The sequence below is a fragment of the Ascaphus truei genome, chromosome 2, assembly GCF_040206685.1.
Source record: "Ascaphus truei isolate aAscTru1 chromosome 2, aAscTru1.hap1, whole genome shotgun sequence".
Lineage (NCBI taxonomy): Eukaryota > Metazoa > Chordata > Amphibia > Anura > Ascaphidae > Ascaphus > Ascaphus truei.
In genome coordinates, this window is record NC_134484.1 from 71,810,423 (window position 1) to 71,954,601 (window position 144,179).

The following is a 144,179-nucleotide window of genomic DNA, read 5'->3' on the forward strand; positions in this document are numbered from 1 at the left end:
CTATATATAGTATTGAGGTATCCCCATTCCATCACAACTCCTAACGAAGCATCTAGCGAAACGCTTAGAGTTTGTAGCAGAGAACCTGTTCGGAAGGATTGGCAGAACCAAGGCAGACACCATACCTAGTGTGAACGTCCGCCCTTAGCTGTGACGCAATAACGGAAGTGACGCGACGGCGGTGACGTATGCGGAAATACACAGCAAGAAGCGAGTGAGACGCTGTGAAGCTGCCTGCCATTATACTGAAGATTGATTGTATTGTATTGTATTGTATGTCTTTATTTATATAGCGCCATTAGTGTACATAGCGCTTCACAGTAGTAATACATGTGGTAATCAAATAAATAACAGATAATATAAATAACAGATCATGGGAATAAGTGCTTTAGACATAAAAGTAACATTTCGGAAGAGGAGTCCCTGCCCTGAGGAGCTTACATTCTAATTGGTAGGTAGGGAGAACGTACAGAGACAGTAGGAGGGAGTTATGGTAAGTGCGTCTGCAGGGGGCCAATCTTTATGTATCCTGTGTTCAGAATATCCACAGTGCTATTCATATGCTTCTTTAAGCAAGTGTGTCTTAAGGTGGGTCTTAAAGGTGGATAGAGAGGGTGCTAGTCGGGTACTGAGGGGAAGGGCATTCCAGAGGTGTGGGGCAGTCAGTGAAAAAGGTTTAAGGCGGGAGAGGGCTTTAGATACAAAGGGGGTAGAAAGTAGACATCCTTGAGCAGAACGCAAGAGTCGGGATGGTGCATAGCGAGAAATTAGGGCTGAGATGTAAGGAGGAGCAGAAGAGTGTAAAGCTTTAAAAGTGAGGAGAAGAATGGAGTGTGAGATGCGGGATTTGATCGGAAGCCAGGAGAGGGATTTCATGAGGGGAGATGCTGAGACAGATCTAGGAAAGAGTAGAGTGATTCTGGCAGCAGCATTTAGGATAGATTGTAGGGGAGACAGGTGAGAGGCAGGAAGGCCAGACAGCAGGAGGTTACAGTAATCAAGACGGGAGAGAATGAGGGCCTGAGTCAGAGTTTTAGCAGTCGAACAACATAGGAAAGGGCGTATCTTAGTTATATTGCGGAGGAAAAAGCGACAAGTTTTAGAAATGTTTTGAATGTGAGGGGCGAATGTGAGAGAGGAGTCGAGTGTGACCCCTAGGCAGCGTGCTTGGGCTACTGGGTGAATGATTGTAGTTCCAACAGTAATGTGGAAGGAGGTAGTAGGGCCAGGTTTGGGAGGAAGTATGAGGAGCTCTGTTTTAGCCATGTTGAGTTGATTGGCGGTTCTCTCCCCCACCCGATTATTTTATGGCACAAGTGAGTTTAATGTACTCTTGTTAATTTTGTGAATATACTGAGTCCGAATAGTATGCACTATTGTGGTTTTTCTTTATTTTCATACCCACATACTGAGGGATATCCTAACATTTGCGGTTGAAAAGGGCTCCAGTCAGAGAGAGAAGGATCTCTGACATGTGATATCATACTGCGATTTTTGTGAGTTTCATTCTATAGATTACTACGAACCTTAGCAGTGATTACAGTCTGCACTATATTTGTTTATTTTTCTTACATATATCACGATATTTTCCTGCGCTCCGCCTCACCTCCAAGCAAAAGAAATCTCCATATCCTGGGATCTGGAACTGTCCCACCAGAGGAAGTTGAGCTGCTTTGTACACTTTTTATTATCTATTCACTGTTTGGTGTAAGGTGTATTTGTGTATTTTCATGTTGCACTTATAACATTATTTATCATATATCACTTGGGAAGCGCCCAGTCCATCCCTCAACCCCCCACTCCCTTTTCTCTTGATCCCAGTAAGGGCCCATAAAAGATGGGGTACAATGGATGTTACTCCAAAGGGGGAACCGTTCCAATACCTGAAATGCAACCAAGTAAATACACTTCTCTGTGAGTGTTAAGAGTGGCCACCCAGGGAACCACCATGTTCATGAGTAAACATGAACGTATAGAAACCGTACAATGTTGTCCTGTGTGAGTGTGAACTGTGTCCGTGCCTGGGGAGCTGAATAAAGACCGAGTTGTACTACAAAATTTCCTGGTGCCCATTGTTTTCCCTATGTTAGCTAGCATCTATTTACTGTGCATCAATGTGAACTCCCTAGGAACTGGGCAGGGCCGGTTACACACACATATATACATATATATATATACATATATATACACATATATATACACATATATATATATATATATATATATATATATATATATATATATATATATATATATATATATATATATATATATATACACAGTGGTTGACAAATCACCAAAAAATCTACTCGCCACACAAAAAAATCTACTCGCCACCTAGTACCAAACGTGTGCTGCTTGGGCCAATATTTACTCGCCCGGGGGTTAAATCCACTCACCCGGGGCGAGCAAATGTATAGGTTTGTCGAACACTGTATATATATATATATATATATATATATTGTTTAAACATGAATCAAACACAACCTTGGCACAAGATTCCAGAGGAAGGAATTCAGCTTCAATACTTAGATAGATAATTATTTGATAGACTGGATGTTTTTTAGGCTCTGTCAAAAGGCTTTTGATTTCTTTTCCAAATAAAATTGGAATATGGAGAACAGTTTTGGGCACCACTCCGTAAAAAAAGACATTATGAAACTAGAGAAAGTGCAGAGAAGAGCCACCAAATTAATAAAGGGCAAGGATAATCTAATTTATGAGGAGAGACAAGCGAAATGTGATTTGTTTACATTAGAAAAGAGGCGTCTAAGAGGGGTTATGAAAATTGGATGATTTGTCACTGGGATTTTTCTGTTTGCCTTCCTCTGGATCAAAATACTGTAAATACAAATATAGGATAAATATCTGTTAAATTTAACCCAGTATGAACTTGATGGACATATGCCTTTTTTCAACCTCATCTACTATGTAACTATGCTACTATGTAACATAATAGTGGAATAGGAACCTCTAGTGGCAAAATGGTAGAAAAACATTGGCAGATTAGGTCATGTCTAAAGGCGCGCATGGATTTAAAATGTAACCTCAGTCTTTCAAGACTGTTCAAATATACAATATTTTGAAAAATACTTGAAGCCTTGAGTGTTCAAAACAGCATATTCCAATGCAAATTATTTTAAACAGTGTCAGCACATCATGCGATTTGGAACTACATGCAAAATGTTAAAATTAACAGAAGTGAATATATTTGCAGCAGTAAAGGAGCAATTCATGCTTTTAAAAAAAAACCCACACAAGTAGGATTGAAGCAGGGGGTCTCCTGAGCTGAGCAGGGGGAAGAGCTGGCAGGGGGGCATAGGAGAAAAAGTTTGCACCCCCCTGAGCTAGAGAGAGTGGAAGTGCAGCAGGAAGCAAGAGATAAGATTGAAGGAGTGAGCATGAGCCTAGCAATGTGCGGTGAGTAGTGTGAGGAGAGGTAGGAGGGGCTGCGCAGGACAGTGAGGAGGCTTTAGTGGAGGTGCTGAAGATATGTAGCATAGAGAGGGTGGAAGATGGCCCTTGCATAGCGGAAATGGCGCTTAGGGAACCATATTTGTGTTGTGTGAGCCCCCTAGGGATGCATTTGTTGCCCGAGGTAAAGGAAAAATTATGGAAGGGCGAGATTGTGGATATTTATTCTATCCAGTTGAATGCGAAACAGTGGATAGGATGGACGGGAGCGCAGCGTTTAGGGCAGAGGCAACAGATAAGAAGAGAGAGTTGCCAAGGATGTTTGGAAATTGGTTGCAAGGGTTTGCAGTGTTTGCTAGTGTGATTGGGGAAAAAGAACCTTAGCAAAGTTTGACATTATTTTGTTATATGGGCATGGTATGGGGTGGGCAATTATTTTGGCTGAAGGGCCACTTGACAAGCTTTGTTAAGCTTCGTGGTCACATTCTTAAAGTAGAATCTACTTTGTCTGTGGCCCGCAAATCATACAAAAGATCCCCTCCTCACCAGCTTCTCCCCACCTGCATCTCCACTATCATTTCTCTCTTACCAACCTCACTTTCAGCCTCCCTTTACTTTCTCTCCCCTCCCCCTTCTCTCCATCACTCTCCTTCTCCATTTTCTCCCTCAATCACTCTGCTCTCCCTCCCCTTCTCACACTCCTCTCCCTCTCGTTATCACTCTCCTTCTCCCTCTCTCATTTCTCTCCCTCCCTCACTCTCCACTCGCACCCCTTATCCCCATCCTAGTTGTCCTAATTGCTCACTCACTCCCTCTCCCCCTCCTTTTCCCTCCCCTTCTCCCCCTCACTCTCCTTCTCCATCGGCCCATACTTGTTGTGCGGGTGGTGGAGGAGTCAGCTGGTGGTACAGGAGGCGGCACGGCTTGAACCCAGCCAGGCGGTGATTACGGAAGTTGGGTACAACGTCCAGTCGGCCCTAACTTCCATGTTAGGAATGCCTTGCTGGGGTCCAGGCATGCAACCTCCTTCTTCACCATGGCCCTGCTGCCCGCACCACAGGTAGGGGCTGGGGAGATGGTCTCTACCTGTTTTGGACCACAGGTAAAGATCCTGCGGCCTTTACTTTGCCTACCCCTGGTATAAGGTGCACAGCGGTTTTGTGTGGTGAAGTAGTTCCAGCAGCATATTTCGGTGAGAAAGAATGTTAGGAGGAATGTGACATAAAGAGATCTTTGGCTAACATCGATAACTCCACAGAGGTTGGCACACTTTGCAGGAGGAGTCAGCACTTCTCTGTAACAGGGACGTATACCTGTTTAAATAAAGCTGCCTCTAAAGGTCTGAGAAATACAGCAGGGAGCTGGTTAATTGCAGCTAGTCAATTAACCAGTCTCTACTTGGCTAAATCAGACAGCTTAAAAAGCCTCCATCTGGGAACTCCCAAGGAGAGTCTTGAGCACACAGAAGGGATGAGAGCTGACAGCAAGACACAAGGGGACTAGACGTCTATGCCTGGACACAGAAGATGCAGGAACCTGCCAGAGGCTGGACCCTCAAGCAGACAACTATCCAGACCCAGACCTTGAGACTGACATAAAAGGCCACCTGCATTGAGGTACCTCTTGAGACTTTGGGGTGATGGGCTGGTAAGGGGATTTTCCTCCCAGTCTTGCAGAGAGGGACTGGGGAAGTGAGTTAGCCCTTACACAGGGATAGGCTGTTTATTTTTGTATGCTTTGTCTGTTTTAAAGAGACAGGCTGAATAAAGCCATGTTTTAATTTTCCCAAAACTGTCTTCCTGAGTGTACCACTGCACTTGCCTCTTACACCCTCCATAACAGTTTCAGATGCAGGCCGGTGTCTATGTAAATCCATGCCAATCTCAGTTCCCCAGTCTATCAGGAGTCTATTGGTAGTTCATCCTGACTTTGGTTAGTCGGTGTATCTCCAACAAATCAGGGGAGCTCGTCTCGTAGTTATGAAATAAAGAAACACTACATAGTGTAATACTGTTGTGAATAAATTTGTGCAAACAAAGCTCAAAAATTACTACTCACAATAAAGCAGTCAAATTCAGGCAATCATCCAACTTAAGGGGTGGATGTTCCCTGTGTATACAGCAGCCACCAGCCCCCAACCTCCAAGGAGAAAAAAAGAAGAAAAGAGACCATATAGTGCAGATGGTATTTAGTATTAAAAGGGATTAAAAAAAATGCAGGCTTACACTTCATATGATCGAGGTAGGCAGTATGATATTATAGGTAGTCGGTGCTCATCTGGTCACGATCCTTTTGAGTTCCTCACTATCCTCTGCTGCACCGCAATACTCTTGCGTCCACGCCAGGCACTCCCTTTGTGTGGATGCGAGAGTATTGCGGTGGAGCAGAGGATAGTGAGGAACTCAAAAGGATCGCGACCAGATCAGCACCCACTACCTATAATATCACACTGCCTACCTCGATCATATGAAGTGTAAGCCTGCATTTTTTTAAATCCCTTTTAATACTAAATACCATCTGCACTATATGGTCTCTTTTCTTCTTTTTTTCTCCTTGGAGGTTGGGGGCTGGTGGCTGCTGTATACACAGGGAACATCCACCCCTTAAGTTGGATGACTGCCTGAATTTGACTGCTTTATTGTGAGTAGTCATTTTTGAGCTTTGTTTGCACAAATTTATTCACAACAGTATTACACTATGTAGTGTTTCTTTATTTCATAACTACGAGACGAGCTCCCCTGATTTGTTGGAGGATCACCTGGTGCAAGACGAGTGGAACAGTCTTTATCAAGGGTTGCAGTTTGTTTCTAAGTTTCTTAATTTTTTCTTTAGATCACTTGATTGTTATTATTATCACATTGCTTTATTATTTATACATATGTGGTTGAATTGTATATTGTCACATTTAGGGTGTGTTAGAGCGCTATTGTTAGTTTTTTTCACTTAGTCGGTGTATCTGCAAGGTTTTTGCCGGAGACATCAAAGCGAGGCTCAGTGAAGTAGATGAGCAGGACAGGTGAACTTGCTATTCTGCGAATAGCATCCTCGAGGTCTTGAGGGACCAAAACCCTGCGGATGTGGAAGCTGACTTGGGTAAGCCTATTGAAGCGGAGTTATCAATGGAGAAGACCCAAGGGCCTAGTACAGTATTGTTCTTTATGGGTACAGAAATGTATATGAGGGAAATGGTTTCTAGGTTGCCTTAAGAAAAATGCATCAAGGTAGGAGAACTAGTGATTCTTCTGTAGGCGTTTGTCTAACTACAAAAGTGGAAAAGAATCCACAACATTTTATTAGAATGACAAAGTCCTTGAAGGCAGATTTTGGGTGTTTCGCAGTCCTTTTTGCAGAATGACAATGGCAGATCTTGTTGGCAAAAAGGATGAAATGTTGAATACAGAACTGGACTTGTTTACAGATGCGGCAGATTCATCAGGCTTTGGTGCCTTCTTTACAGGAGATTGGTTTGTTGCTGCACAGCCACAGAGTCGGGTTTTATGAGGAATTTTGGTGTTCCAATAATAGTGGCAGTAGAAACTTGGGGGGGGGGGGGGAGTTTTAAGGATAGGAAGGTGTTCTTCTGGTGAGATAACATGGATGCGAGTGATTAAGGCTGTCAGCAAGCTCTCTCCTGGTTATTAGGCTTTTGGTATTCTAATGTTTGGAATATCTGTTTCAGGGCTCGACATGTGCTGGGTGGGAAGAACTCCATTGCTGATGCGTTCTCATTTTCAGTAGTCAGAGTTTCGGAGGTTGTATCGAACAGCACTACAGGAACCTGGAGTGGTGAGCCTGGTGAAGGACTCATTAGATCCAGTACAATGTCATCTTACAGGAAAGCTTGGGAAATTGGTTAACGTTAGCTCGGCAGGTAGCAGGTTTACACTACGACGCCTCGCATGTACAGTAAGTGTCTTGTTAATTTACTTGTCAGTTACAGGGGGGGAAAAAGGGTAACCGGTTGTGTGGTAGATAGGAAGTTAATGGGGAGAGCTTTCTATATGAAGATGGTGGGTTGGAAAGATAAAGGCATTTTAGATCAGAAAAATGTTAGAGGAGTTGAAGAAGGGTCAGTATGTCAGGATAAGCAAAGGCCGGTGACGTTCAGTTTATTGGAAAGTTTGTGGAATTTGCTTGGATAAGTTTGTTATTCAGATTTTGAAGTGGCTTTGTTCCGGGCTGCTTTCGCTTTTGCATTCTTTAAAGCTTTGAGGATTAGCACGTTGGTATCCATGAGCAAAAGGAAGGTAGGGGGAATTCAAATGAGGGATGTGAGTTTTTCAGTAGAAAAAGTGTGGTTTTTAATCTGGAGATCGGAGACTGATGTTGATGGTAAGGGGTAATGGGTATCTCTTTAGGATAGATGGAGCACACTGCCCGTTGGCATTGTTGAAGTTGTTTCTGAAGATTAGGCCTATGGGGGAAGGGTCTTTGTTGGTACACAGGGATGGTTAAGAAGATACCAGTTTAATAGGGTATTTAACATGCGTTTGTCAAAATTGGGGGTGTGCTAAAGATTTTGGTACACATTCTTTTCAGATTGAGGCTGCCCGGCTGGGCATGGAGGAGGTAATGAAAATCGTACATTGGGAATCTAGGCGCTATAAGGGTTATGTCTGTTCCGATCTGATTGGTTAATGTCATTTCATGCAGAGAACCCAGCTCCAGTGGTTCCTGATTGTCAGGCACTGGTATGTATTTTTGGCAGTCAGGCGGGCAGAAGGAAGACTGTTTGTAGAAAACTGGGGCTGGGATCAAATCAGGGTAAAATGACGTGGGTTTAATCTGGATCCATCTGTGGCCTGAAGTGATGGAGATGGAGGGTAACAAGAGACTCGGTTGGGTGGTAATACATGCAGAGGAAAATATATGGGCCAGTTAAAATCAGCGGAGTTACAGTAATTAACACCATAAAATAAGATTTGTCAATGATGTTGGCCCTGTTAGTGATAATAGTTTGGTATGGTTCGAAGAATATTCTGGAAGAATGCTAGGAGATGGACGGCAATTGAACAGAGTAGGAAAAAGTTCAATGTGCCGGTGTCCAAATTTCTTAGGAAAATTGGCATTGTTTGTCAAGCCAAGTTTGTCATTGTCAAGCACAAGAAGTTGGAAGGTGATAAGGATTTATTGAGGAAGGATAGAGTCTATGTGACAGATATAGGGCTGGATATTTTCAATGTAGGTCTACAGGGTTGTATTGACAGAGTGTTGGCTCTTGGTGGGAAGTCCATTTTAGGCTTGAAAGGGGATTTTGCTTGCCAGCTGAAGTTGGTTTGGAGTTTTATCTGGTTCGTCCCCAGTTGGGGCATGGCAAGGTAGTAGCAATGCTGGTAGCCTTGCGCAAACCTTTGGATGCCTGGGGAAACGTGCCCCTAGTTGTCAGTGGTTGGCATGAAAGTGGTTTGTTTGAACGGTATGTTGAAACGGTTTGATTATGTTAATGTTAGCTGGCAGGTGATGTAAGGTTAGTAAATGCAGTGGCCATTTAACATCCACACTGATGTCAGTATTTAATTGGGATTTTGGTGGAATGGCCAGGTGAGCATGGCACATGGAGGGATCTGGATGTCATGTTTCTGAGTAAGGGGAGACTGGCTTCCCAGCGTGTTGTTCGAGCCATATCTTTTCTTTCAACCTGACGTACGCAATCCATGTAAATGCAATTGGTCCTTTACTGCACTTTTGAAGCACCTCATTCCATTTCAATACATTATCTTCTTTACAAAACAAAGCTTTTCAGTCACTACGAGATCTTTTTTTCTTTTCTCTTTATTACACTTACATTTTATATTGGGTTTTTTTTAAGCAAACATTACATTTAAAAAAAAAATGATAGATACATTAACAAACATCTGTCCTACAGTACGTTACATTATTTCATTGCAGCTTACAAAGCTCAGTATTATTGGCATCAAAAGAACACATTTTGCGTCTGCAGGTCTTAACACAAAGAAATAATTCAAGCCATGGTATAAAAGAAACAAAGGCACAAAATGTTCTGATTCGGCTGAGGGGCAGATTCATGAAACACCAAACAGATTAGCGCCCCCGATCTGGCATTGGCTCCCATTCAAGTCGTGGAGTTGACGCTGGATCTTGTGAGCTAACCTGTGTCGGCGCCTGATGAATTTGCCCCCCCTAGTGCTGTGTGAATAGTGCTATTTTCTACCTCCACTCTTTGCTTTTGTAAAGTAACCTGTTTATTAATGTATTTATTATTTAACTGAGATACCTTATGGAAGAAGAAACTATGTATGTCAGAAAAATAAACTTTAGGGATTTCCACTGAAGACTGAATGCAAGGAACATCCCCTTTATTGTCTCTATAAATCATACAAAAAACAAAAAAAAAACAAACATTAATAACATGCTAACCTAAATTAAGCACAGAATAACTGATTCTAATTACATTACACAAAGTGATCACATTAAAAGCAGCAAATAGATGATTTCTATTTAATTTGAGAAGCATAAAACTGCCTGATCATAAATTATTTTTTGTCTCAATATTTGCTTGTTTTTTTGCACAGGTTCTCTTTAGATGTGCAAGATTAAGCTGTACTGCTAATGTGCGTTCTGCTGAGACGCTGTATTACGTCACCTTCCAAAGCTTTCCACATGCAAACTCCGTAGCCGGCTCGGTTTTGTTGCTCCAAACATTAAGTAATGCTCCTCCATAAGGCACCTCCCATGCTGCAAGACGCCTTAGGCTGCAGCCATGGTCCTCCCGGCTGCACACGTGCCTGGTGGCGCGTGCAGCGACTACAGCTACGATCGGCGGTGTGTAGGGAGGTCAGGGGGGGTGGGGCCATGACGGGGGGCACGGCCATGACGGGGAATATCTGCACTGCCATTGGCTGCGCGCCGCCATGTGACCGTGTCGCGGCACGGGAAGACAACATTCTTGTCTTCCCTGCCACCGTACGTTTCACAGCGCTTTGCGCGCCCATACACACTGCCACTGTGGCTTGCCTCATTGAGGGCTGTGCTGTGGTTTGTGGTGCGCACGCTGTAGCGCGCAACGCCGTGACTACCGGGGACTCAGCCTTACGACCGTACTCAAGTGAACAAGCCATAGAGTCATATTTACTAAGAGGTGTTAGTCAATAGGACATCTGCTGTGTCAGAAGACACGTTACAGACCATTTACTTGAATAGGCAGAAAAAGGCCATAATAAGCCATGCTGAAAGGGGTCTTAATATGGTAGCACTCAATAGTAAATATGGCCCTAGCATGGCTTGTATGAAGGAGAAACTCTGTAGCTAGGATTCCTTTTGAGAATTAAGGGGAAGACTTTTCTTTTACATAAGACAGGAAGGAACCACGACGTCCTGCTTACAACTCACAATCCCTATTTTGGTAGGCGAGATACACGGGGGCCTATTCTCGTAACTGCGAGTTGCGTCAATCTGTGTCTAAAGAGCCCTTTCCGATCGGATTGGCACACTTTGCTATTCTGTAAGCCGTTCTCGCATGTCCAATTAGTGCGGAAAAAGCGGTTTCACTCCGGTTCTAACAATCCAATCGGTTTGCCCAAAAATCCTCCAACCTGCATTTTTTTATGACAACTGGAATTCTCGTAGCTCCGTTATCAAAACCTCTTATAAAAACTCGTCTTTTATTGCGAGTTCCATCCAGAGCCTGAAATATGGGTTTGGCTGAGAGAGCGCAGAACCCATATGTCAGACTGGGGATTCCACTTCAAAAGCAAGTACAAGCTGGGTACAAACCATCGGTTTCTCACTTTTTATAGACATATTTAAAACCATGCGATTTGCAAAATAGAATAGGTTTTTCCCTCACATTTCATTCCGTGACTTCTGCACATACCAAACTGTGCGGTTTGGCAATGACAGCGTCTGAACAACTAGAATAGGCCCCAATGACTCAACTCAATTTGCCGGTCAAAGAAGCTTCCGGCAAGTAGACGTTACAGCACAGTGAATGGGGGCCAGAGGTCAACTTCTCCACCCACAACTAGAACTATTGTGCTGAAGGTGGAAAGTGGTTAAAAACATGAATACTTTCATATTACGCAAATTAAATGAGAAAAATACAACAAAAAAGAATCATATAATATATATTTCTATTTACTTATCTTCAGTACAATCTGCAATGACGTGTACGGTTCCATCAGAATATCAAGCGCAGGAAAAGCATTTCATTGCAAGTATTTGTAAACAATTTATTTGCAGAAACTTAATGCAGACTTTGTGTGTGCAACAAATATCTATGGCATTAATAGAAGTCATAGATTGACCATAACAAAGCTGCCTAGTAAACAAACATAAAGGATCTTGTTCACAAGAAGTATGTTAAAGCAATGGTGTGATTTACAGCAACAGGACACAAATATGTTAATAGTCAATTGTGGTTCTGTAATGTATACACCCAGGAATCCCTTCCTGCTTTATTACATTCCAAAGGGCATCCAATTGACCATGTCCATCATTGTGGCATGCACAGAGAAAGCACAAGTGGGAACAAAGGGCGCATTCAATTATGGATCAGCGACTCACTTACACGTCGCCTTCTCCCAATGTTACCCTGGAACCAATTGAATGGCTTCTGATTATAGGAATGAGGTACCCAGGGCATCAACAGTCAAATGTGGTAAGGCTGCAAACAGGTTAAAAACAAAGCAAGTGCATTCGATAAGCGTACTGACTTACCATGAATAAGAACATGGCAGTTTGTTAGCTCAACAGATTACAGATGATTAAATCACCGCTCAGTGAAAATGGAGAGCTCAGTGAGTGCACTTTTCAGAATTGACGCTGGTAGACACCAAGGATCCAATTATTGCAATATATCAGCTTCACAGAACATATCCTTTTTTCTACAAAAATGTAAGCACACAAAGGGGATAGGATTTTTTTTTAGAACAGACAAATACATTCTTACTGTGTAACATTTTGAAAGTTTTGTAAAAAATGTAAAAAAAAAAAAAAAAAAGAACTTTATTGTCAGTGTTTAAAGTGTGATGTTTCTGAATGGCACTTAAATAATTGCAATTAAAAAAAATGATTTAAGACAAGTGTCCTTCCTTTAAGTTCTAGTAGCATAAATAAAGCACAAACCATTTGAAAGTTTGACCAAGGAGTGTGCTCTTCCGAAATCAAGCACATTGAGAAGCGGATATACGGACGACCAATTATCTTTGATTTACACTCTTTTTTTAACCATAATAGCACAAAAATTAGTGGGGTTTTTGGGTGTGAAATATATATATATATATATATATATATATATATATATATATATATATATATATATATATATATAATAAAAAAAAACTTGCCAGCATCTTAGCTTGACACTTGTTTCTATGGAACGGCCTAGATTAATATCACTATTGAAAGCAAAGCCAATAATCAAAACAAACATGACTCCATCACTAGATAGTAGTTCTTAACATATAACGTTCACTGATCAAGTGAAGACATCTTCAAAATATCTACATATATTTATACATAAAGATAATGTAACAAACACACTTCAGGTACATCGGGAAAGACAGCATATCAACCGTGTAAGACAAACCGTGTAAGGCTCACAGGTAGAATTGCTTTACATTTCCAATTCATGGATTATTTTTGAACATTTTTTTTTTCAAAAAACTTAAAGAAACAAGGAGGACTTGGAAGATTTTTTTTTTTTTTTTTTTTATAAAAACCTACTGTAAAATTATTTTTATGCCTGCAAAAGGGTGAGAGAAAGCATACCAAAAACGGACTTATCAAACAAACCTGCTAAAACAACGGTTTGGCTTTAGAATATATGAAACCCCCCAGTTGAAAGGTTTTATTAGCTGCTGTTTAATCAAAACATTTCTCCAGCAGTGATCGGGACTAACGAGGAGAATTCCAAAACAGCAACTATGTGCTGATTATTATTATTATTATTATTTTGTAATTAGACTGAAACTACTGCTACAGTATGTATCTTTCACTCTTATAAAGGTAAAACAAAACAAAAAAAACAACACCTCTTGAACGTGGGACACAATTAACCACTTCATTTTCCAATAGAAAACAAGTAATTTGAGTTTCCCCTACAAGAGATTATTAAACCATGTGACGCAATGTATTTTGATCACAACTAGGGGTTAATCCACAATACACATTGGAAGACATGGCAAAGTGACTCCGTGATTCTAGCAGTTTCCCATTAGTGTTCTGATTCCAGAAGCTTTAGAAGGGCACAATGGTTTCCGGGGTTCCGCCGATCCTTCTCCTGCACAGCTTGCTTGGTTGATTGTCGATATGGAGGTGGGACTGGAGTATCCCTGTTTGGCAAGGCATCATTATCCACATAGAATCAGAGTCAGGAAGAACCTGATGTGGGGGAAGAAAAAATCTAAATAAAATACTGCAGGTGAGAATACCAGCAGACATCTTTGTACCCTATTCCCAACTACAAAACATCTGTTGGCTTCATTGGCAAGTATGTATGTAGGATTTATTTCAGCAACCGTCCCAGAAGCCAATAAGAGTTTCATGCATTTCATATAATGTTAGGATCATGAGTATCCATGAGCAAGTTCTGCACTTATTTTTCCCATGTTTTTTTTGTTTTTTGTTGCAGTGTCAAAAATCATTACTTTCTTAATCTCTAGCTTGTAAATGTACCATGGTAACCATTAAACTGCACTGGGCTTTGGGGAGAGCTCTATTTTAACCTCTCTCACACTAAATATTTCAATACCATTTTGAGTTGCTTGAACCACTAACGAAGAACATTTTCATTGTATAATCCACTGGTATTTGCAGGCATTTTGACTGCAGTTAGGGTTTTGTTCCTACATCTGGATATATTGGGAAATTAAAGGGGGGGGGGGGGTTGTGGGAGGAACGAACTGAATGCTTTCCCTTGAAAATGAAATATATGTAGCTGTGCAGAACAAGGTATTTTTCTTACCTTTCTTTTCACAAGCACGGTTACCGGTGGTACCTTTAAATACACACCCATTCTTTTGGGTGGGTAAGCCGGGCCTGGTCATTTACTTGCAGGAGTCCCTCGTCAGGTTGATACTAAGATGCAAGAGGAAACAGAGGAAATGAGAATGGCTTGCGTGAAGCAGAACAGTAAGGTGCGCGTGGGGAGGTGCGCAGTGCAATATATTGCTGCCCTGCAGTGCGGACAGTTTAAAAAAGAAACATATGCAGTGGTACTTTTTGGATGTAGCGACCATGGGAATGTTTTTTGTGAATTTGGATCTGTAGCGCATCGGCCGGTTCCTTTGGTTCGCAGATTTCAGCGGATCAATCTCAAAAAGGGAAGTTTGCATGTTGCGGATTTTTTATTAGTATTACCAATACACTCCCTGGATTCCGCAACCCGTGGATGGATTTGTACTGCTGCGGCCAGCTTACTTCTAACTTTTACCCGGTCCGTACTGGGGCTTGTTTCGGCTGGCGCCGAACTTGGCCGCGCGCCAGCTGCATCTTCCCTTCCTCCGCGCGACCTCCTGGCTGCTCCGCCTCTGCTTCTCCCGATCCCAGTCGCAGGGACAGTAAGTACCCAACGCGTCACTGGGCCGTACCCCACCTTCAACCTCCATCACCTCCATCTTCGGGATGCCGGTGGCTTCGGGATGCCCTGGCACGCGTGACCGGCGCGTGACTGGCTCACCAGTGACGCGCGGGGAAAAAAAACAAAACAGCCGCGTCTGCACGCGGTTTTAAATTACCCGCGGTGGCGGCCGCGGCCGCATTAGACTAAAGCGGGCCGCCACTGTAGAATCAAATCTGCGGATTCAGCAAGCAGTTGACAGATTCTTAAGAATCCGCCAACGGATTACTGAATCCGCGAACTGGATTCTATAAATCCTTCCACGGGTTGTATCCAATAGTGGATTTTTATGAATCTGCACGGATTGAAACCGCCCAAATCCGTTTGCAGATTTTTACACCGCAAAACAGATTTTTGGGGGGTAACATAAGCGAAAATCCGGGAAACGGATTTTGGATGGAGTCGCCCATCTCTAGTCCGATGCACAATTTTCATGCACTCCTTGATGCCAGACGGAGGGGCCAGCACATGTATTGTGGATTGTATGGCGAGCATACTTGGGAGATTCCTGTTCATTTATGTAACTGTATTTGTAACCATGTATTATTTGTCTTAACTGTGTGCCCAGGATATAGTTGAAAACGAGAGGTAACTCTCAATGTATTACTTCCTGGTAAAATATTTTTATAAATAAATAAAAAAATTAAAAAAAATTTGAGGGGGGGTTGCAGAGCATAATAACCATTCTGGCATCTTGACAGAAAGGACAAATCAGGAATGAGGAAGGGATAGAAGAGGTGAGGATGGGTGCAAAAGCCCACAGCAGAAAATAGAGAAGATTGGGAGAAAAAAAAAAGTGGTAGCAAACAGAGCAAAGGAAAGTGACTACAATTAGTGCAGTTAGAAGGTTAATTGGAGGGTGGCAGGCAGAGGAAGTGCATCTTCCTGGTGGTGGATGTGTGGAATACTGTCTACCAACAGAGGGGGCACATGGTAATACAATACAGGGATTTACAAATGCTTGGGCTAGAGACCAAGCAATACGAAAGAAAGACCGGGACCAAATAGGTCCTGAGGTTTTACAAGAGAGGAAAATAGGCAGACTAGGTGGGCCAAGTGCTTTCTATTTGCCATCAAATGATATGTTTTTATGTATAGAAAGTTGGGAGCACATTACATATTGAAAGAAATCTTTGATCAAAAACGCTATTGCAATGGGGGTAGCTCAAGCAGAGGGAAACAATGGCACATTTTAAGGACTAGTCACGTGGATTATAGGTAATTAGACCCAGATCTCTACTACATTCTAAGCCCCCCTTTCCCCTCCCCCACCTGCTGTTAGAATGTGGCAAGCCAACTCCTCCTTGGTAAAATAAATGCATTGTACTGTATTGTGAAACTTAACCATTTGAATGGTACCACAGATTGGTTGAATGACCGGACACTTTCATCAAAAAAAAACAAAAGTTGCTCAAAAAAGTCAGAACACCTGACCTGTTTATTCTAGCAGAGCCCTCAATGCTCCCTGGTATGGGGCTCCCATAAATGCTCTAACTTGGTATGGGGCCCAATTATGGTGGCAACATAATAGTGTAAAAAAATAGGAAACAAAAACTAGTGAAAACCTAATCCACCAAGAGAAAGGAACGGGAACATAACAGGGGTCTACTGTTCCAGATCAAGGCAATATTTTGGCTATGTGGATAGGAAAGCCTTTTTGAAAACGCTAGTGATGGTCTGCAACCAATAGAGAGGAACCTTATCAGTGCCGATCGTTCTGCACAAATGATTCACCTCCTAATGATATAGAAGCAGAAGCTTTCCTACAGAATAACTATTTTATTGCTACACGGTGGGGAATAAGCAATGTATTCATCAGTCAATTCAAATATGTACTGTACAGTATTGCAATTCTGCACCAAAAAAAGAATTCATATGAAAAACACATTATAAATACCAAGTTTAAAGCAACATTTCACATGTAGTGGCCTATTCTAGTAGCTTTGAAATGTGACTTAAAGCATCTAAAGTGCACTCTAGAAGAGAATTTGCGTGTTTTGCTTTTCTGTAAGCCCTTTTCGCATGTCTAAACCATGCAAAAAAAAGGCTTTTTAAGAAGCGTTTTCAGTCTGGCAATGCAAATCCGGGCGGAATGACAAAGAATCGTACTTTTTGCAAACTCGCTGTATTCTAGTAGCTCCGAAAACGGCAAAAGAGTAAATCGCATCTAAACAACTGGCATTTTTTTCTCACTACCTAAAAAGCAGATGAAGTTAGGAATTGTGATAACCCTCCAGGGCCTGAAATGGGGCTTTTGCATGGTGGTGGCGAAGGCGGAGAACGTCCTAACTTTGTAGTATCTTCAGTTGTATATGTGTCCCCTCAAACCTCCCTCCAAATAAATTAAGGAGAGATGCCTGTGGTGAAAAAGGAACATACCTGAGGTACCCTGGGAGATATGCTAATGTCTATACAAAGTATATTTACATGAGTCACATATCCTAAAATATAGCCTTAAGACCAATCAGTCTAAGGGCCCCAGGGATGAAGGGTGTACCTAAGGGTCAGACCTAACAGGATTAGAACCCACAACACTGCCAGTCAGGGCAGCAGCTCCAGCTTTGAACTAACCCAGATACTGGGATATGCGGTTGTCACAGCTCTAGCTTCCTTTAAAGCAGCAAAACATCTGAAATCTTATATATATATTTTTTAAATAAAAAGTTCTGTGGTATTAGATAGTGTTTTTTTTTTTATTCAACTCAATGTCATTTATAATGAGTTTTAAAGCACCTTTGATTTCTATAGCAGGCTTTAGAACACCTCCCCAGCAGTGCAAGATTTTTGCAGCACTTTGCTGTTCATGATAAATTTGTTGCCAATGTTCCCAGCAGTTTAAGATGTAAACTGTAACAATAGATAATGTTACCTTCGTAATATACAGATACATTGTAGCTGCTGAGTTACGCTGACTGAAAATGTTATTTAAAATGAAAAGGGTGGCCATTATGTTAGGCACACAATCAGGATTTTTACAGAATTGTAACAGGAGCACCAAACTATTGCTAGTTTAGGTAAGAAAGTATAATTATACATTGTTTACATATTAAAAAAAGAAAGAATAAATGGGGTAAAGTAGTATTGTTGCTTTAGAAGCAGGCCACCCCCACTTTCTGGTTGCCAGTTCACTGTTCCTTGTGCAAACACATCAGCACACCTGAGACACTGGAGAGATATGTTACGGTGCAGTTTCCCAGCATCTGGTTTAGTTTAATGCTAGAGCTGCTGCCCTGGATGACAGGGCTGTTGGTTATAATACTGTTGGTGCTGATACTGGTACCCCCTTCATCACAAGGGTATTTAAACGGATTGTTTTTAAACATATTTTAGGATCTATTTTAGGATGTGTGGCCTATGCTAATGTTCCTTATTCTGCACTGGCATCTCTCCCCAATTTATTTGGAGGAAGGTTGGAGGGGACATATATGCAACTGGAAACACTACAAAGTCCCTCCTCCGCCGCAGTTTAGAATATGCGATTTGCAGTAGAGAATACTGTTTTTTTCACACATTTCATACCACGACTTCTGAACGTGTCAAAACGTGCGCTTTGGCACGGACAACTTCGGAGCTACTAGAACATTCCCCTTGGGCTTTTATTTTTTTTCTGTATCCTTTATGGAATTGGGTGTTCCAGCACCAGGTAGAGTATGTGCCAGATGGGCACAAAACTTTGGTCAGTGCTCAGCATGGCAGCCAATAGAAACGTTGTGACATCAGGCAAAAATATCACGGTTTTCTATTGGTCACCCCTGTGGCCATATCTCTAATTTCTTGTGTCAAAATATCTGGGGAAACCAGGGGGTTCCCCTGACAGCAGGGGACCATGGACGAGCTTCGGGGGACCCCCACTGAGATAACGGTAAAAAAAAAAAAAAGATCCCTTTTGGTGGGAACTGTGGCTTTATGCGAGTTTGTTGCACCATTTGTAACCTATCGCTGTCACAAATGCATATTTCAATCTACACAAAGTGCATGTCCCTTCCTTTGCATACATTAGTGACATACCTGATAACCCTGAAAGAAGTTCAGAATCTCTTTTACGCCGCTATTGTACGCCAGTCCCTGCATCCGCACCACGGTGCCTCCGCTGTTAGGAAGCATACTGTTGGCATTGGCTGTTGTCGGGAAGTACCCCAGGCTACTGGGAGCACCTGGGGAGCTAGACAAGAAAGAGCAAGACAAAAAATAAAACAGCAGGTAAAACACGCGTACTGCCACTGCTAATAATATAAAGGAAGGATAAACGGCTTGGCTGGCACACTGCGAGCACGCTTTGTCTTTTGCATATAAACCCTGGTGGGCACGGCAAGATCAAAAAGGTGCTCAAAACGGTGGATGCAAACACATGAAAAACATTGTTAGAGCAGCTACGATGCCAACACCATTAGCTAGTTTTACGCTGCAAGAACATGGCGGCTGTTGCGCTGCAGAATATTACTGGCTGCTCCAGAGATATCAGAAATCCTGCAAAATACATTATGCCTCACCAGAGAGATCAGCCACCAGTGTCACTGCTTTAGAATGTGGATGTGTGATGTTAACCTTTGCGCCTCCATTTTTTTCCCATTACGTGCCCCAAAACTGTGTGTAACAAAAATGATTGCAGTTTCATTCTCTTTAGGATAGGGGTTCTAAACTCCAGTCCTCAAGACCCCCCCCCCCTCCCCCTCACCCAACAGGTCAGATTTTCAGGATATCCCTCAAAGTCAAAGACTGAGCCACGGATTGAGCCATCTGTGCTGAAGCTGGGATATCCTGAAAACCTGGCCTGTTGGGGGGTATGGGGGGGGGGGGGGGAGAGGTCTTGAGGACTGCAGCTGAGAACCCCTGCTTTAGGGCATTTGACATGGTTACCATCAGGATGACCACCCTTTGCAGTAATCCCAGTCACCTTCTGCATAGTGGAAAATATGTACATACAATATACAGAAGCAATTCATCCTGGAAAAAAAATAATCTTAAATACTGTATGACTCCATATTTACAAAGAGCGTAATGCAGCCTACACAAAATGCTGTATTTCTCCTGGACTAAGGGAGCTACTAAAACACGGCGAAGTTATAAAATACAAGTCACCTTGCATCTAGTAAAGCTTCATGTAATCCTCTTATGCAACAAGAAACTCCAAGGACAAAGAAGCACAATTACCCAGGCATGTGGAGGCATGGTAACAGCAAACAGGGTATTTCCCAATCGCCAGCAAGGACAAAATCAAAAACAACATTATTTGCATGTGAAGATACCGATGTTGCAGGCATCATTGCTCTCCCTCCTCCCCCCCCCCCCCCGTTAACGTGGGCTAATACACAGAATAAGGATTGCATGCATTAAGGAGGTCCTGTGCAAGGTGGCGATGTTTTCAGTTGTGCGTTCCAACGGATGTGATGATGTCTGATACATCGGAAGGTCTGCGAAGATTTTAGAACTCTTGTTGTTACTTTGAAGTCCTGGGAGCCGTGCAATAAATAGTATCCTTAATTGGAAAGATTTACTTCTTTGATGTGTTGTGTTGGTATTACCAAACTGCCATACAAATCAGGGACAGCAATGGAAAAGCAGTGAAAATAATGTGTAAAAAAAGAAATAAATAAAACAGTATCGTGCATCCTAACCATTTTAAAGCAGCAATTCCACCCAGAAGCCTATATAAATTGAACGCACATCACGATAATATCTTGCCCCCCTGAGCCAATCCGGCTTGGTAACCTCAAGCTAGACGGTACTGGACTTTGGGGAGAGCTCCCTTTTAATCTCCTGGAAACGATAATATTTCCAATGCTTATCTACCCGAGCAGAGCATCTGATTTGTAATATATAAACGGAGTGGGAGAGGACAAAGGAGAGATCACAAGGAAAACAAATTCAAATAAATGACGGTGATCAGCGTGGCCTGCGGCTTTACCCCTTTTAGTGCCAGTGACATCAGAGTGCCCAATCGTCGGCCTGTTTTACGCTTCAGAAAGGGTGTAAAACAGCCCGAAATGTTGCTCCATTGGTCTGTTTTACCCAGCTCCTCTCATCAAACTTTAAATTCATTATGGGTGCCAACCTCGTTTATCCTACTGTCGTGTGATATCGTTTCACTCACAATACTGCTGTGTGACTGCGTTTACATTGTATTGTATACTTGAGGACTTGGTCCCTTTGTGTAATTTAAGTTTACACAGCAATTCAGTAAAAAAAAACGTTATTCTTCGTTTTCTTGGAATTGCGGTCGATTCGGAGCAGTTAGAGTGCTGGGAGGGCTTACTTTAGTTTACACTAATTAACGATCACTTCTTGAAGGAGGTTCCCACGTTGCAGATCCTCCAGTTAGATTATTCTACAAGCTAATTTTTTTTTTCTATTTTCTTTAAAGGCAATTAAACATGTTGGGCTCTTTACTTTTCAGAATAAAATGAATTAAGGGGGCTCATAGCAACAAAATGTAAGGTATTTCAGCAAATCAAAAGATTTCAGAATGACAGACATTCATTTAGTTATTTATGGACACAGATTATTTTTTTCATGGCCAATTCAAATAGCTTATTTTGCATTTACAGTACAAAGCAAAAAAAATTTACCAATCCCGGTTTCTCGACTGTGATCAGTAATACAAAATATATAGATAAATAGCTACTAAAGGGGAAAAGCTGCACACCACATGACAATAATAATAATAATAATAATAATAATAATAATAATAATAAAAAAGATACAACTACCGGTGCTCCCGGTTCAGGATTCTCTGGGATGATCCAGCTTACAATGGAAAGTATAAGAAACAGGGCTCCACGGAATTTTCAAGATAAATTTATTGCCAACAAATTGACTGACGTTTCGGCCACAATTGGCCTCTCTCAAAGCAGAATGGCATAATACTAAATACTAAAAAGTCCCGAATACCAACTTCTTATAGCCCCAACACCAGGTGTTTTTCATGGCCAATTTAAATAGCTTATTTTGCATTTACAGTACAAAACAAAAATTACCAATCCCGGTTTCTCGACTCTGATCAGTAATACAACAACATGGTCACGTGCAAGAGGCATATGTCTAATGTGGGAGCCCAGTGTCAGCTTAGCAGGGCCTGGGGTCAATTATATTACGTCATTATCTGTGCATCAGTGACCAACAACAAAACCTAGATTTTCTGCTCTATATGGAGCGTGACAATTGCATTTGTATCATTCTATTAGGTACAGCACAACGTATATAGCAGGGGTAACCAACTCCAGTCCTCAAGAGCCACCAACAGGTCGGATTTTCATGACTGAGCCACATCTGATGAATCCTGAAAACCTGACCTGTTGGTAGCTCTTGAGGACTGGAGTTGGCTTCCCTTGGTATATAGGCAGCACCATTAATAGAAATTACATTTCTCATTCAGCCACCAAAACTTCCTATTACTCAAAAATGCAGCATAATCAGCCATTTATGTTTCTGTACTTAACCAATAAGTAAAACAGTTACTGGATCATTGATTCTTTGTCAGGAGCCAATTACATGGTGTCACGGTAAACCAGGTCTTTTAACACATTTATATTTTTGTCAATGCCTAGGGCAAGCAAAGCCCCTGCGAACCCCTACCGGCGCTTCACCGGACCAGTCCCAAGATTACCTGCAAGTGTGAAGACAGAGAGAGGGCTCTGATTCGGGCAGCCCCTTTCATAGACTTCTGTGTCCTATGTTTAACATGGACAAGGATTTCCCATCACTCAGAGCGTGGGAACTTTTTCCACCAGCCAATCAGAGCAGGGCTCATCTGGCTGGTGATGTCAGAGGAAGGAGCGTGCCAAGCCACACCTTCCCCCCAGCCCACTCATGGCTACCTGCTGGGCAGGCTCCACAGTGTCTCAGAGAACAAAGATGGCTTTTGGGCCTGTTCCTCTGCCCCTCCCTGCTAAACCAAATGGCCCGACACCTCTGGAATCCTGGTTCTCCTTTGAGCTCAGATGTCTATGCGGACATCCTGGCAGTTATGCAAATGCTCAGGCTGACTGCATAGATATTTATACATACTGTATAACACACTATAAACCATACTTTAATAAAGTGTAAACCTTGGTGATCCTTATATATGTGTGGGAAATTAGTTTGGAAAACCTGGGCTCGAAAACCATAAGTCTGGGGGACACTGTGCAGCCCCAATGTAATTCACCCTGCGTACCCACATATAGTGCTTGCACACCGGGGAGAATCAGGGGACCACCAGTAACTCGGCCCCCAAACTCCTGCGAACAAAACAAATACATTTTCACCCAAATAGCCCACCTAAAGGTTACACTCCCAAAATCTCATGTCTCTACGTCACATGGAATCCCCAAAGCCCCTAAACAGGTCAGGTTCCATAGCCCAGCCCGTTCTTATGTACAGATGGGTACCCACAAAGCCTACACTGTTTGCGGGGAGCCATACCGGTACCTGGGGTACCCCCTAAACCAGGAACCCCCCTTTCCAAGTATACTGGAACACATTTCACCATGGCTCACTTTCCTTCCCGGGCTGTGCTGAAGCAGGGTACCCTAGTGGTGAGTCACGGTTACGTTTTTAAGGGGAGATATTGATGGGGCCAATGTGCACACATGTATCTGACAATCAGGCATGATTTGTAGATACATTTACCGGAGAACCGGTAAGTTTGGTCCCCGACCCTGTATGCACATTCTGACAACAGTTTCCCTGCAAAATCCCCCATAAAACTCATGCACCCAAAATCCCTGGTTAAATGCATGCCCAGAAAGGGAAAATCACAACAAATACTGGTAATACATTCTGGGGCAGTGGAGTGCTGCCCAAATACACATGGGGCTAACTATGTGTTCCCCAACATCCACCCTTCACCTCCCGCTCTCAAAGTCCCTTTCCTGCAGCTATCTTCTATGGGGAATCATAACCACACATGGTATCCCTAGCCCATAACCCTGCAGGGGACCGTATATGGGAACATGTTCACATGGAAACACAGTGTATTATTATACTGGGCCCAAGAGCTAACCCTCTTGGCCCATTACCCATGGTTCCTAGGGGCAGACAGCCGGGTTTGGACCTTTATTTGCAAGGCCAGCTACCCCCACCGTCACACATGGATAAGTTGTTAAATGGCGTTTACCCTCTTGTGTTGTGTGGACCCGCTACATGGGACTTTTCCTTGATATTGTCATCACAAATTTAATTGGGAAAACAAAATTCTGAGGCAGGTTATTCATTTGGGAGAAAAGGTATTTTCATGTGAACAATCTGAAGTTTTTTTTAAATGTTTTTGCCCTCCGACTTGATTTCTATGTTAAAAAGCTCTCATGTTCTGTCATCAAATGCCAAAAATGCATCACTAGAGCCTCAGGTGGAGAAGCCATAATTATCCAATTAACAAACATCGTTTTTGGCATAAAAACTCCAAACCTAACTTAAAAGGAATAAAAACAAAAACAAAAAACAACAGATTTATTGCTGCTTTAAGGGAAAGAATGCAGTGCTTAAAATGATCTAAATTACAGATACTTTATCTTGGATATTATTTTCCCATTCTAGGCAACTTACTGAAACTATGATGCTTGTGTATGAGTATTCACGTATAGCAATTATGAAGACACACGCAAAATAATTTACACACTATATATACCCGCACACACATAAAATAATACATTGCCTAAAACAGTTAGTGCTGTTTCTTGATCAACACTGAACTACGGTCTTGGGTAATGTTTTATTATATATGGCTCCTATGAAGAGCGCATTTGCCCATTCAGGCTATAGAATCTATTGGAATGCCTACTGTTTTGTGTGTGTATATATATGTGTGTGTATATATGTGTGTGTATATATGTGTGTATATATGTGTGTGTATATATATATATATATATATGTGTGTGTGTGTGTGTGTGTGTGTGTGTGTGTGTGTGTGTGTGTGTGTGTGTGTGTGTGTATACACACACACACACACACACACACACACACACACACATACACACACACATATACACACACACACATATACACACACATATACACACACACACACACACACACACACACACACACACACACGTATATGGAATTTGATCATATTCTGAGGAGATGGATAGTGACAGATTAATGCTAGGGCTAGAGTATATACACAACAGGCAGCACTATGGAAGGTGAAGGTGAACCAAGTTGTCCTTAATCCTGACAATTATTTAGCCACCATCAAAGGTGGCTAAATAATAATTTATATAGCCCAACTGTATACTGTACAATTACCAGGCACGCAGTATCCTGTCCCATACGGTTTATAATCTCAACATTTCTAGCTATGGCAAATCAGTGTTTTGCCCAAACTCAGAAGGATCTGCAACCGAGTCTCCTATACAAGACCAAATTCTTTACCCCCGAACCACTCCTAACGAGGAAGCAAAATATGCAGCAAACAAACCCTCTCCCACATAAGTGACATTCTTGCAACCTGCATTATGAGGCCGCAGAGAGAAGAAAGAAAGCCTGACCTTGCACACAACTATTTTTACTCCAGGGCACCCGTTTGGCAGGCCAAAGGATTTCTGCTCATTACAGCAGCCCTTACCTCAACAGATTTACTGCCACTCGCTCAGCCATTAACTACTTATTGCTGTTCCATGCCTATGAATTTAAATATACAATTTCGGGGTAGTGGTACGGCCTCCTTCACGTTCCTCAAGGTAGGGCCTTTTAGTTACTGAGTTACCTGCAGGTTTCTCTGCTCTTTGGAGAATCTAAGTAACGTTTTTTTTTTTTTTTTCAGTCATTACCACGGATCCACCTCACTGGTACGGTTTAATTTTTGATACACACAAATCCAAACCCATGTGGCTATATAAACAGGTCAGGTAAGAAATGGAGAAGAAGAGACCGGCAGTTAGAGTGAAGTAAGAAAGGACAGAGGCACCATATCACAATTACAGCAAACAGAGCCATCAGATTAACACAAAATTGCAATGGAAATTAATGTTAACCCTAAAAACAGTTCAAGTTCATTAATAACAAAAAGATTAGATAATATAATAAAGGCCTCTTTCGTGTGAAATGGGAAGCCAAATTATTGGGGATAAGGAAACAGCAGGGGCATTAAACGTATTATTTGCCTCTGTATATACCAAGTAGCAACAAATATTACAGCAACAGAAAGTCACAACCTCAACATTAACTAACATTGGTTAACACCAGAAAAAGTGCAAAGGAAGCATGATCAAATCTAGGTAAACAAAGCACCAGGGCCCAATGGCACGCACCTAGCCAGACATGTATATCCAATAGTCAAGGTCTCCAGTTCCACAGACTCTGAATTACAAGATTGGGTAAAGCAGATGTGGTACTTATATTTAAAAAGGGAACTAGATCCCAACCGGGGAATTAGAGACCTGTATACCTGACATCAATAATGGGGAAGCAATTTGAAGGTTTATTAAGGTACAATATTCATGAATACCTTTTGGATAACAAAATGATTAGTTATAAATTGACATGGATTATGGGTAATGCCAAACTAACGTCATTAGTTACTTTAAAGATTGCAAGTAGGAATTTATACCAAGACAATGCAGCTGATGTGGTCTACTTAGATTTGAAAAGTTTTTTGATATAGTGCAATGCAACATAAAATAAATTGGTTTGGTTGAAAATATTTGCACCTGAATTGAAAACTGGTTGAAGGATTGACAACAAAGAGGTGTCATAAATAGAACCTTTTCAGGTTGGGCAAAAGTGGAGTACTTCGCGGTTCAGTACTCGGGCCACTGCTTTTTAGCTTATTACGGACTCTGAGGTTGGTATAGAGAGCAAAGTCTCCATCTTTGTTGATGACCCTAAAATATGTAAGGTAGTAAAATTAAAGCATGATGAGATGTGAGATGTAATTTCTCTCCAGAAGGACTTGGATAGACTGGAAACTTTGGCAGTTAAATGGCAAATGAGGTTTAAAACAAATAAATATAACGTTTATGCATTTGGGAAGCAAGAATAATCATGCTACATACAAACTAAATGGGCCAAAATTAGGTCCACCCTTGATAGAGAAACATTTAGGAGTGTTTTCGCTATATAAAACACACACACACACACACACACACACACACACGCACGGCTTAGTAATCAATTCATTTTCATTAAATTATGGATATTAAAAAAAATAAAACTAGATGGGTTAGGTCTTTGACCAATATATAGTGGAAAGACAGAGGACATAAAAGAGAATACGCTTGACACTTTGAGGTCATCCTTCCTTACCACGGCCTTTCATGTTCCTCTCTGTTGTGAGTCTTACCTTGGGTAGTATGCAGTGTAGTTCATAAACAGCTGGGCGCCAGCTGGGTAATATGATGCAGACGGCTGCAAACCCCGAGGATTCAATAGCAGGGAGGGCTGGTAGAGAGCGGCCGCTTCAGAAGGAATAACAGTGGCAGGTGTTGGGAATGTGTAGGATGGAGGAGATAAACCTAGTGGGGAAAAAAAGTAGTAATACAAAATGTACAGTATGACTCTACAGAGATGTCCTCTGCAAAAGTGATGACAAACTTGTCCATTTTTTGGGAAACAGATATAACAAAGTATGATTTATATTGATTTATTCCATCTGTAGTCCTTGATATTCTGTTCCTTTATTTATATCTGTACAGTGATTTAACCTCTCTCTGGGACGATGTAGGACTCCAAAGGTATCCACATGCACGTTTTATATTTTAGAGGACAGAACACAGTGGCTGCCGCTGGGTTTTGATCCATGGTTTGTAACATGAGTTTTAAGCAGAGATGTTAAAAACTTAAAATCAAAGCACTGAATATTGTTTAGATTATCATCTTGCATTACTGGGTCACTGAAAGTAATTTTTTTAAAGTCATTACACCTTTAAAATTATTGGTGCAATTTAAAAAAAAAGGCAATGGTTTTTATACATACACGCCATACAATTTTGCATTCAGTAGTTCCCGAGAATATGAGCTTATTCTATTGCACGGATTCTAGAACCAGAGAAATAGCACAAGGCTCTCCCTCCCCACCAATTAAGCACTATGTGCCTGTTTCTTCCTCTACCGATACACAAACCAAGTCCTTTTCACTTAAGCACAGCGTTGTCAGCTGTTGTGAATTCAGCTGGACCGTCATGAATTCCTAGAGAGTATGTCTCAATTTAGGGGGCCGATTGTATAAACTTTGAAGCGGTGCAACTCCGTACGATCGACCAAAAACGCTCATTGATTTGAATGGGAGTTAACAGAATCATCCCTTTAACAGGCTGGGACTGGAGAATGTTTGGACTTTGGGGGTCACCCCTCTACCTATATATCTGATTGAGTTTAGTTAGAGACCACTGGACTGCAGATGCACACTAAGAGAGGAGAAAGAAGGGAGGATGAAGAAAGAGAAGGGAGGTCACCCTTTCAGCTTCCTCTAAAGGAGGTTTCAGAGGGCTGTCTGCAGGAAAGAAGTATGCTAGTGTAGCATAGCCTACCGGCTGGTACTTATTTTCCTGGGCCCTACCAGTGTAAGTCCTGTTAGGTGCAGGCAGTGGATGGGTTAATTCCTTCAGAAAGGCCTTGTGTGCTCTTGCAGTCTTAGATGCATTTGATGTATCCAAGGGCGGGCCTAGTAACAGCCAGAAAGTGTCAGCCTGATGGGGTGGATACTGGTTGGGTCACATGCTGGATGTGATGGCCTGTCAGTATCCAGACCTGCCCTGTTATAGGCCAGGGTTACAAGAAAACCCCAGGGTATAAAATACTGGCACTTTCCCAAAAGTGGGTGTGTCTCTTTCCTCCCTCTGTGGAGTGAGTACCAGCTACCCTGGGTCTCACTAGAAGGCCTCAGGAGGAGCACCATGCAGGAGGAAACTTGGATGGGCCTCAAGCCTTGAAGTGACCTTCTTAAGGAAAGAGATGTACCTGCAATAAGATCTTAACCAATGCAATAAATACCATGGAACCAGATACCAGTGTGATTCACTGTATTGGGCTAAAGAAAGGTGTCAGTCTGGGCCATCCTACTATCCAGAGGATCCATGCTGACTGGAGGCGCTGCAACCAATGAACAAAGGTACCCTGTGAACCTTTCCTGATGATTCCCCACACTACCGCGGAAGTGCTCAGCCCTCCTGTTACCTCAGGTACGCACCACACCACAGTACTAATGGAGTAGCAGACCAAATCTCACTTAGGGTGTGGGTAATGGGGCTACAAATGGAGGCGCAGGTAAGATCTTTGAGAGTATGCTCACAGGACAGGTTTACCAGCAGAAGAAATCAAAGAGAGAAAGTGCATTTACAGTTCCAGTACTGAAGTATGAGAGGGGGAGAGGTATGGTGTGAAGGGGATTTTTATCTGACAGAAGCTGCAGCCTGCACTGCCCCTAAAGGATATTTTGGTTGGGACAAGAAGCTACAAATCCTGTTCTATGTCACCCTGCCGGCTGGCACATAGGGCGTCTGGAGGGGGTGTCTAGTGGCCGCGGTCCAGGAGCTTCTGAAAGAGACTATGGTGCCAGGGTTCAGACGGGGTGGCGCAAGAGTAATGGTGGGTATCATCCGAGGAAGGTGGGACTGAGATTGTAGGTAAAGGTTGCCCAGAACTTTCCATTTGAGGCGTTACCACGTTACTAGTAGCAGTTTCCAAGCACAAAATATCGTAGAGAACTGGTCTGTGTGTGTTAAAAGTGAAATGTGCTTTACAGGGGTTTTGTCTGCCAGGGGATGTTACCCTACAGAAAAGAAAATATCCATAGCATAGTGGATTACAAAATGGCGTTTCCAGAGAACTGGGAGCCGCATGGTCTGTTAACTACCTCAAAATGGCAATTTCCGCCACACCCGGGAAGCCCCATGGTGTTTTTGCAGAAGTTGCATGCAGTTGCAAGCTTTTGCTGGGACTCAGTTTGCAGAAAACAGCGCAAACTGCTGAAACCCCACCCTCGCGCCTTATTGGACTATCGTGTTCACCAGGGGGAGGAGTTGGGTGTGCCTTAACGGAGCAACCAGGATGTGAAGAGCCAGATTCCATGTGTACTCTAACAGCACTGACGTGTATGCAGAGCTGCTTCATCCTATCCACTATGGAAGAAATTGGTCAATTGTGTGAACTGACCGGAGGAGTCCTGGTGCTGAAGGACTCACAGGAGACTCTTTTGCTAGGAGTTTGCTCACTGTGTAATCATTCAGGGGACAGCTTCAAGAGATGGGGAGTTGCCCGGTATGTCGTGTGCCATTCATGCGGCTAAACCAGAGGAGAATTTATTGCCCAAACATGAGCACAGAAGAGCTGCAGACGCTCTACACCTTGGTGCGCAAGCTGACTGCACTAGCTCAAGGATCTGCCGGCGATGCCACTCAGCATTATCGAACAATGGTGTGCGAACTGTTCTACCCTGATTAACAAATGGTGATGGACTATCAAGAAGCTGAGCTGAATATGGAGCTACACTCCGTTTGCCATGTGGGGCGGAAAGAGGGTTCCCTTCTAGGCCCTACATCATGGGTGAGTGCCTTCCGGAACGTGCCCAATGCCACCCCACCACCAGAGCTGCCCCTTACCATGTCCGGTGTGACACCTACGCCAAGTAGCCAACCGTCTGAGCCCCGTGAAGAAGCTCCACCCGCAAACTGCGAGGTGCATTCTGCGGACGCTCCAGAAAGCTGCTCCGAAAGGGAGAAACCTGCTGAGGTGATCGCCGTTGGTGTGTCGATGATGAGGCTGATGATGTCTATGAGGTGCCCGCCGAGACCTCCTCCAACGTAACCGAGTCTACTGCGGAACTGCTGGAACCGGTAATCGTGACCAGTAGACCCATGGAGATACGGAGTGTCGATCAACACTGGGATAGCGTGCAAGAGGGCTGCCAACTTGTACCTGCGTCGCAGAGAAGAGATGCGTGAGGCTTGTGCTTGAGCTGCAGCCTACATGACCGCGGCAGAGCGCCACTATGACGTGCCGAGGCTGCTGGAGCAATTCCCTCGTGAAGTGCTGGCCGGCACCACCCCAGATGTTGGTGAGGTAACCACAATGACAGCTCCTCCACCGGGAGAAGAGAAGGCCGCAATGACGTCTGGCCTGATGGGCTTACCTGCTACCGCTGCCGTTCCGGTGAGTGACAGGTCCGCTGTGGAACCCTTCCTCTTTCGTTGCAGAGAACAGAAGGAAGAACGAGACTTTCTCACTGCTAATGCCCTGGCTGAGGCATGTTTCTTAAAGGCTAAAGGTCGTGGTCATCTGAACCTAGCCGGGACTGTGAACATGGCTATCGCTCCTCTGGGGGAGGCTCGCAAAAGTTTTCTCCTTAGAGACGTTAGACTGTCCCTAGTTGCCCAAACCACGGCCCAACCTGCCCATTTTGTCCCGTCTTCCACTACCAACACCAGTCCTAGTGTAAGACCCCTGACTCCTAGACCCTTGTCCCCGGTGAGTCTGGTGGCCCCACACAGCAATGTAAAGTGTGATAATATGTCTGCCGTGCATGTTATGCCTGTATCAGCTGTTGGGAGGTCTGTGCCATGGGTTAGATCGGGTGGAACAGGAGGAGGAATGCAAGTTTGAACCAGTACAGAAGGGTTCAGCTAAGAGTAGTCTGTCAGGGTCAGTGACTGCCTTATCTCCGGTTAGGGAAACGACCATTGAACCACCATTATGGGAAGGGTCAGTGTTTTGGGTGCTACCCGGTACAGCCACCGAAAAAGGCCTGATTAAGTACAGCAGGGCAGAGAGAGTATTAGTTCAGAGGTTTCGTAAGATGGGATATGAGTATCCTTATCTCCCAGAGAATCTCATGAGGAGTGCAGAGGCCCACAGAATGGAGTGGATGGAGGAAGCTATAATAGCACACTTAGTCAAAACTACTAGAGGCTCCCATTTCTGTGACTTTGACAGGGCTAATCACCTAATTAAACTGTGGGTAGTAGGCCGAAACATACACCTACACAGAGTGGAGTATATATATCTCAGTCTGGGAAAAGGAGGTGCTACTCTGTCAAAGTACCTGACAGTCAGGGCAATATGGTTAAGAAGCCTGATCCAGCCACTACTACTGAGGTAGCCCTAGTACCACTCACATTAGATCCAGGTTGCAGTTGGGGATGGATATTTGTAATGGTACTGTTGTATTGCAATGTATTAATGTATGCAGATGTTAATGCATTTTGTGTTTAGGTTTGGGATGTTACGCCTACTGTAGTCCAAGCGCGGTTGTTGGAATTTCACCAGGGGGAGAATATAGCATAGGCTCCTGGCCGCTACTTATTTTCCTGGGCCCTACCAGTGTAAGTCCTGTTACGTGCTGTCAGTGGATGGGTTAATACCTTTAGAAAGGCCTTACGTGCTTTTGCAGCCTTAGGCTGCGCTTAGAGTGACAGTGACGTCACGTCAAAACAAATGCATTGCCGCGGTCGCGTGCGCTTATAGTAAGCACGACACGACGGCGCAACGAAGCGACGGCTTGGTCGCGATCGCTGGAAGTCATCTCAATTTTATTTTTACAGCGACCGCAGCCTGATATTGCCGTTACTATAAGCATAACCTTAGATGCACTTGATGTATCCAAGGGCAGGCCTAGCAACAGCCAAAAAGTGTCAGCCTGAGGGGTGGATACTGGTTGGGTCAAATGCTGAATGTGATATCCTGTCAGTATCCAGACCTGCCCTGTTATAGGCCAGGGATGCAAGCAAACCCCCAGGGTATAAATACGGGGGTGTCTCGCGGCTGAACGGCCCGATCCTGCGTGGAAGGGGTGGCGGTGCTGCGAGGGGCCCGGCGGCTGGTTACAGCTGGTTGCTGCTCCCGGTGTGCTGCAGGGGTGGGGCCGATGCTGGCCCAATGCTCAGGGGGGTGGCGGTGCCCCAATGCTGCTGCGGCGGCGGGGACTGGCAGTTTTGGCCCGGTGGCTGCGGGGGGGAGGTGGTGGCGTGGGGGGGATTAGTTGGCAGGGGCTGCGGGGGGCCGTCGGCCCCGCTGAGACACCTGTCTCCCAATGGCCAATGCTGCTCCCGCGCGCCGGGCCCCCCTCTCACGCCGGAAGCATAAGCCAACCTACTTCCGGCGCTGGCAACTGGGAGACCCGGCGCAGCGGGTTTTTAAAATTTTTTTTTTTTTAAAGTGCCCTTTGTCCCCCGCTGTTGGCGGCCCTGAGTATCATAGGTGGCACCTGAGAGTGGCAGTGGGTGTTGAGTGTGCGCCGCCTTGTACAATTCAGCAGACCACGTGACCATGGTAGAAAATAGCACAGATTGCAGGGCAGGAAGCTCTGGTAAGGAGCAGCAGAGAAACCCCATGAAAACTAGCAAGACCACAGGGGACAGTCAATCAGTTCTAAAAAGTTGCATCAAGTATTTTGAGCCAATATACTCGCAAATTAATTCAAAAGGTATATGGAACATTATTAAGCCATCTATAAAGGGATATATTTAAAATCCCATCGTCGGAGCAGTGCCCACTTTTCTTTTTTTTCCCACAACAACGAAGGTGACTATTGGATCCATGACTGGATACGCAGCCACACAACGACAGAACTGGTAACGTTTTGAATACTGTTGTATTGTCTAAGGAGCTCCTCGGGTAATGTTCTTGTGGAGGGATCTCTTAAAGAAAAAACAGCATCAGGCCTTACTAAATGAGCCAAAGTCAAGAGTATTAACTTGTTTTTTTTCTTTCCATCATACGATAAGGTGTGGCTGCTGACTCAAGTCTTATCATGGTACAAATCAGATCTAAAATGTATTAGTTTGTGTACCCCTAAGGCAGTTATAAAAACTACTCAGACCATTAGTAATATATCAGTATAGGACATTTAACCAGGTATCCAAGAGCAAGAGCATGGCATTACATAAAGCACTGATGTTACAGCAAAGGCACACTATTAAAAAGCTGTATACCGAGAAAGCTTATTCTAGAACAAGGGACATGATTAAATCGGAGTGATCTTATTCTATATTAAGGGAGATAAATACGTTTAAATGATCGTATTCTAAAGCCAGGGACATGGTTAAACCTAGGGTGTCGTATTCTAGATCTAGAACACGGAACTACAGTAAACCTAGCAGATAACATTCTAGAAACGAGGCCTTCATTTCTGAACAAGTCTGCCTTCCAATTTAGAAACTGTGTGGCATAATGCTAAATGCACTGTCTTTGAAGTGGGGTAAAAATAAATGGCCCAGTGCCAGCACCCTTTCTTAGGAAAAGTGACTTGATGTACCCGTGTCCCAGACCAGAGTACATGCTATGTGCTTCACTGTTGCCTTTATTAGTGGCTTGGTGATAAACAATTTGCTAGCAGCTACTTTTTCTCTTAACATAGGGAGGATACTAACACAAAGTATCTCTTTCTTGAAACAGGAGGCTTCCAGAGTAATTACATAAATGGTCATATACAGGAAGCCCCCTCCATAGTTCTTGTTGACATCAATATTTATGGATTGCTGCTTAAACATGTCTTGAATTCAGACACAGCACTCATGAATTTTATCTTGGGTTCGGTATACAGACAATTTAAAGGTGTAGTCCCACTTTAAACTTAGAGCGGCTCGTAGATAAAAGCTCTCCCCACTGCTAAAACTGCTCCTTTTTTACGTGTTTACTCTGCTCAATTGCAAACCACCACCCATCCTTCTTGTTTAATCATTGCACGACACACGGCAATGGGCTAAATTAATCTACTCTGTCTCACAAGGGGTGCTACAACATTAACACAACATTGCAAAAAGCACGTAATATAATGTCCTTTTCATACTGCTGTGATTAGAGGCACGTGGGTATATCAGGGATGAACACGGCAATGTTTCCAGGACCAGCGATGATTTACATATCAGTTCTACAGATATTCGCATCAGAGTCTATTTTTTTTTAGAGTCCCCAAAGTGTATAATTTTACATCAATATCCCGACAAAATATAAAACCATTGGTGGCTGGGATGATCAAGTAGGTCATTGGTGTGAAGAAAATAAACCAATATTTGGTACAGGCAAGTAGGACTGCACCTCTAGCATTTGCTGTTAGCATCAGTGCTCAATTTAGAAAGGTTTAGAAGTCCAATTACTTAACCAGGAAAAGGAAATCAAGGATGTAGATGAACCCCATCTCTGCTAGAGAGACCTGCAATGTGCAGGTACGTGTTGCAGGCCCTTCCAAAAGCAAAGAGGTTACAAATAAATATAATAGGTATCCCATTTATGTCCTGAAAAATCCCCCACCAAAAGAGAATTTCAGTTTTTGATTTGCAAACTTAAAAAAAAAAAAAAAAAAAAAAAGAGAAAAGAAAAAAAGGCATTGAATAAATCAGAAAAATCGGTCTCAATAAAAAGCCAAAACCCAGTAAGAAATAGTAGCTCCAGCACCTACCAGCTCAAAGCGAAGAGAAGCGGCAAGACCCACAGCCAAACTTACATGGTAACTTACATGGCGGTGGGGACAAGCCATTGCGATTTAACGTTCCCCCCATTAAGACAAAGTTCATCTCCTCGGCGGAGCACTGAAACACCTCCACATATCTGTCCTTCATGGTCTTCTTGTGACACTTCTGCGCTGCCAGAAAAGCTCGCTCTGATGATTTCATCTGGATGAAGGAGTCTCCCGATGGACGTCCCTAAAGGCCAATTAAAATGAAACGAGGAGGGTTACATATTAGCAGGTCCTCCTATTATCACACCTAGTAAGAGAGAGAGTTTGAGATGTAATGGGAATAAAGAAACAGACTAATCACATCTAAGAATAATGTCACAGGATAAGGGAATACCTGTGCTAGTATATTTTCTAGGCAAGCGGTCAAGAGCTACACTCTTACGCCAGTGACTTGACATGAGGATTCAGGGGTTTAAACAGACCCCTTTAATAAAAAACACTTGTCCAGTGCTCTTGTTTCTTTCTTGAGACAAAGTAATTTGGGAGATGCCTAGTGATAACAATGCAGTCTTTGCGTCCCAGTTTCCTTTTGACCTTGGGCAATTCACCACAATCGCCATCTGCGTCAGGTACTACCATTATAATGTGAGCCCTGTGGAGCTGGGATTCTTTGCGCACATACATTCTACATAGAAAAGCTACAATACATTCATCAACAGCTCCAAATAAAAGGACATTGTTTCATCACAAATGTTTTGAGAATGATGAACAATGGGAGTAAGGAGTAGAGATGGGCAAATCTGCCCAAATCCGTTTCCCAGATTTTCGCTGATGTTACCCCCAAAATCTGTTTTGCGGTGTAAAATCTGCAAATGGATTTGGTCGGTTTCAACCCGTGCGGATTCATCAAAATCCGCCATTGGATACAACCCGTGGACGGATTTGTAGAATCCGATCCGCGCATTCAGCAATCCGTTGGCGGATCCTTAAGAATCTGTCAACAAATTGCTGAATCCGCGGATTGGATTTTACAAATCCATCCACAGGTTGTAGAATCCATGGAGTGTATTAGTAACAACAATACATTTACTCTCTAGCTAGAAACACTCCGCTGTCTCAAACCTGGTTAATGCTGTTCATTTTCAGGAGCAGGTGAACATACAATGCTGGGTTTTAATTATACTGGAATCCCCATTGATGACATACTATAAATGCCATCACTTCCAAATGGGTCTGCAATGCACTCATTTTCCAACCATTGCATTCCACTCTGGTAGCAAGAAAGTGAAAGAAATATCATTCAAAGATAGTTACTGTAATATTGCAGACATGTAGACGTCATCGGCTATTCATGCAAATCATTAAAAATCGCCACAGCTTTTAACTAAGTGGCCTCAAGCTACACATTTGTCAAATATTTCATTAATTTATCAAAAGTAGACAAACTTCTGTGCAAATTCCACAGGTTACAAAACAACTAAGAAGAAACCGCACTGAAAATCCTAGGGCGAGACTGCAAAATGGAATATAAAGGGAACCATGGAGCAAACATATAGGATGTTTTAATGATGGTGATCATATAACGTGGGTACTTTTGTTTAAAACGAAATGTCCTTTTCGATTGTTCTTCATACTCACGTACGTCTTTATGGAATTCTCCATCGTTTTTCAGCTTTGTTGGAACATTCACGGTCAAACGTTTTTGTAGGTTTTGAAAAATGATCAAGATTATATTTTGCCTGAGTTTTGATCACTGCAGTTGTCATGTATATGCGGTTATAACTAATAGTGTAATTTCTTTGAGCAGGGAGGGGGAGGGGGAGGAGTGGAATTAGGCCATAAGGACAAAGCCCCATAGTTACTAAGTGGTCATTTTCCATGAGACACCTTCCGGCAGCTTAAATATGGTCCTACATCTGCAAAACTATTAGATTGAAACTCCAATTTGAACTGATTTTTAGCATCACCAGTCTCAGACTTCATAGGAGTGTCACTGGTAGAAGTCAACCCTTTTCATTAAAATTACCCAGAACCTCCAAATATTACGTATTTGAGTCATTGGGGGGAGGGTTGAGATTAACGCTAAACATGCAGTTTATAAAGCCTTAGATTACTGTAGGAAAATAAATACCCTTTGCCTGTAGTGCCACATACATGGGTATGTTTCCCATTGTCCATCAAGGGCCCATTGCCAGTAGTACTCCCATTGTTACATTGGAACATATAGTAGATTTGGGGGGTTTGAGTTTAAGATTTGGGATTACATTCTGCATGCAGACTACTCCCTTATGCAGTTTAATAGAGATTGTAATCTCCAAAGATTCCACCAGACGCACGTGTAAATAGGCTGGACAGGGAAAGAAAAGTACTGGAAGTATTTAGCACAGGAAACATCAACCAGCATCATAACCCTTTCACTGCCAGAAGCTGGGAAGCTTATGGTGTGCACCTGTTTGTTTTGTTTTTCAGGTAGCCACGAATGCAGGGATGCATTCGTGGCTACCTGACCTTTACTCAACCTGCAGAAGCACGCACCTTGGAAGGCATTATGGGCATGGTCACGCGAGTTGGTACTTTATTGGTACTTTGAGGTATCTTTATCGGTGTTATCAGTCGTTTGTCAGACCCAGTCCACATTGGCAGTGAGGGGGTGGGGCTCATATATCTCCATTACCCACACTCACCAGGACATTTTATTAAGGTCCCAGACATATACGCTCACCCACATACCTCACTACTCATTTATACACCTTAACCCAGCCTATTTCCGTTCTTCAATCAAGAAATCAATGCATTATTTATGTCCAACATCTAAGGTCTTTAGAGCACTATTACTGAACTATGTTCTCCTACCTTGTTTTGTTTTTCCCCTGGTTTTTATTAATAGAGCATCCACAGACAAGATACTGTATCTTCTTTCTCAAAATCAAAATCTTATTTTTGTTGGCTTAAGTGCTCCAAGTAAATTAAATAAAATGGCCAGTTGCTCTCTTCAAGAGCCTCCTTTACAACAACAAAAAACGTAGAAAGTGACATTTCCCAGAATCCTCAGGGCAGCTGATGATGGGCTGAACGTGAGACTTCTATTATTGCGTTGCCATTACATTCAGAAAACAATAATCCACTCTATTCACCATTGTAAAGTTCTTGTGCTGCAGTTTTTAGTAATCCCACTAGAGGTGCGAAATGTTCGCAATCGGTGCAATTTTTTACACAATTCCTGCCATCCTCCCCCCCCTTTGAGAAATAACTGAAAAGATCTCCAAAAATGTGTTGCCGGAACATGTGATCCTAGGGTGCAGGTCAAATTGGTTATGTGACCTTGATTCTTTTAAAAAAAAATAATCAAAATCTGGCAGAACTGGGCAAATATTAACACAAAAAACTACAGCAACATTTTAGAAAATGTGGGAAATTAGAGAAAAATTGGCAAAACATTTTAAGGACTAAACCACAACCAGTTTATGTCTCTAGACCGCCCACCCCCCTCCTAAATTCTGTTGAACTCTGGAGATCAGTTGCTGAAAATTTGCCACGGTGTTTAATATGGCTGCTGCCATTCACACGCAAGACAACAGAGGTTGCTACGGTGACAGCTGATGCCAGTGAAGTAATGAACAGGTGCAAACAGCAAACTATGGGATTGCTACTTTAACATGGCCCCAGTAGATGCCAAACACAGCCATACTATTTTTATTTACATTCACCAAGTAGGTTGGGATTCTGCTGAATTACATCCTATTTTTACGTCAGCATTAGGCGATGCCGTTTTATTTGGACTAACAATTGATATTATAAGACCAACTTTCGAGACTTCTCACTCTTCCTCAGAGAACTCTGGAAAGCTTGTCTTATAATATCAATTGTTGGTCCAAATTAAAAAAAAAAGGTTACACCCAATACTGAAGTACTTATTTACTCTGCACTATCACAATTGGACTAACACGGCTATTTCTACTTAATTCATCATATTTTTAAGGTAATCCATGAAATGACAATTCACTTGTAAAATGTTCAGCGTTCTCCACATTTGAAGAACAGTGGCTTCAGAATGTACGTTCTGGTCTTCTACATCATATGAATGTCAGACCCTGTGGGCTGCATGGGATAAGGTTACCGATGGCCAGGTTTCCCTCAGAGCCCAGTGCCTACCTGATGGTTCAGCACCATGTGGACGCCATGTGTCCTGATATCAGCGGAGAATTCCCCCAAGAACTCCAAGATGTCCTCAATGGTGGCAGCATAAGGAAGCCCCCGAAGGCGTATGCAGTCCCGAATATTCACCGGAGGAATGAATGGCTGAGGTAGTACAGGAATGATTGGAGGAGTTGGAAGTGTGATTAGAGGAACAGAAGAGTATCTGTTCAGAACCTGCACACAAAGCACAATAAAAAAGAAATTTAAAAAAAACAATCAGCTTGATAATGAATTGATTAGTTCATTGATAGCAGAATTTACAATGCATCTGATATCAGAGACGCTATTAGAGAGGGTTGGGGTTCCTTACAATGCATCTAGCTTCAGACGCAGTATTAGAGAGGGTTGGGGTTCCTTACAATGCATCTAGCCTCAGACATGCTATTAGAGATAGTTGGAGTCCGCAGAATTTTATAATATAATGATAGGGTTCCTTAACCAAAAATAAAGGTTGAAAACCACCGATATAGATAAAAGCTTTTTACAGATTCTTAAAAAAAAAAAAAAAGTATATATCCAACATAGTGTAGATGATGTAAGGGAAAAAAATGCATACAAATAACAAATATAGTGTAATATTTCCAGTGAAGTAATATAATAATTAATTTTATAATATATAAAAAAAAATTGTCCCCCTCACATCTGCACTAGTAAGTTGAAGCTACCTATTCTGTGAAGAAGTCTGAGGAGGACTTAAACAGCAAGCTGGATTTTATTGGGGAGCAGAATTACATATTTAGCATTGCAATACCGTAGAGAGAGATCACAAGCACCAAATGTAATCTAACCGTCTTAAAATAAAAAGTTGAAAGAGGAAGCTGGCCAGTTACTTCTTGGAGTCCAGTATAGAATACATAGGCTATTTGTATCATGTCTGGTGATACCCACGTTCCAGCTTGACGTTGTATAGCCAGCAACCAACCTCACACTGATGAGACTCAAAAGTCTGAAACAGCCGTCTGTAAGTAGGGTTACTGGCTATGCATTTCTTTAACCGAGGCGATGCTGAAATAGTGGTGTAATATGGCAGGCATAAGCTTATAGGGATCCATGTTAAAATGGGTAAGGAGTAAAGAGCGACTCCCTGTGAGTGCTTATTTGCATATCATTACCCAGAATCCCTGTTTGCAGTGGAAGCAGTTTCCCAAGAGATAATGGGGAATTACATGGTTACAGAACTGTCCGAGACATGCAAATGCACCACAAGTTGTATTTATATTTACTGGCTTTTTTTGTAACGGTCTTATAAATTCCAATATAAACAGACCAGAAGTTCTCTCTTTTTTTTTTTAAATATCTGCAATTGCAACTTTAACACCGACAATGGGAGGACCTGTTGCCACCTCATTGCCAAGCAGCACCTTGCGACCCTCAGCAAGTCTGGTTATCGCTCTGTGCTTCCTGCACCAGAATTAGATTTTAATTTGATTATAAAGATCCTCAGGTCATGGAATCATTGTGTCTGTAAAGTGGTTTGTTCAGTGCAACGTAGCACAATTTAAAAAAATTGATTAGTAACAGTGGATTCTTTTATGTTGTCATTTCACTGACCTGCTGCACCTCTGCTGCTGTGCTCCTGAAGAGTTCAATATATCGCTTGCCCAGCAAGTTCTTGTGCTTCATCAGCGCATTCTGCGCGTATTCCTCACACGCGAACAGCACAAACGCATCTCCTGTCGGCCTGCCGTCAGGGTAGGTCACAAAAAGGATCCCCTCCTTCCCTCCGGTGACGGGGCAGTGCTGCCCAAAAAATGCCAGCGCTTCTTCTGGGGTGGCAGTGAAAGGTAAGCCCCGCATGCGCACAATCACCTGATTCTCCTTGGACAAAAACTGAGCCACTTCATTGGAGGTACCTGGAATATAACGCACAGGTCAAGAGCTTGCGGTTTAACAAAGGACAGCTCTCTAACCTCTGCATTGGTGCAGTGGAGAGGTTCAGAACTCGTAGTGTTATGTCCTGCATAGCAAAAAGTAGCTATGTAGATGTTGCTGATGCATTGCCCATGATTGCAGATTAAGGCATGGCCATGGGATATATGTTTAAAGATTTAATCACTTTCTGGGCATGAAACTTATTTGCAGTATATTGCAGGCTGGCTTAGCAGTGAAAACGACAAAAAAATAGCCACAAACATGTAAATGTTCCTAATGCTTTTTGTGTTTAACTTAATGTTATTTTGGGTATTTAGCCACATAGTTGATTTTTTCCTTATAGCATTTGAAGAAAATGTTGCTTTGTTTCTTTCTACAATTTAGCAATGTGTGGTTTCGATCAATCAGTCCAAAATGTTACGTTTTCTGGCACACATGGTCTTGTCTTTTTGCCTTTTCGCCCTGTTCAGATACTTCAGTCATTTTCATTTTGGAAAAAATATTTGAAAAATATTATTGAAGGCAATGAAACTATTTTGGAGGAATTGCTCCATAACTTAGGTCTCCCCATCAGAATGCATAGCTTATTGCATGGTGGCTGCTAAGTTACATTTTCTGACTTAAATTGGCAAAAGATTTTGTAGCTGAAACTTACAAAACTAGTAAACATATTAATTCTGAAACCAAACATTTTGTATTATGTGTGGCATTGCTAAATGCTTTCATTTTGGTGTAACTACAGTATGTACAGTACATTAATAGAAGTCGCAGTATCCTGCTTTACTTAAACAAAGAATTACCTCCAGCTATTTTGAGAAAATCTTCTCCGGTTGCTCTATACACCTGAAAAGGGAATGCAATCATGTGATTAAGGTTTGTTAGATCTCCAAACTCCCCATTGCCACCAACGCCCCACCCATGATAACCTCTCTCTGAGAACGTACCTCGATGTACCGATTCCCCATATGGTGCTTGTGTCTTTGCAGAGCTAGGTCTCTGTGCTCTTCATTTACAAACCTAACTAGGGCTTCTCCGTTCCTTCGGCCCTGAGCATTGAGACAGAGGGCCGCACCACCCCTTCAAAGGTAAAACAGGGACACTAATTGGTACACACGTACACATTACCTTCCAAAGACTAATATGTGTTCTGACTCAAACAAAATGATACAACAATGGATACATGTGGAGTTGAAAGAGTGAGGCTTTATTGAATTCAATGAAGCAACTGGTAAACACTGATGCTTATAAGCTTCCAATAAGTGAAACTCACAAATAGTGAGCAAGACTTGGCAGGTCAGATGTACACAGAGAAAGACAACAATTCACGATTCAAAAGTGAACAATAATAAAAAAAAAGTGCTTGAGATCGACACAAGGGCTGGACATAAAATAATGGCTATATTAGCAAAAAACTGTACAGTTCTGGTCTAGATCACTAGTTCTCTGTCTTTTTTGAGCATGGATACCCCTTAAGGATTTAAAAAAAAAATGGGCACCTGTAAGAGATGTGTGCAGAGGTACATATAATGGAGAACAATTTGGATGCAATTATATCTTGGCTTTATTGAGCCTGTTCCTTTATCCAGGCAATAACAAAATAACAACCCCCTATCCCTTTGTAAGGGCTAACTTACTTTCCCAGACCCTATCTGCAGGACTGGAGGGATATTCCCATTACCAGCCTATCACCCCAAGTCTCAGGCGGTACCTTAAGCAGGTGGCCCTCCATGTCAGTCTCTGGCAGGTTCCTGGGTCCTCTGTGTCCAGGAAATATAGGTGTCTGGGTCTCTTGATCTCATCACACCTTGGTGCTCAAGACAGTTTTTGTGTGCAGGCTTCTCTGCTTTCCTGTGTCAGCCCAATTGTGAACTCAGGAAATCTGTCTCCTGTTTCCAAATGGAGGCTTTCCTTAGAGCTCTAATGTGTCAAGATGGATTCTAGTTAATTGCCTGTTTGCAATTAACCAGCCCCCGTCTGAATTTAGAGGCAGTTTCTCTCAAACATTGATATGTCCCTATTACAGCACCCTCTTCAGATCTCCCTCAGACCCTCCTCGCTTACACGCATGCACCACACTCACCCACCATCATACACTCATCCACTTTCTTAAAATCATTAACACCATTCATCCACCTCGCCCGTTGTCTTCTTTACACACAAAGCCATTGTTTGTACACCCAAAACCATCAAACACAGCCTCACACAAAGCCACCACTCTTCCCTTTCCTCCCACACACCTCCAGTAAGTCAGCTGCTCAGTGGGTAGGCCCTGCACAGCGTCCCGGTCTCTACTGTTCCAGAAAGTGTGGGCCATGGCCACTGAACAGTCATCAGAGTTTTTCCCTGGGGCTGCAGCACCCTTGGCAGAGGTTAATGACACAGAAGATTTCCCAGGCACCCTGGTTGAGAAACACTACCTTATATAAAAGTGTAGCGTGGTACTCCCCCACCCCTGGCTACTATTCTGCCCTAGGGCTGACAGTAAACCCTGATACTATCAGGTTGCCAGTAGTTGGTATGGGGGTTTCCCCTTCACCTTTGGTACTGCACTTGAGTGATAGCAGGGGGTGGTACAACCTGTTGTAGCTGGGACAACAGGGTGCCCACCTTCTGGCTATACTTAAGCGCAGGACCGCCCTAGAGTTGGGAGGTTGTTCCTTCCCACTTGAGGAAGGAAGGTCACACAATTGGAAGATCGAGACTGGGGCCTTCCCATGTGCTCTTCCCTCCAGGGGAGAGGGAGTGTGATTATACTTCTGCCTCCACAAGGGAGGTGGGGGAAGAGCTAGGATGGCTGTGGGTGCCCTTGGCCTGTAGTGGTGGTCAAGGGACCATCTGCAGTGAAAGCTGACCCGACAGGCTGTATCCGGCAGAAGACTGCCGTGTAACAGTTACTGCATCGTGTAGTAATAAACCATTCCTGTTTGCAATATATCTCCTGCCTGGTGCGTGACCTTACTTGGGGGAGAGGTAATAAGTTCTACCGTGTAAGATCACCTTCAGTTCCTGTAGCCTACAGCAGCTGGAGGCGCTGCACTGCTAAAGAGATATGTGGTGTATGAACCCCAGAAGCCTATTCCTGTGTTCCCACTACCATCGGCGGACGACTCAGCCCTCCTGTTGCCAGCAGGTATATGCACCATACACCCTGTAATGGCCCCTATCGGCGATCGGGTGGGGGAAACACTGTTACATAAATATAGCCCCAGGACTAACTTTTCTGTACACAACAGAATAGTAGAATAGTGGTTTGGTGTTATTTTTGTAGTGGTAATCTTTTACATCCCATTGCACCGCAGAGTATAATACCCCAAGAGTAAACTCACTTTGCAATGTTTAGCCCTTTGAAAAAGCGGGCAATGTCCTGGTCCGATGACTGCCACGGTAACCCTCTCGCTCGAATAATGGTGTTATCATCAATGATCTCCAGTTTACTGCTGTGGGATAAATATATAAACAAACAGATTTAATACAGAGTCTGCATGGAAACACTATTTTAACGCAAACAAACACATTAGGACTCTATTTCTTTTTTTATTATATTCATGCCCAAATCAGTCTATGTATTATTATTATTATTGTTGTTAAATGTATTATTTCAATTAAAAAAAGACCACACAATTTAGGGATGTTGTATTGCATTGTATTGTATGTCTTTATTTATATAGCGCCATTAATGTACATAGCGCTTCACAGTAGTAATACATGTGGTAATCAAATAAATAACAGATAATATAAATAACAGATCACGGGAATAAGTGCTTTATACTTAAAAGTAACATTTCGGAAGAGGAGTCCCTGCCCGAGGAGCTTACAGTCCAATTGTTAGGTAGGGAGAATGTACAGAGACAGTAGGAGGGAGTTCTGGTAAGTGCGTCTGCAGGGGGCCAAGCTTACGTATCATGTGTTCAGAATATCCACAGTGCTATTCATATGCTTCTTTAAGCAAGTGTGTCTTAAGGTGGGTCTTAAAGGTGGATAGAGAGGCTGCTAGTCGGGTACTGAGGGGTAGGGCAGTCAGTGAAAAAGGTTTAAGGCGGGAGAGGGCTTTAGATACAAAAGGGGTAGAAAGAAGACATCCTTGAGAAGAACGCAAGAGTCTGGATGGTGCAGACCCTTTCATTGCTAGGCAATGGGTTGAAGCAGATACCTCCGGTAGCAAAGGCAAGTAATAGTCTACAGACTTTATTTAAAAAGGCCTTGTATGGTTACAGCCTTAAACTGATATTTAGTTATATTAAAAAGTAGAGATTTGGAAACATTTGACCATATTGGCAAACCATGCAAAATGTGCGTTTTTTAATTATTTTTTTTTAATTACAATTTTCATATATTTTGCAAGAAGAGTAAAAGCCTCCACTGCAGCAAACCCCATATTTCAGGATGTCGGGTGGGAGCAGGACACACAGAGGGGACAGAGAGACCTATTTATTAGCGTCCCCATTGACTTCTATACCTCCCGAAACACTAATCTATAGAACACGTGGGCCTGTAAACACATCTGAGATACCTTGGGGAAAGCCTATATGCATATTTGTATTAGCATAATACCCAGGTGCGTTATTCACCGGCATCTATCTACGACTTGTACAGATCAGGGCTCTTCAATTAAGTTCCCAAAAGGTGCCAGATCAGAAAACATTTAGGATTGGAAGGGCCAGAAATGTATAGAAATGTAATTTTAGGTACATTTATGGACTTAATATTTTCTATATTGCAACATTTTGTAAGCATTTCTAACATCTGTACCATATATATTTACATTACCTTAACCTAAAAGTGAGTTTGTGGGAAGCATTGCATTTTGCTGCCTAAGCAACTGGTATACAATTAGCAAGACTAAGTGCCACACCATTGCCCTTCTTGCAGGTCACATTTGGCCAGCGGGGCACCAGTTGAAGAGCCCAGACGTAAAAGAATGTTTCGGAAGGTATAAGAGTAGCTGGATACGCTACTAAATAGGGCCGTGTAGTTCAGCAGAGTCGCTGGTGAAATTCAACAATTCACTAGAAAATTTAAATGTTCGATAGTAATGGTTGAATTTTGCCCAAAATTCTTTTATTTGCTAAAAAGTTCTAGCAAACCTTTTATGAAATTTCGAACTTGTTTCGAAACGTTTTGGGCGAAACATTGGCAAAGTGAATTTGGGCAGGTTCGCACATCACCAATTGTAAACCACATGTAAAAATGGCCAGATTTGCAATATTTTGCTATGTCCAGCGTTCAGATTAGGGGCAGTAAAGAAATAATTGATATGCAGCTGATGGAGATACCCATGATTGAAATAGAAGGGAATATACTGTAGATATTAGGAGAGCGTAACATTCCTCCCCCGAATCTACTGCGTTTCCACTATGCCATAAATATCCCATGTTCTGGGAAATTTGAGCCCCCACTTGGAAATTCTGTGCATGTTCGTGGTGCCAGCTACATCCAAGTATCCCGCTGCGCCATTAGCCTGCACGTGACCATGCCACATTTTGCACCGCAAGAATTTACAGCATAATAGCTTTTTCATGCTTATTGTTACAGAGACACAAACAAAAAGGGTCAATTACTTACCAGGTACCAGTTTCAAATTTGTGGTTTACTCTTTCGGGATCTAAAAAGCTGTGATCTAAAAACAACACACACAATTAGAGAGCTGCTTATTCCTCCAAACAAAACTAACAGACGATCATCATATGGGTCATTAAAACATGTCAAGTGACATGAACAAATCAAGCACTAAAGAATATGCAAAAGCAGAAGTTGTATCTTAAAAGTAAACAAAGACATCAGAGGACTTTTTCTTTAAACGAGCAGAAAGTAGTGTGCCTACGATGACGAGGAGACATTAACTCATTGAAATGTGATTCAATGGGGCTCCATTTTGCTTCTTTTAGAACTACAAGGGAAGTACCATGCTCCACTTTTGGAACAGGCTGGAAGAAGGGGGTTTCCCCAGAAATGTTACACCCTTATGTATATGTGCATTATGGGACTTAGGGGCTTATTCTGTAAACTCCGTTAGCTCTTTGCTGTGCGTTCTGCACGGAAAGTCCCATTCAAGTCAATGGGGCTTTCCAGGCAGATTGCTCAGTACAGAGCTTACAGAATAACCCCCTTAGTGTCCATAGTGCTGTAGTTTATGGTTTTGGCTACAGCACATTTCATAGTTACACATTATTAGGCACTATTCTGTTTTTGCTCTCTGCATACATCTCTGCATTTAGTCATCTGTCCTTTAGTGGTGGATGGCTGTGGATGGACGAGTATTCCTTTTTGATTATCTTTATATGGAGCTATTGATATACCTATTCATTAGTCCATCCTCTAGACCAGTTTGTATTATTATATTTTTTTTGTATTAAAGACAACTAAATTGTTTATATTTCAAGAAACTTAATTGTCCCTAAAGATCAATGACATCCAAGAGTTACTAGAAAGAAAGGTTATACAACACCTGCATTTTATGTTTAGAAAACGAAAGTAATAGAACTTAATATAATCCTGAGAAGAGTTTTATAGTCACCTCCACATTGGTTTAGTGACTCCTGTCATATTAGGGGATTTTGTACCTGCATTGTTAATTACACGCAGTGCATATATTCACATAAATACAACTACATATGATCCAGGTCATGAACAAATAAATACCAATTATTCCACATTCTCTTCCTGCAATACTTTTATGAAGTGCTTTTGACTTAAACTGTGGTCACTAAAAGCTATCAACAATTGCAAAAATGACTAAGGAAAAAAGTCCCCAAAACATAAAAATATCACCTGTTTGCACTGCAAAAGGAGGAGTATATGTGACTTTGTAGGTAAAACTATATATTGAGCAGCTGTATTAGAGAACGAACACAGACTACAAAATAATGTAGGGCTGGTTATATGTGGACTGCTTATTGGTAATAACCCATATTCATGAAAAAATGCTCACTCATGCCATGTATTTGACCTCCTAATGTGTATCCTCACACCCGCTTCCTTGCCTTTCCGTTAGTATATTTTCCTTGACAGCTCATACTAAAACTGTAAAAAATTACTTCTGTGCGCTCAATATCGCAGTGAAACTACAGGACATAGAAATAGGAAATGAACTGGAACTGGTGGGGGATGATGAAAGGCGGTGATTATATGCAGAGGATATAAAACAATTAGTATAGAGAATCAACCGTAAAAAATCGAACAATGAAATGATATCTAAAAATAAAATCAATAAAACAATGAGTGAGTCAAAAGGGTTAATATTAAATAAAACCAAACACTGAATGAAGAGAAGAAGCCATAAAAAGCATTAAAAAAATGCAATCCTGGTGAAAGCCTAGTGGAACATAATGCAAATTGTTAGTGCTATGAATGGCAGTCATGGTGCAAGTACTGTATAAAAAGTTTTCCGGTGAGTGTACGAGTTATTAGTGGGAAAAGGCTTATGCTGCTCGATGGGAGGGGTGGGGCGAGGGGGTCATCCTGGCACCGACAGAGAAATAGGTCTGGGACAAGAGAACACAGAGAAGCCTCCAATGGTATAGTATGAAAAAAGACCGTTATTAAACAGAAAGGTAATATTTTTTGGAAGTTCTCACACAAATTTGTATTTTCCGTAGTAGTAATATCTATTATGCTTTTTTATCACTCATCATTTTGATATAAGTGAAAATATGTACAATCCTTTTCACTTGTCTCTGAATCTACTTTGGCCCATTCATATATTCCTTTATCCTATATTGCATTTATCCTTTTTATTAATTATTTACTATTATCATTCAAATGCGTGTGCACTTTGCCTTTGCATACGTGCATATATGATCATATTTAACAGTCTGATCACATTTAGCAAAAGAAGCAAATAGATGGTAAAGCCAAAGTATCACGGCTCACTATTGGTTAATTCTCATCATATGATGGCAGTTGTAGGTATTTAAATCCAGCCTCTTGCTGGTCTCGGCATCAGTCCTTCTCTCTGAGGAAGCAAGCTGTCACCTTGCGAAATGCGTAGGAGGATCAAGGACTTGGTCAGCACCCGTAGCAAATGCGCTTTCCCCAGTAACCTCATCCAGCTCCAGACGTTGGACGGAAACTCGTGATAAAGTCCTAGCAGATGTACCATGGAGCCTAACATCAGAGGACTGAGGGGGAAGCCCCTTAACTACTGGACTTCCTACTTGCTTATTATTTTAAGCACACTTTTTACCTTTCTGTTTAATAAAATAGTTTTTTTTACAATATACCATTAGAGGCTTCTCTTTGTGCTTTGTTCCAGACCCATTTCTTTACTAGAACAGAAGCGTATGACTACCACATTGGTGCATATATAATGACTACACGGCAAGTGTTCAGTGTAACCCCCCCCATCCACCCGCTTTGGTATTATTAGGGCTTTTAGGGGTTAATTGTGTGAGCCTTCACAGAATAATGCCCCTTGTCTATCACATGGTGTTGGGGTGACTCAGCAGAAGGTAAGTCCTGCCCTCTGTCTGCCTGGATACAGTGACATCATGTTAGGCTATAAATAGAGGGGGAAGGGGAAGCTTCTGGAACAGCAGATCCATGGAGAAGCAGAAGAAGTGGCATATCATTGTGAATAGTTATGTAAGCCCCTACGTATAAGATAGGTTTCCCATCCTCTTTATTATTTTCAGCTAGGGAAAGTACCCCATATAGTTAAGAGGCCCACCAAGATGGTCTGGCATTACTCATACTATGAGCGACAGGCTATGCCAAAAGCCACAGTCCCTAGGTATAGTGGAACTCCACAGGTGGGCCCCTTACTGGCTCTCACCCAGAAGGCCACACTGCCCTATGAGGGGGTCGATCCCAGATGGATTAGAACTAGGCCCGCCAGGGGCTCCATGGATATGGAACAGTACTAACCCTATAGAGCAGAGGGATTCTACAACCAGACCATGCCATACAACATCTCAGTATCTTACTAAACCAAAGACATGTTTATGGATATACAAGAGGATCTCTGTATATTTCATGTAAGACTGTACATGCCAGATAATAAACTGCTGTTCTGAATGAATAAAGTTCCTGGCGCCCATCGTTGTATACTAACACCCGGCCAGCACCCTGACGAAGGTAACGCATCCTGAGCAGCACTAACATCTTACACAGATATTGATGTAAACTCCTAAGAGCCAGGCAGGGAGGGTTACATCAATATCAATTACCCCAGGGGGTACAAGGAGAATAGAAAATCCAAATAAAATCACCAGGGAAATATACTGTAAAAACACTGATAAGTAACATTATTTATTCTGTCATTACTTACTGTATGGTTCCGACATTAATGTTAGAATAATGTCCCCCATATCCTGTACTTCTGAAGCTCCGGAGAGATACGTTGCATTTTGCTTTTCAAGATTTAAGTCTGGAAATCCCAATTAAGGAAAACTGAAACAGTTGGAACTGGAACAATAGAATTGGTAAAGTTTAGTGTTAAACCTGCTCTGCCATTTCAATACGGAAGGAAAAAGGACCATGTATTCATGTATCTGGAACATCAGTTATCACACTGAAGTGGGCCAAAAACAAACAAAAAATAGATGAACCTTCATGTTAATGCAGCAAAAAGGGGTTGATTTTATTTACTCATAGGGTGAAATTCATCAGCTGAAACCAGGCTTGTGATTCAACTCTTCTCACCTACTTTAAGCGTGGCCTTAGTGATTTAAAGTGCCGTCGATGGCGACGGCAACGTCGTCACAGGGCGGCTTGGCGGCGGCGTCGCGGGTTTCCTGGCATTTGACTTGTTCAAGGGCCATCACATGAGGCGACAGCCCTTAAAAAATCAAATTTTGCCGGCTACCAGTTTTCACAACGGCAACGTCGCATTGTCGCGCTTAGTATAAGTGCACGCGGCGGCAATTAATTTGTTTTCGGCGACGTCGCGTCGCCGGCACAATAAGTGTGGCCTTAGGCTTAGGCCCCGCTCCCTCAGTCAGCGCGCCCGCACTGCAGACAGGCGGGGCGCTGACAGACACAGACCGCGATATGCGGTCTGTAGGGAGCGGGAGGGGGGGGGGGGGCGTGGTTTGAGCGGAGGGACCCGCTACTCCCCCCCCCCCCCCTCCCTCCACAGGCTCGGGCTGCAGGAGGGAGCTGTTGCGGGCTGCTGTAAGGTAAGCAGCTCCCTCCCCCTTCTGCCACAAATGCCACAAATGCCACAAACGAGATACACACACACACACACACACATACACTGCCTTGTGTAGGAAGCTGCCTGATGACAGCTCCCGCTCCCGCCGCTGATTAGCTCATCAGCGCACCACGTGACGCGTCACCGCTCGGAATAACAATTTTCTTGCATCCCCTGGCGGCTGACGCGTCACAGCGCGTAGTGAGCCAGCAGCGAGGGGGGCTGGGACTGCTCGGGAGGATTCCCCTGCTGGTGGGGAACGCTCACAAAGCCGCCCACAGCGGGTCCCAGCCCTTAGCTTTTCAACAGCACTACCAGCTGGCAAAAAAAAAAAAAAAAAGTACTCAAAAAGGTTTGGACCTGGTTACTCGAGCTTCATTTACAACAGACAAAAGTTAGCTTCATAGAGAACTCCACTTATAACAAGGTTACAGTGATTACATTTTTTTAAATAAATGAATGTCTGGACTATTCAAGATACAGCATTACTACTGAATGACATGCAACGAAGGGCGGAATTAAAGCAAAAACCCCAGTTCCTGAGATACTTGTAGTTTTTGTGCCATGTTTGACACACGAAAAAACAAAAATGTCTGCGGGGTCACATATAGAATGTTGTGACATCTCAAAAGGACGATGCATTCTCTCTCGGTGGAGAAACGGTCTAGTTCTTGAGAGCCAGGAAGTTCCCGGAGGTTGGGGCACCACAGATAGTCCCCAAAAACACCCTGTTTCAGGAAATAAATGTTTTGTTTTTTTAAATTGTGTTCCCCAGCTCTCTTCCCTCCCCGCAAACAAAACCAAGCCACACAGACTGCTGATAGACCTCTAGAGAACATACATAGACCTGTACAATAGATATGTTCAAAAAAATGTTGGACAACTTTTTAAAAAGGAAAAGTATACAGGGTTATACCAAATAAGTATTCATGGGAAGGATGTTGATCCAGGGATTAATCCGATTGCCAATTCTTGGAGTCGGAAGGAATTTATTTCCCCCCTTATGAGATATCATTGAATGATATGTCACTGGGTTTTTTTGTTTGCCTTCCTCTGGATCAATATACTGTAAGTAGGGATATAGGATAAAAGTTTCTGTCGTCTAAATTTAGCATAAGCTAAACTTAATGAACATATGTCTCTTTTCAACCTCATCTACTATGTAACTATGTAAGTTCTTGGTCTTGGATGAATTACAGTCATTTTATTTAATACATTCAGGGTGGGATTTACATACCTTTAAGTTTTTAAGTACATTAAGTACACCACCGCGCTGATCTCACTTGCATGACTTTGCTACTGAAAGAGCCTGCAAACCAATACTTGGCCACTAGTGATGGGCAAATCCGCATCCTGGATTTTCAACCCAAAATCCGTTTCGCGGTGTAAAATTGGCAAACAGATTTGGTTGGTTTTAATCCGCGCAGATTCAAACACAGCCATTGGATACAACCCGTGGACGGATTTGTAGAATACAATCCGCAATTTAGCCATCCGCTCGTGGATTCATCCGCCAACGGCTTGCTGAATACGTGGATTGGATTCTACAAAGCAGAATCCACGGAGTGCATTGGTAATAATAATAAAAAAATCCACAAAAATGTGAAGTCGCCCTTTGAGATTAATCCGGTGAATTCCACGGACCAAAAGGAACCGACCGATCCGCTGCGGATCTAAATCCGCCCATCTCTATCGGCTACAAAGCAACAACAATATTTTTGAACTTTGAGGACAGAAATGCCATACAGCTCATAGGGCCAGAACCACAAAAGGGTGCTGAGCGTAAGCATACCTTTACGCCTAGTCCTATGAATGGGAGGTGAGGCGTGCTAAAGCTTTGCACCCTTTTGTGCATCTGGGCCATAGAAACAAGTCCAATACCGCTCATGATCTGAGAGCAGCCTGGAAGCAGGTTCTCCTGTATAATCGTCACTAGCATGTGTGGGAAACCCAGCCTTTTTTTATTACCTGGTTGCAGCCTGGCTTGCTGCTACTTGTGCCTTTTGCACAGACAAGCATAGAACACAATTGTTTGTTTTTTAAAGGATATTTATTGTGCAACGGGGTAGTGAGTTTGAAGGCTTCCTTACAGTTTCCAGCAACACCCTCAGTTTACGATATCCCCAGAGGCATAATTAAAAATGCATGTGCATCTTGGAAACTGACAAATGTCACAAAAGTTCATGTTCAAGCGTTTCTGAATCTGCAGGGATTTGCGCTTTCCAGAAGTTTAAAGTGCCATGCCAACCTCCTGTCACCCCTTTAAAACTTCCAGGCTCAAATATAAATGCACATTTCCACAGATTAAAGTACAAAAGGGATTATCATGGCAACGAGAGGGATTTTGCTTATGTAACAAAACCAGTTTGTCACTATGTGAACAAAAGAAAACACCTGCGCCCCCTGCAATGGGAATATCCATTTTAAGTCCCAGGTCCTGCTCGTTGGCCAAATACTCTAGCTCCCTGCACCTCAGATGCCAACAATTGTAATGTAAACACACTTACCCTGTGCAGAGGCAGCCTTATAAAATCAGCAGCGGATTAAAAAATCCGCCGCCCCAACGCACTTAGCGGTTGCGACTGCCTCATCCTTGCTGACGTCCCCTCCTCCTTCTGAACCGCAGCGTCAAATGATGCCACGGACGTCGCCAATGTGACATCGCACTGCGTCGCGTTTCCATGGCAATGCATCATGTCGTCACTTGACGCTGCGATATCGCATTGCCATGGCACCGAGACGCTGTGTGACTCAGCTGCGTAATTTGACACTGCGGTTTAGAAAGAGAAGGAGGGCGGCAGCAACAGCCAAGTGATTTCCCATCAAGCCCTATAGTGCAGCAAAAGTATATGAAGGCAGACATTTTTGTCGCCCCAAAATTTTTCCGTCCTACGACTTGGCCTAATGGGAAATCCACCACTGCTTATAATGATATGAATAGTGTTTATATTATTGTTAAATACTTGTAATGTTGATCCAGGGATTATTCTGATTGCTAATTATTGGAGTCCGGAAGGAATTTATTTTTCCCCTTATGAGATGTCATTGGAAGATATGTCACTGGGGTTTTTTGTTTGCCGTCCTCTGGATCAATAAGTATAGATAAGGATAAAGTATCTAAATTTAGCATAGGTTGAACATGATGGACGTATGTCTTTTTTCAACTTCATCTACTATGTAGACTCACACATCCACCACCAGTTTAAGTTCTTACAAATCTAAGGCTGTCTCACATTTTAATCTGGTCTGTAACTGTTACATACGCCAATAATATATATTTTCTTTAACTGTGCACACAATGTCTTGTATATAATGTATACCCTGTTCATTTATGTAACTGTATTTGTAACCATGTATTATTTGTTTTAACTCTGTGCCCAGGACATACTTAAAAACGAGAGGTAACTCTCAATGTATTACTTCCTGGTAAAATATTTTATAAATAAATAAATAAATGTAACTATGTAACTATGTAATACATGGACATGCTCGAAACTTTCAATCAATTTAAGCTTAGTATAATGTCAAATGCTGGATTTGAGATTAGGGAACGGTCATTGACAATAATACAATCATGGATGACCCACTGTATACAGATACAAATTATATATGATTTTTATCGGTATACACTGGGTCATCCATTATTGTACTATGGTCAATGACAATTTCATGTATATATGAATGTACGTGCGTCCATACATGTGTGCATATCTACACGAAAATAATAATATATATTTGCCTGAATATAAACATACATAAATGGATGTATGCTTGCTGGAGTATATATCATATACATAAATGCTTGCTGGAGTATATATCAAGGCACATATAGTGTACAACCGGTTCTCCACCGATGCATGATGTACATGATAATAAAAACCCTCTCAGAAACCATTAAGATCAAAGAAAATATTTTCCCAACAAAGTTCATACATTTTTTTCACACACCATTTATTGAAAGAGAAAAGAAGTTTGGTGACTCACACAACTACAATTATGAGTTTAAATGTACATTTTATCTTGAGGGAAAGGCGGCTGCTGATTTATGCCGAGCGATTTACGCAGAAAGTCAAGCAAACTGGATTCCCTTCACCACAAGACTTTCACAACAGACAAGAACTTGCTCAGCAGGCTTGGCATATAGGAGCCTTCAGGTTCCCTCCTGCCCTGTTCCTAACCGAGCCTTTATACACAAGGAACTCCTCCTGTGCTAGAAAAGCACCTGTTGTGCACCTGGTTCTCTAATAAATAATAGTTTTACAGCAGATGTACTGAAGTCCTTAAATTAGGCAGCATCTGATGAAAGGGTTGGTGGTACCCAGAAAGGACGTGTTACTGTCTCATTACTAAAGGTGGTATGTCAAGGTCTTATATATTTTTTTTATGTATTTGTTTAATATTTCTTGTGTTATTCTATTTCGTACTTTAAATGTATGGATGGATTTAGCTATATTTTGTGTGTGCAGTGTCCCTTTTTCTATCTTGATACAGCTTTTGTTGGGAAGACTGGAAGCTACCCTGTCCGACTATAGCAACTTCTTTATTAGGTTTCATTTTCCTATGTTGCGTTTGGAGCGCTCGCTTTTACGTTTTTCTGACAACCTGAAGTCAATACTCTTTTCGGGAATTTTGCTTATAACTTTATTGGCTTTTAAAAAATATCTCCTTGAAGTGAATATATATCTATACATCTATATATCTATCAACACTGGGGGGGGGGGGAGATGGGTAACACCCCAATCAAATACTGGAATGGGTGCTGATATCAAAGTACCACACAGGTAACTCCTGAGAAATGATCCAGAGGTTAACCAAAATGTTGAGTCAAAATAGACACCTCGTTGTATACTATTGTGCTCTCTCTCGGCCAATAGGAAAACAAAATACAATATGTAAGCAATTTGGGAACCAGAGGATTGCCAGTAAGCACATACTGGCGCACTGTTACTAAGCAGTCTTCTGTGCTAGAATAAACCTTAGCATACTGTAAAGTGTTTTATGGCAAAATACCACAAGATAAATATGGACCTGTATGTCCAGTGACAAAAATGTTACATGAAGAATATTTATGTTAACATTGCAGATGCCAGCAATAAAAATCTGTCAAGCCACCTTTGGGATCACATTAATCACACTCACAAAATTCCTACTGCCGAGGTATTTACGTACCCTGCTAAGTAACATGCTGCAGTGTATACAGCACTGTAAATAACATTTCTCACACGACCTCCTGCAATACCATTTTACAATCCAATTTTCAGAGCCGGGGGCATGCAAAGATAAAGTGACTTGCCCAGGCCCACGTGGCTAGTGGTGTGGGTCCCACTTCAGAAGGCAGTAACATTAGACCACTACTCAGCATCGCTCAAGATGAACTCTGTGCTGAACAGAACTGCATCCTTTCCTAAATATTCAGCTACCACTCACTCGATCAGTGTTTCTGACACTTCTTTTTTTAATGCTACAAGTATTTTCTCATAGCACAGAACTGATTTATTTAAAAAACACGTGTAGGATATTGCTTGAACTGCTGCTTTAAGAACTGTCATAGAACTGAACCAAAGTCCCATCTGCATATAAAACTGGAGATAGATATATATTTATTAAGGATGGGCAGGTTTGAACGCCGAAATTAAGAACTAAATTGACTGTACAAAGATTTAAATAAATGGAATAGAACTAGAAGTCGCCAAATACTATGTATACCTTGGCCAGCAAGTATCGATGGATGGGAACCTTTCAAATGAAGTCAATAGGAGAATTAAGATGAGACAGACCATTTGGAAGAAATAAGACAGTCTTGTAAGGGAACCAGTGTGTCCCAAAATCAAAGTGTTCGGCAAGTGCATCCTGCCGGCGATCACATATTGGTTGGGAACGTTGGATCCTAACTGCAAAGACAATTCAGAAGCTTCTGACAACTCAAAAAAGAGCGTTGTAGAGATGTGGAGAAATGTATCTGGGTATGACCAAAGACACAAAAAAGAATGAATGGGTTAAAAAGAAAACAAAAACGTCTGACATCACAAGGACAGGAAATACCTCAAGAAGAAATGAACATTGTTGGACCAAAGGGTCCTCGACCGAATTCCCAGGGATATGAAAAAAGAGCAAGACGACGATGACCATAAGTACAGCAGGAGAGGATGAAATAAGAATATTTGGTGACTCAACAGAGAGAAGCTTGAAGCCGCAGTCCCTGGAAAATGTTTACAAAGGCCCTCATCCAGCCGGGAATTCACAAGGGCTGAAGATCATTATGGTGTGTGTGTGTGTGTGTGTGTGTGTGTGTGTGTGTGTGTGTGTGTGTGTGTGTGTGTGTGTGTGTGTGTGTGTGTGTAAATACAATTAAGAAAAAATGTTGCATATACAAGAAGTTATTAGCGTAACTACAATCGAAGAGTCCTTAGCCTTGCTGTTTGGAAATATGGAAAGTTGGAAAGAGGTCAATGTAAGGAACAATGTCCCAAGCCTAGTAGAGATTTTCTTGCTTGCAGCAAGGAAAACAGAGATGGCGAAATGGATAAAGCCTGAACCCCCACTTTAGATATTTTAAACGATTATCTGAATAAATCGATGGACAAATTAGAAGCCGAGAAGAATAAAGAATTAAGAACCGAGAATTGTTTTTAAAAATGGGAAAGTTTATGGATACTATGTCACAACACGATAGGGATTCAATCATACAGACATTTGAGCATACAGCACCTCTTGGGTCTCATAAGACTGATTGCGATGGATCACATAATTTCGCGCATGAGGAAATATGGTAATATACAGTATTGTTATTGGGGGAGATCGTAAATGGGGAATCTTATGCCAGATTCTGTTAGGAGGCTGTGAGGTGAGAGCTTTGATGTTACTGTAATCCTTGAAAATGCTATTATCTGTTTTTTTTTCCTTTTTATTATTGTGTTAATGTGTTGAATTTTGAAATTCTAAGGATGAGCCATACTAAAAATAATTGTATACAAGTCTGTTTTTTCTATGCATCTTGTTGTTTTTTCTGTATTGTAATGTTGTAGCTTAATGCTTGTAAACCCAATAAAAATAAACCATTAAAAAAAAAATCATTGTAAATATTAGTACTTTAAAACTGATATGAAAAACGGAGATGCACAAAGAAATAAGCAGAACCCGAAGCTGAAACTCAAGGCGACAAGAACCAGAAGGGAAAGTTCCACATTCAGAAAGGTGATATATCAAGAGGAAATCACCTGTGAAATTGGCAACAGAACCCACACTGAACAAATAAGGAACAAATACATCCAGGATGTAAGAACACGAGAGAAGTTAAATAGGAAGCAGAGACATTGTGTGTGATTTGAATAAACGCAGTATTACAGCTAAGGCACCTTCTTAGGCAACTGGTTATTAACCCTTGCTGTGCCACAGATATCCCAGTCCCAAGGTCATGTTGTATTGTATGTCGTTATTTATATAGCGCCATTAATGTATATAGCGATTCACAGCAGTAATACACGTGACAATCATATAAATAACAAATAATACAAATAACACGTGAAGGGGAGAAGTGCTTCAGACATAAGAGACATTTAGGACAAGGAATCCCTGCCCCGAAGAGCTTACAATCGAATTATGTTATCACTAGTGTATCAATCCCATTGCCCCACGTCAGGAACGGAAGTCCTACTCTTTTGTTTAGATTGCTATAGTCTGACATGGACACAAGAAGAAAACCGCATATCCTCCAACTGTACCTGTTTGGGGGGTCCTGTATGTAATGAAGACCAGCTGTATCTATTGTACCCACAGTATTTCTGCCAGTGTGCGAGAGCAGGTGAGATCCAGCCCGCTGTCTGACGCCTGTACTCACTTAGGCTGCGATTATAGTGCCTGCGCTGGACACCGCGAATAAAAGGCCATATCTCTATGAGGCAGGCCACAGAGCACGCGATGGCGTGTGCGCGATTTTTCAAAATACAATGAGTTTTTATTTCTGCGCAACGGCCCTGTCACGTGAGCGGCTCAGCCAATGAGGGTGAACCGCTCACATGACGTCACGGCCATGCCTCCGCCACGCCTCCCTGTCGCCTCCGGCCTACTTTATGTTTTGCGCTCAGTCCCGTGCACGCCGCCACTATAATCGGGGCCTTGGTGAAGCTCGGAGCCTTCAGCTAATTAGAGCAGTTGGAAACAGATAACATATTACCAGGGAAGTCTGACAGGGTAAATATTTCAGCAATACCAATATACAGGCACTTCAATTCCCTAATACTTGATCAGTTAATCCTGTTACAAACTTAGCCCATCAATGCCCCTATATTCCAAGTAGATGTATGTATGTATATATGTATGTATATGCAACAAAAAAGATGGCACGCAGATGTAGTTGCAAATTTGCTGATGTTTACTTCATGCTTAAGCAGACCAAATTTCGTCTGCTTAAGCATCAGCACATTTTTGCAACTACATCTATGTGCCGCCATCTTTTTTGTTGCTGTAGGGTAAATATTTGAAAAGCACAGTTACATAGCCTCCCAGTGGGCATTAGATGGAGTGCTCTGCTCGGTGTCCCCTAACTTGGATTCATTTAAAAACTCAGCTCCCTTATTTAGGGCACTTTATTTATTTTACAGTGCACAATGACATGGTTTATTTTATATTTTATCCGTTTTTTCTTTTTACTCATTGGATCACCAACGAGTAGTTTTGTTCCTCTGATTGGCCGGCTAGCTGTCCAGCCGGCCAATCAGTTAAAACCGGTTGAAAATAGGCTGTTTATAGCGGCTGACCCTGCTAATGCCAGCAGCTGATGCTCTGTTGCCACAGCACAGCCACACTGATGCAGTTCAACCCACCGAACTGCAAAAAGAAACACAAGCTCTGATGAAATTGTAAGCCTGTGGGGTGGTGGTCGTATATGGGTGCTTTGTCCAGATCTACAGGTAAAAGGAAATATAGATCGGATGACACTTTTCAGGGAATACACCAAACGTAGGTCTTACAATGCTTCCTTTCCTTGTTCCTCTATCCCGCACGGACAGTGGAACCATTTTCAAATTCTCTACAACAGGGGCAGCCAACGCCAGTCCTCAAGAGCTACCAACAAGTCAGGGTTTCAGGCTATCCCTGCTTCAGCACAGGTGGCTGTTGAAGACTGAGCCACTGGTTGAGCCACCTGTGCTGAAGTAGGGATATCCTGCAAACCTCACCGGTTGGTAGCTCTTGAGTGGAGTTGGCCACCGCTGGGCTACAAAAAATGGCATGATGTTCAGAGAATGTCACACGGACGCAGAGAATGTCACACGGGTGCAGAGAATGTCACACGGGCGCAGAGAATGTCACACGGGCGCAGAGCATGTCACACGGACGCAGAGAATGTCACACGGGCGCAGAGAATGTCACACGGGCGCAGAGAATGTCACACGGGTGCAGAGAATGTCACACGGGCGCAGAGAATGTCACACGGGCGCAGAGAATGTCACACGGGCGCAGAGAATGTCACACGGGCGCAGAGAATGTCACACGGGCGCAGAGCATGTCACACGGGCGCAGAGAATGTCACACGGGCGCAGAGAATGTCACACTGGCGCAGAGCATGTCACACGGGCGCAGAGAATGTCACACGGGCGCAGAGAATGTCACACGGGCGCAGAGAATGTCACACGGGCGCAGAGAATATCACACGGGCGCAGAGAATGTCACAGGGGCACAGGGCATGTCACACGGGCACAGAGAATGTCACACGGGCGCAGAGAATGTCACACGGGCGCAGAGAATGTCACACGGGCGCAGAGAATATCACACGGGCGCAGAGAATGTCACACGGGCGCAGAGAATGTCACATGGGCACAGAGAATGTCACACGGGCGCAGGGCATGTCACACGGGCAGAGACAATGTCACATGGGCGCAGAGAATGTCATTGGGGCGCAGAGAATGTCACACGGGCACAGAGAATGTCACACAGGCGCAGAGCATGTCACACGGGCGCAGAGAATATCACACGGGCGCAGAGCATGTCACACGGGCGCAGAGAATGTCACACGGGCACAGAGAATGTCACACGGGCGCAGAGCATGCTGGCCATTGTAAGGTTCACTCTACATCAGTAAGTCAATGAAAAGGTTACAGAATTCCACTGCTCATCACTGGCAGTCCCAAGAAAACCAATTCCCAGGCTGCAACCTCAAGAGAGAAGGATCTCTTAACTCTAGAGAGGCCTGCAACACTCAGGCTTTTCTGTAAAAGGATATATTTAGGCATTCAGTCCTACAGTATTTAACATGCTAGAATAATTTGCCTTCATTTGATAATTTTTATTATTATTACAGTTGTAGCCCCCTGTAAACAGCACAGGCTATACCTATCTTCCTTCTGCTGTGGTAAGTCCTGTTAAGATCAGGCACCAGTAATCATCATGGGTTTTCCCCCTTCATAGCCCTATCCTGAATGATAGACGCAGGCCTGGACTCTGCTGCAGGCGTGAGCAAGAGGGGAGGTCCTGTTGACATCACAAGGGGCGGGGCTAGCTCTATATTTAGCAGCCAACTCCGGTGAGTAGCGTTCGTTCGTTCGAGATTAGTCAGAGAGAGTTGATAGTAATACCGAGAGTCTGGAGTTGCCGGTTAGTTATGCCGGGAGTATGCAGTGCAGTTATTCTGCTATGAGTCCAGAAATCCTGCGGATCGGCCCGAGGATTTGGAGGGGACTACGGTTTCCCCTGCGCAAAGTGCAGGCAAAAGAAGAGCGGAAAGAGTCAGCATCCTTTAGTAGAGCTGATAGAGTTATAGACTTGGTGGACCAATGCCCTCACCCCACTGCCAGGGGTGATGGGGAGAATTCAAGACCGACCGCGAGGCTAACCTCGGGGGTGGGCCATGGGGTATTGAAGCCCTAGCTCAGACCATCCTGCTGGAAGAGTGACTTGGAGGGAAGGAGAGGAGGACTTATCTGGGCGAAGGCGAGCGGCGTATAACCCGTCCTGGCTATTGTGTTGCGGCTGTTGGAAGACCTTATCGTTGGGATATTTTTGCCCTGTCAAATAAAGAGACTATTCTTCATCCGTAAAGACTGTGTGTGACTTGGAAAGTACTACCCTGGGACCCAAGGGGTTCTTCTATACCGGTCCTCTCCCATATTCCTGAGAGTATAGAAGATGGAGGCGTTGCACCACTAAGAGATCATGGAGGCTACCACCCCAGAAGCCAGGTCCTGGCTCCCCCACATCATCGCGGGAAGCTCAGGCCCTCCTGTTCCTCACAGGTACGCACCACACCGCATGTAATCTGCCCTCATGCACCCTAGACACCACCGTAGAGTCTGGGGGAAGGGGGGAAGCAGTGTTACACAGTATTATTTAAAATACACCTAATATTTGAAAAAAAAAAAAAACCCTACCAATATACTTCAATACCGTTTACAAACATTTACAGCTTTAACCTTTAAAATGTGAATATTTCGTCATCATTAGTTCACTTTAATTCCATGTGGTACTGCACCTTTAAAAGCTTGTTCAGTTAAAAAGGAGTGGTCAAAAGTGGTATACAGACCTCTAAATTACACAACTGTACGTTCCAGGATGTGCATTTGTTCTGGGAAAGCTGGTATTTCCTGGCTGCACAGAAGTCATACCCCGTGCTTGATAACATATCCAGGATGTACCGTACGTACCTACAGTCATGTGCTATGGCTTACATGTAACACAAGAAAACAAGGCTCCCTCTGGCCATACAGAACGTTACTAGCACAGAACAATACTTCGGAGGCAAATCGCTATGCTGCCTAATAGCATAGGACAAAGCAACATCAATTAGACTAATTCATATAAAAGTCACCACGGATGACGATATGCACCAGCAGGTAGGAACATTTAGATTGTAAATGTTGAAATAAAACTATATCTATATAGATTGATGCCACCTCCAGGTCCATTTATTGGTTATATATTTTGATGAGTTAGTAGGGCCAGGTTTTGAGCTCTCTGTTGATGTAAATGTATGTAGCCCCAGTCCCCTTTGGGCTTCCAGTAGCCCCTTTAGCTCCGCATTGGCTGCGGGTGCTGTCGGAGGGAGCAGACAGGTGCCCGTGTGCCGGGAGTTGGTGAGCAGAGCGGTAGTGTGTGGTCGCAGCAGGGAGGCGACTGAATCGCCGGAGGCTCCTGGCGGCTCCCGTTACAGGGCGCAGCCATGTTGAGGTGGTGCGCAGTAGGGCTGTAAGAGAAACGGCTAATGCAGGGAGGGCTCCGTGGGGACTACAATTCCCAGCAGCCACAGGGGCTGCTACAACACATGACCCACAGCAGCCAATAGGGTGTCCAGGATCTCCTGCAAGGAGATAGATACATTCGGCGTGCTTGGGAAGCCACGTTAGTCGGAGCTGGGACAAGGAAGGGGTAGGTTGTGTGTGCAGTGGTCTGTGGCTCCTGCACTAGGCTAGAAACCCCCATTAGGCCCTGACTCCCCTCAGCTAGTGGTTGCTGCAGGGACAGGCCCATAGATAAGGCACTGGGATAGGGGACACTGCCCCTGTACAAATTATAGGGATTGAGGACACTGCCCCTGTAGCCTTAAAAGGGAGGGACACAGCTGCATCCTGATTTCAGGTGGTCTGGGACAGACACCTGCAGCGAAGAGACATTGTATATGGTGGCACAATCCTTGTGTGACCCACCCACCATAGAGGTGGATGTGTCGTGGAACATCGTCCTGGATCCATGGATCCCAACGACAGCATCTGCTCGCAGGGTGTGGCATCACCTGGCAGGTACCTCACCACAACACGTGCACCAACCTACGACTCCATTTTAGTGGGCAGCGCTGTCACACACTGGGGTGGGTGAGGACGCTGAGGACACGGGGCTGGGAACACACTGTGGGGTTACGGCCGTGCGAGGCCTGGTGAGTAGCTGTAACCATATATTGGCTCCATACAGTAAACTTGTTCTGCTTGACCAAGTGTGTATTCTTTATTGTGTGTCCTGTAATGGGGTTATTCTATATATAGAATCCCGTACAGGTGGAGGCGCTACCGATCATCGATGCAGGCACACCCCATGTTCCCAGCAGCGGAGGCTCAGGCCTCCAGTGAGCCACAGGTATTGCACCACACACACACCCCATAACTACACATCTCACAGGGGGTGGGGGGGAAAAGTGTGTTACATGTAGGTGTAGGTTTCCCTAGGAGATACAGAGTACCATATCCACACCTATAGTTGCACTTTTTAGCATTTTCATTGCCAAAGGGGCTCGCAGCGCATTGAAGTAGACAAACTAGGCCCTTTTATTTTGTTACATAGTATATATATATGTGACAATATTAGGGGTGTCTGCATGTCGATGTCAATGAATTGCAAGACCCTCAAGAACCCACGGTTAGCTGCACCTCTGTACTCAACAAGTTAATTTTTTCTTAAATTAGATAATTTTAAAAAAGAATGTATTTATTTTTTTGTAAGCACATCTCATGTGAAAAACACTTAAAGAGCAAATAAACCAGAAAGTGAATTTAGTCAGGGGAAAATTCTGCGATGTGTTAAGCCCTTCAGTGCAATGGGGGTGGGCAGGTAAAGCATGTACCAACCTTCATTTCCATTGGGGAAATTAGAGTTCTACCCCACAACAACTTTATAATTCTGGTGACTCCCACTAAACAGAACTCCGCTCCCAACTGAGCCAAAGTTTGCATATTTGGCCCTGCATGCGAGTTAAGACGGGCTAAAGCTTTGCACCCGTTAGTCAAATAAAGTAAAGCATGCCACAAGATGTACCCCAACATTTCATTAGGTTTCCAACCCCTGGCAGGTATCTTACACAGATCTTGTTCATAGCTAGAAGATTACATTAACCCTTTGAGTGCCTCGGGACGTAGTCACTAATATCAGGGGGACTGGCACTCCAGGAACCCCATGACATAATGACTACGTCATGCTCAAAGGGCTTGTTTTCTCCCAGGCTAGGCCTGCGTTCTCATGGAGCAGAGATCTAACCAGGGAGGAGACGGAAGAGAAGGATCCCTCCATCTTCCATTGCCTCCAAAATTGTCACCGCAGTCACTTGACCGCACTGTGCCCGAAGGACCGTGGCACTCAGGCACCAAAACCCCTCTGGCACTAAAAAGGGTTAAAGTCAGCAAGGGTGCTTTTAAATTACCAATGCCCGTCACCTGACCAAAAAGTAGTGAGACAACCAGAGTGCTCAATTTAGAAAGATTCAGCACATGGGGCTCATCTGATTGCAAGACAACAAAGTCTGCGTCATTGATTGTTTACTACTTGCTCACATTTCACAGAGGAGTTGAGCAGCTGCATTCGTAGAACAGGTTATATAAACACACACACACACACGTTACTACAAATTGCTTCTGATTTCTCTATTATATTCCATTCCCACAGTATTGTGCTGGCACAAGGAGGTTATCCCTTTAAGAGTCAAGGGGGTATTTAAATCAAGGATTACCACCAGAATCATAGATACGGAGTCAGATAACACAGAAACAGGCTAGCTGGCTTGTGTCACCTTTGTTTTTGAGTGTCTGAATGTACTATTCAGGGATTAGCAATGTGGTCTCCAAATAAAACAACTGGCGGTGCTCAAATCGATAACTTAACTCGCCAAAGCCGATATCCCCATCGATAATGAAAGAGTTAAAAGAGAGCCCCCCCCCACATGTATATCTGCTATCCTGCAGTCGCCATTTATTTAGACATGTGACCTGCCGGTGTTAGCGCCCCCCTCTTCCATTTAAAACAGCTGCATGGAGAATGGGATAAAATACTACACCTTTGGGTCATTTATTTTCTCAAATTAAAATAAGGGTCGATTTGGCATTATGCGCATGCGCAGTAGGGGGGTCATTTTTTTAATTGTATATTGAAAGATACATCGAAACATAGAATTTGATGGCAGATAAGAGGAGAACCACGCTAACCCTATTTGATCCCTGGCTTTATTGAGGATAGATTTAAGTCTATCACAAGTATTTTTAAATGCAATTACTGTATTAGCCCCGACCACCTCTGTTGGTTGGTTATTCCACGAATCCACCACCCTTTCTGTGAAGTCCTTCCTCACATTTCCCTTGAGCCTCCCACCCTCCAGCTTCAGCACACAACCTCTTACTGGAGCACTTGTCAACCCTTACAAAGTTCACAAATATTTGATTGCTTTAGGATACAACAGCTATTTGTAATATGGTTCCAGGAGAAAAATCAATGACACATTATGTTTCCACCTATATTGAACAAATTATCCCTGTAACATACTGGCACAACCTTAGAATTTACACTGAGCTGAATACGTGCAAGTCCGTAGCCAAGACCTCAAATTAAAAAAAAAAAAACAGTAAAAGAAAATGCATCACATACAAAACAATGTGTTTAATAGATCATACAATACAATATGTTCTCATTTAACTACACTTGAAACGGATTAATGAATAAGTTATCCATATAAGAAGGGGACGACAGAACCTCAAAATTCAGAACCAGCTTCTTCTGACAGCAGCCAATTTATTCAATGCCACATGTCCCAGTGGCTAAAACACCACTACATATCTGGAGCAGCAATCGTCAGGCACTAAATCTGTGTGCTGTGTTCTGTACGCGCTACACAACCATAAATGTATATTATATAACCAAGGGGTTCAAAGCATGTGTCCTAAGCATGGCATTGGAATGGACCAGCTTCCTAGTGAATAAAACAAAGTATGTGTGTCTTTTATGGTTGCATTGGCCATATCAAGTGCTAATTTTCCATGATTACAGTCTTAGTTTTTCATGAGCTGTGGCTTTGTGGCGGGTGAAGCGAGGTGTGAAATGGTTATTTTCTATGGGAAGAGGATATAATGAAAAAAAAAAAAAAAAAAGTTAAAAATAAATCATGCAGAACACTAGGGAAAAACCGATATACCAGTTTATGCCTATGCTATGCATTATACGCACCTCTTGCAAGGTAATGACTGAAACAAGGATCTAAGTGCCAGGGTAGCTCAACATATGACAAGAATCAACAGAGGAGTGGCAAGATACAGCTACTATTACAGGCTGCAAAAATCAACACTGCAGCTGCCAAGGAAAGAGAGACTGTACAGGTTTTTTTAAGCAGCCAGCGCCTGCTACTTTCCTTATTTTTTTGTTGAACCAACAGCCCCTCCCGGAACAAGTCTGCTCTCTCTCACCTGCAGGAATCACCCCAGGGTCATGAAACGAGTCACTTGTTGATCCCAGAATTTAGGGACATAAAAACGGACGCTGGCAACATCACTGTAAGAGAGCTAATGAACAGCAGTGTTGCTGTAAGCCATGGCTAACACTAGGATGAACGTGCAAATATCTGCAGAAAACAGGGGTCCCTCAGTGGTGAGACTTGGGCCGTCTCATGAGCTGGGTTCTCCATTATCTTCTGTATCTGTTTGTGCTTGTTTGTAGGTCATTCTGTTTATGTAGAATAACTCTGTACCGCACTGTGGAATATGTTGGCACTTTACAAATAAAACAATAATACTAGGAAGGGAACCAAGTTTCGGTAAGGTTATTTATTTTTTAAACACTCCCTTTCCTGTGAGTGTCACAGATTTGGGATCAGCCTCACCGATGTGTAACATATACATGCTCATAGTTCAATAAGAATAATTTTATTTCATATAGCGCTTTTCTCCTAATAGGACTCAAAGCACTTCACAATTACAGTATAGTGCGCGGTACATAGGATTTTTACAGACACAGTCCCTGTCCATATGAGTTTGGTCCTTGGATGTGAATATCTCTAATCTGTACACAACCTATGGTAACAGTTAATCACCATAGTAGTTGCAATCAAACACACTTCGTAATAGTGCTGAAGCCAGTCGGAGAAGAGGCGCAGGCATGTTTGCAAACATTTAGAATGGCTGTCGACATATTACAATCCTGTATTGAACTCTGCTCTTTGTGAATGTCTAACAAATGACAGAAACAAAGATAATATTCCACTGTCTGGACACTGCCAGAAGTAGCCATCTATAATAACAAAAGAGAGTATCTGCCTGTCCCTCTGCAAGGACCATAGCTCCAAGAATTAATCTTACGAGTGATTCAAATTTCTCTGATAAGCAAGTCAGCCAGTGGGTGTTGTAACTATGTATCCGGCACGTTAAATCGTAAGGCGCATAGCCTGGTGGCAGATAAGGAGAGCCAGATAGTTATAAAGTTTACACAGAAAAGCAGACAAAAGATAGAAAGAAAGGAAGTCAGTTGACACATGAAGAGAAAGTAACAATGCTGGAGAAGGAGGAGAAGAAGAAAGAATTGGGGACATCAAGGTATTAAAAAGGAAAGTGATGGGAGAGAGGAGGAAGAAGGGAAGAGGGGGAGAGGGACGGAGAGAGAGACCTGTGAAAAGCAGGGCTTTATGACTCCAGAGTACTGCAACCCGTGGGAAGCCAGGCACATTAGCTAGTAGTACAGTAAATAAAACATTGGTTCAGACATCAAATATAAGTTAAAAGAAGATTATGAAATGGGAAGAATTGGAAAAAAAAGTGACCAAACTTAACTGTGTAAACATGGCATGTGAATGGGAGCTGTCGCTTGTAGGGGGGAGGGGGAAACACGTTTTAACCCATAACTATCAAAAGGGAACAAGACACTTATCACAACTAAGGGGTTTAAAGTGTAGACTGTGAGATTCCAATCCATACATAATCAAGAGCACCATTCAACTAAATGTCGACCGCTGCTCTGCACATTGTACTTTTATACAATAAACGTGTGCTGCTATAGAAAAGGCTACAGTAGTAATAGGAATAGAACATCTATACGTTATCGATGCAGCATGGACAATTCTTCCCATTTCATATAATGGGATCTGGGGACATCGTTAAGCGACTTCACATTTCAGTTTTTTTTCAACATTTGAGTGAATAAAATGGCATGGTTATAATGGCTTATATTTAAAGTAAATCAAAGTTTAACTTCAAAGCTACATCACACCCACTGCATCAGTCACTCAGATTATCACAGGATACCAGCTGTCAGCCTAAATCTCAGGATCGCGCACAATTAAGCTTCATGGAACAATACTTTGGTGCTGGACAGGGAATAAGAAGAACTTTCAACTAAGAACATTGAGCGCAAATAAATCAATAAATGTAGTAAAAATAAAGTTTTTACATTTCATTTGCAAGCTGAAATAATTATCCTTTAGAAGTCTCCAAGTAATAGACATTAAAAAGTATAGCTGCTATTAGCATCACAATTGCCCAAGCGTCTATAAAATGGAAATCAAATTGTTTTAACATGAAGGTGTATATGATACAGTGATGGTTGACATGGCATTATGAGTGAAACTGTAAGTAATAGGGGAACACGTGTTCCCTCTTTACCCGTCTCTGCACAGACCTCCGTTCTGACACCAGCCCCTGCTCTGCTTAGAGCACATGCGCAGCTCTTCAAGTGCTCCCATGGAGCTTAGCTCCGCCCCCTCGGATGTGCCGCTCTTCTCTCACGCGTGGCGTGCTCACGTGACTTCGTGCACCACTCCCCAGCTGCTAGGCAACTAATCTTGTGCCACTTTACTCCTGCAGCCTATCGCGGCTCCCGCTGGGGCCGTGCCTCCTGTACTATTGGCCCACGCAAGCTACTTATACCCTGCTCATGCTCAGAGTCATTGCTGGGCATAAGTTGTTGTAGCCGTGTGCTCCTGCGTCTGTTGTACCTTGCTTTTGTCTCGTGCTCTCTTTCAGTTTTTGGATTCTACGTGTACTGACCCGGCTTGACTACTGAACCCCCTCTGGATATCGACCCCGGTTTACCCTCGACTACATGCATCTCTCCAACCCCAGACCACGGCTTAATGGACATCCAAAATTCTGATCTCTCCATCCCAAGACCTTGGCAAGTATCTGGACTAACCCGCTCTCTCCAACCCAGACCCGGCTACGTTGACAATCCGCCTGCCAAACACGCTTCTGCTGCTGTGGGTGCATGGTTCTATACTTCCCCCACCTCAGTACCGGGGTCCTGTCTTGCTCGTGGGTAGTGCAAGCGTTACAGAAACAAACTGGACTGAAGTCTCATGATGACCAGGAGACAGCTTGGTAATGCTTCTGACAGGACACAGACTTATTGTCTACTTGTTCTTGTGCAGAACAGGGACATTGTATGGATCTCTATACATAGCTAGTGGTATCTTCATTAAGTGGGGTTATGACAGACAGATCTCTAAAGCAGAGCCAGCCGGGTTTATCCAGGGATTGGGAAGGAAAGGTGACATTTGCACGGCTGTCTACTGACCATTTCATTCAGCTTAACGTAAGATGTCAGATTTGTAGGAGAGCAGGGGTGGCCAACTCCAGTCCTCAAGGGCCTAACAGAGTAACAGAGTCACTTATTGAGCCACCTGCACCAAAGCATGGATATAATGAATACCGGACCTGCTGGTGGCCCTGGTGACTAGAGTTGGCCACCCCTGTAGTAGTGTATTTTAAATTAGTTGAGTGGAAGAATGCATTCCTTAGCAATCTACTGCTCCATAAAGGGGAGTGTAATGTTGCCACAGGAAAAGTTTAACTATGGAATAGGCAGAACCTTTGGAATGTTCTTGCCGATCGTTACGATATATTTGGAATGCGCAGATGTTTAAGGATGGAAACAGCTGCATTTACCTGGTGTGTGTGTGTGTGCGTGTGTGCGTGTGTGCGTGTAAAACAGTTCAATTGTTTGTCTCAATAGCTGCATGCACAGTTATTGCATTTTTGTGTTATACTAAAACTTGAGATGTGTTAAGCTGAAGCAGATTTCATTAGGCAGTGAAAGTAATTGCAATTGTCATTTGTTATCACTTTTTTTTTTTTTAAACAATAAATAGTCACTGATGACTTGTCGCACAGAAATGTATATACCATGTGCATCAACATGCTGGCTCACAATTCTGGAATGGGTCAGCAAGATACTTCTATAAGGTGTCAGAATAAAGAAATCCAGTGATCTAGGTATCCGTTTAACATGGATCAGCATCCAGTAGACCTCTTCTCAATGCTATACTTACACTCCAATTCAATAACAGCGCATTCACACTACACCAGAGTATTGGTCAAAACATTCCTTGAAGGATACAACTTGCCATTGCTGCGATATCCAGGTCACTCGTATCGCTCGTTCCAGGGCAGCACTTCTTGAATTCTTTTTGCAGGTCAAAAAATGAGTAGAAACATTCAGGAAGTAATATGTTCTGTTGAGGGCAAAAAAAAAGACAGCAGTTATATCATCCACATAGACAAAATGCTGTAGTAAGCGTAACACTGTTCAGAAGAGCCACTGGCAAGGGCAGAGGAGAAGCCATCCCGAGAAGACCTCGACATAAACTGGTTAACTTATTATGGCATCTGTTTAAGCAAAACTGCCAAGTTTATCATATACAGCAGGGACAAAAGACCATTATTCTCAGTGTAACAGCAAACCTGAAGTTTTCTTTGCAATGCAGTAACAAAAATGTAGATTTAACCAACAATGAATTTCAGCTTTTGACAACACTGCAAAGAACACCTTTCACTTTTGGGGTAAGTAGTGAAAACATGTTTTGCATGAACCATTACTCCTATTCTTAAACAATTGCTTGTCTCACAATCCCAGCTTAGATGATGGTTAGATGACAATAGCAGATTTAAATATCTATGTTTAAAGAGACAGTTGTATGCGCGGTATGTATGTACTGTATATCTTTATTTGTATAGCCCCCTCCATGTACATTCACAGCAGTAGTAGACAACACAAATGACATGGACTGTAATATATAATGTGTGTAAGCGCTTCAAACATTAAAGTAAACAGAGAATGGAGCCCCTGACCCAGGTGGGCTCACAATCCAAGCGATTTGTAGGGGGAACTTACCGGGAAACAGTAGGAAGGTGTTACGGGAAGAGCGTATGCAAGAGCGAGTATTTAGGAGCTTCATTAAAGAGTCGCGTTTTGAGATGGGCTTTGAAGGTGGAGAGAAGGTGCTTAGCAGATATTGAGGGGAAGGGCATTCCAGAGGTGCACAGCAGCAAGTGAGAAAGGGTTCAGGTAGGAGAGCGCTTTAGATGAAAAAGGAGTCGTCCGAAGACAACCTCGAGCAGAACGCAAGAGCAAAGCAGGGTTATAGCGAGAAAGTATGGCTGAGATAAGGAAGAGCAGGGGAGTGTAGAATGAATGTCACGAGATACTTTGGCGAGGAATGTTTTTGTGGAGGGAGCAGTGTGGAAACCATATTGTAGGTTTAGGAGAGCTTAAAAAGTCAAGAAGAAGGAATAGAAAAGACAATGCAAGGCGTTTAAGGGTCAAAATGCAGGAAAGAGAGAGGGCAGTAGTGCAGAAACAATTTTTTCATTGGGAGTCCTGTACATACAAAATTAGTAAAATACATACCCATAATGTAAAAATGTAACCCAGGTCTCCGTCCCATCACATATATCTCTAATTCCAGCCCCCATTAGAGAAACAGATAGGGAATTATTTTTGAGAACGGGTGTCATCTTTACATAATTGAAGGAGGTGGGAAAAAGTACCAGATCATTTATATGGAAGAGTTGAAAATGTGGACGAGTGTAGGGATTAGAGTGGAAGCATGAGGTTTGAGGAAATGGGAGGGGGAAGGGTAAAGGGTGCAAGTGGTAAAGGGAGAGGAGAGCAACAGAGTCCCTTCCTCCTCTGTGATAGAGGAGAGAGGGGATACTTTGGCAAATTAAATACACCTTAGCCTTGAAAAAGTCAGCAAACTCTTGAGATATAGTGGGGGGAGGAGGGGTGGAAATCAACATACAGGGGGAGGTCTGAGAAGGCAGTCAAAGGAACAGAACAAGCTTCATGGGTAACACTTGTTAGTGTTAGCCTGCGCTTATAGTCCTAGCTACAGCGATGGCGTGCAGCCGCAAAGCAAGTACTAGCAGTCCATTGTGGGTGCCCATAGTGGGCGCAACCATGACGGTGCTGCGTAGCAACGTTCTAGTCGTGATCTCTGAAGTCAAACAAATTTGGGGTTTTCAGTGATCGCAGTGGCACATGAGCGGTTCAGCCAATGAGGGCGAACCGCTCACGGTCACGCCTCTGCCATGCCCCCTGTACAGACTTCTGCACAATAGCTATACCTACGTCGACGGATGATGTCACACGGTCGCCTTAGCAAGTACCATAGCTGTAGCCTTTAGTGAGGAAATTTAGTTTTGTTTTGCCTTGGAGATATTATGTATTAGCTAGAAAAGAAAGAATCCCTTTGGGTGACACTAGAGAACACCCTAGAATGTGCAAAACAAACTTTATTAGTAAATTGTTAAAAAAAAAATGTTTGTAAGTAACAACGGTAAAAAGACAAAAGAATAATAAAATCAATTAAAAATGGAGAAAGGCGTGTAGGCGTATGTGTGCTACTGATCAGGCTTGTAGCGGTGTGCGTAGAATTTATAGTATACTAGCGCCCAAAGTTAATAGACTGCACATAAAATGCCTATTAGAGTTTTAATAGTCAGATCAGGGTCTGGCTACTTAATATCCTGTCACTATTGAACCTTGTATATACTTAAACTGTATAAAGTCCTTAATACTGTGATCCATTCTATCTAGTTGCTGAATTATAACCCAAAGTTGTGCGTAGGAACTCAGTATTGAAACCTCTCACCATTAAACAGTTGTTGGTAAGCTGTTTAGTTGGGTTGTACTTCAAGTAGCACTTCAGTGAAATGACAAAGTAGCTACTATAGTATATAGCTGCAGGGAACAACAGATAGTGATACTTGTAACCTCATGTTACACTGTTAGAAGAATAGCAACAGTAGATTTAAGTATTCTAAGTATTGTAAGTATATAGCTAACTTTGTCAGAGCGCTGTTGTTGCCATTAGATGGCCATTCAATGACAGCCACTTGGAGAGAGAGGAGAGAAGAGCCAGAAGCATAGGAACCCACGTGTGGGCAATATTTAGCTTGGGATGAGAAGTGACTACGTACTAATGGATCTATCAAAGTGGGGGTCCTTTTAACGGTCATTTGAACCCGTGGACCCAGTGTTTCAGCATTAGCCCCACGCTCCAGAAGGACTTGCCAGTGCTTCTGAAGAATAGTGTGTATATTATTCCACTGCGTAGAGAAAGTCGTAATGAATCGAACTGGATTCTGCAAATCGCCTTGTGAGTCGCCCCCGTGTTGGGGTACTCAAAGTGTGTCCCGGTTGCTTTTCAAAGCCCTCTTGTATGCACGTCTACAGCATCTTCTGCTATATCCTCTTTCTAGTAACACATTCTCTTGCTCCATTCTAAGAAAGTCAGACTGTGGAACAGTTCATCGCAGGCGGAGCATCTGACCAACAGGAATCCCAATCTTCAGGGTATGTAGGGTGGCAGCTACTAAAATGCAGCAAACTATTAGTGGCAGTTAACTTCCCGAGGTGCTCATATGCCATTATCCAGTTGTGTATTTCTTATGTACTAATGTTTGGACTTCATTATAGAGGGTCTTTATTTGCTGGTTCCTTATCAGGGTCTCACTGTTCTCTCCGCTGCTACGCATTTCGGTTTGTTTTTTTGCTGCTAGACTGCTTTTCCTTAGTACCCCGCATATTTCACACACCTTTTGTATTTTTGTCCCCGGGTACATGCCCCCATTTTTCTTGAGGTGGTCGTAGTGACTGCCCCTCGTGATTAATGGTCTCCACACTTCATTTATTTAGGGCAGTGGATATTCAGAGTTGAGTGCAAATAGCCGCACGGCTATTCGCACTCAGTAGAACTTAACTGAGTGCGAATAGCCAAGCTGTTATGAACAGGTTTCTATGCCTTTATTCACTAGAAAACAATCAGAAAGTCTTATAGCTCAGTGGATATGCTGCAGGCCATTAGCATGGTGGACCACGGTTCGATTCCTGGCAGGGATTTAAATTTTTCCATTTTATTTTCTACTGAGTGCGAATAGCCGTGCGGCTATGAACACTGTAATGTCAGTAGGTGTTTCGCACGGCTATTCGCACTCAGTAGAAAAAAAATGGAAAAAAATAAACATCCCTGCCAGGAATCGAACCCTGGTCCACCATGCTAATGGCCTGCAGCATATCCACTGAGCTATAAGTTTTTTTGATTGTTTTCTAGTGAATAAAGGCATAGAAACCTACTGACATTACAGTGTTCATAGCAGCTCGGCTATTCGCACTCAGTTAACTTGAGTGCGAATAGCCGCACGGCTATTTGCACTCAACTGTGAATATCCACTGCCTTTATTTAGATGAGGTTTTCCATTCTATGCACCTTATCTTGGGGGCTTTGCCTGCTGATGCTCTTTTTTCTGTTTTTATATATTTTTTGTGTGCGTAGTTGTGTCTCATAAATGTTTTCATATTTTCTCTATACCCCCGAGTGCCCTTGTCTTCAGTGGGAGGTTCTCTGCCTATTCTGTTAGGCTTCCTCTCCTTTTTGGATTCTTACCCTTGCACCCAAGGTGCACCCCAGGTCGATTGATGCATTGTGGTTGTGGTTTTGTTTTATATTGGTTTAGGGTAGTGCGGTTCTGTCCAAATGTATTTATATCAAATATTCATTATTGCATGTGAAAAAAAAATCTCGTGTGTGATTAAGAGTTTTGAAAAAATATGGCAATAGGTGAAATACTTAATGGCAGAAATTGTTAGCTGAATGCACCATCTGTGATTACAATTTTTTTTTTTAATTTAGACCAAACACATGTTACTTTAAATCTTCAAGTACATTTTCTATTTAATGGACATATTGATGTAAAACTTGTTTTTTTTTGGGGGGGGGGGGAAGTATTATACTGTGACTGCTTTCTACCTCACCACTGATCACTGCAATCTACCACCTAATACATTATTTTATCAGTTATTATTTACCCCATAAAAGCCCAGGCGGAACAAAACCAGCATGTATGATTTTTATTGTGTGCAGTTAAACTTCTAGGTCTGAATTTACAGAGCTAATAAGCAAATATGAAATCGTTAAACAACCATTAAAATTGTAACAAATGGCTAAATAAGGTCACTTTTTATTCTGATCCCTATTTGTAATGAATGAATGTAAAAAGTAGCATCAAGTACTTAAAGAAAATAAGGACAATAAATAGTACTGTAACCCCTTCAGTTAGAGGAGGAAGCAATGAATTGGTATCGATCATCACCGAGCAATGGCTGCATTAGCACTGAAGACCCCTACAACATTCATGCGAATAATCACAGGGTTTTTTTATGGAACAGAAATCATTAATTTCTATAGCATATACTAATAACTATTTATATATCACTTGTCTCCCAATGGGACTCAAAGCACCTCACAGTTAGAAAAACGGAAAAAGAACACCTTTAAGGTTATAAACCAGACCAAACACAAGGAAAGATCATACAGGATGGGACGGCACTGTAGCTATTAAACTGACATTGAAGAAGGGTTTAACATTTTAATTGTGATCGGACCATTCTGCAATTGAACAAATACAGACTCTGATTAAAATGGCATAATGTAGTCCATTGGTCTGTATTGCACAGGCCACCAAAGACAAGTTCCTTGTAAAAGCATTTAAAAAAAAAATCAGCAGTTCCCGTTACCCTTCTGTCAAGAATTGTAATGCTTAGTACACTGATTTCTCCTTTTCATCTGCTTCTGGGCTGCAGGAAGGAGTGGGAATGAACATAAATACAAATATAGGATAAGTATCTGTTGTCTAAATTCAGAAGAGGTTGAACGTGATGGACATGTCTTTTCAATCTATGTGACTACGATAAATAGGAATGTGACCAGTGACATTTTAATGTTTTCTTTCCGCCCTAGTTTAAATGAGTTTTTGAAAAGAAAAATGCATTTTTGGAACAATGATTGAAGTTTCTACCTCTTCAGGAACAAATTATTATTATGAATATTTTTTTAAATCTACAGGTAACTACACAGAATCAAACACAATTCAAGAATAAGTGAATTTTAGAGTAGAAATAGCAAGTTGTGCCTGTATTTGTAGTGTTGGCTGGGTAGGTGAGGAGTAATGTGCAGATTGATGATATACAAATATTAAAGGTCCTCTGGATCATTTTACGAAGTATCCTTATTAGCAACCTGTATTTCCAATGCTGCATAAGTAGGACTACGTGTACATATTATACATGCCAAACTGCACAAAGCATCTCTCCAAAGGCAGGTGTCAAGGGGTGCAGGCTTCAACCTGTAACAATTACAATAGGCAAGTTTCCAGTCTCCTTATTCAACTTAAATCAAAGCTGCGCATTAAGTGGCACTGGTGCATTACAGGAACGGTGGTTGTTCTCAGTAAAGAAGCTTAGGGAGGATGTTATTATTCTGCACTGTTTCCACTAGCATTTGAAGAACTGATTTTCCACTACTGTCATTCAGCGAGTCCCTATGGCAAAAGGCAATTACTCCTATTCAGTTCTCATTAAACCTACACCAGAAAAAAATGCAGCACGCAGAGGAACAAAGTAACATTTTTTTTTTAATTAAAAGGGCGTCTCAGGACCCTACAGCTGTGAAAATATATGTAATAATAATAGTTGTTTTGTTTTCTTGCACAGTGCTGGCCGTGTACACAGCACTGTACATAGAAATTTTTGCAAGCACAAGTCCCTGCCCAGATGAGCTTACAATCTATTTTTTCTTCGTGTCATTGTTTTCAGGAACAATTCTTTTACTCACAGAGCCTCTGCTTCAGCCCAAGCGGTGCTATCCCAGAAGCCTTTCTGGCTCTGTAAAACACCTTTACAGTCTTACAGGGCTGTAAGAAGGTCTTCTGGGAGAGCACCGCTTAGTAAATATGGCCTATTATCCATTTAGAAACCAGCCCCAGTGGGTAGTTAGCGCTCTACATAAGTAACATCAAAAATGAAAGAATAGCTGTAGGCAGATGTGCTGTTTGCAAGTCCATGTCCGCATCAATACTCAAGCCCTTTGCTGCCTGGGAAGAACAAAACACATTGCAATGCTGGCTCCACTGCCAAGTGCCAGCAAACTAGTTTCATTGGAGAGACGCCACATTGAAACGTTCTCAGAAACATAAATTGCACAACTAAGCCCCATCTTCGATATTTAGTATAAGATGCCGTTCATGGTCAAAATGTTAATATTACTCTGACAATGAGCAGCACATCTGTATTAACTAGAACTGTGGTTTAAACAAGGTGGGTTCAGAGAGAACCCCAAAAAGATCCCATATCAAGCACTCATTGTGGAAGCGAGTTCTTGATATAGGATCTTTTTTGGGCTCTCTCTGAACCCACCTTGTTAAAACGACAATTGTTTGTCCTCTAGCACAGGGGGGCGCAACCTTTTTTCCCTGTGCCCACCAGCAGGCGGTCACCTCACCCCCGCGCCCCCCCTTACCCACCTCGGCTCCGGCGTCATGACGTCACGTTGCCATAGCAACGCGTATGGAGCCAAGGTAAGTAAAGGTTTACAGAGGCCCTGCAGCTCCCCCGGCACTTAATTTAAGTGCCTTCGGGAAGCGCGTGGGGCCTCTGTAAACCGCGCGCCCTCCGCAGGCAGTCTCGGGCGCACCCCCCAGTTTGCGCACCGCTGCTATAGCACCCTGTTATATGCCATTATTGATATTAGTATTAGGCTGAGCGGTATGGTCACTATAATTAGTTAACTAGAACTGCATTTGACCATGGTTTTGTTTTGTGTTTTGTTCTAAAAATTCTTTTTTTTTTTTTTCATGTTTTGGTTTTAGATTTGATTTTTTTATCAAAACATGTCAAAAGTTTTTGGATTAGGGGGGGCGGGGGAAATCTGAATTTGACAGAAAAAAAAACCATAACATGCAATCCAGAGCCGTTTTTTTGCTTCCAATGTACATGGAAGTAATTATACCATTTGCAAACTATTTCGTAAAAAAAATTATTATATATAAAACAAAAATATAGATCAGCGCTAAAGTGTTCACGTATAAATGAATTTAAATGGTATCTGAAAATGTGGGAACCTCCAGTTCGCTTTCTCCCTTGAAGCTCCCAAAATTGAGCACCAGCGGTGGGTAAAGATCCGATACCATGTTCTAGTAAGGCGATTGTTTCACTTTTTGTTTGTGTGTTTTTATTTGCAATCCGCTTTTTATATATAATAATTAAACAGATTTATACAACGCTTTTTTTTTTTTAGACACACAGACACGTACACACACTTTGTATACTGGCGAGTAGAGAGTTCATATGGTGAACCATAGTAATATTATTATATCATATTAAAAGCCAGTAGATAAGGGTGTCTGTTATTAAGTAATAACTATTAACTTGTAAACCCCAACTAACCCCTAATTAACTGGTACAATCAGACTAGTTAACTGTATATCTTCTTCTAATTTCTGGCTCAGAGTATGAGACAGGCCAGATGGTGGTCCCGCTCGATGTAGATATATCCCTAACCCGAAGTGTCAAGAGGTAATCATTTGATGGGAAAAGCCAATTAAAAAAATACCAGTGTGTCACACAATTTAATAATGCGGCCTGGAAAATTAGATCTATTCTAAATAAACATTGGCCAATTACAGTATGTTAAATGATCCAATTATCGGTATAGAGTTGCCTTTAAAAATACCAGTAGTATTTCAAAAAGCACACAATGTGAAAACATTGATAGCTCCAAGTAAACTAAAAAATATAAAGAACAACATCATGATGGGTAAACCTATAAATGGTAATTTCTAGTGTGGAAAAACAAAATGTTTGACATGCAAGCACCTTAATAAAACTGATCAAGTTAGATTCCACTCCAATGGTTCTATGCATCCAGTACAAGGCAGGATTAACTGTTTATCCGCATTCATTGTCTAGATTTTTGGTTGCCCTTGTGGCTTCCAATAAATAGGGTGGACAGGGCGTACCCCGATTATGCTTTTTTGGAACACCGCCGAAATATTATACATGGTTTACAGTCACACAGCTTATCCAGACATTACATGGATGAGCATAACAAAGATCCTGCTTCACTATTGGTAATGGGTGTTGAAGCAATGGGGTCCTCCTTACTTAGTGGTGATAGACATAAAAGATTAAATCTTAGAGAGACATATTGGATTTATGTACTTGACACACTATTTCCAAAAGGTCTAAATGCGTGTATAGATATTAGCACTGTAGTTTGATTGGTTCTCCCTATCCTGCTTATGAACTTGCTTCAGAGGTCTGGTTTGAACATTCTTGGCATGTTCCCTTTGTTTTATGTTCATGAGAGGTCCTTGGTGAAGTTATAAACTACGCATTATAATATTAGTTAGTATTTCCCATTTCATTTATCACAATTAAATTCACATTATCACATTTAATAATTATTAGTCATTACCACATAATATCACGAGTGTTTATTTAAACATATTTAGAATAGTTCGTATACATTTCACAGTAAAAATATAAATTGACAAAATATTTTTTATAAACATTGTCATTTAATAGTCCATGTTATTATTATGGCTTATTTAGTTTACACAATTATAAGTAAATTCAATACACACAAATAGGTATTCACCTATATCACATATAATGTGTCGTTTTGTATACGATTGTTGTACAGGCAATTTTGTTTAGGTTATATACTTGTGGACTCATTGGTCAAGATGTCCCGGAAAGGTTTTCTGTCTATTCCCTGCTCTTTATTTGTATTCCATTAATAAATAATTCATCAATTTGGAATATTACACACTGACAAATTTGAAGTTAATCCTTTTTGATTGTCTTGGTTCAAACTTCAAATTATATATATATGTTTAATTGACTATAGCCTCTCATATGATCATGTTTATTGTTATGGTATATGTATGTATTTTTTTTTTAACACAATGTGTATTACAATTATATTATATATGTGATTGATTGTATGCTATGTTGGTCTAAATAAGTGTGTCTTTTGGGACACATACATGGATCAAGGAGATATGGTAATTGTTTGATCATTACATCAAAATGTATTGTCAACCATTTATTGTTGTTTTGGGTTAATTGATCTTAAATAGTATCTACACTTTCTGAATAAGTGAGATCATATAATATGTTGATTCAAAGTTAACTTAATTGGAAAGTAATATAATGTCTTTGATATCCTCTAATTAGCCTTTTATATAGAAATATGTCTATTTAAATTATACTAATTACGAGTATTGAGATAATCAATTTAAATGATATTTTGACAGATTAGTAAAATTGTTTTAGAATCTGCATCTATTAAGTGAATGTCGGTATGTGAATTTAATCATAAGCATACAATTTTAATTAAGTCTTCTGTGATTGGACTAAGGATATATTTAAGCATCAGTAGTCCAGTCCGTATCTATTCCCTGATGAAATCAGCATTGGACTGGGTTGCCGGAGGACACTCCATAGAGCGACACCACGAGAGAGGAACAGAGAAGAGGATATCCAAGAGTGATTCAAACGGAGTAGCACCTCTAAGGAAGCATGTTGTGGCATGAGTTTTACTTATACAACGCATATATTACTCGGATGTTTGTGATTTTTAATTTGTAAAATGTCCAAACTCTAAGAAATGTTTACAATGGTATCACACGGATCGGATAATAATAACAACAACAACAACAATATATATAAAACGGTATGTTGATTCAGTTGTTCTTATACCCACTTGGAACAGATTAACTGCTTTAAAAGTTAAATAGGAGGCAGGAAAGACAAGGAGAAAAGAATAAATACAATCTGAATATCTGCCGCACTAAAATAGCAGATTAAAGTGTCACTATTTTCATGTGCCTAATGTTGGAGGGTCTGACATTTGAATTCTTGGAGGTTAACAACCCCGCAATATATAGGCAGACACATACAAGCATGTGTTCCCGCAGAGGCAGCATATGCCAACGTTCTAGAGCCATTAGGCCTTGGTGTGCAAAATTTTAGTCAAACATCATTCACATAATACTTAATGCAGAGAATTTCAATTGCAGAACAAATGTAAGTTTAACATGAAAACCTGTAAAGTGAAGATTGGAAAGTAGAATCGCCAAAGTCCAAAAAATGCACCATAAGCTAACCAAGTTGAGGGCTAAAAAAGTTTAATAAAGACTACATAAAATGAAAATAAGGAGACAAACAAAAAACTAATACATAACAACCCTACGCGTTTCAGGCACCTTAGTGCCCTTTCTCAGGTAGCGGTTTCCATTGGTACTCCCCTTCCCTTTACACGCAGTCCACAGTGTCTTCTCCATCTACCTTAACCTTCCTGTTACACCCACGTTGTGAAATCCCCTCGTTGCTTACCTCAGCAGTCCTACGTAATTACTTCTTATTATTTACTTTTTTTGTACTCTCTGTTTCAGAGCTGTGAGTAGCTTTATCATTGACCATAACATGAAAACCTGACCTTATTTTTACACACCATAAACCCTACCACACAACACAGCAAGACATTACAGGTCACATTTACCAGGTAGTGTTGAGTGTGAGCAGTCACTTTAACAGGCCCATATGGTTTCTTGCAACCTAGCAGTGCTTAGTAAAATGGGCCTAAACATTTAAACTAGCTGAAGAATTTTTTTTTTTTTTTTACTTATTGTTGAAGTGATTTGATTGTAAAAAGTAGAAGAATTGCCTTTGGCAAAATGTTTTAATCCCAAATGACATTTCAAACATTGATTTGTTGGAAACTTGTACTAACTTTGCATCACACTTGTCAAACTTAATACACATCTTCTGCAGATAAGGAACAATTCCTTCTTGTTCCAGCGGTCTTTCAGGGCCATTGAGCTTATTCTAACACTGCATTGAGCAGAGAAATCAGTTATGCTTGTTAAATGTACCAAGCTTAAGCATTTCACTTTCTTTTATACTGTACCCGTACAACCAGGATACGAGTAATATTGTGACCTGCAGTCATGTGTCTAGCCAAGGAAATACACAAGACCGGAATATACAGGAAGGACACATTGGCCCATATTTATCAAGCAGTCTTCTGCCATAAGACAACAACTTCTAGCTCTGGAAGACCCCTACAGCCCATTGACATGATTGGGCTACAAATGGGTCTTATGGCAGAAGACTGCTTAGTACAAATGGACCAATCATTAAAAGCAGGGAACAAGTGGCCTTCTTATGACGGTGGCGGTTCTCTCTCTTAGAGTATATGTGATTATGTCAGAGAAAGAGAAGTGAAAAGTGGGACAGTGTGTGTGGAGGTCTGAGCAACAAGTAACACAAAAAGGCGTGATATATGGTCTATGGCTAAGGAAGACTTGAATGAATGTACAGTTGAAGTGGGTTTGCCACATTACAGTATTATCTGCTGTTGATGTTGGATACAAATGATAGCCTTATCATTCTAAGTAAGAGATGTGAAGTGCTTGAAAGTATGGCAATTACTGTGCATTATGGAGAAAGATGGGGAGAGGGAACTGTTAACAGAGAAGTATGACATACCATTCCGGCAGTATGAGAGCTGGGTTAAATCATTCAATAGTAACACCACGTAACTTCCAGAGGATGATACAAAGGAAACATACAAGGCAATAGCAGTGCAAGGATTGGAGAGACAGTGACATTAGTCACAGTCTGACTGAACAAATCATGATTGGCTCAATCATTTTGAAGGGCCACAATATGAAGGTTTCTCCCTCATTGTAGGTCTGTTCAGATCTGCATGGTGACAATCTTTCCATAGATAATCCAGCTATGTAGTATCTGATGGGGGTAATCAGGAGCCAGCGGAATAATAGCGCTTTAGGTTCACGGCTGTGACATAGGCTCACGTTATCTGTGTGATCCTTATAATAATTGTTTTTTCTTGTATAGCGCTGCCAGTGTACGCAGTGTACATATAAATTGTTGCTGGCACGAGTCACTGCCCAGTAGAACTTACAATCTAATTTTTGGAGCATGAGGCTCAGGAAGATCAAATGACTTGCCCAAGGTCACAAGGAGCCAACACCGGAACTCCGTGTCAATGTTATCAGAGACTTTCCTCACTAAGCCCCTATTTCAGATGTTTACATATTTCTGGGGACGAGGTGCCCTTTTGGATTTAACTCTCCGGAAATTATAAATCACAGAATGGACACAGCACATCAATCATGTCTTCTGATGGCAAAGCAAATGAGAGGACATTATTCATTTGCATTGTGTTCAGAGAGGAACCCTCCATTTAACATTTTGGAAGCAGACAGATGTATCCGGTCTATTTCTGACAATTTTAATCACATCTAATATCTGCTTTGAGATAAACACATCATATGAGAGCGTGTCCAATTACACGTACTATAATTGCAGTTTCATCCTTCAGAAAAATTCTTAACATATACTGACTTATAAACAACGAAGGTGGGAATGCTACTAAGCCAGACATTTAAGTTGCCAATGGCTTGTCTCATCCTGAATGAACTTTGACGAGACAAAGTAATGTGAGTAATAACATCAGACTGGGAACAATCCACAATATACAATGTTAATTTGTTATTTTTGGGTTTAAACTAAAGGGTGCTAGAGGCCAAATTGGTCCAAGAAATAGTAAGATACTTTGTTGGTTGAGATCATTTTTAGTTTAAATAAACAAGCACAAAAACATTCCATTTTTATTTTTGAAAGTAGTTATTGGAGATCTAAACGTACACTATTATTTCCCAACCTTACGGAAGGTAAAAGAATAAAAACTAGGCTCGACATTAAACAGGTTATACAGCTAGAATGATACTACCTGTATTATAAAGACGACACTATAATTATACGCAATACTCTGACTCTTTCATGTAATGTAACAACCACTTCAAAACATTACACTTCTTTAAATAGTTACACCTTTCCCCCCCAAGGAACTGCAATCAAAACTGTACAGCGCATTATGATGATTTAAACCAGGGGTGGCCAACTAAAGTCCTCAAGGGCACCAACAGGTCAGATTTTAAGAATATCTCTGCTTCAGCACAGGTGGCTCAATCAGTCCCTGCTTCAGCACAGGTGGTGCAATCAGTGGCTCTGTCACTGAGCCACTGATTGCAGCACCTGTGCTGAAGCAGAGATCCTTAAAACCTGACCTGTCGGTGGCCCTTGAGGACTGGAGTTGGCCGCTCCTGCTTTAAAAGCAACAAGCGGACCATTTGTTGACGTGAGCGTGTATTACACAGAACAAAGAGAAAGAAGGGCAGCCGTCTAAGACATTCTGGGTTCTCACAGCCTCCCTTTGCCGCTTGTAACCAACGTAGTTTAATCAGTTGAAATTAAAATGATACTAGAAAAGAGCTGCATTACCTTTTTGGAGGCTTCGGGATGTAGCACTTGTCTAATGTGAAGCTGCCCATAAGTGCACAGACAGAAGGAAGTACCCACATCGATCTTCAGCTCATTGCCTACAGACTGGTTAAACTGTGTAACACAGGGAAAAAAGACAACAAGAATGTCACATCACAAATCCCGGGCAATCAAGATGTTGGTCTGCAGAATTATGACACGTTACTTTTTTTCTAACTATGCCATTTTTTTTAAACTATCCATTCATCTTCCTGATCAAACAATTATCTATGAAATCATCCATTCGTTTCTTTGTAGTTATGATTGAGGCCATGAGCCACCGAGGATTTTCTCAGAGATTGTAATTTTTTAAACTTTCTTCTCATTGCAGCAGAACTGTCCCATTCTGTTACCTGGGAGCCCTGGCAAAAAATGTCCATCCACCCCAATCTGTTACTTGTTCTAATTAATAGTTATGGGCAGGGGTTCACAGCTCCAGTTCTCAAGACCAACAGGTCAGGTTTTAAGGATATCCCTGCGTCAGCACAGGTGGTTCAATGGTGACCTGTTCTGAAGCAGGGACAGATTGAACCACCTGTGCTGAAGCAGGGACATCCTTAAAACCTGACCTGTTTGAGAGGGCTGGGGGCAGTCTTGAGGACTGGAGTTGAGAACCCCTGGTTTAGGGAACTAAATCAACATTGTATGCGACAGGTCACAAGACACGTAATTAAAGATCAACCAATATTAAAAATGTAAACAGAAACGGATGGCTAAATTAGTTGCGCAGCACAGATTAGTCAGTCAATGAAATAGATCTTTTGTTAATCGTTGAACATATTGTTTACATTCTTTTATACTGAAGTTTTACAAGCTTGTTTTGTAAGAACTACAAAACACATCTAAGATGTACTCAAACAATGCAGACCCATTTTCTAGTAAGAATATCATTATCATGTAAGCGAAATGGGCACAGACTGACTTGTTGGTAGGTACAGTCTGCCAAGCAAGGGTGGAACTACCACTGGTGCAGCAGGTGCAATGAAGCCCAGCTAGCAGGAACTAAACATTCAATATCGTACTTGTGTTTTTGTTAATAGATCACTTCTGTAGTATTAGATAATACTTACTGTATTTAAAAATATATATTTATATTTAACACATCTCTCCTCTCAAACAATGTTAAAAAAAATAGGGATGGGGTACAGAAATGGAAAAATGGAAAAGGGACTTGTGGGAACGGGGGTGGGGGGAGTGTACAAAAATGCTATTTTTAATGCGTTATAAAGAGGTAATCCAAACGGCATGAAAAATGTATGTTTTGTTTTGATATACGCAGCCTTTGATGACCTTTATTGAAAGCCAATTACCTAAGCAGCCGATCAATTTGTTCTTCCGTGATTGATCAGCAAAGATGCTGCTTCCCTGGGGTCACTCAGTTATCAATCAATCTTTCAGTCAGTGTAACTCAGCAGCTACAATGTATTCTTATATTACTAAAAGGTAACATTATCTATTGTTACAGTTTGCAGCTCAAACTGCTGGGAATATTGGCAACAAATTATCACAAACAGGAAAGTGTTACAAAGATCTTGCACTGCTGGGAAGATATGCTAAAGCCTGCTATAAATATCAAAGGATGCTCAGTATATTAAAATTCAATAAAAATGGAATACAATTATTTTTTTAGTAAGTATTATCAAATTGAACAGAACTGATTTAAAAAAAAAATACATGTAGGATATTGTTTTGATTGCTCCTTTATTAATATACTGAGCAAGCTTTTATTTCTATTGCAGGGTTTCGCACACCTCCCCAGCAGTGTAAGATATCAGCCTGTGATAGTTTGTTGCCAATATTCCCACCAGGGGCAGATTCCCAATAAGGCTGACAAGGCTATAGCCCTCTAGAACAGAGAGGCACAGTGGGGGGGGTGCACCTTTTGTGGTGGGGGGGGGTGGCGGAGGGTGCGTGGCGCTTGCACAGGCCCCACACTCTTCCCCAAATCATTTAAATTAAAGGCCAGGGGAGCGCGCGAGACCTCTGTAAATTCCCTTACCTTGTCTTCGGAGGTCACATGACGTTGCGTCACCAATGTGAGGTCACATGAAGTCGGGACGTCAGAATTGCCAGAGTCAAGGTAAGGGGGGGGGGATGGGAGTTTACACACCCCTACCTTAGAGTGTTGATTTTTTTGTGTGCAAGCAGTGTGTGTGTGTGTGTGTGTGTGTGTGAGAATCCTAAATCCTACCTTTTTTTCCAGAGGAGGCCTCCTCCTGTAGCGTTGCATCATCATGATGACATGACATCACATGACACCGCATTGCCATGACAACGTGGCATCACATGATGCTGTCATGACATCGTACGCTGCGAAGGAGGGCCACCCCAAGCTTACACCTAAGTTAAATCCGCCAATGGCTCCCAGCAGTTTGACCTGCAAACTGTAACAATAGGTAATGTTACCTTAGTGATATAAGAATAGATTGTAGCTGCTGAGTTACACTGACTGAAGGATTGGTTTGATACTGAAAGTCAGTTATCACAGGAACCCGAGGAAGCAGGATCTTTGCCGATCGATCATGGGAGAATGAATTGATTGGCAGTATAGGCAATTAATTTTTCATTAAAAAAAAACAAAAAGTCAAAGTTGCATATACTGTATTTAATGTTATTTTTTACATTTGTTCGGTGGTAAGTGCAGATAGTAATTCTGCTTTAAGGGATCACTGCGCTCTGCAGAGGTAGCAGGTGGTCAGGCTCAGCGCTCCCCTCAGGGGGGCCCTAACGTATTTCTGCACCTGCCCCCACTCTTTTACCAGTTCCACCTCTCCTCTTCAGTATCAAGCATTGCATAACATTTTGGAGGCTACATTCTCAGTGATGTCAAATCCACAAGTCCCCAGATTACAGTATATTGCTGGTAAATATTTTACACACACAATTATCACCTGAAATAATCTTTCCTCACGCTTATTAGAAACAGAATTGCAATCAACAAATAAACAGGTATGTATGCATACATATCTAGATTTTACATAGCGCCATCCAGGTACATAGCGCTACACAGCAGTAATACACGTGGCATAATATTATAACATAGTGGGAATAAGCACTTCAGACAAAACAATAGGAAAAGGAGTCCCTACCCAGAAGAGCTTACAATCTAACTGGTAAGTAGGGAGAACGTGCAGACACAGTAGGAGGGTGTTCGGTTAAGTGCGTCTGCAAGGGGTCAAGGTCAGTGCATATGAGATGTATAGCACAGGTGCAATTATAAAATAGCTTGTGCCTTGTGATCATACAATACACCAAGTGTGCCTTTAGAAAGCAGCACAATAATGATAATAATTACATGAAAGTAGTTACTCAATAGTATAAAACCAATGGTTAGGTTTAGATATAGGCTCGCGTGCAATATTTATATAAACATTTCCTCTATTACCTCAACCTTCCACACAGACAGAAGTATTGCACATGATGCATTAGTTAGGATAGGTCCAGAAATAGCAAATTCTTGGAAACAAAATGCGCTAGAGCAGAGAGGTTCTCAACTCGAGTCCCCACCGCATCAGGTCTTCAGGATATCCCTGTATAAGCACAGGTGGCTCAAATCGAAGACTGAGACACCTATGCTGAAGCTGGGATATCCTGAAGACCTGACCTGTTGGGGGTTGGGGTGGGGGGGGGGGGGGGGAGGAGGAGAGAAGTTGTCTTGAGGACTGGAGTTGAGAACCTCTGCTCTAGAATATTTGAGTTAGAACACATTGTTCTGTAATCTAGCGTTGCACTCAGTTTCACACCAGCTAAAGTCTACAATCGGTTTCCCATGTGCTGAAAACTCAGTCACATTAATATAAGTGATCATTTTGCTCTTCCGTGTTTAATGGGAGGTTCATACTAAAATCTATGGCTTCCTGCCTTTAATGTCAAATTAAAATTATGAATATAAAGCAATATCCTTAAAAATATTCAAATACATCTCTACTTTAATATTAATATTTAAATAAATGTGCCTCACACACCAAGATTTTTCCAAAACGTCAGTGTTTTTTCCCCATAATTTCTAAACTGTTGGCACCTGTTCTAAAAGGGTTAATATTCTAGCACAAAACTACAAGGGTGTATCATATTCCAGTTACGGAAAAAAAAGTGAGGAACATGTAGTTACATTTAATAAATAAAAATATTTTAGATTGTAAAGAATGATTAATTTACTTTTTGTTTGTACTTTAGAGGCAATCCAAGCAGCACTTAAAAAAACCACAAAAAAATAAACATATATACATATACAAAAAAGAAAAGAAAAAAAAAAAAGCGCCCGATCCTCGTGCGATAGAGTGTAAAAAGGTTTAATAAAATAGAACCTAGACAAATTCAAACTCACAAACAAGCCAAAGTATGTAAGCGTGGTATGAGCTGATCTCATGCGCCAACGTGGGAGGAGAAACAGCCGCCTGCCCGCTCCGTTCTGCGATGTAACCTCTGAGCACTCACTGCTGGTGTCACTGTATTGGAGTCCACCAGCAACCCGAGTTTGCAAAGTTATGGTTCCTCGTATAGCACGTTCCTAGTGCCCAGGGGCAGTCACAGCAATTGTCGGCTCGGTAACCTCTCACGTCAACCGAATAGCTCTCGATCAGCCACCGTAGATTACTCACACCACGTGACCCTACGCGTTTCTTCCATGACCGGATTTCATCAGATCCCCTTTGTTGTGTGTGTGTGTATGTGTATGTGTGTATGTATGTACATACACAGGGGGGAGGGATAGGCTTCAGTCACAGATCACATTCAAGATGCACTGTTTTTAAGTAAAAACCTCTCTTGCTTTATCCATTGTAACACCACCGGAAGATGAGATCAGTGTATCTCGAAAGCTCGCACCAATAAAAGCATTTTGTTAGCCACAGAACGGTATCGTCTATTCGTTTTTGAATATAAATATATATATATTTATTATTTTAATTATTAAGCTCGGCTAACACGGTACACACATACACACACACACACACCTTTTTGGTTTTAATATACAGTATGCAGCCTTTGATTATCTTTATTGAAAACGAATCAACTAAACTTGCCAATCGATTCGTTCTACCGTAATCGATCAGCACATATATTGCTTCCCAGGCTTCACTAAATGGCTGCCTTTCACTTTCAAACCAATCCTTCAGTCAGTGTAACACAGCACCTACTATTCTTATATTACCAGGGTAACATTATCTATTGTTACAGTTTGCAGCTCAAACTGCTGGGATATATTGGCAACAAATTATCACAAACAGTAAAGTGTAGCAAAGATCTGCACTGCTGTGGTGGTGGGCTAAATCGTGCTATAGTAATCAAAGGATGCTCATTAAAATTAATTTAAACAGCATTAAGAGTTGAATATTTTTTTTTAAATGTAGTAAGTATTAGCTAATACTACAGAACGGATTTATATTAAAAAAAAAATTTTATTATTATTTTCTTATCATATGTTGTCATTTCTTATTTTGCATACATACAGTAAAAAGAACGAATTGGTAACAAATGTAACTTTAGGCAACTATGTTGCCCTTATTTCCTACTCCCATTTGATTTGGTTAATTTACATCGATTTTATTCAATGTTTACATTTGTCACATACTGTATAGACAATGTAGGAGTTATTGTATCAGCAAAATAGTTCACATGTGATAAGAGTAACCTGCACTTCTTATACAAATGTTATTGTGGAATTTCAAGGGGCTCCTCAACAGGCAAGAATTGTTTTGGTTTAAAAAAAAAAAAAAAAAACACATTTTAAAAGTGCTTCTCTTTGCTTGAAAGTATTTTATGCCACGAGCTATGGTAGAAATAGACCGATTGTGTTTTAGTTAAATTGATATAGAAATAAATGATGGGTTTAAATCGGATTAGGAATAAACCATAGTAAATCAGTGTTTATTCTGCATTTGCAAAGCAGAAGAGGAGAGAGTGGCCAACTTCTTAAAAACAGGTCCCTGTTCTTTAAACACAAAATGCATTATTTATGGGACACTCATTCACCCTCTGAGATAATACAGCTCAGGGGGAATCAGCACACCTGGGACCCCAGAAGAAGTCTGGATGGGAAGTGGTGTCATTCACAGGCTCAAGTAAACTTCTTGCCACTTAAATGGACAGTCCTTCATAGCAGCAACTGTGTCAGTTATACATTTAATAGGCTCAAAATAACAACAGAATAGGGTCAGACGTGTGTGTGTGTGTGTATATATATATATATTTTTTTTTTTTATTTTTTTTTATATGTATATATTATTTTTTTGAAGTTTACTTTAAAAGTTGGTTGTAAACATTGCAACTTTAATGTAAGAAATAAAAAATCATGTAAAAAAAATTACTTTTTTTTATAACAAAAGACTGGTTTGTTTTTGTTCTCGAAAGTAACACACGTTTCTATTCAATGTATTAAACCTATCTCTGCCATTCGTTCACTGTGGTGTTAAGTGGGACTGCAGCTTTAAAGAACAGGGCACTGCCCAGTGGGGTGGGAGTGAATGAGACCGGATTGTGTGACCCTCCTGCAGGAGTGGATCACACCCTATGTGATTACCAGGTGCCACTAGCCGGGGACTATGAGTGGATAACGCCACATCTGTACTTGTCCAACCCAAGTCATCTGTCTGTTTAGGTAATAGCTCAAAAAAAAAAAAAGGGCTACATCATGTGTAAAGTCTAACATTTACATACTGTATGGGCGGAGCGTTATTATTTCACTTTTATGGTTCTCCAAGATCCACCCTACAGATTCACTAATCTGACACAATTCAGCATTTGTTCGTAGGAGCTTTCTTAAAAGCAATATACTCACACATTTAAATACATATATACATAAGTAATTTATGGTATAGCAAAGTGCCCATCTGTTTAAGCATCATCTAAACTTAATGCAAGAGGTCTTGACATTTGCTATGCTCCTATGCACCTGTGTCACTAAGGAGGTCAATTGTAGAAGACTCCCAAAAATGGGAAGACGCCTCCTGCAGTGCCTTATTGCCCACAGATCAGGTGCCACAGAGGTAAAAGGGGTTATTGGATTGTTATCAGTAACAGAAGAATGTGTCACCTGTCGCAGAGCTTGTTCTAACTGAGGAGCCACCATCAGACTTTCTGCTTCTATCTTGGGGTCGTCGTTACATTCTTCTGTCACCTCCAGGTGATCAGGTCTGACTGTGACTTCATGCAACTCTCCCACCTTCAAGACAGGACAGCACAAAGTCAGAACATGGTTATCACACCACCAGTCACCTATATTAACCCCATTAGCCTGACTCTCAAGCAAACCAAGTACTATTGTATGCCAACTATACCCCCAGCCCAACACAATGCATGTCTCTCCAGGGCCCAGGTGTAAACATGTCCTTGTAGCAAATTATGAAGCCTGTAGTTGGGAAGTAATGATTTGGGCCACTAGAGAAGCCTCAATCCACTTGGCATACCCATTCTTTTGTAGTCAATGTGGATTTAGAGAATACGATCAGATTTTTACCATGTGCTTTGTAGGTTCACCTTGTCCTTTAGGGGAGTGATGAGGTGGCCGGTGCACGCTAGAATCATTGCCCATGTACATACCTTATTGATGGTCAGATCAACCACTTTCCACAACAGCTGTATCACTTCTTTCTCATCAGAACCCAATTTATCACCATTAACACCAGCAGTGGCAGTGAATAAAATCACCAGATAATCCGGGGAAGCCGCAGTCATGATGATTTAAAAAAAAATTGTAACAAAAAAATAATAATAATATATGTATAGAAATGCTTTCACCTTACCCCAAAGTGAAAAAAAAAAACCAGAACCCAAAAGACAGCACCACCCTACACATTGAATCACCTCCACCTAGAGCTATGCAAGACACCCAGGGGACCTGCACACACTTTGCAGGAGGATCCAGGTTGGGGGAAGGGGAGGGAGAGGCAGGTTTGTTGAAAGGGCCAATGCCATCGAGGCTGCGCCCCTGCAAGGCGCCTTACAATGGCTGGTGACTTGTCTTTGGGATGTGGCTGTCCCTCCCCCTTCCCCACGTGGTGCTGCAGGTAAGATATACCTGGCCAGGCTCCTTCGGCTTTCTCCGGAACTCCTCGGCTTTGCTCGGCTGCCCTGTCTCTGGCTCCCCCTGCAGGGCGCTCCTGAGCATGGCTGCTCTGCATGCCAATCTGAGATTAACACGTCTCCCTGGCGCAGGCAGCACACAGCCAGTAATTGTTGTTATAATTAATGCGGATGTGGAGTTTCCCTCTTCATTTCCCAGTGGATTGTTTTAACCTTTTAATCCCGAGGTGCAATGACTCAAATAAGTGTCAGGGCTTCTGCCCCATAATATGAGCTACCAATGGAAGAAATATTGATCGCAATGAATGAGCCTCCATTGACGTCAATATGACTGGTGATGGTAGAGATGAGTGATACTCACCACCAGTAAGTGGCACTTAGACCTGCTCACTATTAATGGGTTTCAGTTACCCAGTGGGCTTGAAGTGGCTTAATCAAAAGTAGCGGTACTGTGCCTGAATTTAAAAAAAATAAAACATGCAGAATTGGTTAAAATTGGAGACTGCCATCTATTGCACGTATTCCCTCGCCTGCTGTCTCTGTAAGGCTCACCCAGGGTGGGTAGCGGCACGTTGGCGCTCCAGCACTGCGCCCTGCTCGGCCGGGCGATTCCTGGTCGGCTAGGTGGGTGCGCGGCCTCTACGTCACGGGGCTGGTTCGCCCTCATTGGGTGAAGAGCTCACGCGCAGGACACGTGCATTGTCGCAACGTGTCTAGCGTGAGCGTGCGCGCCCGCTCAGCACCACCCTGGATGAGTCCTCTGTCTATCCTGACCCCATTGAGCTGGTCTAAGGACCCCAAAGAGACCAAGTTTACTATATACTGTGGTTACGTATAGAGGTTTTAATAGGTGTATTGCAACACTGCAGAATCCATTTCTTTTGAGGATACCTGCACTTTCTACCTTGCAGCCTTATATATAGCGTTTGTTCCACTAATAGCTATATTCGGAACACATTGTGTTCATATAGTACCGTTACCAAACACATTTGGGGATTTTATGCATGCACTGTTGTGCATTTTTATAGTGTTTCGTCGGTTTTTATAGCATATACTATTAAAGTTTTTTTATTTTTACATTTCAGTGTGACCTTTTGGTAGTGTATCCTATACCAGGATTTGGCTATTTTCTAGCCAATGTTGAATTGACATTACATACATTTTGTCACCTACCTTGAGTGCAACCACAGGGGGCTGTGTATAATCTTTTGATTATTTATGGGGTTTTTGAGCCCTAAGTCTCCCATCATACCACTTAGATTGCAAGCTCTTCGGGCAGGGATTTCCATTCTATTCGCTGACCTTATTTGTTGCACTTATTGTATTATGTACTGTATTATCTCCCTTGCAAAGAGCTATATAAATAAAACGGTGGACACTATAAAGATACACATAAAAAAGTGATTTCCACCACAGTTTTAGAAATTTGTACAGTATGTATGTTTTGAAAGCAGAGAGGGAGAGGCTTGCTAAAAAAAACAAAACATTTGTTTTCCAATACAGTCAAGGAGTAAGCGGTACTTTGGTCCTGAAAAATTAAAAGGTAATAATAAATTTACTTCAAATAGTGCTTTTCTCTCAATGTGACTGAAAGCGCTTCAGTATTACAGTATAGTGTAAGCAGCACATAGGATTTTTTTCCAGCGCTGTCCTTGCCCAGCTGAGTTTACAATCTATGGTTTTGGTGCCTGAGACACAGTGGGACTTGCCCAAGGTCACAAGGAGGTGATACTTGGGATTGAACTGGTGTCATTGTTTATAGTGTCAGTATCTTTACTCCCTAAGCCGCTCCTTCTAATGATCTGCACCTCACTTCCCGTTCCCATCCTGCTTTAACCCTTGCAGTTGCTTTTTATGGCTTCTATATCAAATGACTGTACTAAAAGGGATGTTGTATTCTTATTTGTAGACCAAATTTGACTATCATTTATTATACTGTCATAGTGGAATCTTTCCATGTGTTAACATTTTATATCAAGCAAATAACAGAAAAGAAACATTTTTAAATAACCTTTATATTATGATTTAAATCAGCGATTCCCAACAGGGATCCCAAAGACAAGGGCCAGCCCAAGCCAAGCGCTCGATCATTCTACTTACGTTGTATCTTCCTGCCATGTACTGTACGGAGAGGTGAAAGTTGTGTGAAATTACATTGATTGGAAATATTTACACGTTGAAGGACCACAAAAGTATTTGTAATGTAATTTTTAAAACATTTAAGAGGAGTTAGTATTAAATTTACCCTATGATGAAATGCTTCAGAAAAAACAAACATTTATTCAAGACATAGTACCCCCAAAATGACATTTCTTCATGCCAAGGTATTTTTCAAGGCATGAAACACATGGAGCTTTTATATGATTGCACTTGATTTCTGCAAGATGTGGTAGTCTCTTTCTATTCCAGTGTTTTTCAACCAGGGTTCCTAGGAACCCTTCGGTTCCCCAGACCTCCCTGCAATTTTCAGGTTGTTTACAAATTGTACCAAATACAGAAGAATTTACAATGCATCTGATATCTGACACAGTGTTAGAGAGGGTTGGGGTTCCTTACAATGCATCTGATCTCAGACGCGCTATTAGAGAGGGTTGGGGTTCCATACAATGCATCTGATCTCAGACGCGCTATTAGAGGGGGTTGGGGTTCCTTACAATGCATCTGATCTCAGACGTGCTATTAGAGAGGGTTGGGCTTCCTTACAATGCATCTGATCTCAGACGCGCTATTAGAGAGGGTTGTGGTTCCTTACAATGCATCTGATCTCAGACGCGCTATTAGAGAGGATTGGGTTTCCGCAGAATTTCACATAGGGTTCCTTAACCAAAAAAAGTTCGGAAACCACTGTTCCATTCTCTGTTCAATGCTGCAACTACAAGTGACCTATTACTATAATAATTGAATTCTTCTTGTTTTTCTTCTCCCAAAGATTCATCTATGGGTTAACGCACCCGTGTCACCTCCTATTGACTTGAATTAAAGTACATTTAATAAAGGTAATGCTTGTTTGGGTGCATTAACCCATAAAGGAGCTCGATTTAAAAAAAAAAAAAAAAAAAAACCTTAAAGAGTTCATAATCCTATACTTATTTATACTTATTTATACTTGCAATGTGTTGCGGGTCCTTCTGGCAGTTAAGGATTACAAGCAAATACATGTTTGAAAGACTGAGACAGGTGTATTGGGGATAGGCAGGAGCGTGCTCTAAACATGCAAATGCATCTATGATATTTCACTCAACAGGAAACGTACTGCAGTAGTGGATATTTAACAGGCCTAGAGTGATTTTAAAACTACAGGTACTTTTCCGCAGACGTGTGCCTATCAGGACGTTTGGCAGCTTTACATTGTACCTCATTGGCTGTGTGATTCATTCTGCCTGTGAATTCTTCTACTGTACGTGCAGTACAGTTAATACCATTTACTAGTACAATTATTACCAACATTTTAATTCCAAATATGAGTATAATGCATCATTTAATGTCCAAGAGATGTGTTTAAAAAAACAAAAAAAACTAACCTTTATTTTACCCATTACAAAAGTAATTCATTTAAGGAAGTCAAGTGTCCCACAATACGAGATTGGTGGAGTAACATGCATTGAATTAGTAGGGATTAAAGGACTAAGGGCTGAGTGAGAATTGTGGCCCTTTATTTTACCCTCTGTTAATGTCAAGTGATAGTTTTGCTAATTGACGTCAGAATTGCTTCATTAAGCCTCACATAGGGGTCATTTATCAAAGTCTCCTGGCTGCAGAACCAGGCTAGACGGCTCTAAAACACCCATCACTTTATTATGATCGTGGTGAAAAAGGGTATAGAAATAAAAAAGTGGGCTAAATCCTAGAATTGTTCTTAAAAACCTCAATTACCTTCTGCATGCGCCGATCGTCCTTTGTGAAGGTGCTCCTTATGCAGTTACTGCAGTATTAGCACGCCCTGCGGCAGCCAGCGCTCCCCTAGCTGCAGAAACCTACTTACCTCACTGGAAAAGGGGCGTCTCTACTTTTAATACTTAACCCAGGGGTTCTCATCTCCAGCCCTCAAGACCCCACCAACAGGTCACGTTTTCAGGATAACCCTGCTTCAGCACAGGTGGCTCAATCAGTGGCTCAGTCGAAGACGTTGTAATATCTCTTTATGGTTATCGATGCTTTATGCGCTTCCATGAATGTCCACTCTTAACACTCAGAGGGAGGTCCATCTTTTAGTTGGTTAACTGTTTTGAGACCTGGGACCCCCTTGTTCTTCTGTATTATGCCTGTAATGCTAGTTCCATTGGGACTCTTATAGTTATCACTTGTACAGGACCCGCTATCTTTTGTCGGTGTGGGAACTGCCACTTCCCTGCCATCGGAGATGACTGCTAATGGAGATCCGCGGTTAGAGCCGATCCGTCGGCACCCAGGTGTCCTCGATTCTGAGGCACTCTGTGGCATGCCGTTTGCTTACTTCAAAGCTTATATTGGACTCACTTAATCTTTTTATGAAATCCTGATTTAACAGGTACAATCCCTATCTACAACATAATAAACAGGAGCCTGGCCTGGGCTATTGCTTTATATACATTACTTATCTACTCCCCCCGAGGCTCCTCTACTCTTGTCCTCCTGGAACCTAACCTTCTTGAACTTTCCCCTCCCCTTATATACTCTCTATGATGTCATGTCACATTACACGCTAACCATACTACTAAACCCTTTAGAAGGGGGGTTACATGTCTATGCACATGTATATTATATCTCTATATATAGAGAAAAAGAGAAACAGATTGTAATGTTTTATTTCTTTTATAAACACAGCTATTTGTTTCAGACATTGACACATTTGCCATTTATTTAGTATAACTATATATTTTTCTTATTTATGTGTGAATATTCAAATACTTGTATTATACATGAGTAATAAGTATTTTCATTGTCAATATTGTTTTATATACTTTTTAATTTAATGTTAACACTAATTACCCACTCACAATGAATGAGTGATTTGCAGTTCTCTACTATTTAATTTAAACTGATTAATAATAATATAACAATATAACAATGTTATATAATAATAATAACAACACGGGCTAATCATTAGGATTGGTTGTATTCACACTACATTCCTGCAATTAATTCAAAGTAAGATTATATTTCAAAAGTGCCAAAGAAATGAGGGAAAACTGCAGTAAGTTATGCTAATTAAATAAAAAACATGCAGTGACATGTAGGTATGAACGCTAAAAATACGTTTTCATAAATAACCCCCATAGTATTTAGGATCTGTTCAGCAAAGTGCAATAGTCGTTATCGATTGTGAACAGTCACCACTCATTTGGGTGACTGATAATGGCTATTGAGTAGACCCGGAGTTGCCTGAAATACCTTATTACACGGGTGGCCAAGTTCAGTCCTCAAGAGCCACCAACAGGTCAGGTTTTCAGGATATCCTTGCTTTCAGCACAGGTGGCTCAATCCGCATGACAGAGCCACTGATGGAGGCATGTGTGCTGAAGCAGGGATATCCTGAAAACCTGACCTGTTGGTGGCCCTTGAGGAATGGAGTTTAGCAGCCCTGCCTTGAGTCAACCACCAATACATTTATCATGAATATACAAGGGTTATGCATGTGATCAATGGTGCTTCACAGTAGCTGCATTAAGCTGCAAATTGCACACGTCACATTGTATTTGTACTTTTTGCTTTGCGGTTAATTTCTTCATAGCACTTCAACCTGTTGCATATTTAATATTTCTAACATCATTGTTTTCGAATATGACGCATTACACAGCAATGCATTGCAGTATCCTCTGGGTCTAAAGGGTTAAAGAAGGAACCCCTCATCCCCAGAATCCCCATTTAACACATATAACCCCTAGTGTTCCAGTTTCCAAACACATTTGTTCTTCATTTCTATCTTCTGAGGCTACCATGGTAACCTTTAGCCTGCACTGGGCTCTGGGGAGAGCTCCATTTTAACCTCCCGGACACTTAATATTGCAATGTCTATATCTCCTGAACAAAGTATCAGATGAAAATAATAATAACATTAATAATAATAATAATCAGAACAGCTTAGGAAAGGGCAAGAAGAGATCAATGGATGAACGTGTTGTAAAATATCCATTCACCCTATGTATGTAATCACTGCACAGCTTACTGAAGCTTCATCATATTCAGTAGATGCATTTTCCAAGTGATGACTATGCAAGAGGGGATTTCCATGAGTCACATTCCTCTGCACAATATGTATCTGTCAGGGATGGGTGGTTCAGTGATAAGTGGGTGAAGCCAGTTCCAATCCCACTGGTCTTGGTCAAATCACTTTGTCTCCCTGAGCGGCTGGCAGCCACAGGAGTTTGTAATCTCTTCAGAGAAGGGACTCGTTGTACCTGGACAATTCTACAGCATGTAAAGTGTTTTGTACATTGCCAGAGCTATATAAGAACAATAGCATGATGAGGAGGAGGATTATTTATAAAAGATCATATAAATTACTATTTATATTGTATTCACTAAGCTCTGACAGTCATTTATTAAAGAAATTATCTGATTTACAGTGCCCACTTCAAACAGCTTGTTTGCTGCCTAGAAAGCTATACATTCAATGAGCAATGAGATTAGTATTACAACTAAAGGAAACAGGTTTTTTGGGGGTGCTAAAAAAAACAATTACATGACCCACATTATTGAGGAACCAACCAGGAGAGGGGCAATACTGGATTTGGTAATATTAAACAATGTAGAACTGATAACAAATATTCACGTCCGGGAACATTTGGGAAACAGTGATCATAACCTGGTCTCATTTGAAATAAATGATCAAAAACCATATAACATGGGTTCAAAGACTTTAAACTTTAGAAAGTCAGATTTTAATCAGTTGAGGAATAATCTACAATTAATACGTTGGGATGATGCTTTTGCGGGGAAAGATGTAGAAGATAAATGGGCAGTCTTTAAAACATTGTTAGAAAAGCACTCTTATCAATGTATACCCTTGGGTAATAAATATAAAAGAAACAAGTCTAAACCAATGTGGATAAATAAATAGGTGGAGGAGGAAATGGAAAAAAAGAGGCAGGCGTTTAGATTCTTAAAGTCAGAAGGGACAGAGACATCGTATCAGAATTATAAGGAATGTAACAAAAATTGCAAAAGGGCAATCAAATTATCAAAAATTGAAATGAAAAGAAGGAAGCCACAACCTCTATATTAACTAACGATTGGTTAACGGAGGAAGAAATGCATAGATGAATTGATAAAATTAAAGAAAATAAGGCTCCTGGCCCCGTTGGCATACATCCAAGGGTTCTTATGGAGCCAAGTTCAGTAATAGCCAAACCATTATATTTCATATTCAAGGACTCCTTTTCCACAGGCTCAGTACCACAAGATTGGCGTAAAGCAGATGTGTTGCCTATATTTAAAAAGGAACCAAGATCACAACCTGAGAATTACAGACCCGTAAGCCTAACATCAATAGTGGGGAAGCTAGTTGTAGGTTTAGTACTGAATAATATTCAGAAATACCTAATGGATAACAAAATGATTAGTAATAGTTAGCATGGATTTATGAAGGATAGATCATGCCAAACTAACCTTATTTGTTTCTTGAGGAGGTAAGTAGTAATTTAGACCAGGGTAATGCAGTCAATGTGGTCTAATTAGATTTTGCAAAGGCTTTTGATATGGTTCCACACAAGAGGTTAGTGTATAAAGTAAAGAAAATTGGACTCGGTAAAAATATTTGCAGCTGGATTGAAAACTGGTTGAGGGATAGACAGAGTGTTGTCATAAATGGAACCTTTTCAGGTTGAGATAAAGTTGTAAGTGGAGTACCTCAAGGATCGGTACTGCTTTCTAACTTGTGTAGCCCAGTCTCCTGGGACTGCTGATTTACTGGCCTCCTAACAATGTAATTCTCTTTAATATGTGGGCAGTGTTAGCAGTAGACTATGCTGTGTGTTATATTGTTCATTGTACATGTTCAATAAAGTTCAGGATTAGCCTGTGATGGTAAGGGGGGTCTATGACAAGAATAGGCCGGCTTACAAGGCACTCCCCAGGGAAGGAGGGGGGGGTGTTATTCCCTTTAGAGTAAAGTAAGGGTGAGTGTGAGCAGTTGAGTCTGGGATAGCCATCAGAGAGGGAGGGTCTTCTGGAAGAGATACCAGAACGTGCAGACACCGGAGAGAGTTCTTCTGCTAGAGAAGTGACTGGGGCATATTCCCTAGGGGATAGCATACAATTGATATGTGATTCAGTGCATGTACATCATTACAAAATAAACCTCAGTCATACCAACAATTGGTGTAGACCTTGAAGCATCGCTAGTAAAAGAAGAAGTGTCCATGAGGTGCTTCCTGAAGCCTCAGGATCCTCTTGGACTGGAGGCGCTGACCACTAAAGAACCACTGTGAGCCTGTCCTAATGTCCTCCCCATACCATCGTGGAGATCTTCTGCCTCCTGTTTACCAACCAGGTATGATACAGCAGCCACAGAACACACTAGTAGCAGCACATTTCCCAGAGAGGGGGGGAAAGATGGCTGCACTTGTTTATTAATGACCTTGCGGTTGGCATAGAGAGCAAAGTCTCTGTTACGCCGGTGCTGCCCGCAGACCAGACCCGTCCCCTGTGCTGAAGGGGGAGGTAGGAATACACGCACCCACAGCAAAGGGAGCGTGTCCAGAGTGTGGTATTAAGTGTTGCCAGGTCAGATGTAAGTAACAATAAAATTAAAAATGAAGTGCGCGCGATCCCAAAAATTCTTGTATGTCCCAAACAGTGTGATTAAAAGTCTCTCTGCACCTCCTCACTCTCCCGTGATCAGCGGGGCAAACAACCAAATATATGCACACATATAGCAGGGCGCAAAAGAGAAGAGAAAACACACTATTAGTATAAATTTTAAAAAAAATTATATTTATAATATGTATGAAATGACACTTGCATAAAAACGGATCACAATGAATCCAAACTTCACTGGGGGAGCTTGAAAGAGGGGTAGATGAGAGCGCTGTGCTAACACTTGTGCCAGATCCCAAAAAGACTTGATGTTCCGGTTGCAAAGTTCGTTATGCTCCAAAGACAAAAATCCACCCCTGCACCTCGCGCTACAAACACCACAGGGAAGTTACAAACACAGCTGCCCAGAGGAACGTGATGACGCTGCCTCTCTGCTGTGTGTGACGTCACCTCTACGTGTTTCGCGTCATACGACGCTTCGTCAGGAGATATGATTGACAGCATAGACGTCCAGTTAAAATACAAGAATTCTGAACAAAACCCACCAATCGGATACATTCATTCTCCTAATAGCATTATAACATTATAGGCTACCATACCTATTCAATCAGTGTTAAAACAACAATATAACATGACTCATACAATATACATACATAGAAATACACCATTACTAAAGCATAATCTATACAATAAACAAATCATTTTCTACACACAATTTGAATACTAACTATCTAACCACTCATCTTAATAATAAACCTACGATGATATTGCTAAACCATTTTACTACTGAATAATAATAATAATGCACCACAGTTATATCCTAACTCTTTTTCAGAGCAGTTCAAATGTGGAATTCTTTACCCATAGAGACTGTGATGGCAGATACAGTAGATATCTTCAAAAAAAGTTGCACATATTTTTTAGAAAAGAAAGGTATACAGGGATATACATGTAACCTCTCTTTGGGATTAGTATTTTCACTTAAAAGGTTATGGGTCTTAAAGGCACGGGTTGAATTCAGCCCAGTTCGTGCGAACCTGTACCTAAATTTCCCAAGTTCGCCGAACCGATGCTTAATTCTGTCCCTCAGCTGCTCCTGCTGCTAGGTGGCTGGACAGCTTGATCCATCCTGATTGGCTGCATTACACAGCAGCAGCCAATCAGTAGGAGATAGCAGGAGCCTGGGGGTGGGGCCAAAGAGTGGAGTAAAATCATGGAGCAGAGAGAGGTGAGGGTGAGGCTGTGTCCTGCCTGCCTGCAGGTCCTGCTTGCTTGTGTGTCTCCTGTCTGCCTGCATGTCTCCTGCCTGCCTGTGTCCTTCCTGCCTGTGTCCTGTGTCCTTCCTCTGCATCTGTCCTGCCTGTTTCCTGTGTGTATTTGTTCTGGTGTGTGTGCGTGTGTGTGTGTGTATCTGGCTGTCCAGTGGGGGTAAGAATGACAGGGAGGGGGGTGAGAGAGGATGGAAGGAGGGGGGTGAAAGAGAATGAAGGGGGGGTGGAAGGACGAAGGGAGGGGTGGTGAGAGGATGAAGGGAGGGGGGTGAGAGAGGACGAAGGGAAAGGGAGGGGAGGTGAGAGGATGATGGGAGGGAGGTGAGAGAGGATGAAGGGAGGGGGGTGAGAGAGGGGGAGGAGGGTGAGAGGATAAGGGGAGAGAGGATGAGGAGCGTTGCAACAATCTTGGAATTTGTGGGAGGAACATTTAAGATCAGTATTGCTCACCATGTATAAGTAACGGACGGGCTCGTCACAAACCAGGACCGGACCGCAGGGCTAAGGTGGGAATAGAGAAACACGACCTGAAGCCACGAAGCTGGGTCAGGATTGCAGATTCTGTCATTGTGGGTAGCCGGGTCGGGGTTGAAGAGATCAGAGTAAACGAAGTCCATGCTGGGGTCAAGGCAGGCGGCACAGGAGCGAAGGTCGGGGTCACAGGCTGGGGTCAGCATCAGGGAAGGCTTTAGCATAGGGGCTACAGCCCAATGAAGCCTCTGGAAGAGGAGACTTCAAAGCAGGAAGGCCACCAGAACAGTGAAGCTGTAGCATAGGAGATCCAGCGTAGGCGCTTCAGCACGGGGTCGGCTTCCTGAAGCAGGGTAGGTTCTGGAAGCAGGGTATACTGCAGACAGACCACTGGAACAGTGAAGATTAGCGCAGGGGATCCAGCACAAGCGCTTTAGCACAGGACGGCCTGAGACAGGCCACGCAGGTTACACAAAAGAAAGTCCTCAAGGGATTCAAGAAATATGCTCAGCCCCTTCCTGGTGGAAGGGCTGGCCCTAAATAGCATGGACAGTCAATAAGGGCAGAGCTGCACAGAAGGCAGCCACAAGTCAACTGGAGTGTGAGTTCAGAAACAGCTGATCCCAATTGCTCAGTTCAAGGAGAGATTTGCCTGGAACCTCTATAGCCATGTAAGGGTGAGTTCCAGCCAAACCAGGACCGGAACCCTTACAGTACAGTATGACTGCAGGTAATTTATTTATAAATGATTTGACTATCACATCATTTGTTCTAAATTTCACTCCAAGCATGCACCAATTTGCATCAATTGGCATTATTACATATTCTATTTCTAAAACAAAACATCCTCAGAAGGGCGCTCCCACCCAAGACTCCTCCCCAGATTTTTTACGAAACAGAATATAAATTGGTGGAAATTGGTGTATACTTGGACTGAAATTTAGAAAAATGACGTAACAGTCAGATCATTTATAAATAACATTCTTCCCCACCAACGATTCTCGCGCGTGTCGCAGCTTTCACCATTTTGTCCAGTATTTTTAGAGAAGCCACCTGGCAACCCTATCTATACTGTACCTGCACATACACCACGTGTCCCTTTTATTTTGTACCTGCACATACTGTAAACCTCACACTCTCCAGTTGCTGATTCAGCACATTCCTTCTGCACACGCTGCGTGTAACACGCCAGCCAATTAGAAGCCAGGACTCTGTTCTGCGCACGTCAGCAGTATTTGCAATCCTGTCAGTGATGCAAGGAACCGATGGGGTTAAAGCCTAGCTGTGTGCATGCGCTGTTCTTGCCAATCTGTGGTAAGGGCAACTTTTGGCTTCACGGTGCAGCGTCAGGGGATGAAACGCTGCACAGTCCAGTTGCGTAAATGTGCTGCAGCTGCCCAGGCACATTACGCGTTCCTAGTGGCTTGGTGACATAGTTGCCCCTGGTAACCCGAAGAGTCACGGAAAGGATGGTGAGTGCGGCACTGTTAAATCGCCGAGTCCTGTAACCGGGGGGAGCAGGGGTTAGAGGGTGAAGCGGGACAAATTTTCCTCACATTTTCTGTGATTTCCAGGTTCCCCCCGGGGTTGGTGCGGGTTCCCCGGTTTGGTTAAGGTTCTCTGAGTTTGGATCAGGTTAGGTTCCGGTGCCCTGGGTCTGGATCCCTGGTTTCCGTTCAGGTTCTCTGTGTTTGGGCGGTAAGGTGAGAGAGAACTGGTTGCTAAAGTTTCTGATTCTCACCACTCCTTAAAGAATTAACACTGTGCTTAGAAAGTGTAACGTCCCTCTCCCATCACATGATACAGGGTTACTAGGCAGAAACCTAGCAACCCTCACATTCTAGAAGGTGTCTAACCTGTCACCTGGTACAGGATGACTAAGATTCATCCAAACCACTCCCCTAATGTGGCTAGTAGGTATATATAGTGAGGGTAGAAGATACTAGAGTCAGGTTCCCAGGAGGAAAGACGAAAGACTAAGATGGGTGCTCTCACTGTACATAAACAAAGTATTGTCTAAATGTGAAACTATGTGTGTAGGGATGTATGGTCACCTTTGTTGTTTTACAGTTAGAGAACGTGCCTGTAGGAGACGAGTGCAGAGTGTGGCAAATGACTCCCTTTATGTAGCGCTGCCGCTAGCCCAGGCTCTTCCTGACACAGTCTTTTAGGGTTTGTTTTGTATAAAAGGGGGACAAACACGTGTATACACACAAGGGGCACTCGGCCCTCAACCTTCAGCGGTTTATTTCTCGATTAGTGACACTACACATTTTTAAACACGGTCACTTTAAGTCAAAACAAACTCATAAAAATAACACCTATTCCCTTTAGGGAAAACTAACTACACCGTAGCTTTAACCCTTACTAACAGGATGGTCAGCTAAGCTGGTTCCCACCCCAAAAACATCCCTGACATATGCAACAATATACACAGTCTCCGCACACAGCAATAAAGGGTTTTGCTTATCTGTTAGTCCAGGTTTTGAATAGACATCCCCGCTTCAGCACGGCCTCACATCCTTCCTTCCTAGGGGAGCTTGGCCCCGTGAGAGCTCAGAGAATCTCTCCTCTAAGTCCAATGCCAAGGACAGGACATCCCCGCTTCAGCACAGTCTCTTGTCCTTCCTTCTTCTTCCTGGGTTTGCCAACCCAGGCAGTCCCAGCAGACTCCGTGACCACCGTCCAGCAGGTCTAAGGAACCATTACAGCGTTCCTTGCTAGGGAGCACTTTCTATCCCCCCCCCCTTCTCTGGGGAAAACAGTATCTCTCTGGTTCACAGTCTGGCAGCTTCCTGTGTCTTTTAAAACACTTCTTCATTCACTGGAGTCCAGCCTGATTAATTAGGCAGCAGTTTCTGCTGGCTATTCTAAGGGATTAACTCTCTGAGAGCTGGAAAGTCCCATAGCTACTAGCTGTCTAGTCCATTAGCACAGAAGGGAAAGGATCCGTGGTCCATCCGCTCCAGGAAAAAAAGGTAAGAACTCACCAGCAAGAGGGGTTAAAAACTAATTTATTGGGCTACATAAAAACAAAAAAACAAACAGTAACAAACTCCCACGCGTTTCACGCCCACTATGGCGCTTTCTCAAGGAGTACAGGGTAAGGGGAGGTCCTGGGTATTTAACACACTCCCCGTCATGCAAAACAGCTGAAATAAATAACCAATTGATTTTGTTGTGCAGAGAGAAAAGGAAAAGACCAGAACAGAAGAAAAACAGAATAAGGAAAAAACGGGATGAATGTAAATAATGTAAAAAGATAATGAAAAAAAAATAATAATAATAAAGAATGAAAATAAATAAATGGAATTGAATAAATATTGGACAGAGATAATTCTTAATGTTATGTCCCAATTAAATGATACCACATCCTATCATGCCGAATATGTAATAATTAGCTAACCAATGACTAAAACCCATCAACGTGGATAGGTAAATAATTAACCCATTGATGCAGGAATAAAGTTAAACATACAAAGCTTCACAGGATATTGCAATAGAAATAATATTGCAATAAACATAATTGGTAAAGGGACATGCACTGAGAATAAACTATCTAAATCACTAACATAGTTAAACAAAACCAAAAAGCGTCAAACAATAACATTAAATAATACGTCATCCTGGCAAACAAAAAATATTAAAGAATGACACTGGAGTCTGTATGGATGCACACCAAGAGGAGGGATATAGAAGGGAGGGAAATAAGAAGAAGCACTAATACACTGACATTTAAATATATATTGCCATGCTCAGTAGCACTCCTCTGTGACACTCATATGCTTATATATATGTTGTGGTTATTTTGGGGGTTCAATAGGAGCTTGTTAGGTGTCCAGTATATTTTACCACTGTAGACTATCCAGGGCGGCAATCAACACTGGATTGGTCTCTTTATTGCCTGAATATTCCTGCTCTATTGTGAGTAGGCCTTCTTGGGCTCTTATATATATTTTCATTGTTGTAGCTTTATTGCACTATGTAGATTTTTTCTATTTTTCATGGTCCCTACTTGGCTCCCCTGGATTTGGAGAGTTAATTAGGCTACCACACTCAGAATTTTCATGTGCGTGTCACATACGACCTGCACATTAAGCGAGTGGTAATGTTTTCTGTTACGGAAACGCCTCTCGCCTTCACGTAGCGGGGTCAGCGCAACATGTGTGCAATCTATAGCACTCAGCACATTGGGTAGCCCTGCTACATTATAAAATGCAGTCTACAGTGCCTGCCACTCTGTCTGCTCACTAGGAAAATGTATATAATCCCAGCGCATCTAGTCAGTGCACATAGAAACTGGCTAAGACCCCGCAAGAATGTTGTCTGCGAAACCCCACCTATTATGCCCACAGTTGTCTGAAAAGCCGCAGAAGCAAGAAGATGTAATGAGCTCAGCAATTTAACAAGGCCAAACACTTCATGACTACTGTTTGTTGATGGCTCTAAATCTTCTCTTAACTCCTCATAGAGTTCAAAGATAGCCGCTGAGCTCAATCAATAGCGCCTGATGATGTCGACCTCACTTAACCCCTATAAGGAGCATCCTGCTCGGAAATGTCGGGGCACCAATTCACACGCCTTACAAGGAATTGTAACTCCATCGCTCTCCTCTCTCTCTCTGCTCTCTCTGCTCTCTCTGCTCTCTCTGTGCTCTCTCTCTGCTCTCTCTGCTCTCTCTGCTCTCTCTCCTCTCTCTCCTCTCTCTCCTCTCTCTCCTCATCCTTATTTGTAATAGAATCTCCCTCCTCCTCACAAAGTACTCCATCAAACCACAATTCGCAATGACATCCTTTTTACCTTCGAAGGTAAGTGTTTGCTTGTATCCTTTAAATAGACAGCCTAATAAGCCACATTAGTGTAAACGATAGCACATTTGTTGTATAGTATGTAGAACATTTGGATTGTATTAATACAAGCAGTCATTATAGTTTGAATGAGATGTGTTACACACATAATATAAGATGATGTAATCCGAAAATAAACACCATTCATTAATCCACAGTCAAAGCGATGATGCGACCCAATATGAAGAATTGTTGTTAAAAATCACACAATCATAACATTTGTATGTAACATGTTGAGTCATAAAGGTGTTAAATCACAAGAAGTACTTGGTTTTTCTAGAGAGGTGTGGCAGAAGGTTTGATTAGTGTCAGGGTGGTTGTTTTTTGATCATGGGACTATTGTTCTTTAAATTAACCCCCTCCTAACGTTTTGGGTTAGACTATCAAGTTTGAAGATGGATGTCATTCAATTGTTATTTATTTGGATTCAAAAACGGTTCTCCTTTGATTAATTTCATGTGAATCAGCTCCATGAACCCCGGGTGCCCCACAGTTATTCACGCCAACATCCGGGGACCCCCGGGGGCCCCACAGTTATTCACGCCAACACCTGGAGACACCCACCCGCCGGCCTGTTATATTAATTGTGTGGGAAAAAAATGTAAACAATGATTTTCTTCACGGCTCCATTTCTTTTGCGCCAGCCTTTAGCTGGTGCAAAAATGTGGCATGCTTTTAAAGTACGATTCACTTATCACTGCTTAGTGAATCACGCAGACTGGCAAAATTGCCTGATTGATGAATTTTGTTTTCCCATTTTTTGGGGGGTGAAAAAAATGCATTTTAAGGCCGATAAAGCACTGTTAGCACTGCTTGGTGAATCGCGCAGCAGGCAGTATCGGTCTTAAAAGCCATTTATCATACTTAAAAGCAGTAATCACTGCTTAGCGAATTGCCCCCTATGTCTCTATGGTTGTACCTCTTGTGACGGAGTCACTGTGCTAATGGACTAAGATAGGAGATGCAACCGTGTATAAGCTCCAAGAGCATAGACAGTGGGTGCCAAGCAGGGCAAAGTCAGTAATAAATCTTGTGAAATGGAGTTGACACCGGGATATGTATAACGGGTAAGACTGGAGTAATGGAGCAAAGAGGTTGATAACGGGTGACGCAAGAGAGGGCTAATAACGGGGAAACACGAGGTACTCACTCAGTCCCTAGCCCTGGCGAATCTGCCCGGTGTGGAGTCCACGCGACTCACAAGGAATCACCGCTCTGCTCTCCTCCTTCCAGCTCCAGTCCTGTGTAGAAGCGTCTCCCTCTGTGTCTGCGGCTACTTCCGCTTCCGGTGGTGAACACTGATCCTCGCAACAGTAGCAGAGAAGGGAAAGGATCCGTGGTCCATCCGCTCCAGGAAAAAAAGGTAAGAACTCACATTTATTAATGCACAGTACATGTATCAATTGAGCTAAGTATAGTGCTGAAGTATAAGGCTAAAGAAAACTCTTCAAATCCCAATCAATATTTAACCCATTGGGTGCTAAGGTGTTAAGTGTAAATATCCAAAATGCCTCACATCTGTGAAGCAAGTTGGCTCTATCTCCACCTCTGTAGTGCATTTTAACAGACTCCAGTGCAACACATCTGAAGTTCAACAAACTTCCTTTTTGACAAATGTCAAAATGGTTAGAAACCGGGTGCAATTGATCTCTTTTGAGAATTAATCTCATATGCTCAAGTATGCGTTGCTTTAGTGGTCTCGTGGTTAGTCCCACATATCGTTTATTGCAACCACACATGAGCATATTGATCACATGATCAGTGTTACAAGTAATGCATGACAATATTTTGAACACTCTAGTATTCTCAGACCCTGAAAACGTTTTGGTCTTCAAAAGATATTTACACATCTTACAGTGGTGACAGGGATAGCAAGCAACCAAATTAGGAAAAAATTCCTTGGGTTTAGAGATTAATCTAGGCACACTGGGAGATATCAAATTACCCATTGTTTGAGATCTTTGAAAGACCACACGAGGATCGTGGGTCACCATATCTTTAAGAAGAGCGTCAGTGGCTAGTACGGGCCAGTATTTTTTGATAATCTTTTTAATGTCATATGATTGGTTGCTAAACCTGGTAATGAAAAAAGGTGGGAGATTGTCATTCTCCTTAGTAAGAGATGTACTCTTTTTGAGTTTAGTTGAGGAGACTGTTCCCCGTTTACCTATAAGATTCTCTTTTGGCTCCATTTTTGCACTATGATAGGCCTCTTGAAGAATAGAAGGATCATAGCCCCTCGCCTCGAATCTCTCAATCATCTCAAGTAATCTAATTTCAAAGTCCTCAATGCTCGAACAATTCCTACGAAGGCGTAAAAATTGGCCCCGAGGTATGCCTCTGAAAAGATTCTTATCATGGGAACTTTTGGCATGCAGTATGGTGTTACGAGCATTGGGCTTTCTGTAAATATCTGTATGTACTCTCATATTTAGGTCAACATAAAGACAGAGATCGAGATAAGAAATATGATGGTGATGGTGCTGGGCTGTGAATGAAAGGTTAAAGGGATTGTTATTAAGGTGTGAAATAAAGGCATGCAGTTGGGTGATAGTGCCTTTCCATACTGGAATCAAATCATCAATATAACGGTGATAAGTAACTATAAGATGTCTGAAGGGGTTCTCATCTCCAAACACGTGGCACTGTTCCCCCCAACCCATGAATAGGTTGGCATATGAGGGGGCAAAGCATGTTCCCATTGCTGTGCCACGCGTTTGGAGATAAAAATTCCCTGCAAACATAAAATAGTTGTGTGTTAAAAGAAAAGAAATACTATCTAATAGAAAAGTGATATGTGCTGGTGATAAATCCGACTGTGTTTCCAGAAAAAAACGTGCAGAAATAAGACCATGTGCGTGTGCAATGCTAGTATAAAGTGACCCACAAGTATTGAGGTGCCCAAGTGAAATCTGAAAAGTTTTTTCAACTTAATACACAGTTTTCTTTTTCTTTTTCAATCTATTTTTTCACCTTACCTCATACCTGGCAACATTATTGATTCAATGGAAGTTCAAATGTCGGATTCCTGTCCTGTTACAACCATGCCCACACACTTTGCTTTCAATTATTCAGACCACATTGCAAGGTCAAAAAAGGCAGGCTCAGTGTTTGACAAGGACTGTGCTCTTGTTTGTGAAGCAACAGAGGATTTGAAACCTCATTTTTTCAGACTAGAAAATTACATCACGCAAGATATAAGACTCTGGTGGGACTTAACTTCTCTAGAAAATTACGTAAAAGATAAGAGGATACCACGTGGCTTACGAATTAAAAAAGCACCCTCTTTTGGCTTTGACGACAGGGAATTTGAGGCACAGTGGATTAAAATCCTTGACCACTGTTCCTTCAAACTCATTGAACTTATAATACAACGTAAACTTAAAGAAAAGTCCATTCCAGAGAAGCAAGTTAAAGAACTTCAAAATAAACTTCTTGCATTTACAGATATTGATACATTTAATGAAATTGATGCAAAATTAGCACAACGTGTCAACACCATAGAGAATGGCATCATGCTGGCTAAACAAAACAAACATGAACGTGATAAGGCGGATTATCTCAAAAATCAAATATACATGTGGCAGAGACCAAAGAGGCCTAAAACCATCTAACAAAGGCAATAACACTACAAATAATAAAAAACAGGAACAAGGAAATAAGTCCAATAAACCTATGAAGTCTATCCTTAGAAAATCTTCACAGACTGGTTACCAATTAGGCAAGAGCTTTGAGTCTGATTTGTCTGATAATGATTTTGTGGGTCCTAGTGTTTCCTTTTCAGAGAACGAGTCAGCAGCCTCTTCAGCTGATGAAAAAAGCAATCCTGTACCTCAACAAAAGATCACAAAACAACCGTAAAAAAACAAAGAAGGAGACGGAGAAGATCCAGACATCAACTGGTGGTCAGCTCCGTCAAAGAAAATGAGGTACCAGAATTAGAAGAAACTAATGTGATTAACATCTCTCAATACACACTTAGTAAATCAGAAATAGAAATTCTTGATTTGGGACTAACATTTGCACCCACTAAGAACTTTGACCTGTTCTCTACAATTGTGGACCTATACAAGTTCACGAGAAAATTATCTTTAAAAAGATTTTTCAGACAAAAAGAAAGCCAAGCTGATCCAAGGGGACCTTTCAATCCAATCATTTCTGATAGTAATCAGTCCGTAACAATGCCTATCTTTGACATTAATGCTCAATTGTCATTTAAAGAACAGTGTCACCTACAGGACCTCTCAGAGTTACTAAGTGAACAAAAATCTGTGAAGATTCTATTCAGAACTTTCTAGGAAGAAAAGACTCTGGTCTTAAAAGACAGTCTACATTCTGTCCCAATTTCCTCAGAGGCCATGCTATAGATGTGTTTCAAGCATCAGTTCAGAGAGATCTGAGACTCTTGTCACAAGGCATCGCCACAATGTGTACTAGTAGACAAACCACTGCCAATCTTACCCTTGCCCAGAGTGATGCATTAAGAAGCATTCAAAATAATAACACCATTATTATCAAAAAAGCTGACAAGGGAGGTGCGGTAGTGGTGGTCGATTATGATTATTACATTAAAGAGGCCTTACGCCAGCTATGTGATGAGGATTCATATGTATTATTAAAATCTGACCCCACAGTTGCCTTTGCACGTGAGCTTGATCAACTTTTGGATCTAGGAAGAATACTTCAAGTTTTGTCAGTCACTGAGTTTGAATTCCTGAGGTGTAAATGCCCCGTTATCCCAATTTTTCATCATTTACCTAAAATACATAAGTCTCTCTTGGCTTCACCCGGAAGACCCATTGTGTCAAGCATAGGGTCTCTAGGTGAGAACCTTTCAATCTATGTTGACCATTACTTACAGCCTTTGGTTTCTGCCCTCCCCTCGTATCTTCTCGATACATCTCATGTACTCTCTATATTTTCAGATTTCACTTGGGCACCTCAATACTTATGGGTCACACTAGATGTGACCTCACTTAATACTAGCATTGCACACGCACATGGTCTTATTTCTGCACGTTTTTTTCTGGAAACACAGTCGGATTTATCACCAGCACATATCACTTTTCTATTAGATAGTATTTCTTTTCTTTTAACACACAACTATTTTATGTTTGCAGGGAATTTTTATCTCCAAACGCGTGGCACAGCAATGGGAACATGCTTTGCCCCCTCATATGCCAACCTATGCATGGGTTGGTGGGAACAGTGCCACGTGTTTGGAGATGAGAACCCCTTCAGACATCTTATAGTTACCGTTATATTGATGATTTGATTCTAGTATGGAAAGGCACTATCACCCAACTGCATGCCTTTATTTCACACCTTAATAACAATCCCTTTAATCTTTCATTCACAGCCCAGCACCATCACCATCATATTTCTTATCTCATCTCTGTCTTTATGTTGACCTAAATATGAGAGTACATACAGATATTTACAGAAAGCCCAATGCTCGTAACACCATACTGCATGCCAACAGTTCCCATGATAAGAATCTTTTCAGAGGCATACCTCGGGGCCAATTTTTACGCCTTCGTAGGAATTGTTCGAGCATTGAGGACTTTGAAATTAGATCACTTGAGATGATTGAGAGATTCGAGGCGAGGGGCTATGATCCTTCTATTCTTCAAGTGGCCTATCATAGTGCAAAAATGGAGCCAAGAGAGAATCTTATAGGTAAACGGGGAACAGTCTCCTCAACTAAACTCAAAAAGAGTACATCTCTTACTAAGGAGAATGACAATCTCCCACCTTTTTTCATTACCAGGTTTAGCAACCAATCATATGACATTAAAAAGATTATCAAAAAATACTGGCCCGTACTAGCCACTGACCCTCTTCTTAAAGATATGGTGACCCACGATCCTCGTGTGGTCTTTCAAAGATCTCAAACAATGGGTAATTTGATATCTCCCAGTGTGCCTAGATTAATCTCTAAACCCAAGGAATTTTTTCCTAATTTGGTTGGTTGCTATCCCTGTCACCACTGTAAGATGTGTAAATATCTTTTGAAGACCAAAACGTTTTCAGGGTCTGAGAATACTAGAGTGTTCAAAATATTGTCATGCATTACTTGTAACACTGATCATGTGATCTATATGCTCATGTGTGGTTGCAATAAACGATATGTGGGACTAACCACGAGACCACTAAAGCAACGCATACTTGAGCATATGAGATTAATTCTCAAAAGAGATCAATTGCACCCGGTTTCTAACCATTTTGACATTTGTCAAAAAGGAAGCTTGTTGAACTTCAGATGTGTTGCACTGGAGTCTGTTAAAATGCACTACAGAGGTGGAGATAGAGCCAACTTGCTTCACAGACGTGAGGCATTTTGGATATTTACACTTAACACCTTAGCACCCAATGGGTTAAATATTGATTGGGATTTGAAGAGTTTTCTTTAGCCTTATACTTCAGCACTATACTTAGCTCAATTGATACATGTACTGTGCATTAATAAATGTCAGTGTATTAGTGCTTCTTCTTATTTCCCTCCCTTCTATATCCCTCCTCTTGGTGTGCATCCATACAGACTCCAGTGTCATTCTTTAATATTTTTTGTTTGCCAGGATGACGTATTATTTAATGTTATTGTTTGACGCTTTTTGGTTTTGTTTAACTATGTTAGTGATTTAGATAGTTTATTCTCAGTGCATGTCCCTTTACCAATTATGTTTATTGCAATATTATTTCTATTGCAATATCCTGTGAAGCTTTGTATGTTTAACTTTATTCCTGCATCAATGGGTTAATTATTTACCTATCCACGTTGATGGGTTATAGTCATTGGTTAGCTAATTATTACATATGAGGCATGATAGGATGTGGTATCATTTAATTGGGACATAACATTAAGAATTATCTCTGTCCATTATTTATTCAATTCCATTTATTTATTTTCATTCTTTATTATTATTATTATTTTTTCATTATCTTTTTACATTATTTACATTCATCCCGTTTTTTCCTTATTCTGTTTTTCTTCTGTTCTGGTCTTTTCCTTTTCTCTCTGCAAAACAAAATCAATTGGTTATTTATTTCAGCTGTTTTGCATGACGGGGAGTGTGTTAAATACCCAGGACCTCCCCTTACCCTGTACTCCTTGAGAAAGTGCCATAGTGGGCGTGAAACGCGTGGGAGTTTGTTACTGTTTTTTTTTTTTTTATGTAGCCCAATAAATTAGTTTTTAACCCCTCTTGCTGGTGAGTTCTTACCTTTCTTTCCTGGAGCGGATGGACCACGGATCCTTTCCCTTCTCTGCTACTGTTGCGAGGATCAGCGTTCACCACCGGAAGCGGAAGCAGCCGCAGACACAGAGGGAGACGCTTCTACACAGGACTGGAGCTGGAAGGAGGAGAGCAGAGCGGTGATTCCTTGTGAGTCGCGTGGACTCCACACCGGGCAGATTCGCCAGGGCTAGGGACTGAGTGAGTACCTCGTGTTTCCCCGTTATTAGCCCTCTCTTGCGTCACCCGTTATCAACCTCTTTGCTCCATTACTCCAGTCTTACCCGTTATACATATCCCGGTGTCAACTCCATTTCACAAGATTTATTACTGACTTTGCCTGCTTGGCACCCACTGTCTATGCTCTTGGAGCTTATACACGGTTGCATCTCCTATCTTAGTCCATTAGCACAGTGACTCCGTCACAAGAGGTACAACCATAGAGACATAGGGGGCAATTCGCTAAGCAGTGATTACTGCTTTTAAGTATGATAAATGGCTTTTAAGACCGATACTGCCTGCTGCGCGATTCACCAAGCAGTGCTAACAGTGCTCTATCGGCCTTAAAATGCATTTTTTTCACCCCCCAAAAAATGGGAAAACAAAATTCAGCAATCAGGCAATTTTGCCAGTCTGCGTGATTCACTAAGCAGTGATAAGTGAATCGTACTTTAAAAGCATGCCACATTTTTGCACCAGCTAAAGGCTGGCGCAAAAGAAATGGAGCCGTGAAGTAAATCATTGTTTACATTTTTTTCCCACACAATTAATACAACAGGCTGGCGGGTGGGTGTCTCCAGGTGTTGGCGTGAATAACTGTGTGGCCCCGGGGGTCCCCGGATGTTGGCGTGAATAACTGTGGGGCCCCCGGGGTTCATGGAGCTGATTCACATGAAATTAATCAAAGGAGAACCGTTTTTGAATCCAAATGAATAACAATTGAATGACATCCATCTTCAAACTTGATAGTCTAACCCAAAACGTTAGGAGGGGGTTAATTTAAAGAACAATAGTCCCATGATCAAAAAACAACCACCCTGACACTAATCAAACCTTCTGCCACACCTCTCTAGAAAAACCAAGTACTTCTTGTGATTTAACACCTTTATGACTCAACATGTTACATACAAATGTTATGATTGTGTGATTTTTAACAACAATTCTTCATATTGGGTCGCATCATCGCTTTGACTGTGGATTAATGAATGGTGTTTTTTTTTGGATTACATCATCTTATATTATGTGTGTAACACATCTCATTCAAACTATAATGACTGCTTGTATTAATACAATCCAAATGTTCTACATACTATACAACAAATGTGCTATCGTTTACACTAATGTGGCTTATTAGGCTGTCTATTTAAAGGATACAAGCAAACACTTACCTTCGAGGGTAAAAAGGATGTCATTGCGAATTGTGGTTTGATGGAGTACTTTGTGAGGAGGAGGGAGATTCTATTACAATTAAGGATGAGGAGAGAGAGGAGAGAGAGGAGAGAGAGGAGAGAGAGCAGAGAGAGCAGAGAGAGAGCAGAGAGAGCAGAGAGAGCAGAGAGAGCAGAGAGAGCAGAGAGAGCAGAGAGCAGAGAGAGAGAGGAGAGTGATGGAGTTACAATTCCTTGTAAGGCGTGTAAATTGGTGCCCCGACATTTCCGAGCAAGATGCTCCTTATAGGGGTTAAGTGAGGTCGACATCATCAGACGCTATTGATTGAGCTCAGTGGCTATCTTTGAACTCTATGAGGAGTTAAGAGAAGATTTAGAGCCATCAACAAACAGTAGTCATGAAGTGTTTGGCCTTGTTAAATTGCTGAGCTCATTACATCTTCTTGCTTCTGCGGCTTTTCAGACAACTGTGGGCATAATAGGTGGGGTTTCGCAGACAACATTCTTGCGGGGTCTTAGCCAGTTTCTATGTGCACTGACTAGACGCGCTGGGATTATATACATTTTCCTAGTGAGCAGACAGAGTGGCAGGCACTGCAGACGGCATTTTATAATGTAGTAGGGCTACCCAATGTGCTGAGTGCTATAGATTGCACACATGTTGCGCTGACCCCGCTACGTGAAGGCGAGAGGCGTTTCCATAACAGAAAACATTACCACTCGCTTAATGTGCAGGTCGTATGTGACACGCACATGAAAATTCTGAGTATGTTAGCCTAATTAACTCTCCAAATCCAGGGGAGTGAAGTAGGGACCATGAAAAATAGAAAAAATCTACATAGTGCAATAAAGCTACAACAATGAAAATATATATAAGAGCCCAAGAAGGCCTACTCACAATAGAGCAGGAATATTCAGGCAATAAAGAGACCAATCCAGTGTTGATTGCCGCCCTGGATAGTCTACAGTGGTAAAATATACTGGACACCTAACAAGCTCCTATTGAACCCCCAAAATAACCACAACATATATATAAGCATATAAGTGTCACAGAGGAGTGCTACTGAGCATGGCAATATATATTTAAAACCAGAGACAGAACATAAAACACAGACAAAGCTCAGTTTTAGCACATCCAGTGAAACTCATACACGGTACAGTGCCTAAATATATATGTATAAATATCTATTAAGTAAAATAGTCTATTAGTTTGACATTTTTGGCCAAAATTGTTGTAAGCCCCTGAGCCAACTTCACGGCAGACCACAATTCAGGGGTCCCTATTGCTAATATAAATTCTTAATAACCTGTGTGTAATAACAGGAAGAATGATTTATAGTAAATCTGTCAATATTAGTTGCAAAGTTCTAAGTCTGATTGAAGCCTTTATTAACCTGTACATTACCAGGAAAAGCACTCTGTATTAGAGTTGTCACAACCATCCTGCAAGCAAACAAGTTCCCCTGTATGGAAGATGCTATGGAGTGAGCCCTTAACCATTTAAATGTGGGAGGGGGTGAGCTTCAATTAAGTAGGAGGTTGCCACCCTCCAATCGGCCAAGACTAGCTGAAACAAAATTGTAAAATATACTGGACACCTAACAAGCTCCTATTGAACCCCCAAAATAACCACAACTTATATATAAGCATATGAGTGTCACAGAGGAGTTCTACTGAGCATGGCAATATATATTTAAAACCAGAGACAGAACATAAAACACAGACAAAGCTCAGTTTTAGCACATCCAGTGAAACTCATACACGGTACAGTGCCTAAATATATATGTATAAATATCTATTAAGTAAAATGGTCTTTTAGTTTGACATTTTTGGCCAAAATTGTTGTAAGCCCCTGAGCCAACTTCACGGCAGACCACAATTCAGGGGTCCCTACTGCTAATATAAATTCTTAATAACCTGTGTAATAACAGGAAGAATGATTTATAGTAAATCTGTCAATATTAGTTGCAAAGTTCTAAGTCTGATTGAAGCCTTTATTAACCTGTACATTACCAGGAAAAGCACTCTGTATTAGAGTTGTCACAACCATCCTGCAAGCAAACAAGTTCCCCTGTATGGAAGATGCTATGGAGTGAGCCCTTAACCATTTAAATGTGGGAGGGGGTGAGCTTCAATTAAGTAGGAGGTTGCCACCCTCCAATCAGCCAAGACTAGCTGAAACACAATTGTAAAATATACTGGACACCTAACAAGCTCCTATTGAACCCCCAAAATAACCACAACATATATATAAGCATATGAGTGTCACAGAGGAGTGCTACTGAGCATGGCAATATATATTTAAAACCAGAGACAGAACATAAAAAACAGACAAAGCTCAGTTTTAGCACATCCAGTGAAACTCATACACGGTACAGTGCCTAAATATATATATATAAATATAATGTGCTAAAACTGAGCTTTGTCTGTGTTTTATGTTCTGTCTCTGGTTTTAAATAGTCTACAGTGGTAGTCAGCAATCTCGGACAAAGAGCTAAACAGGCATAGTGCAGATCAAACACAATACTTTATAAACAGATAACACAGGGCTCACAATTGGAGGCCTTCTGCGCATTTGAAGCGGGGGAATAGACGGTTGGCTATTCGGTCAGTCAATGTTATACAATCTGCACTTATATCTAAATTTCATGTAGAGGTCAATATTTCATTATGTTTTGCTAATATATAATGTAACGACAAATTTATTGTTACATTTGCAACTTGTTATGTTACATTTAAAATATATAATCCATGTTATGCAGCTTTAAATAGTCTTCAATTATTAATCGCACAACAAAAGGGAATTAGTGGCCAATACACACAGTCATTGCTTCCACATTGCAAGATTAATACTATATCCATCAGCGGTTTCCTTTTATGTATTTAATGTTCAACAGATGTCGTGATTACAGTATGTCTAATTTTTCAAGAATATTGTATTGTAATGGCATATGTGTGGTATATTCTTCACACTGCGTCATGTACTAGGACATGGCAATAGGCAATGTTTGGAATATATGTTACATATTCCTGTAGCTTAACATTCATGTGTTTTAACTCTCTTATAGGCGACTCAGTATATGGAAGAGCCATGGCTCCTGACCCCACTGGGTAATACTCAAAGCCCTGCAGAGGAACGATATAATGCGGCCACGTATCCACCCATTCAGTGATTGAGAGGACATTTGGACTGTTCTAAAGCCGCTTCAGATGTCTTGATAGATCTGGTGGGACCTTACAGTATTCGCCACAGAAGGTTGCTGACAGTAATATGTTGTTACATTCTGCACAACATTGCACTATGTCACAATCTTTAAGGCAACATTTGGGAGGATCTAGAGGAGGATCCTTCTGTGCCTCCTGCAGGGGTTAGGGAGCTAAATGCAGTTCCCACTGGTCCCGCCTCCAGGCTTCGATCGTGCTATGATGTCACTGTCGCGCAGCGCGCACCCACTGTGCACGACACCCATGCACGTGCGCAACGTCTCCTCCATTCCACTGTGTTATAGGATTCACCTGCCTTGTCTCCATCAGCCAACCACAGCCTTGCATACATGCACTATATGCTCAGCCTGTCCTCTGGCACATTGGCTGAGCATAACATTGTTTATGTGCACTGTGTTCACTGCAGTTCTGCCTCCTGTCTGAGCCTTGCCTGTCTTGTCCTGTGTTGCCTGACCTTGCTTGCTTTTTGGATTCCGCACTTCTCCGTTCCTGACCTGGCTTACCAACGACAATCCGTACCTCTCCGCTCCTGACCCTGGCTTACCCACAACGATCTGCACCTCTCCAAACCCGACTTTGGCAATAGTATCTGCAACGATCCGTGCCTCTCCAATCCAGACCTTGGCAAGTATCACTGACCATCCTGACCTCTCCTACCCCGACCCAGCTACCTCGACCTATCTACACTCCAGACGCGCCCTCACGGCTGTGGGTTGGCATTTATCAAATCCCCACCTCGGCCTCCCGGTCACGCCTTGTTTGTGGTGAGCGCATCGTTACCATATGCTCAGCCCTATAAACATGGACCTCGCTGAGGTGGGGCGAGTCTTGAGCACGCACGCCAGCATGTTCTCGAAGACTGAGAAATATTTAGAGCAGATCGACCGACGCATGGATTTATTACAAGAGAATCTACTGTCTCTCACGATCCGGGCACAAGCCCCTCCTTCTGCGCCTGTCCCTTTGGGTCCTGCTGCCACCACGTCTACTCTTATGCCTATGACCCTGACATCTGAATCACGACTTCCGTCACCCAATCATTACACGGGAGTTCCCCACGGATGCCGAGGGTTTCTTACTCAATGCTTTATTCAGTTCGAAATTATGCCTTCTCGTTTTCCTTCTCAAAGATCCAAGGTGGCGTATATCATTTCGCTATTCACCGATGACGCACTGGTCTTGGCTTCCCACATCTGGAGCAAAGATCGGACCTTACTCAGGACATAGGACTATTCACCCAGGAATTCCGCAGAGTCTTTGACACACATGGTCACAAGGTAACTGCTGCTTCCTCTCTTTCCACATTTCCCAAGGAAACCGTCCTGTCGCTAGATACGCCCTTGAGTTTCGTACCATCGCTGCTGAAACCAGATGGAATAACGAGTAGTTATCAGCTGCCTTCTGGCAAGGCCACTCTGTGACATTAAAGGATGAACTCGCTTCATAAGAACGTCCTACCGATCTTGAGGAGCTGATCGCCATCTGCATCCGCGTTGATCAACGGTTATAGGAAAGGAGGTCCAAAAGATCCCGCCATCGCCTGCTCACTCCGAGAGTGTTTTCTCCCCAGGTGAGCACACCCTCAGGTAAGCACACCGGATTCTTTTCACCCCGATATCCCTGAACCCATGCAACTAGGTGGTAATAAGTTTTCTGTCATGAAGAAACAATGCTTACGCAATCCCGGTCATCTGGTACTTCATTTCCCCCACAAGTCGGGAAATGCCAGCTCCCAATGAGGTCCAGGGGAATCACAATGGGAACACTTTCTTTATCCCCTATAACAGCGAAACCCCCTACCAGGATTTTGCTTCCTGTTACGCTCACCGGTGAGTTCTTCCGCTTTTTTGCACTGGCCTTTGTGGATTTCGGGTTGTGAGGTAATTTTGTTGTTCAAAGTTTCACCGAAAGGAATAAGATCCCAGTCGTTCGCACGAGATGCCTGATGGGATTGGAAGTCATTGATGGCCGACCTCTGCAACCAGCATTTATCGCCCTACAGACCATCCAATTGATTTGCTTCCTGGCTCGGTACCTCCCAGGGGAACTTCTTATCAACTTTCTCTCCCCAAGACTAAAGCTACAAAGGAGTATATCCATGAAAATTTACAAAGGGGTTATATTCGTAAATCTTCTACTCCAGCCGGTGCAGGTTTCCTTTTTGTGAAGAAAAAAAGATGGATCACTACGACCCTGTATTGACTACAGAGGTCTTAACAAGATCACGATTAAAAACCGCTATCCTTTACTATTGATTCCAGAACTCTTCGATCGCCTCCAAGGAGCCAACATCTTTACAAAATTGGATGTTTGTGGGGCCTACAATTTGTTAAGGATTCGCTAGGGCGACGAATGGAAAACGGCTTACAATACCCGTGACGGGCACTTTGAATACCTGTATGTGTAAATGTAACATTTGGTATACAAGTGAAGGTGATCAAATAAGGCGCAAAAAATAACAGATGTAGTGCAGATGTAGTGCAATGAGGGGAAAATATCCGATCTTTAACTTGGCTCTATATTCAGCCTACTCACAGGATGCAAGTGGTTTTCAGGCATATATCAATAGGCTGTGGTAATCTGTGGTCTGTGAAGCAGGAAAAACTGGAAAAGCTGCGTGATCTCCCAGCAAGGTCAGGAAAGATCTACCTCAACAGTAACAGACAAATGGCTCCATAGCACAGATCAATGAGTATAAAAATGTTTATATGATAAAGTATAAAATGCCCTTACAAAAATGCAATAGTAAAAGGGCACATAACACTAACGAGTGTGGTGGAGAAACAATACATCACGATACATCACGATACATCATGACCGCTCACCACCCCGCCTCCATCGGACGTTCGTTCCTTCACAGATAGACTCTCTGGGGTCAGTCCTCAGCCAGCTGTTGTTCTTTGCCGGCCTCGCGTCCTTGTGTCCCCAGGGGGGTGATGTCACTCTTACGGCTACTGTAGTGTGTTTGCAGTGGGCAGCGCGTCTCCTACTTGCTCAGTATAGTGTTTATGCTCCAAGATAGAGGGATCCCCCATATTTTTCATAAAAACATTATTTTTCATATAAACATCATGGAACTAAATTCGGCTTGCAATCCTAGCCTCGACCGCTACGTTCAGTTGGTTAAACTTGGCTGAAAAAAGCTGGACTTAGAAAAAATTTCACCTCGGATTTCTGAAGCAGATGTCTTTGTGTAACGCCTGTACTGTATGCCCGCAGACCTGGCCAGTCCCCAGTACTGAGGTGGGTAAGGTTATAACACGCACCCACAGCAGTGAGGGCGTGCCCGGAGTGTGGTAATGCGTTGCCGGGCCTGTTGAGAAAGGATTAATGTATACTTGCAATGTCCAGGATGCCTGAGTTTGGATAGTAATGTCCGTGTGACAGAGTTCAGGGGTTATAGAGAGCAGCGTGGTGATGTCCGTAAGCCAGTGTTCAAGGATTGGAGTAGGCAGCGTTGTAGTATCCGAATGCAGGGTTCAAGGGCAGGAGAAAGCAGAGTAATCCAATTCAAAGCAGAGTTCAAGCCAGGGAGATCCAAAGGTAAGCAGGGACAGGAACCAGCGCTGAAAGAGACAGGAGAGCCAAGCATAGAGACAGAACACACAGGGGTCACAAGAAGCTATGCAGAGCAATGAGCTAGAGGACAGACAGGGATTATAAAGGAGGGAGCACCAATGGGAGAGGAAGGAGGAGCAGAGGGTTGAGTGAGAGGTTGCAGGGATAGGTCAGAAGGAGCAAGGGAGGAGACAGATGAATCACACAGGGATATGCTTGTACGCTATGGGAGGCGGAGCCAGGGCTCTGGGAAGGCCTATACCTGGAGCGTGTGCGTGCGCCTTCTGTAAGGGTTGGATGCGCGCGCACAGTGTGTGCCAGGGAGCGCGAGGAGCATCGCGCCGCGGGAGCACTCGCCAGGGAAGGCGAGAGAGCAGGAGAAGCGACCGAAGGAGGTAATGTGGCAGGTGAGGGAATAGGGAGACGCCGCAAGCTGTGAGTGCCGCAGAGGGGATTGGGTGCCTGGAGAAGTGTGCGCACCTCGCGGGGAACGCGCGTGGCAGCTGGACGCGCGTCTGGGCATGCCGCAGAGGAACGGGTGCGGGAGGAAGAATGGACAGATGGGCGAGGAGGCGAGGGAGGAAGGTCAGAAGCAGAGGGAGCAGGGGTGACGGGGAGAGATTGGGAAGCACGAAGCCCCTGAACCGTCACACTTTGCTATTTCTTTCGGAGCATCTTTTGGTTTTTTAAATTTGCCGCTGATGTTCTGGCGCTAAGAATCTGATGACCGGATTGGCTGAAGGATTCTTATAGTATTTCTGAGTTCATTCGTGAAATACTGCAGCCAATCCCAGCGTGGGAACTTTCCTGCCAACCAATCAGAGCGATGCCAGTCTTCTGAAGCCAGGCAAGCGGATCGTCAGAATCAGGCTAGGGCATGCGCAAGATTGCCATCTCTGCCACTTGGTATGCAGAAGCCACCCATTGGTTTAGGCTCCTCACAGTCTGCTAGTGCAAATGGTAGTCCCGAGGACTTCCATTCATCCCAGGATGTGGGTACTTAACCTCCTGCCCAAATGTAAAGGTGGCTTAACCTCCTGCACAAATGTTCTTCACACCTGGCAACCTCTGGTGGCTTTTATGTCCGATGTCTGGGTAGACGTGCTGGTGCCAAGCTGGTAGCTCAGTGACTCACTCAGAACATAGGTTCAGAAAGACCCAGCTCATTATACTGTGCACAAGCATATATGTTTTAAAACACACTGTTTAATAAAAATACACTTAGGATATTTTCCAAAGTCTTTCCGGTATGGGGAATAGAAAAAAAAGTTCAGGGACACCTCACATCCCTATACCCCATTTACCTTTCTGGTCTGTGCTGAAGCAGGGAATCCTAGCGGTGAGTCGCGCAAGCATTTTCAAGAGGAGATTTTGCCGGAGCCATGTGCCTATATGTATCCAGGAATCCAACCTGATTCCCGGGTACATTTTTGGGGTATCCAGCAACTTTGGACCCCGACTAGCTAGGCACGTTCTGACGACACTTTCTCTGTAAAACCCCCCTTGAAACTCATAGCCTAACAATCTCTGCTTGCTGGCACTCCTGGAAAGGTAAAAACACATACATTCTTTATTGTCGCATAATTTTACAACAAGCATGTACAATCACTAGGCTCAAGAGCTGACACTCCCGAACCCTAATACATGGATCAGAGGTAACCAAACTAGCTTAACCTTTATTGTGAGCCTGCTTACCCCCTCACCTTCACAGGCCTAACGGCATACCTGAAGCCAGGGCCCACTGGGGATTTCCTATTCTCTTTCTGTCTTCTAGTGAGAATGGAAAGTTATGTAAAATTGCAATGATGTAGTTAACAACTGGAACTTCCGGTGTCGTGAATGACATCACCAAAATGGCAGCATGGCAAACTCCTGTTATCCTTTGAACAAATGTTCATAACTTCAATATGCTTTTAAAATATAACAAACAATGTTTTATTTAATTAACAGGAAGAGTACTTTCTTATAGAGGGTACTGTCTGTGGTTCACATGTTAAGCGCTACAAGATACGGACAGTGTACAGCACTCAAGTGAGCAGCCAAGGGCAGATAAATAGCAAAAGAGACTGCATTCTGTAAAAATGGTGTAAAATAACTCATTAAATATTTAATTAGCATTTTTTTGGTCACTAATCTAAACTGGGGGTCCCGCGGTGGTCTCCCGTTTTACACTTACAAAATACCTCCCAATAAATTCTACCATACACAGAAATTAACTGCAGAAACCCATCACTTACTCGGCTCATTTTCCAGCCTGTTGCAAAATCTCAGACCCTGTTTGATCCTTGACTTTCTTTTATATTAGGCATAACCTTATGTCTATCCAAAAGCATTTTTTTTAATGCCCTAATGCATTAGCCTCTATGACCTCTGCTGGGAGACTATTCCACAAATCCACCACCCTTTCAGTGAAAAAAATACTTCCTCCCCTTTAAAGCACTTCTCTTTGTCTGAAACATGCTTCTCTCCTGCACATTGCTGAAACTCTTTTTTATATTTGACATTTTCAATCATATCACCCTTTGCCTTCTTTCCTCCAAGATGTACATATTGAGACATTTAGTCTTTCCTCATCCGTTTTGTGATATATAGTATACATAGTTACATAGTAGATGAGGTTAAAAAAAAAGACATATGTCCATTAAATTCAATTGATGCTAAATTTAGATCACAGATACTTATCCTATATTTGTATTTCCAGTATTTTGATCCAGAGGACGGCAAACAGATAACCCCATTGAAACATTATCCAATGATGTCTCATAAGGGGAAAAATACATTTCTTCCCGATTCCAAATAATGGCAGATTACTCCCTGGATCAACATCCTTCCCATGTTTACTTATTTGATATGTAACAGGTTTTCCCCCACCCAATCGCATATAGAGGGCATGTGAGGGGGAACCTATATGTTACCAGGTGTGGTGCGTATACCTGCAGGTTCACAGGAGGCCTGAGCCTCCGCTGATGGGAACCTGGGGTGCTTCTCTGGAACGTTCTCTCGTCGATCAGCGCCTCCACCTATGTGGGATTCTAGGAGTGTAGAATGTACCCCACACAGGATCCACATATAGTAACCACATACACAGGAGTATAAGTATAACAGTTTACTATATGCAGAATCAAACCATAGACACACATCAACAATAATAACTGTGTCACCCTGTAACACTACTACTCACTACTATTATCTTATTACTTTATACATCCCCAATGTCAGGTTGGCTACTTAAGAGTACGTACCCCACTCCCACCACCTTGTACCCGCACACCATGTCCACAGTATACCCTCCAGTCCCGTGGGAAGCGCTGCCATTATGTGTGAGTACTCTATTGGTGCACTTATATAACGATACCTGCCCAGTGCAACGGCACTTGGGCTTCAAAAGATCTTCAAAAAGGATCCGCCGATCTCCTGCGCGACGTCCTGGTTTCACCAGCGCGGTAATCCGTTAGGTGCGATCCCACCCTGGAGATAGTCCTGCTCTCTCTGTAGAGTAGGCTTGATCCCAAGCCTCTTCGTGGGAAGCGCAGCTTCCTCTGTGTCCTCACTGACAATATATCTCACTAAGGGGGCAGGGTCCCTAACCTAGGGCCTGTCCCTGCAGTACAACAAGCTGTAAGGTGTCTCAGGACCTAACTGGTGCCTAGGGGGTTGCTGGCCTAATGCAGTGGGTCACAGACCCCTGCACTCACCTCCTACCCCTAGCTCTTCCTGGTCCTGACTGCTAGCGTGGGCTCAGCGCGCGAAATGTATCAATCCCCTGAGCAGGGGATTTGGGCAACCCCATTGGCTCCCTGGTGCCACTTAACCTAGCCCCTGTGCACCCTGGGGGCTGTAGTCTTCTTGGGAGCTATTCTCCCATTGGCCGCCTTGCGCGCACCTCTAATGCGCATGCGCAAAGCTCCGCAATGTCCGCCGGCTGCATGGACTTACTGCGCATATGTGAGCAAGGGGAAGATGGTGGCCTCCCTCTGTAGAAGCCACCGGGAGTCCCCGGTGACGCAATACCGCCCGGCACCCGCACGCCCCCCCCTCCAGAACATGGGCAGGTGCGCGCACTCGCGCCCAATCCCTACATTCCCACGCGACTGGCCGCATCCCTCCCGGTCGCCGTGGAGGTAAGCGCAGTGAGGAAGGGCACAACACACCCAGAGGGGAGCTGGCTACATCCTCCCCCTGGTAAAAACCCCAACGATCCCGCTTGGGCCGATACAACTTATACAACTATATGCATGAGTTATATAATAAAAATGCTCATGGTGAATGCTATTGTAAAGAGAAGCGACATTGAGTGTGACCCAGATGTAGGAGGGGTGCCAAGTAAAGGAAGATAACAGTGATAAAAGGTGCTTGGTGTCTATAAGATGTGAAGGTAACTGTGATACTAGGGGCTGAAGGAAGTGATCTATATACTGGGAAAGGGGTTGACCCAATGAACCTATACTAGAAATAATGGGCCTACCCGGGGGTGCAATAAGTGTTTTGTGAATTTTGGGAAGGTGATGAAATATAGGAGTGATACGATCTGAAGTGGTGAGGAAGTCTCGTTCAGAAGGTGTAAGAACTTGTAAGATCTCACCTTCAGCCATCAAATCGCTGTATTCCCTCAGGAATTGTGGGGTAGGGTCTCTCTCGAGGATTTGGTATGCCTCTGGATCTGCAAGTTGCCTTCGAGCCTCCAACACATAGTACTCTCTATCAAGAACAACGATGGCACCTCCTTTGTCCGCTTTCCTAATCAAAATATGAAAGAGATTTAAGAGCTAACCTCTGCTCCAAAGTCAAATTGTCTCGGTGGAATCCCATTGCTCTAGTTCCCATGTCTCCAATCCCTTGTGCAAGAAGTGACAGATCTCTCTCAACTGATTTCTGAAAGGTATCTATAAATTGACCCTTCATATATACAGGAAAAAACATGGACTTTTTCTTAAGGCCTGAATCAATAGTTCCCAAGAAATCCATAGCATGTTCTATGGTATTATTCTCATTGAAGAGATCTGTCAAGTGTTGTTGGTGGCATAGATCTTGAAAACCTAAGGAAATGGAGACAGCAGTGTTAACATCATATACAGGTACAGCGATATTTATTAGCTGATGATCACTCTCATGCCCAGCTGTGGATGCAAAGAATGTTCAAAGGACCCGGTTTATATTTCAGAGAAAACTGATAATTGTTCAAGGCGGCCAACCATCTGTGACCGGTCGCGTCTAATTTAACAGAAGTCGTAATGTACGTGAGGGGATTATTATCTGTCCTTGCCTCGAAAGTGACCCCATAGAGGTAATCATGGCGTTTGTCCACGATTGCCCATTTGAATCTAAAGTTTACCACTAAATATGATAGGAAAAATATTGAATTTCTTGATCTTGAAATTTATATTGAACAGGGGACTATGAAGACAAAAAAATTCTTCAAAAAAGTAGATGGAAATAATTATATACATAAAAAGAGCTGCCACCACCCTAAATGGGTATCAAATATCCCTTTTGGTCAGTTAAGATGCATTAGAAGAAATTGTACAGATAAAGAAATATATAAAAATCTATCTGAAATCTTGATCAATAAATTCAAAGAAAAATCCTTTGACCCATTAGTTATTGAAAGAGCAATTGAAAGAACAGATAAGCTTAATAGACAAGATCTAATATTTCCTAAGAAATCAATACAAAATGATACATCAAAGAATTTCCAAACCACATTTATTACACAATATAATAGTGAAGCAAGTAAAATTACTAAAATATTAAATAAACATTGGCATATACTCAAAAATGACCCAGTGCTAGCAAATGATATTCCAGACAGAGCAAAAGTTATCTTTAGAAAAGCCAATAATTTAAAAAGTTCAATAGCTCCAAGTACTTTTAAAGTTTTAGATAAAGCAAAAGACTCTAATTGGTTAAAAAGTCCAAAAGGATTTTATACATGTGGAAACTGTAAAGTCTGTCTATTAGGGTCACAAAGTCAACTGACCTTTTCCTCTTGTTCCACAGGTGAGAACTTCAGAATGACAAATTTCATAAAATGCAACGTCAATGTGACATCATCAGCCAGTACCCGGAAGTATACCAGTTGTCTCCCCGTGAGAAGAGCTGTGTTCCCTAGTGAGTCCACCACAAGAGCTACATGGATCCCATTGACGGATGCCAAGAGAGATCTTGAGAGTGTATGACGCATAGGACACAGAGGTTCCCCGTTCCGGCCGTTCTACAAGTGTGGCAGCCGATTCTGATGGCCCCCACGGTCTAAAGCGTGGTATCCGAGACGGAAGAGATGGGAGCTGGTGATATCACCATTTTTTATGTGCCCATTTGCTTTTATGACACTGTAAGTGGTGTTTGGTGTTTTTACAATGTAACACTTGGTTTCACATTTAATGAGAATAGGGCACATACTATCTAGTCATCTAAGGGGATCCTGGTATATAGCTAATTAGAGATCTGTATTGACCAGTAGGGGCAGACCTACTTAATATAGCTACACTCCTACACAAAAACTCACACCTCTTAGGTAGAGATACCGTTGTTATTGTATTTATCATAATTCACCATCATGATGTGAGGGGAATATAATATAACTATATGTGGTCCATTCGGTACATATTTGATTTCATAAAGAATAGGACAGAGCCAATACCATTGTTTAATCATTTCAATCCAAATTCCAGTACCTTATTATCAAATGCCAAAAACATCTCTGAACATATAGAATGTATATACGAATATATATATTAAATCTCATTCAAAAGATAACAACTACCCACATAGGAATTTAGAGATAATTACTCTAATGTGAACTTTGTAGTACACAAAGAGATAGATTTATCAACTTAACGTTTTTGTTTACATTTCGGTCCGTAATCCTGAGCCTCTGATTGGCTCATTTTCAACTATTCATTTCTATTGGAGAATGACTAGTTACGTCTCCATTACCATGGAGCATAAATACCTACCCAATATACAGTTCACTAGACTCCCCCCCCCTGACGAAGTGAGAGTATCTCGCGAAACATACGTCGAAGTAGGGCGTCGCAGTCAATGACGTCAAAGGAGTAGGACACTAAACCGGGGAAAATACGCTTTGTATACATTGTCTGTTCTCCGACCCTCTGTGGCAGAATAAGGATATGAGATAGCATTCACTACTCTATCTGACGAAGCAGAGAATTCATCTTACATTGACTCTGTTTGTTTATGTCAGTCTGCACAGAGAATCTGATTGGTAACATATGCATACTATGCTAAATGTGATCTTAAACAATCACTGCCGCCTGTGGGCATGCTTTCTGCACCGTTGTGGCAGAGTGATATCAGGCACGGCTTAAGCAATAGATTTGTCTACTATTAGGAGTTTGTGCTTATCATTTGTATCAATATAAATGCTAAGTAGGTTTGAGGGTGCTAATTAAGATAGATATTAGTAGTCCGCTTTCATACAATATAGCCACATACATTTACATAGGTCGCCAGTTCTTGTCTGTTTTATATACCCTAAGTGGGTTAATCCAACACTTAAACAACAGATAAAAATAGTAACAAGTGACCTATACAACATAGGCTACTATATCATAGCGTTATATAATTCTGACATATATGGCATATTGTACAACACTGAGACATTGATGCAATGATTACCAATTTTTCATAGACAATGTTACCTTATATATTAATTTAGACACACTGTCTTTATTAATTAATATAAATACAGCCATTCTCCAGTTATAATAGGGAAAACAGTTTATATGCAACCTAAACCTAACTGGTGTCCAGAGTAGTTATCCTGGGTAAGCATATTGAAAAGCATATCAATGCACAATTGGATAAATCCAACATGCTGAAACAAAAATAATCCCAGAACTTTATTAACTACTCGTACTCCACAACGAGGTTTTTCTATTTGAACTATTCACTGTAAATAATTCACAATGTGTTATATTGAAATTGTTGTAAATTTTTTATATTATTTTTTATTTTAATGAACTGATCTAATAGTCCTATGAGTGCCAAGCAGTCTAATGATCTGCAGGACTACCTGTCTAGTTTATTAGTCCCCACAAGTTAGAGAGTGCATATTTTAGGAGGATCTTTTATGATCCCTCTTGGATCATTTTTGTCTGTTCAATAACTTTACATATACAGTTAAATCTAGCATCTTACTAGGCTTCCCCATTGCAGAGTTTCATTGCTTGCCTACTTTTAAGTAAGTTGAAAAAATGACTCCCAGATCTCTTTCTTCTTAAGTAGTTGACATTATAACTATATTAATCCTTGCATTCTGCCTTTTGATTTCTATAAACTTGGAACTCGTGCTAAGCCCTAATTGCAACAAATATAGATAAGGTGACTGTGCTATCTACAAGCCTATGCTAAAAAAAACTTAAATGCCCAGAAATAACAATATTTAGACTAATTTTCTTTTGGAAATCAGAAAAACTATAGTCTTGAAAAAACAACTTAGATGGCGCTTAGGTGAATTACAATGTTACTGAATCAGTGTGACGGTGCTCGTCTCAAATCAGGAGGCGGACCCGCAGGGCTGAGGTGGGGATGCAAATTAACCGACCACAACCCACGGACAGAGTCCTGTAAGAGTATCCATAGTTGGTAAGGAAGCAGGGGTCAGGGCTGGCGGAAGAGGTGCAAAGTCGAGGAGGCAAGTGGAAGGCAGCGAGGTCGGGGTCACGGTCCGGAGTCAGCAACAGGAATTCAAAACAGGCAAAAGGATAAGGCGTAACTGCAAAGACCGACAGGAGCTGCAAACACACAGAACTTTGCTCTGCGACTCCCTATGGTAACTGCAGCCTTATAAAGCAGGCTGTCAGTACCCAAAATGGCCACTGAGAGCAGAAAGGGCAGGAGAGACAGAAAACCTGGACCGAAGTGAAAAACCGGCATGGATCGAGCTGAATCCTTACAGTATGCCCCTTCCCCCCTTGAGGAGAGACTTCTGGCGATCTAAGACAGTTTGGAATTACATTTACGATGAAACGGCATGGACATCCCTGGACCTGATCCATGAATTTTCCTCGGGTCCATAACCCTTCCAATGAACCAAGTACTGTAGCCCGACACAGGATCTACGGGAATCCAATATTTTGCTTACTTCAAAATCATCCTGGTCATCCACCATGAACGGTTTAGGATGGGGGAGGGTTTGGAGGAGAGAAAGTGTTCTGCACGAACGGCTTGAGGAGGGAGACATGGAACACTGGGGGTATTCTTTTTTTTTTTTATTACTTATATATTTTTTTTTTTATTACTTACATTTTTATTGAGCATTTTCAAACATACAAAATAAGGTAAACACAGCATACTACACAAAAGAAAAGGGGAATACAGTAATACAAATAAACTGGTTGTGGAACAATAGAGAAGAGGGAGATCGGGGAGGGGGGTGTAACGAACGGGGAGTCACGCCGCTCTTGGCGTGCTCCCCACTTACCTGCAGCCCTGCCAGGGCTTCCCGCGTCTCACACGGATCTCTCCTCCAGGACGCCGAGCTCTGTTTCCCCTGTGCGCGTGCGCGCATGTCAATCCTCTTCTGCCTTCGGCTCGGGGCGTGTGCACGCTCACGCATCCACAGGCACGGCCACACGGAGGCGTACCAGCCTCTTAAAGGCACAGTATCTATTTCTAATGCTGCAATCCAATATACCAGTTCTTCTAGGATCTATAACACCTCCTCCAGGAACTCATCTAGACCTATCCCTGCCTCAGCCTGGCCCATTCACACACCCCCACCTTGCTACTCTGCCATTGGACCCTCTTGCCTATATATACCCTGCAGCTTCATTAACTCGTCGGCTGAGCATAGAACCAGTTGTTCTCATCACTCTCTGCCTCCGTAGTCCTGTCTTGTCCTGTCTTGTTTTGTAGTCTTCCTCGTGTACCGAACCGGCTTCCTCTACGACTACCCGCACCTCTGGCATCCCGAACTTGGCATACGGCAATACGACTCTCCGCACCTCTGGCACCCCGAACACGGTAAACGATTACGTCCTTCTCTATAACCCCGGACTTGGCGAACAGCACCCTCTACCATCCGTACCTCTCCTGCCCCGACCCGGACTCCCAGACCACTCTACTCTCAAGACGTGCCCTCGTGGCTGTGGGTGGCGTTATATCCTATCCCACCTAAGCACCGTGGTCCCGCCTCGTTTGTGGTGAGCTCGTCCTGACATTATGCTCAGCCCTACAAACATGGACCCCGCTGAGGTGGAGCGTACTTTAAATTCCCACACGAATCTCTTCACCAGGCTAGAGACTTATCTGGAACAAGCTGATAGGCGAATGGATACATTACAGCAGAGCCTTCATTCCCTTACCGTTCAAGTCCGAGCTCTCAGTCGGGGAACTTCACCCGTGGCCCCCATAGCCTCCGCAACAGCCTTTCCAGCACCTCCGATTGCTTTGGAACCCCGTATTCCTGCTCCCAAACACTATGCTGGGGACCCCCAAGGATGTAGGGGCTTCCTTAACCAATGCCTCATCCAATTTCGACTCTCGCCCTCTCGTTTTGTCTCTTCCGTCTCCAGGGTCGGCTATATCGTGGCTCTTCTCATCGACGAGGCGCTGGCATGGGCTTCTCCCATCTGGGAACAACAAGGTCCTCTCACACAGGACATCGACCTCTTTGTCCATGAGTTCCGAAGAGTCTTCGACACCCCTGCACGGCAATTAACGGCAGCATACTCTCTTCATCACATAACCCAGGCAGATCGTTCCGTCGCCCGGTACGCTGTGGAGTTCCGCACACTTGCTGCTGAGACAGGATGGAACAATGAAGCACTATCTTCAGCGTTTTGGCAAGGCCTGTCCAAAACCCTAAAGGATGAGCTCGCGACGCGGGAACGTCCCACTGACCTAGAGGATTTGATCGATCTGTGCGTTCGGGTGGATCAGTGTCTGCAGGAGCGGAGGACTGAACGTTCTCGTTACCGTCAACGGGTTTCAAGGCCTCTTACCCCATCCGGGGGCGCCCCGGAACCAATGCAGTTGGGAGGTAACAAGCTGTCTTCTGCCGAGAAACAACGTCGGCGCAATGCCGGTCTCTGCATGTATTGTGGCAATTCCGGTCACGTACTACTCCAGTGTCCCCACAAGCCGGGAAACGCCAACTCCCAATGAGATCCCGGAGAGTCTCGTTGGGAATACTGACCCTTTCTCCCATCATCAAAGACGTCCTTCCCACTCGGATACAGTTGCCAGTAACACTGTCTGGAGAAGGGTTTCAGACTCAAGCACGGGCATTTATAGACTCCAGTTCCGCAGGCAATTTCATCGATCAAAGCTTTGCTAGACGGAACAATATTCGAATTATCCGTAGAAGGACGCCAGTAGGTTTGGAGGCCATTGACGGTCGACCCCTACAGCTGGCATTCATCACGCTAGAGACGGTGCCTCTTCTACTACAGGTCGCCGACGTTCATGCGGAGATCATTACCCTCGATGTTATCCACACTCCCTCTGTTGAGCTGATTTTGAGTCTTCCTTGGCTCCAAGTCCATAATCCTCGCATCGACTGGACAGATCGGGAACCCATCCAGTGGGGTGCTCCATGTGCCAAGACATGTACCAGGATTTTCCAGAAGATTGGTGGGTTGTCTACCCTGCCAGAGAGGGTTGACTCCCTACCTTCTGTGTATTTGGAATTCCGCGATGTGTTCGACAAAGCACGTTCCGAGGTTCTACCTCCGCACCGTCCTTTCAACTGCCCGATTGACCTACTACCTGGGGCACCTCTTCCCAGAGGACGATCCTATCCTCTCTCTCTCCCAGAGACTAAAGCCATGAACACTTATATTGCAGAGAATTTAGAGAGGGGTTTCATCCGAAAGTCTTCCTCCCCAGTCGGAGCAGGCTTCTTTTTCGTAAAAAAGAAGGACGGTTCTCTTCGTCCATGCATAGACTACCGGGGTTTGAATAACATCACGCGCAAGAACCGCTACCCGCTGCCCTTGATACCGGAACTCTTCGACCGTCTTCAGGGAGCTACTATCTTTTCAAAACTGGATTTAAGAGGTGCCTACAATTTAGTAAGGATACGTGAGGGGGACGAGTGGAAGACTGCTTTTAACACCCATGACGGCCACTATGAATACCTGGTCATGCCGTTCGGTCTGTGCAACACACACGCAGTCTTTCAGGATTCCGTCAATGAGATTTTTCGGGACATTCTTAATAAATTTCTTATTGTCTACCTAGACGACATCCTAATTTTTTCTAAATCCACTCAAGAACACATCAAACACGTGCAACAGGTGCTGTTACGCCTCCGGGAGAACCATCTCTTTGCGAAATTGGAGAAATGCCAGTTCCATCTCACGTCCGTGGCATTTCTGGGATACGTTATCTCTGACTCCGGCTTCAATATGGATCCAGAAAAACTTAAGGCTATTTTGGACTGGCCCCGTCCGACCACCCTCAAATCCGTGCAACGCTTTCTAGGTTTTGCAAACTATTACTGGCGCTTTATTCGCAATTTTCCTTCTATGGTATCTCACATAACTGCTCTCACCAAAAAGGGTGCAGATCCTTCATCATGGTCTAAAACCGCCATACGGGCATTCAATCTTCAAAAAAAGGCTTTTGTGTCTGCCCCTATCCTCACCAATCCAGATCCTAAACTTCCATTCACCCTGGAGGTAGATGCCTATGACATCGGGGCTGGGGCTGTCCTGTCCCAAAGGACTTCTCCCTTAGCCAGACTACACCCATGTGCCTTCTTTTCGAAGAAATTCTCATCCGCAGAACGGAATTACGATGTCGGGAACCGGGAGCTTTTGGCTATCAAATTGGCATTAGAAGAGTGGAGACACTTCTTAGAGGGCACGGAGACACCCATAACCATACTCACAGACCATAAGAACCATCTCTACTTAGAAGGGGCACGTCGTTTGAGCTCTTGACAGGCCCGCTGGGCACTATTCTTTTCACGGTTCAATTTCCTCATCTCCTTCATTCCTGGCTCCAAAAATCTGAAGGCGGACGCCCTGTCTCGACAGTTCCTTGCAGAGGACAAGTCTGAAGAACAGCTAGAGATGATAATTCCCTCTAGATGTATTCTGTCCGCCAACTCATTTGATATCATGGACAAGATTCAATCCGAGCAATCACAGGCTCCGATGGGGTTCAAGGTTCCGGAGGGAAGACTCTACACGGCACCCCAACACCGCAAGAGGGTTCTCGAGTGGTGCCATTCCTCTAAATCGGCAGGACATCCAGGGATACGGGAAACCAACGACCTTGTTCAACGTACCTTCTGGTGGCCAGAGAGGGCTAAGGATGTGGAGGACTTTGTTAAAGCATGTGGCACATGCGCTCGCAACAAAGTACCCCAGGTCAGACCACCAGGCCTTCTCCTTCCTTTACCCATTCCAGACCGTCCCTGGAACCATATTTGTATGGACTTCATCGTAGAGCTCCCAAGCTCCAAAGGGATGAATACGAATCTTGTGGTAATTGATCGTTTTTCCAAACAGACGCACCTTGTTCCCTTGAGGGGTCTTCCGAATTCCTCCAGGCTTGCGGATGTTTTCATCCAGGAGATTTTTCGTCTTCACGGAGTGCCTTCAACCATCGTCTCTGATCGAGGGTCCCAATTTGTGTCTAGATTTTGGCGAGCTTTTTCCCGAAAATTGGGTATTTCACTACAATTCTCCTCGGGATACCACCCACAGACCAATGGGCAGACAGAGAGGGCCAACCAAAACCTGGAACAATACCTTTGATGTTTTATTACCGATACACAGGATGACTGGGTGGATCTGCTTCCTTGGGCCGAGTTTGCTCTTAACTCCCTTCGCAATGACTCCACTCAAGAATCTCCCTTCTTTATAAATTGTGGCTTTCATCCTTCCCGTTTACCCTTCTCCGCTCTATCCTCAGGAGTACCAGCGGTTGACAAGCGCATCTCCCGGCTGAAAGGCTTATGGAGGAGATTCAGGAGAACTTAAAGGTGGCCACAGGGAGACAGAAACTCCAGGCAGACCGCCTTCGACGCCAGGTCCCGGAGTTCACTCCAGGAGACAGGGTCTGGCTTTCTTCCAAGAATATACGACTAAAGGTTCCTACCATGAAGCTAGCACCCAAGTTCCTCGGTCCCTTTTCCGTGGTCAGGAGGATTAATCCTGTGGCTTATCGTCTGCACCTTCCACCCTCGATGAAGATTCCTTCAGTCTTCCATGTATCTTTGCTTAAACCAGCATTTCAAAGTCCTCGCTTTCTAAGACCACTTCTCCTCCACTTCCTCTTCTGATCCAAGGCCAACAGGAGTACGAGGTCCAGTCTATCCTGGATTCTAGGATTTCCAGAGGAGGAGTACAATACCTGGTTCACTGGAGGGGGTTCGGACCAGAGGAACGTTCATGGATTCCCCACCGGGATATTCACGCACTTCGACTCGTCCAGGCTTTCCATCATAGGAATCCCTCCAAGCCATGTCATGGACGCCCGGAGGTCGCCCCTGAAGGGGGGGGTACTGTAACGAACGGGGAGTGCGTGCTCCCCACTTACCTGCAGCCCTGCCAGGGCTTCCCGCGTCTCACACGGATCTCTCCTCCAGGACGCCGAGCTCCGTTTCCCCTGTGCGTGCGCGCGCCTGTCAGTTCTCTTCTTCTGCTTTCGGCTCGGGGCGTGTGCACGCTCACGCATCCACAGGCACGGCCACACGGAGGCGCGGCCACACGGAGGCGTACCAGCCTCTTAAAGGCACAGTATCTATTTCTAATGCTGCAATCCAATATACCAGTTCTTCTAGGATCTATAACCCCTCCTCCAGGAACTCATCTAAACCTATCCCTGCCTCAGCCTGGCCCATTCACACACCCCCACCTTGCTACTCTGCCATTGGACCCTCTTGCCTATATATACCCTGCAGCTTAATTAACTCGTCGGCTGAGCATAGAACCAGTTGTTCTCATCACTCTCTGCCTCCGTAGTCCTGTCTTGTCCTGTCTTGTTTTGTAGTCTTCCTCGTGTACCGAACCGGCTTCCTCTACGACTATCTGCACCTCTGGCACCCCGAACCCGGCAACGGTAAAACGATTACGTCCCTCTCTCTAACCCCGGACTTGGCGAACAGTACCCTCGACCATCCGAACCTCTCCTGCCCCGACTCGGACTCCCAGACCACTCTACACTCAAGACGCGCCCTCGTGGCTGTGGGTGGCATTTTATCCTATCCCACCTCAGCACCGCGGTCCCGCCTCGTTTGTGGTGAGCTCGTCCTGACAGGGGGGAAGGGGTAGCATTTGTACCAATATCGCACTGTATTCAACAAATTAAATACCACATGTATCACTCTGTTCAAAGTATTCTAGTCTATATATGGGGATATACCTGCATGGCGGAACCAAGGAGCCCAAATATCAGAGAATTGCGAGGTACAGCCGTTCAGATAGGCTGAGAGTTTTTCCATATAGACTATATGCCAGATTTTGTTGTTTATTTGATTTAAGGATGGAGGGGCCGGTTGTTTCCAATTTTTGGCAATTGTACACCTTGTAGCGTTTAAAAATTGGGATATTACTCTAGCTTTTTTTTTTTAGATATTAGCCATTGGTTTTCCTAGTAATATATATACTGGGTCGTGTGGGACAGAGATTTCTAGTATCTTGTGTATTAAGGTGAACACTTCCATCCATGTTTGTTGGATTTTGGGGCATGACCAGAATATGTGCAGTATATTCCCCACTTCACCACAACCACGCCAGCACAGAGGGGAAACGCATGGGAGAAAAGAGTGCAACCTGACAGGAGTCATATATCATCTAAATATTAACTTGTAAATATTCTCCTTAATTACAACACAAGATGAATTTTTGTAAGCAGCTTCCCAGATGTCTGTCCAGGTATCGAGATCTATACAGACGTTAAGATCCTTTTCCCAGGATACCATATAGTTATCGGGGGTTTGGTTGTTCTTGATAGAGGATAAACTGTGATATATTCTGGAGATGATGCCCTTTGTGTGGGGTTGGTGTAGACACCAGTCCTCAAACAAAGTTAAAGCATGGGATTGATTTGGCTTGTAAATTGATTGGATATAGTGCCTAACCTGGAGAAATCTGAAGAATTCGGAGGAGGGGATATCATGGTTTGTTTGTAGCGAAGCGAATGGGGGGACTTTCCCTTGGGTGAGGATATCCTTGACTATTGTGAGTCTTTTTTGAATCCAGGTATGGGACTGCGGGTTTCCTGTGTAAAAAGGAAGGGAGGGGTCCGAGAATAGTGATTGCATAAGGGAAGGGGAATCTGTTAATTGGAACTTGGTTTTGAGGGAGTCCCAGAGATTACAGGCAAAGGATATCACCGGGTTCTTGTAGATCTCAGGTGGTCTAAACTTTTTGTTGAGCCAGAGAAGATTTTTTATTTTACATGGGGAACAAATCAGGTCCTCTATCTCGACCCACCTCCTCTCGGTTGGGTTTGAATGCCAGCTAATGAGTTGCCCTAGCTGTGCGGATCTATAGTAGTTTTGTAAGTTCGGGAGAGCCTAGCCTCCTTCTGCTTTGGATTTATAAAGAATATCTTTACAAACTCTGGGTCGCCTATTTTGCCAGACAAACTTCAAAATTTTCTTCTGTAAATTATTTAGGTCTTTATGACAGATTTTAACCGGGAGAGTTTGGAAGAGATAGAGGAATATAGGTAAAATATTCATTTTAATAGTAGTTATTCTCCCAAACCAGGATATTATATATGGATTCCAAGTGGTTAAATCCTTAGCTATCTGGTCAAAAAAGGGTTTAAAATTTGCGTTGTATAAAGTTGAGTAATCTTTTGTTAATTGGACCCCTAGATATTTGATATGGTTCAAATTCCATTTAAAGTCGAAATTTAGTTGGAGTAATTTTACTATTCTTTAGGGAGATTTAAGCTAAGAGCCATGGATTTGGAATGATTCATTTTATAACCTGAGAGGGAGCCGAATTCTGATAGGTCGTGAAAAAGGTTAGGGAGGGATGTAAGAGGTTTTGAGAGCGTCAATAGTATATCGTCCGCAAAAAGAGCTATTTTGAATTCTTCCTGACCAACAGGAATACCCGCAATATTGGGGTTCATCCTTATCCGGCATGCTAATGGTTCTATGGCTAAGGCAAACAACAGAGGTGCGAGCGGACAACCCTGTCTAGTTCCATTTGATATTGAAAAGGGATCAGATAAGGAGTTGTTCGTCCTTACCGTGGCCGTTGGTGTGGAGTATAGTGTGTTTATGCTATTTAGTATTTTAGCTGTGAATCCCATCTGCGAAAGCGTAGCTGACATAAACTGCCAGTCTAATCGATCGAACGCTTTTTCTGCGTCTAATGAGAGTAATAGAGATGGGCACTTTGTGTTTTGTGCTACGTGTATTACATTCACTGTCCTCCTAGTGTTGTCAAGGGCTTGTCTGCCCAGGATGAATCCCACCTGGTCCGGATGAACCAGTTTAGGGAGGATATTATTTAATCTGTTGGCTAAGATCTTTGCATATAGTTTTAGATCAGTATTTAACAATGAGATAGGTCTGTAGTTAGAGCTTTCCCCTCTTTTGGGATTACCACTATGGTAGCGCGGAGCATATCCCTAGGAGGGGGAAGGCTTAGTAGCATATCATTAAATACTTTGGTTAGAAATGGGAGGAGCATTGTGGAATATTTCTTGTAATAAAGATTAGAAAATCCATCCTGACCAGGGACCTTCCCAATTTTCAGGGATTTTATGGCGTCCATAATTTCCGGGGGCTCTATAGTTTTTTCGAGGTTTATGATATCGTTCGGATCTAGAGTGGGGGACTGGGGGTATTTTTAAGGTTTCAGTTCTAGTTTGAACGCCAATGGGTTGACGTGTTTCAAGATTTAGTAAGGTCCAATGAACTTGGGCCCGAGTTTGGAGGAAGGTTAATTGAAAGGGTTAAAATTACTAGTCTGTCCTCCATTTTGTCTGTTCTCCATTTTGTGAATTTATAAGCTATAGTTTATAAGCAGTTTTAAAAACAGTAGCTTGCATTTTTTTTTATCTTAGATATACTTCTTTGCATGATCCCAAGAGTCTGTTCTCAGGGAGCAGTGGCCTTCGAGGTATAACAGAATGTGGCATGATTTATTATTCCCAAGAGAAAAATCCATTGCTCATCAGTTATATGTATTCTTGTTTAAAACAGTACCATAACCCAGGTCGCTTTTGCCAAAAGTCTGTAACGCCTCTAACAGGTAGTGTAATGCCTCTAATCTAACAGTGTACGCTCCTAAAACGCCCCTAAAAGGGACAATGCTTTCTTTAGTCTATAAAAATGCAGCTCGAATAGCAATAAACTGAGAACACTTGAATAGACCACCTTGTCCTGTGTCTTTCTTGGCATTCTCCCAGATGTCTGCAGTTTGTGATAGCGGGAACAAACAATAGCAGTGCAAATGGTAAAAATCTCCCCAGACCAGTACTACGGATAAAGTCCCTAAAGCAAAGGGTTAAAATCCCTTCAACGAGGATCACCGTCCACCGAGGTGCTGGAAACCGCACACATAACCTTTCATCTGGTGTCAGAAGTGGGACCTTCACAGGGTCGGTGAGTAAACACCATTTTATTGTTTCTCGCTGCCCCTCTGAGGGTCTTACTTGGTAGGACGGTGTAGACATAGTAGCAGGTATAGAGTCCTGGCTACAAAGCAGCAGGTATTGAGTCCTGATCTGCAAAACAGAAGGTATAGAGTCCTGTCTGTAAAACAGAAGGTATAGAGTCCTGTCTGTATACTGGGCTGTCTATTGCTTCCCTATATCACGGATATTTAGATAAGGTTATATTGTATTAAGATAAGTTTCCTCTAAAAGTTAATTATGGGTACTAACGCAAGTAAAATGTCATCTGGATGAAAGCCAGACAAAATAAAGTATAAGACTAACAATAACAATAAGAAATGTGTTAAAACTGTTTAGGAAAGTGCTCCTTGCAAATGCAGACTTGGTCAGAGTCCTAAAGAATTTGTTGCTGAAAATGTTGGTGATTTCTATGTTGACCCGTTTGTGGATAATGTGGCGAGATGGTCGGAGGCAATTGAGTCCTCAAATCCATTTCCGTGGGAAGGTGCATTTGATGATTTTCATATTTTAATGATCATGGGTATGTGTTTGGGAGATCTCGAATGATTGTGGTTTAGAGGAGATCCCGGATGGGATTATAAGTATATGAAGGAATGTGCTGCAGTGTGGGTCAAAATTGCACCTTATGGATGGGAAGTGCTGCCAACTCAAATTTTTCACCACTCAAAATGCATATCTGCCCCATGCCCCTACGGCACCGGAACAATTACCACCTCCATATGTTGCCCCAATTTACCCCAGTGTCCCCATTCTTAAACCTCCTGGGCCCCTAAAACCCTTCCTGGGTCACAGGCACTGAGGCATTCTCCGATGAAGAAGTCTTTATGGCTTCACGGGGAACCCAAAGGAATAGGCTCCCTTGACCCCACCCTATTGATATGCCTGTCAGGCAGGTCAGTAGGGATGGGGAGGAGACGGACTCTAGGCAGGAATTAACCCCTTCCAGGGACCGTTCAAGGGACAGAGAAAAGTAATTGGACGAATCAGAATCAGATACTGATGCTGAGGCACAGGCATATGTAGGTCCGTCCACCAACACACAGGCTCAGAAAAAAGCTAGGAGAAAGTTGTAGGAATGTTGATTGAAGGAATAGTGTTATTAGTACATGTTAGAAAGTCAATCAGAGAGAGATAAAGGCAGAGAATATA

General features: G+C 42.5%; 1 protein-coding gene across 2 annotated transcripts; it reads right to left on the reverse strand.

Moving 5' to 3' along the window:
* Positions 1 to 12,677: 12,677 nt before the first annotated feature.
* Positions 12,678 to 93,554, reverse strand: ESRP1 (epithelial splicing regulatory protein 1). Of its 2 annotated transcripts, none has more exons than XM_075582706.1 (16): positions 93,235 to 93,554; positions 92,729 to 92,857; positions 85,657 to 85,770; positions 71,560 to 71,674; positions 50,635 to 50,733; positions 46,932 to 46,986; positions 44,696 to 44,806; positions 42,314 to 42,446; positions 42,170 to 42,212; positions 41,049 to 41,350; positions 39,453 to 39,671; positions 35,346 to 35,544; positions 27,252 to 27,423; positions 19,001 to 19,154; positions 14,339 to 14,451; positions 12,678 to 13,755 (listed from the first exon to the last, which is right to left on the reverse strand). In XM_075582706.1, the coding sequence occupies exons 1-15, from the start codon at positions 93,367 to 93,369 to the stop codon at positions 14,374 to 14,376; spliced, it is 2,058 nt and encodes a 685-aa protein (XP_075438821.1). In that variant the 5' UTR covers positions 93,370 to 93,554; the 3' UTR covers positions 12,678 to 13,755; positions 14,339 to 14,373. The 2 variants fall into 2 exon arrangements, with proteins under 2 accessions (XP_075438821.1, XP_075438822.1); XM_075582707.1 differs by having other exon boundaries at positions 35,358 to 35,544; positions 93,235 to 93,552.
* Between the last annotated feature and the right edge of the window lie 50,625 nt (positions 93,555 to 144,179).

What these genes read in the sequence shown, in the direction of transcription:
- ESRP1 (XM_075582706.1), bottom strand. Translation starts at nt 93,369, where the DNA reads ATGACTGCGGCTTCCCCGGATTATCTGGTGATTTTATTCACTGCCACT. An exon ending in AAATTTGAAACTGGTACCTG is followed by an intron (nt 44,807 to 46,931) that starts GTAAGTAATTGA and finishes TTTATCCCACAG; the next exon opens with CAGTAAACTGGAGATCATTG. An exon ending in TTTTCTCAAAATAGCTGGAG is followed by an intron (nt 41,351 to 42,169) that starts GTAATTCTTTGT and finishes GTTATATTCCAG; the next exon opens with GTACCTCCAATGAAGTGGCT.